Source organism: Bactrocera oleae, chromosome 5 (assembly GCF_042242935.1).
Source record: "Bactrocera oleae isolate idBacOlea1 chromosome 5, idBacOlea1, whole genome shotgun sequence".
In the NCBI taxonomy this organism is placed as follows: Eukaryota; Metazoa; Arthropoda; class Insecta; order Diptera; family Tephritidae; genus Bactrocera; species Bactrocera oleae.
In genome coordinates this window covers 13,950,139-14,052,833 of record NC_091539.1, presented here as the reverse complement: position 1 = coordinate 14,052,833, position 102,695 = coordinate 13,950,139, and the positions used below count along the sequence as shown (strand labels likewise).

General features: G+C 33.9%; 2 protein-coding genes across 2 annotated transcripts; one reads left to right on the top strand and one right to left on the bottom strand.

Moving 5' to 3' along the window:
• Positions 1-728: 728 nt before the first annotated feature.
• Positions 729-97,188, top strand: LOC106614216 (uncharacterized). The gene is given in 16 exon segments (XM_036371381.2): positions 729-1,054; positions 3,724-4,060; positions 50,042-50,102; positions 51,683-51,868; positions 52,174-52,688; positions 52,786-52,971; positions 53,133-53,398; positions 53,465-53,757; positions 53,823-54,012; positions 54,073-55,080; positions 55,883-64,349; positions 64,352-73,624; positions 88,695-89,427; positions 95,636-96,046; positions 96,134-96,429; positions 96,489-97,188. Coding segments are annotated over 15 exon segments (22,104 nt in total). The 5' UTR covers positions 729-1,054; positions 3,724-4,051; the 3' UTR covers positions 96,699-97,188.
• Positions 97,189-98,217: 1,029 nt separating this feature from the next.
• On the bottom strand, positions 98,218-99,784 carry LOC106614250 (vitellogenin-2). The gene is made up of 2 exons (XM_014229878.3): positions 99,504-99,784; positions 98,218-99,437 (listed from the first exon to the last, which is right to left on the bottom strand). The coding sequence occupies exons 1-2, from the start codon at positions 99,712-99,714 to the stop codon at positions 98,368-98,370; spliced, it is 1,281 nt and encodes a 426-aa protein (XP_014085353.2). The 5' UTR covers positions 99,715-99,784; the 3' UTR covers positions 98,218-98,367.
• Between the last annotated feature and the right edge of the window lie 2,911 nt (positions 99,785-102,695).

The following is a 102,695-nucleotide window of genomic DNA, read 5'->3' as shown; positions in this document are numbered from 1 at the left end:
TTTATTATTTTCTATTTATTTTAAATGTTTTTTAGTTTTATATGTTTTTTTTTATGTTTTTTAACTCTTATTTTCTGACTTTAATTTTTACGTTCATATTTTAAATTTTTTTTTATATCTTTGATTTAATTTATACTTTTCAGTTTTTATTTTAATTTTTGTTTTTGTTTTACACCTAATTCTTTTTTCCTATTTATTTATTTTATCTTATTGTTGATTACTGTTTTATTTCTATTTATTTTTATGTATTTTTTATATATTTTGTTTTGTTTATTTTCAGTGTATGCACATAAATTTACTCTCTGCCGTCTGTAAAATTGCACCGTAACATAATTAAATCAACATAGGTATGTAGAACTAATTTATAAGGCACTTCAAGCCTGTGGCATAATGTTAACTACAACAACAACAATAGCAAAGAAAAACAAATGTTTAAAAAATAAATAGCAGAGCCATATATAAACCGCTCAGATCTAACTGGTTCACAGAGTTGGTTAGTGGTGGATTGCCGCTATTTGTTTGTTGTTTGTTGGTATTTTAACTACAACATAGTAACTTAACCGGCTTTTCTGCTGTTATGGCTGTTACTATTGCTGCTGCTGTTGCTCAAAGCGACTCAGCGCTCTGTCATGGCTCTCTGTTGTATGAATTTATTTTGAATATTATTTGTAGTTGTTGCTTTTTGTTGACTTGTGAAAATATGCGAAAATGGCAATAAAAAGATGAACAAGAAAAACTTGAGTGGCACTTGCCGAAGCAGCAAAACAACAAAATAAAATCGTAAAAGTGAACTAACAAAACCACCTGTGGTAGCGGTGAGGATGACGTTGGCGTCAGCGAAGTGGTCTTCTGCTCGCTGTCTTCGTTGTTTTACCAACGCTGCAGAGACTACTTTGCATGTATGGACTGACTTTTGCTGTTACTGGCTGTTGTTTTGCTGTTGGTGGCTAGCTCGTGGCACGTTTTATGGCTTGAAGCTACCGTGTTAGCAACAGTTGGAATCAGTGCAACGGTGACTCTTGAACGGTAATGTTGACTTAGCGGTTGAAACGAAGTAAGTAACGCCACAAGAGTGGAAAATACTAACTAAATATACGAACATACATACAAACACACAATCATATGTGAAACTTATAAAAAAAAGGTTGTTACGAACTCGAGGTAAAGAAACGCGCTTAAAGGCTAAGTTTTGACATTAAATAATAATAATAATAATTAAAAATAAATAGTAATCCAAAAAATATTTAAAATTATTTAAAAAAATATTAATATATAACTACAATTTTTTTTTCAACTAAGCAAAGGAAAGCAAAGGATGATGTGCACATACATATATACTTCATATATTAATGCCCATGTGTATATATGCATGCACATACTTTGGTGTTATTGTTGCGGATACAGAGCGCATGACGCGGCGGTTTCAATGCATACTACAAATTTTGAATCATTATTGCTTGTTTTTTTTGTTGGATCTTTTTGTTGGAATTTTTGTGTGTTTTCCACTGATGTGATCTATAAATAAGCGCCAGCTGAAAAATATATACTCGTACAGAGCTGCTATGCGCACAGCAGCAGCTGAAAGTGAACAGTGGTGATTCGAAGTTTCTTTTAGTGCGAAATGAAAAGCGATTGCGTAAACTCTGCAGACAAGCTGCAAATGGTTGTGGCTGAAGCTGTGGCTACGGCTGCGCAATTGTCATTTTAGCTGCTTTGCTTCTTTGTTAGTGAATTGTTTTGGATAAATTGTGAAACTATGGAATTTTTAAATCAGCTATTAATTAACGATTTGCGTAAATTCGCTGAATGGAGGTGTTCTAAAAAATGTGAATGTGTCGTAGAAAATACCATAACAAGTGCAAACAGATGAAAGTTGAGAATGAGAAATAACTAAGAAAATGGAAATTTATAAAACTAAATTATGAAGAAAAAACTAAAAACTGGAAAATTTACATAACCAAAATACAATTAATTTTATAAAAAATTTAAAAATTGTTAAAAATATTTGTTTTTATTGCGCAAGAAATGTACAAAAAATTACAACATTTAATTAATGATATATAACTCACAAAAGAAAAACTATAATAATAATAATTAATAAAAAAATAAATAAATTGCAAATTAATTTTTACAATGCTTAAAAATATAAAAATGGTCTTCTTAAATATAAAAAAAAAAAAATATTTGAAAAAAATACATTTTAATGCAGTCGCTGTCAGTTTTCTTTCTTTTTTTTTGCAGCAAAATATTATTTAATTTAGATTTTCGAAAAAATTATGATTAAATCAACCGAAAATTAAAAAATCTGTCACTTCTTTTCATATTTAAATATTTTATATGTATAAAATTAAGATTTTATAACACTTTCAAATGATAAAAATAATATTTTGAAACCCCCTAAATGATTGTTAGATTTAAAAAATTAATATATTTTTATTTCCGTAAAATTACTTTAAAATTTTTATTAATTATTTAAAAAAAAAACCTAAAAACAAACACAAAATTTGTATAATACTTACAAATTATAAAAATAGTGTTTTAAAAACTTTAAAATTTTTAAAATTAAAAAATATATATATATATAACTTACATGTATATTTTTAATGTATTTACTCTGTCAGTTTTCTTTTTTTTTCATGTAACACATAACTTAATTTTTTTCTCCACATAATAACAGTGTATTTTTAAATTCCTTTACAAATAAGTATTCTGTTTCGAGTTTCAATTTTCGTGCTAAAAATTTTGTTGTTGAAACTCCACAAACATTTAGCAAATCTCAAATTTGAAAAAGGTCTTTTTAAATATTTATTTTTTTCTAAATTCAAACAAAAAATTTATTGGATTTTGATAATTTACAAATTTTAGGCCGATCTCCAAATATTTTTGAAATACCTTACTTGACATTTAAGCATAGATCTATAATAAGCTCAATACTTCACCATAATATTTCATTATTATTCATAATTGTGCAGACTAATCTACTTTTTGTGCTCGAAAACATATAATTAATTTAATACGACATTGTGGTTAGGTAGAGATTTTTCTAATATAGAAGTCCAAATATCGACAATTGGAACAAAATGTTTCAATTATATATATACGAAAACCATCCATCTTTTTTTAAACATGCGGTATAGTACTCTCCTAATAGAATAATAATAGTGATTACAAATATTACGGACTGAAAGACTTAAGCTATATATTATGAGAGCCGCATCTTGTTAGACGCTCGGAGAAAATTTCTGTAGTGACGTTTTTCTAATAACAAGTTCAAGTATCGACTTCATCTAAAGTGTTTGAAAATTCACATATAAAAGGTAACCTTGTCTGACTTCAGGGAAAGTTGGTGGAGTTTGAGCATATAAAGTCGATGAACCAACTATATGGTATTTGTGAATGTATAAGTAAAGGCATTTTATCAAATTGAAAGTCGGCCGAAGTCTTGAATCACAGTTAATACCTAAGATTGTTTTAAAAAAATCAAATTTACGGATATGATTCTTTACCACACCATTGTTGATCTTTTGAAGATATTGGGATAGCAAGCTGTCTAAAAATGAACCTTGAAAAAAATATGGAAAGAATTGATGTATGCTAGGCTGAAACCTCTTTTCGATTCTCTTTGTTTTGACTTCTTGGCAGACTCAATTGCTGTAACCAAATGTGTCTTAGAGGTTGACCTGCGGATATTTAAAGAAATTTAACTAAATTTTATTTATCTAGAAATATAGCCGCAAAATAAAGTACAATTCGACAAGTAGAAATATCAAATGTCAAGAACTGACAGCTGAAAGCAATAATTAAACTAAACTAAATGTTATGTTTATTGAAGAGCAGTTTGTCTACCATTAAATTAATCAATTAATCTACAAAATTCAGACGTGATATTATGTACTTTTATTAACTAAACGCCAAAAGTAATAAATTTACTGTATTACTTACCATACAAATTGGTGTGCATTAAACTTTGGAAGGGACAAAGCGGACAAAGCATCTATAAAGTGCCAACAAGAAAATAGGCGATTGACTGAAAATAAAAATAAACGACAAAATGCTTCCGGTAAGTAATACACATGTACTTTATCCACATGTTTAATATAACAAAAGAAACTTAAAGGTGGGCAAAAGAAAAATTGGCAAATATATTTAAAGTCAAAAAAATACTTTAGCGGCGAATATCATCAAATTGGCGGTTCCTCAAAAAAAAAAAAGATAATAAAGATAAGTGCAAAAGAGATTTGCATAAATACACAATATACATATATATACTCGTCTGCATATATATATACTTGTATATATACATACATTTCTTAGCGATTTTAAAACAACTTTTTTATTCTACGATTTTATCAATCAGCACCGTCATCACATAAATTAAGCTTCCCCATTCGTATGCGCGTCACTGTATACTTATATAAAGAAATATTTGTTGGTACGTTGACAGTTACGTATTCACTTGTGTACTATTATACATATATTCATGCATTCCAAGCAGTGCTTCGCCTGACCAACTGCGCTGCGATGTGCGCATGCGTGGCTGGGTGAACAAATACGATTTTTGCAGTCATTGTAGTTGCTGCCAATAATGATGGATTAAATGCATTATTTTTCGAAGGCTTAAATTCGTATTAAATGACTGCTATATTATATTTTGCTATGCTAGGGTAGTCCTTTTATGTTTTAGTTTTTATTATTATTATATTTTTTAAAGTAACTCGATGGAAGTTCGTGATTTAAGCCTTTTCTTTATAATAGATTTTAATGATAAGCTATTAAGTTCACATTCTTGTCTACTTAACTTTTCCAATACAGACAAAACTTTTACCAACAAACAAAACTTGTTCTTGTGCTACATAATTACGAATATCCTGGCTTCTTAAAGCAAATATTTCAAAAGTAATCCAGTGTTTCTGGAAGACTTAAAAAAGTAATTTCGAAAGAAATTCAGAACGATTTGAGAAATATGTATATGTTATACTGTGCTGCCAGGCACTAAAAAGCTGGGAGAAAGAGAGTCTAAAGTTTATTCTTAGAATTTCGGCTATAATAATTACTCTCTTTACGCTGAATTATAAATGTATATATATTTTTTTTACAAGAACTAAAATAATGAAATGGTACATTTTATAAATATGGGATGAAACACCCTAAAACGTGCACACACTTCCTTTTTTAAATGGAATTTATTGAGAAAACAGTTATGCACTTTATATTTCCTGTCTTTGTTCGCTACGGTGACAATTGCAATACTGTTCTCGTAATCACTCGTTTAATGAAGCGAAGAAGTAGTTGACAATTATGAAAAGAATTGGAAAAACTAATGACGGCACTAAAACTGCTATTAGTAGTGGAATTTATGACATCTGAAGGTATTTTGCATGTTCTTGGATGATTTTCGCATTCACAAATTGTGGCCATCATTTATGGACTACAATATCTTGTATTATTTAAAACTATGTCGTGACAACCAATAATAGATATTTACTTAAATATATTGTACAATAATTTTCATAATTAACCCATTTTACCTCATAATGAACCATTGAAAATAAAGCGAACTTCGTGAGAATGAGAAAACGTCAAAAATTTGACACACAACGTTCGAAAATGCAACATTTGAAACGCTATCAATATAAAAGTGTTAAAAAATTAATGCAACCAATATATTAAAATTTTTTTTTATACTCAAAAATCCATTAATCATTCTCACATTACCATATTGTATCAAAAATTAATATCAAAAATCTTGAGTGTTAATGTGATTAATGTTAAATGAGTATTTTTATAGTAGACTATGACTTACCTAAACTTGAAAGTTGCTAAAACAAAAACTTGACGCTATATATAGTATATATATTCATCTAAATTGGTATATATATTTATGCTTTTCTTCTTTGGTAGCCTTTGAAATGTGCACTGCTTTCATAAGGTATGTAAATATATATGCATTTATACATATACTTCATAAATTTCCTTTCGCTTAAAACTACTTCTGTACATATGTATATGGGGCTTGTAAATTTTACCGGATGCCATGATATTCTACATCTTTTTAACATTTTCGGCATGAAGTGTGCTTTATAAATTACATTTAGGATTAATTGTGACAGTGTGAAATTAATATGGTTTATACGAATACAGTGTAAACTGTACCTAAAAACCTAAAATGTTTTATTTTATTTGCTCTGCTTGTAAGGGCGCCTGCTTGTTTTGAGGTCAGCTGTTTTGACTTTTCAAGGCAATTTGTGGTTGATAACTAGCATATATTTACATACTTTGCATATAACATTATTGTTGTTGCCTAGATGGGCACCACTTTTGAAACTATAGCTCTCCGTGTATTCATATAACTGGCAGAAAAATTATTTATGCATTATATTGTATATATATTCTTGTATTTATAGTGAAGTTTACAAAAAAATTACTTAACTCATACTGATTAATCGCTTGCTAAACATACAACATCTCAAAAAGTTTAAATTAGTATTTATAAGAAATATTTTTTAGACATAAATCAGAAAACTTAGAATCTTCAGTCCTGCCGTGATTGCTACTGATAGAAATACAATACGAGTATATACATATATACTCGTACCAGTTGAGCTGGTTCAGTGAATTAATCCACTAATAATCATACTAACTCGTTTAAACTGCTAAATATTTCAACTGCCTAGTCTGTATGTAATATAAGTTATGCTATATTTGTATAGTTAGTAATATCTTAGAGGTAAAATAAAAGAGTCAACCATTAATATTTGCATGTATTATAAATAATTTGCATTTATTCGCTGCCAAGAATTGGTTAATACATTATTAATACACCTACATATACACCAGCATAAATACAGACTTTGATCGAAGCTGCGAAACCGCCAATAAAAAGAAAGAGTAACAGAACTCGTTTCCAACGCGAGTACAAGTAGAAGTGAAGGTCGCGCATGCGTGTTGGCGCGCTTCTGCTTTCTGCGCTATTAAGCTGAACTAGCTCATGTAGCTTTTGATTTCACTCGTACAAATAGTGAGAGTCATTAATTACGTTATTCATTTGCGCAAGAAATCGTGTGTTAGAATAATTAAATAAAGAATGCAATTGTCGTTGTATTTTATTTTTGTCTAACAAAAATTAATTTAAGCAGAATTCGCTCTTTTCAAATGTATACATATGTGTGTATAAATAAATTGCTTGCGAAATATTTAACTTAATTACGTCGCGGACTATTTTTAATTAGTTTAGGCAATAAACCACCAAATGATACCTAAACTCTTTGATTCAGTTAATTTGAAAATCTTTCCCACGAGAAAAAATGGTGATAGACACTTTATTTTAGACTAAAAACAGGTTAAAATAAAAGTGAAATGATTTTTTATTTTATGGAAATGGATAAAAGCATTTGTGAATATAATAAAATGGATCTACTATTCCGAAGATTTCTTAACCATTTTTAATATTGTGCTCAGTTCTAATTTTTTCACAAGGTGGTAACACACATAAATTAATATGTAAATGTATACTTTTCTGAAAGTTTTTTTTTATTATATTTAATATATATTTTATACATATATTGTATAAAATGCTAACTTTTTTTCCCGAAAGTTGGCAGCTCATAAAAAGAAACTGTTATAAAGTTTTTTAAACAGTCTTTTCTTGATCGCACATTATTAAATTACACCTTAATTATTTCTTGATTTTCGGTAGGTGGTAACTCTATTCCAATGTATGTATCTCTAATTCCAAATATTTGGTTTGAATTGTGCTTAGCTTAGGCTTTCTGAAAAGTATTTTTTTCAGATTTTTAAATTAAATCTTAATTAGTTATGTCTTAATTTTCGGTAGGTATATGTGTTTCTAATTCCAAATATTAGGTTTAAATTGTGGTCAGTAATACTTATAGCGATTGCGGTTTTAGTAATTTTCTCCTATATTTTTTGTTTGTATTTTACTTGTTTTAGCCAGATGACAACTGTGTTCAAAAATATGCTAAATTGAAAATATTACCAGAAAAGCTGTTTTCGATGTTTTAGTGCACAATTTTTTTAATAGTTGACACATTTTGGGCTTGATACCTTTATTGTTTAATTATATGCCTTGTTTTGCTCAAAAATTACCGACACGACGAAAATACCTATTTTTCGGGAACTCAAAAGTAGTATTGAAAAGTATTTGATGTTAATATAATTATAATCCTATTCATTTAGTGTCGTTTTTACGAAAATTGTGAGTAGCTTTTAGGTCATTTCTTCCTTGATTAAATATAAATATTATTTCAGAAGTTGGCAAGAAAAATAACCTGCGGTACATACAATTTTCATTTGTGGATTTAGTATAACGATACTTTCAAAATATTTGATCGGTTTCAGATTGATCTTTTTTGAAATATAACGGGGGAAATATAGTGGATACTAATAAATACATAGATCTCTGGTTGGATATCCCTTAAATAGGGGAATTCTCGTTGTCTTTAAACGACTGATAACTTTGTTAAAAAAGGTTTGATTAATACAATTCTTCTAAGCCCTAGTACTATAATATTAGTATAAGTTTGAATACCAGCAAATGAGTATAGTTACCAAAGTGCTGTTTCGTACTTTGAAATACTTACTACTCTCACAATACTCTCATATCGCTTTTAAAATGTTTATCCTGACTTCTTTGGTATCGCTTAATTGGCAAGTTGAGTTATAAATTGTAAGACGCGGTTGAATGAAACTACTTTAATACGCACAAAATTCACAAAATTTAGAGCAACATTTATTTATTCCCATTTTATATTCGACCATAGGTCGTAATGCGCAAGGATCATTTGATACTCTTTGGTATAACATAGAGGAGTGCCTTAAAAGAGTATAATTCAAAAATATCTCTATTATGGTTGAAAAATGGCTTTTATGCCTCTATTGAAAGGCTTTTCAGTACGCTAAGGTGACGTCATAAGAAATACAACTTTACTCAAAATATTTTATATTGTTTCTATTTAAATCTCTAAGGTATTTTTATGAGGCCGCCTTCAACAGTGCTTTTCATATGCATATGAGTTCTATCGACAGCGTATTTTTAAAGCAGTATTCATTCCACTCTTAATACAAATTTTTTAAGAAAACTATTAGTAAATAAACAAAAAATACTGTAAAGTGGATATATGTTAGTCTACTACAATAATAATAATAAATAAACTAATTAATAAATTTTCAAATATAACGTATCTGCTTTACTTTTCAAATTATATACAAAATATTTCAATCGAATATATGATGTCAGTTTTACACTTTTGGTTAATGGACGATTTTGTTATACAAATAATAGCTACTTTTATTATCTTAAAACTATTGGCCAAAAAATACAAACCAACAACATACAATCATTCGTATATTACTAATGCATAGTATTGAAAACGAAATTTTATGAAATACATTTATTAGCATTATTATTAGTTTCAAAGCGTAAACATTCAAAAAATGTTTGACAGTGATTTAAACCAACAGCGCAGATCTGCTAAAATAGCACAAATATCTTACAAATTCCCAGGCATATTCGTATTTAAATGAATCTATTTGTCATGCAAATTGCTTAAAGCCACAAAAACTTGTTATATAATTAACTACTTTTTTGGACGCACACAAAATCATCAAATGAAAACGTTGTGGCTGCGTAAGATGATGTCAGGTTTGCGCCAAACGACGATGAATTTAATTTGTAACACTATTTTTGATCTCGATTTTCGTTACTTCCTAATACGTATTTTGCCTGAAACCTTTGCCGTGTGCCCAGCATATTACGCTAAAATTGAAATAAGCTGATTAACACGAATTTCCGCGATGGTAAACAAATGCAATTTGCAATTGGCAAGCAGATGCTACATGGATGTTACGTATACGCCATGTGTGGCGCGTAACATGATTTCATTTTCAGTTAAGTTAATTCATGCAATCAGGAGTATACATCAATATTTGTGTATATATGAATTAAAACTGTGTTCCCTTAGAAATGAAAAAGGTTGTAGTATATATACTGTAACTACTCCCAAACTAGTTCGAAACGAGTTGAGCGAGAGGTAACTGAACTAAATTTAAACGGAATATCATTAATATATAATACAATATAAGAAATTGTTTATGGACATAATAGGTAATTTTTAAATCCAGTGGCAAACAAAAAGGGTTTACAAAAGGTGAAAAAGTAAATGAGAGAGCGCTAAAGGAGCTCTTTTTAGCTAGAATGAAATTTAACTTTATTATAAAAAAGTCTTCAATTGACATTGGCAAGACATACTAGAATACATAAATATTTACCTTAAGCATTATTGGATTAATTTGTTGCTGAACACAGATGTTCTGTGATATCTATAGTTAGACATTCCTAAACTTTTTTAATTTTTCATTTTTGTATCAGAGACTCTGGCAAACCCACAATTCTTTAATGTATTTTTGATTTTAGTGTATTACGATAGCTTTCATTTACGAAGCTATGGAAAGATTTCTAGTGTACGTAAAATTACGTCGATGCCTCGTTTAGACTTCTTGGTAATCGAAACTTTACATCAAAATACATCATATTATCGATACTATATGCTGCAGTCTTAAACACTTCACTCATTTTACTTATTCAATAATTCACGATCGGTACCCTCGATTTTATTGTTATTTTTGGTGTGATTACTACTTTTAGAAGTCCCTATCATAATATCTGGTAATACTAGCTGGCAAACCTTGCCGTATTTCTCACACTAATCCGATTAAAACGTGTTTAATATAACAGTGTGACATTTATGTTTTCTAGTGTTTTAGAATTTTATGTTGGGATTCCCATTTATTTCAAATTGCAGGTTTGCAAACGTTGCACTCCTTTTTTCTCTTTAGTTCAATGTCAATATCGATCGATCGATGGATTAGATGGTAATCAACATTACAATAACTGGTACAACTAGTTGTCGAATCTTGTCTACTGATCTAATCAAAACGTGGCATACAGTTGCAGTGCTATATTTAAGGGTAACGTCGGCGACCCTAAAGAAAGATCAGCATGACGAGCAGGGTCGATTTAGCAATGTCCGTCTATCTGTATATTCTTGAACTGGTCCCTCAGTTTTTAAGATATCGAACTGAAATTTTGTACACGTCTTGTTCTCCCCAAGAAGCTGCCCTTTTTTTGGAACCGCCGATCGGACCACTATAGCTGCCATACAAACTGAATGGTCGGAATAAAGTGCTTGTATGGAAAACCTTTTAATTGGAAGAGATATTTTCACCAATGGCATAGATTATTCTCGAAGACGAAAGAAATTATTCAGATCAAATCAAGTTCTTGTAAGAAATCTTTTGTATTTATAGGGGGTATTATAGCTTCGGTGCAACCGAAGTTAACGTTTTTTTCTTGGTTTTTCTTATAACAACAAACTATTTAAGCTTCTGAAACTAATTCTTTTGGAACCAACATCTTATCTGAAAAAATGTATTATGCGGCGGTGTCCATCGGAGTTTTGGCTATATAAAATAAATTGCATTTTACAAAATTCACCAAAATTTAGTTTTGTAACTGCCTAGATTATATTATAGACAGCGCATTGGAAATAACTTAAACTAAGTTTGTTTTACACTTTTGAGTCAACCTCTTTTACTCCTTTTCCCTCCATTAACCAAAAGCTGTCTTGTTATCGAAATCGTAGCCGGAAATTTGCCGATAAACAGCAAAATTTATTTGCGATTTTAATGATGTTGCACTTGATGGCGAAAATGTACTTCAAAATGTGCATATATATGCGTTTATTTCCCTGGCAACCTACAAATTCAATTCCGTTTAGCCACATGAACATACTACACACACATATTTAGAAGAATGCGTATGTTTGGAATGCGTTCGCGTAAGCTTAGGCTTACATTACAAAATTATCACTCAACAATAAATTCCTTACGGCAGGGCGCGTTCAACAAATATGCATACAACAACAACTACCAAAAATAATAAAGTAAATGCGTATGTTTAACGAGCAGCTACTACCGTAAAAATCTGCACTTGCCCTCATATAAACACAAACAAACACACATGCATACATATTTGTACACCGGAAAACGACATTTGCAACAGGCGCTTGCAAAGGACGGAATCGCAGACAGCACTCACGCAAGTGTCAACAGCAATGCTGACTGCGCTTGTTGCATTACGCTGCTACACATCGCTTTTTAGTGGTTACGTCACATTTTAGGCGCATGCAGCTTAAAACGATGCCGCTGGCGCTGTGCAGCAGTCACATTACTCAGCGCGCGCATAGCAAATGTAAGCAACAACAACAGGTATGTTTTTATCGCCAGCATCCGGCAACCATTCGCGCTGAGTGTGAGAATGTGATTTTTCATATGTTAATTTTATGTTGTTGTTGTTTTTGTGTTTATGTGCTCGCTTACTCGTTTTAATGTTGGCTGCCTTGAATGACAATGAACTCGAACGAATCGCTGAGTTGATGAGCAACAATATAACAGTTACACACACACATACACAAAAGTAATTTGACAGCATAATGTTGGTGACATAAAATGAAATGCCTGCAGCATCGTTAACTGTTTCAAGAATTGCTTGAAGCAGCAAAACACTACATGACTCTATGCATGCTTGTATGTGTTGTGTGTATACCAGGCAAACAAAATTCAGTTATGCCATTTATCTTAACGTGCGCATACGCCCCACAGCAAGTTATCATTTCCGTCGCATTTAATAATTGGAAGGGCAATCTAGTGAAAAAACTGTCAATAAAAAGCGTCAAACACATTTTCTATTTGCTTTTATTGCTTCGCTAATGTGACCTTGCCGATGTTGATTGATGCAATGCAAACCGGATCAGCTAGAGCGAATCGGCGGTCAGTTATTTTGAAAAATATTTCGACTGTGAAAAAGTGATTCATGGGAGTTTTGCAACTTTATATAACAAGTCAATAAATAAATAATTGAATTAAAAATAAAATATAATTATTTTTCCATTATTATTTCTTACCCGTTTGAGGAGTAAAATAACAATAAACGATAAGAGAAATAGCATTCCTAAAACCAAGCTTTATAAAAAATTAAAATTTTTCTAGCTTTGTTCAAACCAATAATCCAATTATCTAGCTTTGCTGATAAAGTTCTGGCTGAAAATATAAACTATGTATGTATATTAATAAATTTGATTAAGATAACTCAGATGTCGATTGGCTAAAACCCTTTGAGAATTCATACATACTTATTATAGCACTAAGAACCATTTCTTATGAGACTGCTTAGTCAGAATTAGAATTTAATCAAAAGTTGTACTAAAGTATCAAAATAATAAATGCAATATATGGCAAAATACGGTCTTAACGATATAAATGTTCAAACATTCAAAATAATGTAAACAAACATATATTTCATACATGACGTCACCAACTCGATTGTTTTTCTGTTAAACCTACATCAAACAAGAAAAAAGCATTAACTTCGGTCACACCGATTCTAGAGTAGCTTTCACAAAGTTTCCATTCAAGAACTTGATTTTGATCAGGTTCGTATGGCAGCCATATGTTACGGTCTGATCTGAACAATTTTCTCTGAGAATGTAGCATTGCCTTGGATAATAATCCATGCGAAATTTCGTGAAGATATCTAATCAAATAAAAAAGTTTGATTCTGATCGTTGGTATGGCAGTTATATGCTATAGGGGTCTGATCTGAAGAATTTATTTAGATATTATCGTGAAGGTATCTTGTCAAATAAAGAAGTATTCTATAAAAGAACTTTATTTTGATTGGTTAGTTTGTATGGCAGCTATATGCTATAGTCGTCCGACAAATAAACAGCGTCTTAAGAAAAAAGGACTTGTACAATATATCAGTAATGTATATACGAACATGGCTAAATCGATTTCGTTCGTCCCGCTGATCATTTATATACAGATATGCTTTATAAGATCGCCAACGTTTACGTATGGGGGTTGCAAATTTCGTAGGCATAATTTTCACAATTTATGATACTTTTTGAGAACTAAGGGAATTATCGATATACTCTTTTTCTCTCAAAAAATATCGTTAAAATTATGATTGTATTTGTCTGAAATCAGTGTTGCCCATAAGATATAATTATGATCATAAGTAATTTCGGAAAAAATTGGAACTTAATTTATAATATATGGAAAATGAGTAATTTCCGTCGAAAGTGATATTCATAAAGTTTTTATACCCTCTATTGAGAAGTCCCAACTCGTTATTGCATTTGAAATTAATATTTACGAGCTTGTGTTGGAATTAATTATTGTTTTAATAATGTATACATATATTATTAAGTCATATTTATCTGCTAAATCTTGACAGATTAGCTAATAACCTAGCTGACTTTGTTAACATTCACGAAAATACCACTTGAACGCAAGAAAATGAGTTATAGACTTTTCATGACATTCTTTGCGGTTTCTTTTCTTCAATTTTTTCTGTTGCATCTAGCTCTTATTGGCTATTTAGCCAAAGAAAATAAAATTGCATAATTTGAATTCTATGAATGTGGCTATTATATAGTAACATGTGTATTTATGTATGCATAATCACTTAACTGGTACTGAAGAACAACAATAACAGCGGTTCAGTATTGGGTACCAAAGTCATCAAGCAGAAATGTAGTTTTATGGGTGTAAACGAGTATATATAACTGCCTACACACATGTATAATTGTAGTTCTTTATATATTTATATACATATGTATATATTTATATGTTTGCTTGTATGTACCATATATTGCTATTTAACTTTGCAGAAAACAAGCAAGAGAATAAGTCTTTAAATAAAACAAAACAAAATTATGCAAATTATTAATAGTAGGTGAAAGAAGTATGCATATACATACATATATCTCCTTATACATTAGTGAATATGTACATAAATTCATATATACTGGCTGGTTTCATAAATGCGCTTATATTCACATACTCGTGCTCTCAAATTCCAATACAACATTGTGGAAACCTAACCCAACTGCTGGAGCAGATTTCGAGCATACTCTTACAATTATCAGTACATATACATACTTATATACAACTGTGCGAATATGCATCGTAAACTCGTAAGCCTGGATTTAATCTATGCGCATAGAGCCATGTTAATATGCCTCTGCCTCAGTGCGAAATATTTAATTGCATAGATATTACGAATACGGAAAGAAATATCAACCCATAGTATGCCGCCGGTTGCTCATACATTTGTATGCTCATATGGGTGCCAGCATACATATACATATATATGTATCACATGTGGACCAACATTAGGGTGGTGGCCACTTCAGCAAACATATTATGTGTGAGTAATTTGTAGTTAGGCCCACATAACATTAAATATATTTATTTTTTATGCTAGCGAAAGGTTCATAAACAAACAGAATTAATCTAATGCCTCTAATAAATCTTTAGTAAGCTTCAGATAATAATTCAGTTTTAAGAACAGCAAGTCTTTTATTACTTATGCTATAAATTATTCCACCGTTAATATAAAAAATCCTGTTGTATGGAGTTACCACCTGTTTTGAATTTGAAGAGAAATATCTAAAAGTTGAAAATACATAGAGGATATAAAATTCACCACCGTTACTAACGCTTTTAAATTTCCAATCATTTAAAATTAATCAAACACAAAATAGAGTGCTCTTTAAGAAAATATATAAGAGATGTGGAGTCATGAAGTTGCCCCTATTTTTTAAATAACAATTTGTTTGAAAATAATTATCTAAAACTAAGTTTAAAAACTAAACTATTTTCCAAATGCATTCAATTCCTTCCGCTCAATCGAAGCTAGGGGAGCAATCAGCATACGGAATTAGCAACTACAAATTTGTTAATTTTCATTGCTTGAAGCCATAGTTTAAATATTGTTTAATATATTTATATCTAGTGTCTCACTTAACTCGACTTAAGCTACTTTCTATGCAGACACAAGATAATATAATAATTTTTTTATACTTCGTAACATTTTGTTTTTGAATATTTGTAATTTTTTAAAATTATTTGGTTGATTTTATTTACATCTATAGTTTTGTTTCATAACAATGTTCAATACTTCCAAAAAACTTTATATATCGAAGTATGTATGTACCATCCTAATACGAATTGCATTTTTGCATTAATGCCTCGACTTCAAAACCAAATCCATCAGCAAAAAGTCATCTGCAATATATGCACTCACATATACAATACATACACATATTCATAGTAATACTTGTATATGCATACATACAAACACTCAACATACATAGGCCCGCTCATAACCTCCTCTTTGTATTGAATTAACGCCGTCTGACAGAAAAGGTGCTGCAACGATTTTACAACTTGCCATGTCTATTGCGGTTTTTGTTGTTTTTGACGTCGCTTTGTTGTTTCCGTAGTCATGAGTGTTACTCATTTCAAAAATGCAATTAGATGTTTTACTAAACTGTCGTTTTAGCGCTCTTAAGCTCGAATATATGAAGGTATGTGTGCTAAAGAATCAGCTCCGGTGGTTTGCATCTATTTGCTTTGCTATTTTTCCAGTGGTTGCTGTTGGAGTTGGGTGTCTAACAGTTTAACTTGGTTAAGCGTGTCTTACGAGAAGGTCAACTAGTTCGAGGTGTTGTAATTTTCACTAGTAATAGTTTAGCACTTAAACTGGTAGTAATGGCAATATTTTTTATTGGTGGAACTTGTTTTGAATTGCTTACCCATTTAAGTTATTAAAATAACTTAATGTATCATAAGATTCCATTAGATGTTGACGTAATCTACATAAGCGATTTGCATGCCTCTGTTAGATTATTTTTTTCAATCCTTTGGTCACCTTTATGTATATAAAAAAGTGATACACTTCTAACTTTTTTAAGTATTAGCCTCTAAGATTTTGTCAACATTAAAATTACCTGAAAAATCTGTTTGTCTCTCATAAAATACCCGCTTTGTTTCGCTAGCGCTTCTTCATCCTGGTTGGCTTCAACTTCCAAAACTCATCGGTTTTTGCAGAAGAAAAATTTCTGATCCATCTCCAATATTTCGAAAACTTAAAAGCTGTTTGGTTGGACATATTTGAAGATTGCCTACCAAAGCACAACTTCCGATTTTAGAACAATCATACAGAGAGTATTAAAGGCTGATTTGATTGATTTACTGAAAGACTGAAATTTATTCTGCTTTGCCTGAATAAAAAACGTTAATAATTAAGGAAAACATATCTGTTATTGGAATTAAGCTTTAAAGCCAAAGTCGTATCCATAAATCTGCAAAATTTTTTAATCTACTTGTATACATATATCATATAACTTTGCTCTTATTTGCCAATGAAAATCTCCGCTACTGCACATTAAGCTAAAAGCTGAAATGCAGATAAAGCACACGACATGCCAAACAAAAGCACGAGTGTTTCTTCCTGAATGGAGATATTGAACTTGAACTGTGAAGTTAAGATGCAATCAGCCACATAGTTCATTCATCCATTCATTCACTCGTGCATTTATTCTGCAATGCGAAATGCATTTAACTGGCGCTACCATTGCTTGTGACCGCGTCGAATTCAGTGGTGAGATAACTCACGGGTTTTTCTTTCAGTTATTTTGCTCAGCGCCGTTGGAAAATCGTGCAACTCGCATAAGTATACTAAAAAACAACCAAAAACAAAAGTGTATTGGCTCTGAAGATGCGCTGCTGCATTGACGTTCCTCTTTGCTTCTTTTTTTGACACTTAGTTGGCAACGCTGTCGCAATGAAGGTGAATGCTGGCTAATACTATGACCAACAATCGTGACTAAACTACAGACTTGGCCAAAAGTCAAGTGGGTTGGTTGGTATATGACAATGAGTGTTAGTCTATAAAGTATATTTTCCGGAATGGATAAAATAAACGCATTATAATTGTATATGTGTAACTGTATTTTCAATAAAGTTTTACGAGTATTTGTCGCTATTCGATTCATACAAAACACTTTAGAAATAATTTATAAATATAACCAAAGTATTTAATTTGAGAAATGAGAAGAAATCCTATTATTTTAAGTATTTTTAAGAAATCCCCCAAATTTGTAGGTTAGTTTAAAGTTACCATGGTTTTTGAAAAATTTTTAAAGAGAGTATTTTTGGTCTTATTAAAAAATGTGGCTAACAGCACTAAGGAAGAAGGGGAGGGTGAAAATTGAGAAATTTTACAAAAAGTACGTTTTCTATATTTGAAATAAAATAATAAATATTTGAAATACAATTTTTTTTCAGCTAGAAACAAAAAACAAAAGTATTTATCTCTTAAATAAAAAAAACAAATAAATTTAAAAAATTGTTTTCTTCTTTGGAGTTTTCTCAACAGATTTCAGTTCCTTTTTTCTACCTTTTCATTATATGTTCCTTAATTGAAGGCCATTATATCTTTTTTCATTCTTAAAATAGGTCATTTCAAATAGTTTAGGATTGGAAGCGAAATGAACTATCAAACTACATCGTTCATGTCATCTCAAACCATTGTATATCTGTCAAACGCAGTCCAAAAAGGTAACCGGATAACCTAAAATTTCTGATCTTTGGTATAATTTCGTCAATTCTCCACTCGCTATGTTCAAATGTGCAATAACATGTGTCATGTTGTTGTTGTAACGGATCTTGAATATCCTATTTGGAGGAAAAATAGGCCAACTGCCGTCAAAGTCAACTAACGGTAGCAGGGTCGCAAATAATGCATTAAAAAAATATTTGAATTACGGGATTTAAAAAAAAAAAAACAAATTAATCCCTTATACCGGATTAAAAAATAAAAAAAATTGTATACCAAAAACCTGGATGAAAAATTTGCTTTTATTTTTAACCCCAACTACCGGATTGAAAAATAAAAAAGAAAAATTTCAATCTTAAGCATATAATTGAGAATTAAAATAGGAATTCGTTTTAGAATTAACCCTTTAATCCCAAACATCTTGCTTATGAAAACTTAATTTTTAATCCCAACATCGGGATTAAAAATAAAATTTTTATTTTTTGAATCAAAATTCGCAACCCTGAACGGTAGTAGTAGTATATGTTAACCGCTTAATTCTATACCTATCGGGTTATGCCAGTTTATTGCATTATATCAGTTGTTTGTTTTATTCCCCGTCTATTGTGTACATACAACTTTTTTTATTTTACTCACAAATCAGTCTGTCTCAAAAATACCTTGTAACTCATGTAAACAATATCTATATTTTTATGCATGTGCGTAGATGTGTTTGCTTTGATCTATGTGTGTCTGTATGTGTCTACATTTGCATTTCTCACCTTTTAAAAATATTAATGTAAACATTATGTCAGCGCAATTAGATAACTCGTGAAAAAAGTTTCACTTTCGATTTCTCCTGCGGTGTGGAGAGCACGCGTTGGGCGCACAATACAATACCGTGCAGTATTTGTAACGGTGGCGGGAGCGACTTCTGTCAATTTACCGATGAAATTAACAGCTACAGTGTCATAAACGATTTGGTATGCGAACGTTATGACATTTAAACACGAAATTAAAACATTTAAGTTAAACATATATGTATACATATTTGTGCTAATAAGTAGGTGCGTGAGTGCATAATTATATAATAATTTTAATATAGGTTTATAAGTTAACTATATGCTTGATTTTGTTATTTGGCTTATTACTTATTAAACTATCATGTATTAGTTACAATTAAAGATCATTAGTTTTGTACCCGGTTTGTTGCGCTAATTGTAATTTGTAGTTTCATAACAGTAATTTTGCTTCTACATAAATGAGTATGCCACAAATGAGTTATTCGTAACAAAATTAGCGATTTCACAAAAAAAATAATAATAAAATAAAATACATCTCATATATGCTTATGTATACACGGCTATACAGTAAAGTATATTAATATATACGTACTCGTATATATATTTACATAGTACATACAAAAAAACATGTATATACTCGTATATATTCATTTGTCTGCCACCTGCTTGCGCCAAATCGAATTTCGTTGAATTTATATGAAAAATAGAAAGTACATGCTGCTGCAAGACTGACTGTTGCGCGCTGAGCTATCAAAAGCAGCTGCAATCTACGAAAAATCAGAGCAACAATTGCAACAACAAAGATGCCGCACATATCAACAACGTCAAATGCATTACTATCAGCACAGTTAAGCGGGTAATCATCATCGCCAACGCAAGTAAATAAGCTTCTCGTTAGTTATATGCGTGCTGTTATTGTTGTTGTTTTACCATAGCGTGCGAAACTATATTTTCATTGAAAAAATTAACAAATTTTGTTGTAAATGCATTGCATGCAAGCACATATACATATGTACCATATATACATATACGTAAATATAAACATGTTACTGTAAAACATACTTGTATGTATTTATTTCTATCCTTTATTTATACGTCTAAAAACTGTAGAAAACGTAATAAAATCATAAGTCTGTGCTTGTGTATATAAGTGCACATATGTACATATATACATATTATATATATTATTTATATATTAATAAAAAGTAGTTTTCGTCAACAGCAGTAATCGAAGAAAGCGACTACTTTATGTGGCAGCTAATGTACTTAGCAAGCGTTATCTGTAGATTTTTTATACTAATCGCAGCTTAAAATTTTTTTGATTAAACTTATGTTGAGCACACATGCATTTCTGCTGTTACTCTCTCTCGCTCACTCTCACTTGTTGAATATAAAACCTACTTTAATATTGCGCCATAAGTTTATTAGTATTTTGGGGTTTAGTATTAAACACTGTTATTATAAGCTCAAGCGCCTTGCAATAAACTCGAGTTTATAGTTGTCTTGGTGTTTAGCACTAAATATTATTATTGGTATTTTTGTTTTTTAAATTAAAACTACCAATATGTGCTTAAGAGCCTCGTTGTTCATTCATATTTCGTTATAATATTATTAGTATTTTTGTGTTTAGCATTAAACACTGCTCACTAACTTGAAATTTTTCATACCATTATTTTTTAATCCTTGTAACCTTTCATATCCTTAATGAATTGCCATAATTTAGATATATCCATGTGCCCATTATGCGTTTTATTTAATTATGTCTAAAAAATCATGGTAGGATAAAACCCATTGGGAAAGACAGATAATATAACAAAAATGAAAGGAACAGTAATTTACGGGCGAACTGAGGTCGAAAAGAGGAAGGGAAGAGCGTGGTTTAGGTTTTGAGGCTTAAAAATGATTTATCCCGATTCCCGGCAAAACTACCTTATTTCTACTATTTTATCTTTCTTATCCAATAGGTTTCAACATACTAGATTTTTTCACTTTTTATCATTTTTAAAAGGTTCTGCACCGGCCTATATTCCGATTCAGGTTTTAAAAATTGTCAGTAAATTAAAAAATTCAAACGAAGTGAAAGGCATGAATTACAAAATTGTTTTTTTTTGTAAAGAACATTTTTTATGAAATAATTCGTTTTTACAATTTGGCCGCCGAAAATATGAACAATTGCGGTCCAATAGTAAATTATTTATTGTATGCTATATAGATCGAGAACATCAAACAAACAACCCAGCATCGATTCTAACAATTCCGACAATAAGTGTTAAGTTACAATGCAGCCTATATAAAGTTTTCCTCAGTAAAAGTGTTTGTTACTTTTTTCACTTTTCAAATCCTTTCACTTCAAAAAATAGCCTAAAATTAAATTGCCTTTAGCGAGATTCAACTGGCGATTTCTCATAATTCAACACACTTGACGACTGTGCACTTGAAATTCACTACACCACGAAAATCTTGCAAATTTCGATTTCGTTTCACTTTCGATCGGCGAATTTCAGGTCACGTTATTTGGCCACACTTACGCGCATAAACTCTAATCTGCCACAAATGGATTTATGTGCTCTGAATAAAAATGACATTTACCCAAACCATTCAGTCTCTTGAGATCTTGTTTACCCACACGCAAACGAGCATCAGTAAACTACAAAAACAACAAAATATGTATACGAGCAAATGGAAATTGTTAATGTTTTAAATGTTTAAATGAGGATTTATGTGTATATGTAGCACATTTGTTTATTTGCGTGTCACATCTGAAAAGTTATTACCACTTGACACCTGCAGAAGTTTGATCACTTAGCTGAATTTATTTTTTTTAATAAAATTTCGCATTTACTATTTGTGAAATCAGTGCAAAATCGTCTAAACTTTCGCCTTTTACTCTTCGTGAATTAGTTCACTGAATTGAATTGGGAAAATGTAGTGATAACAGTGTTGGAAAGTGTTTTTTTTTAATTTTTTTCAGTGATTAGAAACTGAAGATTTTCTTCGAATTTTACTAAAATAAAAAATATAGGAATTGAATTGCAAGGATGTATGATAACAGAGTTTGCTTTTTTAATTTGCTGCAAACAACTCACATTATTTTCGCTCATGCAAATTTATTTCCTTATTTTTTCAACTAAAAATTGTATTTTAATTTTGCTAAAATAGTAGTTATATGCGTGCGGCATTCGAAATTAGTGGAAATTTCTTTAATTTATTCTTTTATGAAACATAATAGCAGCACACGCAATAGGAAATATAAAGATTCAAATCAAATAATAATAAAATTAGAAGTAGAAAATATTTTGCATAAACTGATTCACTGATAAAATATGTAGACGGCGCTGACTAATTGAAGAAGCTGATGTCATTTGTTGGTATAACAAGATTTACTTAATTTCTTACTGCATATTTATACAAGAAGTAATGCTATTTCTGTTGCGTTTAATTAAAAGAATTTCAAATGACTTGGCAATAATTTTCCTAGACTTGAACGTGTCGCTTAATTTTGAAACGGGTTACGACATAAATAAAATTTGGGTAATATTTTTATAAAATTATGGATGGGAATTCGCTTGCTGATGACTGTAAACGATGACACATAAGATTATGGTCACGTGCTTAATGATAATATAAAAAATATCTGAACTTCTTTCTCACTTAGCAAGATGATTGTAGACGCCCTTAAGGTCTGATTGAAATTGGTTATCGAAAGAAAGCGAGTTATAAGTAAGAAATCGAATTAAAAGGTTTGCATAATTTAAAATTGGAAGCATATTTTCCTACATAGCCCTGCAAGACACAAAGCAAACATACTTTAACTCTGAATCATTTGTTTAGGTGTAAGTTTTTTTTTTTACTTAAAAAGCACCTGAAGATAATTCAGTTTTTTATCAAAGTATGCGATAATTCTGTAACTCTTTACCATAGACAGCTTAATTTAGCCACCCGTTACTCCCACTGTGGTATAAAAGCTTAACAACTAGAATGTACATGTACTTAAACATTAATGTTAGTTCAATATTCATATGTATAGATAATCTAAAATGCTCTAGTAATAACTGGAGATGTTTTCGAGTCAGTTCAAAAAGGGTCCTGGTGACCGCAGACTAGACATAAAGGCGATCTGACCTCAAATCCGTTTAAGAGATATCTAATTGAAATTTGTCTGCATTTTAATTTCACCATAATATTGTTTGTAGAAACCCCATTAAAGATGCTATTCTTATACCCTTTTTGCTATTATATCCTTATTAGACTAAGCCAGTTATTTAATTTATACGATTTGTTTGTTGGACTCGCCACTCTATAAGGTTTGAAAAATCAGATAAATGATACTTGCAATTATTATCTTAAAGTGCAAGTTACATCCGCTCCAAAAATATATATGATATTGTGGCTAATGCAACTTGCATGAATATAAAGTAATTCATTTAATCTGAATGAACAATTTCTGTGGATTTGTTTGTTTTCAACGCGCTCAGCCAACATAATTCGTCGAAAGTATCTTTGTAGCGGAATTAATGAGATTAAGGTTCTTTAACATACAATATATTCTACAGACTTACACTCAAAATTCCATTTGCAAATTGCAATAACACAACCATAATTAATTTCTATTTTTCTTTTCTTTTCAGGTAAGTTGTGCGCATCCATATCCAATAAAGGTTTAGTGGTACTCTGCAACGATAAATTTTATGTTAAATGTTAATCTAAATTTTGTTGAAAAATGTTATATTCGACTTTAAAATATAGTTACTTTTTTGTAAGCGAGTCGCAAAAGTATAAGTATGCGCAACTCACGTAAACTTTCCTGAAATATTCAAGTGGTTCAGAATCTGTTCTAGATTTCGAGAAGATAATTCGTTAAACGAAATAGTTTTTCACATAAGAACTTGATTTTCATCGTTCAGTTTTTGTAGCAGCTATATTGTATAAGACTCATCTCGTCCCGCTGATTATTTATATATGTATGTATGTATACACTCTTAAGGTCTCAATCGTTTTCTTCTGGATGTTACAAACTTTGTGCCAAATTTATATTCAGAATATTGCAATATTCAGTTGCACTTGAACTAATTATAAAATAAATCATAACATTAATTAAACTAGAAACCACTTGTATACATGCTATATGTATGCCAATAGAAATATTTATATAATTCCAACAACTTCAAAAATACCAGTTTGTGCCTCAATATAAATCTACTTTTGTATGGGCAAACTAAACATTGTTTTTTTTCAACTCTTATATTTTGCTTAAAACCAGATTGGCAAGAAAGCAATGGCTTGGCCTTAACTTAAATGTCAGCGGCAAATCAATAAAACTGTGTTATGTGAATAATGTGCTTAGTTAAAAAATTGGTACACATGGCAAGACTGTAATACCTTGAAATTTACAATTTTTACAATAGGGCTTGAAATAAAAGTAATACGAGAAGGCTTAAAGCGCTTTTAATCATCGCCTTAATATTGGACAATATGGAAACGATTTATTTTTGGGGACTATCATGCTTACTCAACACCGCTTAATAGCACTGTAGCTTAGATAATCTGTAGAAGCTTGCAGTCTTTCCTTAAAACCGTAAATTTTCCATAACATTTTTCGGAACAACCCGTAAGAACTGCCAACAAAAAATCACTCAGAGCAACATCGGCTTTGAGAAAATGTGACTAAAGTTTGTTTAAAAATACTTTATTGTATCCGTAGTCCGAATCTATTATTATGATACGACTTATAACATAGTATATTAGTGATGTTCCAAGACCTGAAGAGCTCCTCTAGTAGCTATTGTAACATTTAACAGAGCTGAACGGTATTTTACAGTTTACAATGAGAGTGTTCCTAGCGGCACCTGAGCGACCAGACTCTTTAGATTCTTTCTTATTATCTTCTATATCTATATGGCCAGTTCCCAAATAATGTTAACAGAGTTCTGCGCTCAACGCCTATTGATTGTTTTTTTGTGCACTTTAAGTAGTAAGGCTTTGTTCGTCAATAACTCCTACCTGGCTATCCTCTATAGTTATATAGTATATAATAAAAGTATTCGTAAATGAAAACAGAGTGCCATTTGGTCTTTCCGCGTTTACCCATAATTTTGTTCTACAAAACAGCATTATAGACATTAGTTTCAAATAAACTTTCAAAGAAGAAAAACAACTGTTTAATATCAATAGTCATAATTTTGGTTTATTCTTCTCTGCTGTGGTTTTCACAACCTCAGAAGTCACTTTTTCATTTATCATGTTTGCCCGGCTTCTGTTTTAAGAATCAGTATGATACCGTGTTCACAATGACGCTAAGCTTGAGTTCGGTTGCTTTAGTTTAATTAAACGTCTGGCTGTTAGCAATGGCTACTTACTTACTTGACTTGAAAAATTAGGAAAATATATTTTGCCAGCTATGTGACAAAGTATCAACGAATTCTCATACTTATTAATCTTAAAATCTTTCGTATCTTTTGAAAGCCCTAAAGCAGATATTCTACCACTACCTTTTTTATTTTCTCTGAATTATGATTTTGGAGGAAAACTTTATATTATATATACATATGTCAATTACGAGTGGCGACAGCGTCGTATATTAGTAATTTATACCTAAAAGACTAACGCTAGTTTTACGAAAGTTTGGTCCTCGTAACCGGAATCGACCGGAAGGCATAGCATTCCTTACAATAGTTTGGGAAATAATTACTGCTTCTACAACAACACCAATTACAATATAATAGAATAACGGGCTTCGTCAAATTAAATTATTTAATTAAGCTCCCGATTTTCTATGCCTCACAAATGAGTTGTTTCACATTCGTACTCAAAAGTTTTTTTGCACAACTAAAAAAAATGCAATAAACGAAAACATAACTGAACATGGTAGCGAAAAATTAAACCGGTGCCGCTGTGACATTAAACGTAACGAATTTCATTTTATTGGTCACAGCCAAAGTAAACACACCCAATGTACGAGCACAAAGACGAATATGCTGGTCACTATATCAGACAATCAGCAACTGCCACCACTTTTAAAGCAATACGATATCCTTAAAAGGCTTAACGGCATTGTAGCCTCACCAAATGGCATGGCTGCAGAAGATGCCACACCGAGTGACCAGCTAGTCAACGAGCGCCTCACCAGCGGTGTACCATTGTCGCCGTGTCTTGCTGTCAGCGCTACAAATGTTGCCGTGCCGACAATGTAAAGTGGCCATAACGGTATTTTCACCGAGCAGTAACGTACAAATGGGGCAATAACTAGTGACCGGCGAAAGTCACAGCGCTACCAAAAAAATCAAATTAAATCAGACGCAACAACAAAAACATATGCGCGTTAGCTGAGGAGCAATGCAAAACTAAAGTTTCCACGATGAGACTTAGTCTTTCCGAAACGGACATGCGACGTTTAGTGCACTCACTGCGGATGCTGCCATATGTGGCTGCAACAACAGTCAAATGATTTTGCAAATGCGCATAAATGCTTTCCAACTGCATGAGCGCATAAGCAGGTATTGTACATGCGTATTATTTTATTGCTTCACAGCTGCTTTGTTGTGGAAAAGTTGTCGACTGATTGTGCGCTTTTAATTGCTTGGCCAGCGTTTCATTGACCCACAACCCACTGTGGCACCATGCAAAAACCGAAAACGGTAAATACACATGTGTGTGGAGTTATCAACTGCCACGCTGCTTAATTTCGAAGTGCGTGTTTTGGAAAAATTTCATGCGATTTGTCTGCAGTTTGTTTGCTTTGAAACTTCTCCTCTTCTTGAAATATATTTGTTGACGTCAAAAACTATCTTTACTTATTTATTGTACTGTGCGTCGCAAAGGAAAAGTGTGATTTGATTTATGGCCAAAAAAAATATAACAAGAGGTGGTAAATGCGTACTCCTCTGTAAATATGTTGGAGATTTATAGCGCTTAACTCCCCTTGCGGCTTTTCTCCGTAACACTTTAGCCGCTAATTGCAAGCTAATCCTGACTTATTTGAATACAAGTTAGGTTTGGCTGACTGAACATTTATCTGAAGCATTTACATATACTGGCTTAAGATAAGATATTGTTAATTAAAGTTTATAGCTGCCTTAGCTGACATACATCAAGCTTCTCAAACGTCAGTGTCAGGCTACTATGTAAATAGATGTTCATAAAAACTGTTTGAATCTGACATTTATATGATTGCTTAGATAAGTGATTTATATTACAATAGTTTAATTAATTTATGACTAAAGGAAATTACTTTTTATGCTCTGCACAAGTTTGTAGAGTAAACTAATTGTTAAATCAATTTCCAGGTGCAGTGAAAAAAATAGTACCAAAGTTAACACTAGCATTAAAACATTTAAAATGTTATACCTTGATTTTTCCGGCGATTATTCCCCGGTTCTCTTCGAGAAGATAGGATAATATCAAGGAGCAACAGGATATACATATGTAACAACACTGAGCAAACTTATGAAAATTTTGACGATGTTATATGTAATTAAATTTGATAGGTTTTAATGTTGCAAGTGTCTTCTGTACACCCGCAGAATACAATGGATACATATTTATTGTCATGGCGTATACGTAATTTTTTGCATTAATTTTTGAAATAATAATCTGGTTGTTATAAGCAAGAAGTGTAACAAGCGTAAGCTTTTTTGCATTCCTAAAGGTCTTGCTACATGAGATTCTGATCCTTTACTGGAAAGAGATAGTTCCAATATCCCAAACATGCGTTGGGAAAATATGGACTTTGTGCGTCTTATTCAATATATGTAAATCATTTGAGGAGTAAACAACAAACATTTCTTTCACTCAAATATGTAGAACTTGGTGCCTGAATAAAAAATTTTGTTAACAGTTCTTCTTCATTACTTTAATATGAAGAGAAAATCACGCCAAAGTCATCTTATTTTGTTTTAAATTTATAGTGAACATGCTCTAGCTGAGCGGACGTGGTTTACACGATTCAAAAGTGGCGATTTTGGTTTGGAAAACGAAGAACGTCCTGTGCGGCAAAAAAAGATTGGAGATGAGAAATTTGGAGCATTAATTGATAAAGATTATTGCCAAACACAACAAAAAAGCACAAAATCTTTAGGAATAATTGAAGCAGACATTTCGAAACGTTTAAAAGTCAAATGCATTCAAAAGCAGGTCTCTTTCCTCTTCTGACTACCATTTGTTCCGGTCAATGCAGCACGCCCTCACTGGAATGCGGTTCATATCAGAACAGGATATCAAAAATGTACTTGATTCATTATTGGCCGCCAATTCGGCGCCGTTATTTTGGGATGGAATTTACACATAGGAATCCTATAGCCTCAGATGGACAATACTTTGAATAATACTACTGTATATATAAAATTCGGTTGCACCAAAGCTATAATACCCTTCACAGATACAAAGGTTCCTTACAATAACTTGATTCCGATCGAATTTCGTGAAGATGTCTCGTCAAATAAAAAAGCTTTCCATGCAGGCACTTTACTCCGATCGTTCAGTTAATATGGCAGGTATATGTTATATTTATCCGATCTGTACAATTTCTTCGGAGCTTGCACTATTGCCTGAATAATAATCCATGCCAAATTTTGTGAAGATATCTCGTCAACTGAACGAGTTTTCCATACAAGCACTTTATTCCGATCGTTCAGTTTGTATGGCAGCTATAGGTATACTATAGTGATCCGATTTAAACAATTTCTTCGGAAATTACATTGTTGCCTTAGAAAATAACTCATGCCAAATTTCGTGAAGATATTACATCAAATAAAAAAGTTTCCCATATAAAGACTTGCTTCCGATTGTTGAGTTTGTATGGCAGCTATATGCTATAGTGGTCCGATATCGGCCGTTCCGACAAATGAGCAGTTTCTTGGTGAGAAAAGGACAGGTGCAAAATTTCAGATCGCTAGCTTAAATACTGAGGGACTAGTTTGCATAAACAGACGAATGCTGATCATTTATGTATATATTTTATATGGTCTCCGACATTTCCTTCTTGGCGTTACAAACTTCGTGGCAAACTTAATACACCCTGTTCAGGATATAAAAACGCACGAATATATATATTTAGAACAAATCTATGTTAAACGATCTAATGACACTTTTTTTAAAGTGTATGGATAATTGTAATATTTTCTACTTTTTCCCTAGTGCCGGGTTTTTACCAAAAATATTCAAATAATCCTTGTAATATCATTTAGCATACAAGTATATGTTTATTATAAATCAACCTAACAACCAACAAAAGCAATAAAAATATCAATATTAGATGAAAACCAAAAACTTGTCTATTCCAACTTATCAACAATCGAATATATATGCGAATTTTCTCAGTTTTCAGAATTTTGAAATATCTATATAAACCGATCAATCCAGATATTCAAAGATACATAAATTTGTAACAAGCTAAAAGTGTATACTACTATCTCAGTCAATAGTTACTTTAAACTTTCAAAAAAAAATTTCAAATATTTTATTTTAAAATTTTCTAAAACGCATTGTTAACTATTTATTTGATCTAAATCTATCTGCCACTCTCATAGAGTTATTTAAATAGATAAAAATGTGCTTACAAATTGTGAATGCATATACACACTTTAAAAGTGAAAGGCTGCAATTGAAAACAAACAAAATTTGGTTACTGGCTGCGTTATGGTGCTCGTCATATTAATAATAACATAACCAAAATACGGCTTTGCTTGGCGCAGAAGCCTTTCTAGTCAGTTTTTTCCAATTATAAAACAATATTTTTAATTTTATTTGCCTTAAATTCTTTAAAAAAATCTATAATACATATACTGTCACATATTAAAAGAAATACATTAGTTTTGTTCAAAAACCATAATTTTGCTTAAATTACATACTAAATTCTTTTCAACTAATTTTTTTATTTGTCCATATCTATATTCCCATCTTCTAACCGAAAATCGCGCAATTAAACTTCAAAAATTAAATCACTTAAAAATACAAAAGACCCAAGCCACAAACTCGCCGTTTGTATGCGAAAAATTCACACGCTCGGTGGTATCGCTGTTGTTGATCTCAATTTAAATGAAAAATATAACTTTGACTTTTAACACGGGGCCAAACAAAGCCACCGAAATTAACAAACAAAGACCAAAATACGACAACAACAATTTCCAGTCTCAGTTTTCTAAATATTATGCGCTGTAAAACAATTTCTGTTGCCGCACCGCAAAGTGAACTGTCAACGTGAATTCTTAAAATAACCGCAGCGGCAACAAAAGCAAATGCAAAGACAACAATTCGGGCAATAAGTCAGCAAGCAACAATAAGTCTAAAGAATAGCCACTAAAAGCTATAAATAAGAGCGCACACACACAAATGCAAAAGTGGAGGGTGCACCGAAATAGCTGCGTTTATTAACAAGTGGCGGTGAGACAGTTGGCCAGAGAAAAGATTTAATTACAACAACAAAAATTGTTTATTATGATTTTTTTTAGAAAAGTAAACATAATAGTTTGGTAATTAAACTGACCAGAAACTATAACAGTTTATAAAAAATATTATATAAAACTATAATACTAATATGTCATGCATGATAAGGAATATATTTCGTAATGTTTTGCTCAATCTTACTTCATTCGATATATGGCAAACCTATTTCAAAATATATATAAATTGAAGACTTCATGAATACTTTTCTAAAGTATTTCTTTAGCTCTATATATTTGAACAGATTTTGTAATACTTTGTACATTTTTACCTTTTTTTAATAAGTGGTAACGCTATAGCATAGTATATCTATATTAAAGCCAGCGACAAGCTTATTAAAATTTTTTTTTTTTGCACTTTATTTAATTTAGTTTATTGTTATTGCTGGGTGCCAACTCTATTTCAAAATTATTCTTAATAAAGATCTCTCGCATATTTTTTCTTAACTTTCTGTGATTTGGTAGACTTGGAAATTGTTTCAGTTTTACCTGGTTTGATAAGTGGCAACTCTTTATCCAATTATATATGTATAAAACAATAACTCTTTTTTTCCAAATATATCTATAACTCTTTTCCCAAAAATATCTAATTTAAAGATCTTCGACAAATTTTTTTACGAGATGTTCTTAAGCCTTTTATGTTTGGTCATACCACTTGTTTCAGTTATAAGTTTTTCGATCGGTGGCAACTCCATTATGTTAATTGCAGAGTTTTCGCATACTTTGAAATGGCTTTTCTTAACCTATCCTACACATTTTGCATTATTTTCATCTTGACTTTTTTAATAAGTGGCAGCTCAGTTCCCAAATGTGTCTTAATAAAAAATGTTAACATATTTTTATTTTCTTAAAATCATTATGGATGAAAATATTTTATAACATTTACAAATGTATTTTTATTTTATGTGCTTTTTTTTCAAAAGGTGGCAACAGCATTTCTAAATATATGTGTGTTGAAGAGCATTTGTATACTTCTTTCAAGATTTTCCACCTACACCTCCACCAGTTGTATACATTGGCAATATTTCCAGTATATATTTTCCTATAATTGGCAACTCTCTTGTAAACTATGTATAAATAAATTAATTTAAGAACATTTATTATTTTCTTTTGTTTTGTTCAAATATGAATATTTAAGAGGGTCATCCCACGTGACGGCCTGTTTTTTAGGGAATTCTTAGGATTATTTTCTACGACCAGTAGATAGATAGAGCTTTAAACTTAATATCATTTATTAGCATATATTTCAACAGTATAAATATCTAAGCTAAAACTATTGTGTATAACATGAGTTACAACGTTCTGAAAATGCGCTCGCACTTCTTCCACGATTCCGGCTAATTATCTTATCTGAAAGAAAAAAAATTAGCGGCGTTTTAATCTGAAAGCCTAGTTGCACGGAATGGACTATTATGAAATGAATATACCAAAACTTTGACTTTTGGTAGATATTTGAAAAAAAAAGTTGCTTATTTTGCGATTTTTTGTGATTGAGATTTTTTGATAGAAGTAGAACTAGTAATTTTTGGTATAAATTTTTAGTTTTTGCTCTTGAAAAAGTTGTGTAAAAAGTAAGCTGATATTCAGAAAAATTAAGTACAAATAAATTTAATTACTTTTATTTTCCAATTACTATCATCAGTGGTCTTTTAAGAGATTTTCACTTTCATTCATTCATTTGATAGTTCAATCGACGAAAGCAGTAGAAAATTTTGTTTGTAATTTTATTGCTATCAAAAGTTTTACAGCCATTGTTTTGCCATTGTTGCTGCTGCCGACAACAACTGTCAAGACAGCGTCATTAGTTTGTCATTTTCATTGTGCAAATATTGTCTGCTGTATTGCACTACTTTTAGATAAACATACATATTCACAATTTCTTGTTTTCCCAAGAAGCTCAAAAAACACTCAGCGCACAAAGGAAACTAAAGCAATAACAACACAGCACCAGTAAGCTCAGTCAGCTTATATGTATGCCATAAAATGCTAATGACTCATTTATAAGAGCACATAGTACATATGTATGTAAACATGTTGAGGTATTCACGCTTCATGTGTGTTTATTTTGGTATTTAAGTACCCAGAGTACTTCTTGGTCTGGTCATATTGAATGGACCCACCGGCTTGTTACGATTTCTTAAGAGTGGGTGGGTGTGTCTCTCATGTTCTTTTAAATGATTATATTGCAATAAAACGTGGTTCCACACCGATTTCGACGCCGTGAGGGTACTGTGAATCGAGTACCATGAAAATTTGGCGGAAAAAATTTCATAACTTTTTTATATGGTAGCTTTATAGATTTGATCTAAACAATTTGTTCGGAGATTACAGCGTTGCTTTAGAAAATAAACTATGTCAAATTTCGTGGTAATATCTTGAAAAATAAAAGGTTTTTCATACAACGACTTGATTTTGATCAATCAGTTTATATGGCAGCTGTATGCTATAGTGATCCGATTTGTACAATTTGATCGGAGATTGTATCGTTGCTTTAGAAAATAATTCATGCCAAATTTCCTGAAGATATGTTTTCAAATAAAAGAGCTTTTCATACAAGAACTTTATTTTATTGGTTTAGTTTGTATGGCAGCTATACGCTATAGTGATCCGATGTCGGCGATTCCGACAAACGAGCAGCTTCTTGGAAAGAAAAGGACATGTAAAACTTTTCAGATCACAAAAACTGAAGAATTCGTTCGAGTATATACGGTTAGAGGAACATGGCTAAAGCTAATCACGGCCGATGTTACCTTCTAGGTGTTACAAACTTCGTGGCAAGCTTAATATACCCTGTTCAGTGAATAAAAATATATATATTAAATAATGAATGATATTATCATCACCTCATTAAGAAATCTAAGTTATAAGCGGATCTATCAATTGCGAAAAGAAATTTAATGAAAACAAGTTTTAGAAAAATCATAATCGCATTTAATGCTATTTTATTTATGCATATATATAATATTTCCCTAATTTAATTTAATTAGTTTTGTCACTGAATATTATATAATTCCACCACTGTGCGTTGGCTTACAATGTACGTTTTTTTCTTCTTCTCTTAAGGCTTTCAAAGGCATTGATCTTTGAGTTAGGCTGCGCATGACTATGACATTTAATTTATTTTTGGGTATTTTGTACGTGATTTTATTTCGAATTTCAAATATGGGATTTAGGAGTTAAAATTACAAACGTAAACAAATTGATTTTAAAGTTCTTTGAACTTATTTCTTAAAGCGAAGTAAAAATACTCGTAAGTATATAAGAAAAGAAAAAAGATTTTTGCAAAGCAGCTTGATTTGAATATCATCGTTTATAAAATAATTGCTTCATGTGTGTGATTATGAATGAATCGCGCAAATATCTGTGTCTATATATAATATCTGTAATATTTCATAATAAAAAAATATTTATTCAGAATATGATTGACGGTTTAAGTCTTAGCCCTTGTATGGGACTTTAATTTTAACACCTTTCAAATATTCGCGCAATTATACAAATTCTGCTGAATAAAGCAATCAATTTTATTCAGTAATATTTGCGATAGCTAAAAACTTTATCCCAAGGGTTCTTTGAATTAAAATTGCTAAAACTTTGTTAACAGTTAAAAACCCTATTACAAAACCTCTAGAAATACCTCTCGGGATATTTTATGTTTGCACATGGTTTGTAATTTACTATACCAAAATATCTCCAAATCAAATATTTCCATAATACTGCACAGAAAGTGCTTCTTAAATTTCTTAATAGCACATTTTCAATTTTAATGACAAACCACTTTATAAAATTATTGATTGCACACGTACTGCAATATTTTCGGTTTTATTTATTAATTTAAATGGCAATTCTATTTCAAAAATGTGTCCAATTTAAATATTTTAAGAATTTAACAGAAGACATGCTTAAACACTTTACGTTTCAATAATTTTTCTTGCCTTTGCGTAAACATCTTTTTAAAGGAAGTCAGTCTTTCGCCAAAATTGCATTGTTTAAAAAATTGTGTGACTACATTTTATTTACTTTTATATATATTAATTTTATACTATTTTGCAATTAAATTTTTTCTTAAACCTAATGTCTCGAGGAAAAATTGTTCTTATTTTTGCGAGCATCGTAAGAATCACACAAATTATAGGCTTCATTCCATGTACAAGTACACATATACTTATATACAAAATTACTACAATTTTATAAGTCATTTTTTAATATGCTATAATCCATTTTTTTTGCATAACATTCAAAGTCAGGTGTACCTTTATGTGTACGTCTCTCTCTACAAAGCCTTGAAGCTGTAACGCACCCGTTTTCCAATTCGAGCGCGGCGCCAATTCATGTGAATCCAGTTCAAATAAAATCACGAAAAATAAATAAATAAACACAGCCTTTCAAAAATTGAAAGGCAATCGCCTTGTTACGGGTATTCCAGAAAACTTTTCGCTTGCGGCATTATTAATGCGCCAAGAGCCGCAGCTTCAGCTCAAAATTAACATCAATGTTATGACCGGTGTTATGTAAGCTATGTTTTTTTTTTTGCTTTTATTTCTTGATTGCGGAAACAGGAATTTTTTCATAATCGCATTAACGCTGCTGTTTGGATTTTTGATATTTTTTAATTATAAAATCCAAAGCAGCTTAATTTTAAAATTTTTGTTAATTTATTCACTAATGACAAACGTCAAAAGGAGCTGTGTATATAGGTATATACTTGTATAAGTAAAAATTTATGTATAAAATTTTTTATAATAAGTTCTATGGTTTATTGTGGGAATAAGTTTCGATAACACTGGCATCAGAACGCTAATTGTTTCCAGTACCTTTTCGAATCAATTGAAACTCCACAAATTTCGTGGCGAACTTTGCACGCTATACGTGAGTTGCCTTTTATATTTCGGGATTTGGCAACCCCAGTGTTGCAATCAGGCAACTCACAACTTTATCGTAATGTTTGACATTTTTGATGTTATACATACTACGAACGTTTTGACACACGAGCGCTATTTGTGTTGTTTACAGTACCTTAAAATATTCATCTGGACCCAAAAATGGAATTATATCGCGAACATTTTAGTGCGATTACTTTTAACAACTTTCCACATGGATGAACACAGCAGCAGTGCATCGATGAACTTAATTAAATTTTTGACGATGAAGCTCCATCAAAAACTAGTACTTATTATTAAAAATATACGATAGCGATGCTCTGAAACGCGTCTATGACATCGTAACAACTGATGAATCGTGGATTTACGCGTATGAACCCGAAAGTAAACAGCAGTCGACTGTATGGGTGCTTCCATTTGAGCCGAATCCAACAAAAGTTGTTCTCGCACGAAGCAATTCCAAGCAATTGGTTTTAGGAAAAACTGGACATGTTGCAGTAGGAACATTAACCGCCGAATACGAATCAGTCTTCACTACGACAAAGCGAGCTTTCACACATCGATTGAACAACTGCATTTTTGAGCACTCAATATAATAAAGCGATTTTCGATGATTAATATTTTTTTTTTTCTCTAATTCCGTAATATAAAAAGCAGCGCTGGTACCATCAAGGTTTCACTACAATTTCTTTGCTAATTTTCAGACCTAGCAAAATCTGGAAACCATTCTTGAGTTGTTTTTGTTTTGCTATTCTGGATTTTTTAAAAGACCCAGTGCTCTCCATTACTCTCTTATACACTTTTGCTAGAGTGTTTATGCAAAAATTTCTTTGATTGTACTCGTATTAAAAATATAACTAAAATCGAAGCTTAAAACAGGATTTTATAAATATCGACCCCAGCGCTATCTAACGAGTTAATGTGCCAAGGCAGTTGTCTAAGGAATAAACATAAATATTTATTGGAGTTTGTTTGAACAGCAACAGAAAAGGAATTTTGCGACAACGGCGACTCTTTTGCCAATAGCTAAACTTTGTATGGAAAAAGGAGATAAAATATTTTTCAATTTGATTTTTGGATCACTATTCTGTTATTAGCGATACCAAACTCCTGGCAATATGTTTTCCGCTTAATTAAGTCAATTAGAAATTGTTAGTTTTTCATTGTTATTAATTTGCTTTGCTAATTGACTTAATTAGAAGATGATCTGAATTAATTAGAAGTCAACAGATGATTACTTATAATTGACTTAATTAAAGATCAGTCTAGCTTCACTTCTTTGTATTGATTTTCAGTCATAAAACACGCAATTGAATGCAATTTAATGCAGCTTATATGGCAGCATATAATGTTAATGTATTGAAATACCAAATTAAATTAAATATTTTCTTATGACGATTACCAAATTGAAGCCAATTATTGGATATGGCATCAGCCATCATTGCCAATGTACGTAAATAGGCTGCTCTACTTATTGTTAATAAAACTAGTGCAGCCCTCCTATAAAGCGAATTTAATGAAATTTAGCCATAAGCTATTTAAGCGTATTAAAGTGAAGGGAGTAAGTGTTATGTAAAGTACAGTTACGCATTTATAATAATAAAAACAATGTACAATACGTACAGTACGTAAGCGCTATTACGCGGTTTGCTAACGTCAAAACCAGCTGTCATCGGTAATCACTAAAATTACCCAAATTTGTCGGTATTGGGACACTTGTCGATGCCACAATTTGGTTGACAACAAAAACATGTGATTGCAAATTGATAGTTGTACTTAAAGGCAAGCTTGTTTACACGCAGATTTTCACGTACCCTGTAGCGAAAGGCACTGGGGCAAAAATGGTCGGTCTCTAATGCATTAAGTACCGTTAATAATGTGTGTTTACGCGCTCGTCCATATAAGCATTTGACGAGTTTAATTAAGTGTGGGCCCAAGTGGTGTCAAAGCATACACCCCGGCGCGTATTTTCTATAATTCTGAACTGATGAGAAGTGGCAAAAAATTCGCTAGTAGAGCTTATAGCGTTCGCACGGCGCAACAGCCGGTATATACGAATGAAAAACGAACAGTTCCGAATTTTTCCAAATAGTTTTAAGTACAAAAGAAATTGCAATTTACCAGCTTTGGTTCTTTTGGGATTTAATTTCCAACCTCTCTAACGTTTTAGATGAAAATTTCGTAAAAGTCAAAGTATATTCGCGAAAAATATTGAAATATGAATTTGTCAACATAGCTTGATGTAGTCAGAGACATAAAAATATTAAAATTTTGGATAATTCCTTTTTTATAGTAAGTTATTTTATTTTATAAAAGTAAAAACAAAGCTTAAGACGCTAAGATTTCGACCTAACTTGACTAAAAATTAAAAAAGAAAATTATTAATTCCATAATAAGTAAATGCTGTTATGTTGATCGAGTTCCAACCGAGACTCCTTGCGGTGCCTATCAGTAATCCTTGGAGATTCATTTAAAATCAATCAGACAAAAGAATTTGGTTTATTGGTAGATCCAGTGCTTAATCAAAGCTTTTATTTTTAATAAAAAAAATGGCGGCCTTAGGCATTTTTTTCCACATTTTCGGAAGAAACCTCAACATCATGTTTCAAAAAGCTGTATAAATTTCATTAAAATCTATCGAGAGGGTTTCGAGCTACACGGGTCGTCAGTTCAAAAAAATAGTTTTGAGGAAAATGCATTCGAAGTTTTATAAGAACGTTCCAGAGCGTTCGAGAACGCTTTGCTAATTATTGAATATCTCGACAGCTATTTGTTTGTTGAATTTCTTCAAATTTTCAGAGAATATTTCTAAGATATTATACTTTAAGAATAATCTGAGTTTCTGAAAAGAGGTCGAGTCTCTTACGATATCTGATTGAGTTACGCTCTGCACATTTAATAGTAGAAAGACTAATATTAAAAACTTTAACTAGAGAACTATGATTTATATGTACAGAATTCGATATTTTCAAGCTACAATTCAACAGTAAAGTTTGAAATGATGCCCTTTAACAGGGATCCTAAGAAAAAATCTGAACAAAAGTTGCGAAAATACTCTGTCGAGTTTACATTTTTTACAATTACGCCATTATTTTCAAAAACGCAATTTTCGATATAAAAATCCTCATAAATTATCTACTCGTTTGCCTGCAGCATTCCATCGGCAATTGCTGAAATACAATGAAATGCGGCACACTGCCAATTTCGCGCTGCTGTCATGCGTCGTTGCATACTGTTGTTGTTGCGAAATGCGTAATTGGTACAAGCACTTACGCACTTAAAGCTGTATTTTGCCGGCATATTGCGTAATTTGCCACAATAAGGCAGTAACACTCTAGCTATGGGCTGTTGTGTCGCGCTGAGCGCCGCAGGTGCCAGCTGGCGCTTGTCGAAGTATTCGTTAAAATAGGCGTTGATAAAAGAGAGGACAATTAAGGTTATAATCATATTTTTTCAGAATTTTATACTCTACTTTAGCGTGCTGGCCTCGAGCGCTAAATTTTATGTTGCTTATAATTAAAATATTTTTAATGGCATTTTAAAACTGTTTGGGAAATTACCTTAAAATTTGGAAAATTAAAAAAAAATAGCTTTTAATAGCGTTAATAGTTGAAATAATATTTATTAATGGAAGGAAGACGGGCTTGTAAATCTTAAATCTTTCCTTTATTTATTATAATTAAGTGCATGTTTAATTGTGGTCTTTACTAACTTAAGTTCCATTTAGTTTCGACTAAAATTTAAATTATTTCTATTATTTCAAACTATATGAATGACAGAAAAATATTTCAAATACTTAAATATGGGTTCATGGCAACTTTGTACGCGCGTGTTTTTAATTTTTTTTTCGAATACAATTGTCTAATTCTTTAAAGAACGGTGATTTTATGTTAAGTGCCCCCTCGGAAATCATATATTTTGGATAAATATAAACCAACGTTTCGCGTCAGATATGGCCCTTTTCGGTTAAAAATACACCAATTCTATACTACTTAGTTCAAAACATACATGTGGAAACCTAGTTAGATTTCTAATAAATTGTTTTTTATTTGGTACAAGTCAGAACTTCTCTGACTAGTTAAGTTTCATTACTCGTGTGATTTTTTTAATGCAGGTATAATATAACGAGTGTTTTTTTAAATGTGTGGATTTCAATGCGACAATACTTCTTTCGGAATCGGTATTTTGACAGCTGCTACTTGATTTTTACACAGTTTAGTTTAGCATTTCATAATGAACTAATTTTCAAATCGCGTTTTCAGTCGATTTAATCGCCTAGCAGAGTAACCGTGGATCGGTTACGCACCATATTTACTCTAATGAATAATGCGAATCTTCAAAGACGCCGTACCGTGCGCACCGAAGACGCTATTGGTGCTGTGGGGCAAAGTATCGAAAAGACCCAACTCGTGCAAGAATTGAAGCCGAACGAGCATCAAGTGCGTCGCACGTTCGGTCCACCATCGATCCAGATTTTCACAAAAAAATTAATGTTACAGGCAATGGAGAACGCAATAGAGCTATGATTAATGACTGAATTGGAGGATATTGATGTAGAGGACCTTTGGTTCCAATATGACGGCCCTACATGCCATACAGCCAACGAAACAATCAATTTATTGATTTATTTATTGGCCTGGCGTGGCCTCCAAGATCGATTTAATACCGTTGGACTATTTTTTTTGGAGTTATGTGAAGTCGCTTGGTTTACATAGATGAGACGATTGACGCCGAGAATAAAAAATTTTTATAACTGAAAGTTGCTCAGTTTTGTTATTCCACGAAAAGCTTTTAGATACCGTTAAGGGTATTAATAACATACAAATACATGTGTAATTAAATTTAAAAGAAGAAACCACAAAACAAAAGAGAGCAGACAACATTGCAACACCACAGGTTCTTGCGATATTTGTTCTGCTTCAGATTGTGTAAATAATTTTGATTTCATTGCAACCATTACCATTTTTGCCACAAGCAACACTGACCACCTTGTTGGCAACAAAACATTGTTGTTGTGATCTTATCATGGCAAAGCAAATAAAAATGTGTGAGATTTTTGGTTTCTAACCTACACTGTAACTGTTGCTTTTTGTGTACATACGAGTATCTACAACAAACAGCTGTCGGAACTGTAATGCCATTTGAAGAATTTATAGCTCGCCAACAACGTTCGGTTGTGTACGAGTATTTGGTGCGCCAAAAATACCAGGTTACTGCAATTCTCAGCGTGTTGCGGTTGTTAGTGGCTATATATATACATATACATGAGTATATGTAACTGACATTGGCATTTTTTAATAAATTATACTAGAAGATATAAAATCTAAGCCTAGTAGAAGTAATTACAAAACTTCTTTTTGTAAAATCGAATATTGGGTTACCCAGTACAACAATAATACAATATAATCATTAATAAAATATTAAATTAATAAATATTTACTGTTTAATAACCTTAACTGACCTTCAACCTACTAAAAAGCGTTACCCAACTACGTACATTTATTACTTCGTGAATTATAATTATGAATAATTGTCTGGTAAGCACTCCAAAAAAATACTCGAAAATATAACGGAAATCGAAATAAGTTACTGAACCAATTTAATTAATAAACAGCGAGCGTAATAAGGTGAACAAATTATGGTTATGTGGGTCCACACCAATATGGCAATTGGGAATACTTAGCAGCCAACCATTCCATAATTGGCGAAGTGTTTTGTAGCAGTGAAATTGAAAATTATGCATTAAAAAAATACTACAAAAGTATAGTCATTATTTATATTTATACAGACATATTTACTAACGCTATATATATAAATAGAAATCAGAAAAAATGCGTGAAGGGAAAAAAGTTTACAAATATTGCCGATTGACGTACGTACAAACATATATAATTTGAAGTCACTGTGTGGGTTACGTGGAATTTGATGGTATTGAACATGCTGACCAAATGAGTCAAAGACAGGTTTCTTGCGGTCTCGTAACTAGCCGGATTCAAATGAGAAAAACAAAAAGTGTGTAATAAAAAGCGAATATGTATTTGGTATGTAAATCCTTTTTGTGTTTAATTTTTTATTTACTTGTATAACAAATAGTCTGAGTAGGCGGTCAGTGCGTATTTAAGCGGCAATTTGGCAAGATTCGAATTACATCTACGAGAATGTCTTATATAAGTTAGAACACGTACGTCAAAATAGGCAGCCAGTTTTCGACAACTACATACATATAAGTACCTTAAAATAAATCTTAAATAAAATTATAATAATTATTTTATATTAAATAAAATGTAATAAAAATAAAAAATGAAATTAAATTTTTTGCAAAATATATGCTCAACTGAAAAAAAAGAGATAAAATAAAAATATTTTGATAAAACTAAATAAAAATGGAATAAGGTAAAAAAACAAAAAAAATATACAAGAAATATTATTATTTATATATAAAAAAAAATAAGAAAATTTAATTATTTACAATAATTAAATCAAATATAAAAAGAACAAAAATTTTTATGAAAATATGAACGAAACTTAAAAATTAAAATAAATACATTATCATATAAATAAATAACAGAACGTAAATAATAAACTGTAAAATATAAACATTCAAACCAAAAATATAAATAAAACAATAAGACAAAAAAAGTAAAAAACAATGAAACACTCGAAATATAATGGTGAAATATAAAAATTATATTAAAAAAAAAATTACAATTTTTATGAAAAGAATTATACAAAATAGAGGAAAATTAAAATATTTATAATACTAAAAAAGAGCAATCATCTTCTCTAAAAATAGTTAGCAAAGCAGAAATTGTACTTTATCGGATAATAAAAGTATGTGTGCGATACATATAAAAGAAGGAAGTTATATCTTTTTCACGGGTCAAACAGGACACGAAATCACAGAGAATAATTCAAAGTCAAAAGTTTTTTTAAAGAAATAAACAATTAGTATATTGCTATTATATATATATATATATATATATATATCTACATGCTTATAAAACCTAAATCACTCACAATATTTGGCATATAGTTTTTATTTAAAACTTTTAGATCGCGAAAAAAAAACATTTTTTTCACTGTTAGTTAAATTTCATAAACGTTATTTGACGTTAATGTATATTGAAACTCGTTTACATGCATTGCCAAGACGCGTCAGTCTAATAATGGTAGATTTGACACGTTTCTAAAATACCTAATAGGTTTCAAATTAGATTTTCGCTGCACTAGTTGTTGTTTTTTCTACACACTTTTAAACATGCAAAAATGCCGCTACAAATATACAGTATGCACCAATAAATTAACAAGCAACATTTTTCTTCAATGAAACATAACCTGTAAAAGCTATAAATTGGCATACATAAATATATTTTCGTTATTTATTAATCGTAACGGAGCGGTTTACATGCTCGCCGACTTATGTAATATGCTGAGTAATAAAAAAGGAAAAACAAACGAATCAGAAATCAAAAGTAATAACGTCCGACAATAAGTTCATTGATTACCCATCATCGCGGCACCACTGACTGGCTATTGCCATTGTTACTGTGTCTCTTATGCCATACTTTGTTCGAAATTAGCTTTGTGTTTTTGACTGTTTTATTTCTCATTTTATATTTTTTGTTTCGCCTGATATTGGTTACTGTTGGCCATGATGCCTAAACATTGCCACACACGCTCATTTGGCTTCGTTTTTTTCTTCTTTCTTTCGCTATTTAACTTAAATCCGCTTACTACTGTAAAGAAAAATCTATTTAAGTATCATCGTATGGCATTTTTGTAAAGTAAAGTAATTTTTATTTCAACATACACCTTATTAGGATGGTACATTTAATACCGAAATACCGTCCGCCCTCTGGTCCGCCTGCTGCATCACCTATACTCGCGTACTGCCTGAATAATTTATTACATAATTAACTTTTCCAATAAATACATAAGCATATATAGTATACTTTATAATTTTTTATTACTTTTTTTTTCATTGCTATTAATAAGCCATTTTTAAAATAATTTGAGTTAACTAATTACTTGTAGTATAATTTCCAAACCGTTTAGATAACCAATTAATTATGAAAACTTTGTTAGTCCCTATTAAATATATATATGACCAGAGTTCATTTAACCATGTCCGTCTGTCTGCACATAAGCGAACTAGTCCCTAAGTTTTTCAGATATCTATTTAAAAATTTGCTGCTTACTTGTCGATATCGGACCACTATAACATATAGCTGCCATACAAGCTGAACAATCGGAATACATTGCTGGTATGGGAAACTTATTTATTTGACGAAATATCTTCACGAAACTTGGCATGAATCGTTATTTAAGACAGAAGTGGAATTACCAAAGAAATTGTTCCGATCGGGTCACTATCGCATATAGCTGCCATATTAACTGAACGATCGGAATCAAGTGCTTGTATGGAAAACTCTCTCATTTGACGAGGTATCTTCACGAAGTTTGGCATGGATTATTATTTAAAGCAACAATGTAATCTCCGTAGAAATTGTTCAGATCACACCACTATGTCATTTAGCTGCTATACAAACTGAACGATCGGAATCAAGTTCTTGTAAGGAACCTTTTGTATTTGTGAAGGGTAAAGAAGGGCAAGGCTTCGGTACAACTGAAGTTAACGTTTTTCTTGTAGTTTTCTTCATCTAACGGTTGTTTGTATCACCTAAAACTAATCGAGATAAATAGGGGCATATGTATATATTGAAATGACCAAGATGACGATCCGTCTGTCCGTGCAAGCTGTAACTTGAGTAAAAATTAAAATATCTTAATGAAGTTTGGTAAACGTGTTCCTTGGCAAAAAAGAAAGGACGAGTTCGTAGATGGGCGTAATCGGACCACTGTCACTCCCCCAAAATGCCATTACTTTAAAACGTATAGAGTGCCATAACTAATCCGTAAATTAAGATATACTCAAATCTGGTATAACGAATCACATTAAAGTGGAGCACTTGTGGTTTGAAAGTCTTTAAAAAGTGGGCTTGGCCCCGCCCCTAATAAGTTTAATATATATATCTCCAAAACCTATAAAGCTTTACCACCCAAATTGGCACAGGCCAAATATTTTATAGTTTTTATTAAATACTACTGTGAGATAAATCAATAAATAAATGCGTCAGAGACATTAAATTTTACACCCAGGATGGCACAAGAAGGCTTTATAAAAGCCAGTATCAAAAATGGATGGTGGGCGTGGCACCGCCCCCTTTTAGGTGAAATCACATATCACAGAAGTTGCTGGACCGTTTTTAAACAAATTCAGTCTATTCCCATGTAATAGTGCGAAAATGGAGGAAATCGGACTTAAACTCCTCCTGCTTCCCGTATAACACAATCTTAAATTTCATCTGATTCTTTCACATTCCAGTATAAAAATAAAGCATAGATTTTTATATTGGGATAAAACTTTATCTCTCTGAACTTTTTGCCTCTTAAGTGTGCCACCTTATGACCAAAAATTGTCCAAATCGAACCAAAACTGGTCAAGCTCCTAGGTACTGAAAGCTCCTAGGGGACCCCTAGGGGTGCCTTCAGTTGACTTTTTACCGAAAATATCGATCAAAGTGTGAGATATATAATAGAAATTCGGAGGGAATCCTCTCCTGATAATAGCATCTGTGAGCGTCAAAAATTTGTTGAATTGCGTTAATATTTCCCTTATAATATAAATATTTTCGAACTTTCTAGTGACTTTATACCGCATATATCAGCCAATATGTGAGTTATCAAAATTAAAATGAGAGAGCGTATTTTCCTAATAACAGTATATTGTATCTTTGTGCCTAAAATAAGTAAAATCGGGTGAAAACTTGCCCTAGCCCTTATATATTGTTGATAATATGTGAGGTCCTTTACTGAAACTTAGGGAGTATTTTATTCTGTTCATTGTATGTTGTATTGCCAAAAATAGATAAAATCGGGTCAATACTATCCCTATGTGTTATATACCTAATGTTTAATGTGTGAGTTATACATTTATAAACTTGCTTGAAAATATAATCTCAAGTATACCTCAGAAATGTCAAAATAATTTCCGACTTTCCACAGGCAAAAAGTAAAATTAAATGAACAAGTTTTCTTAAAAATGTGTGTGGCAATATGAATGAAATTGGTCTGGATATTGGTCCAAACCTTATATCCCTAAAATGATGAATTGTGATTCTCTGGTTGGCGTTTTCACGACATCTTTTTTCTATTATGAAGACAAAAGCCTTACCTTAAGACCGTTTACAGGCCTAAAAAGTGTTTTCCATCCAATAAAATAAGCATATCGAACGAATATAACGAGATATAATGATCATCATATTAACATGTTTCTTTTTTGGAATCACTATATCTCAGAAAAGGGAGTTCTTAAGAAAAAAGTTTTGGAACATTTTTATTATTAAATTCTATGATTTACAATTTTCGTCTATAGGATACAAATTACCGTTTTGTTGAAAATCGGGGAAAAACCCTGTGATGACCCCCATAATGTTATTAACTTTCCTTTTGCCTAAAAGTCATCAATGCTGCACGTAAATGCCTTTATGGTATATCCTGTGATGCTAGTGTTCCAACATCTGAAGTATTTCCCTAGGGTCCATGGCTTCAAGCAACCCGTGGAGGATAAGGATGGTAGAGGGCAGCTAAGGTGAATTGTGTTCCAGGCTGCCCCCGAGCGGCCCAACTCGACTGCCTTATCGTTTTGTTCTATTCCTATGTGACTAGGTACCCAGATGATATTTACCGAGTTTCCCATTTAGAGACTAGTATTATAGTATTTGTGTGAGACTTAGTATTGGCGCTACGGATAGCCGCTTGGCTGTGTTTTGCTGAATCTTCTTTTTGCAAATAATAATTGTGTTGTAAATATTTAATAATTTATCAGAAGCCTGAATAAAGCTTGGGAATTGAAGTGTAGTTCTATTATAACTCTATCTAGGGAATACAAATAAAATACCGTGCTTATATCTACAAATTTACACATATTTTTGTAACTTTTCCGTTTATAACATTTTTTTATATAAGAGGTGTTGAAATGCTCTCGAAAATATACCAAAATAATTACATAATTAGGCGCAGCAATGTAACTTTCTAAATGTCAACTAAATAAATAACGCAGTATGTGTTAAACAGTAACAACTAATACTAAATTAAAATGAATGAAAATGCTAATAAATGGACAAATCAAACAATAAAACGTGTGATCGTCGAAATCGCTGCATTTTTGTATTTAGAAACGCTTCCATTTACTTTGATTGTTGCATTTTCCCCGAATTCCCGATCACTCGGCATTCACTCGATGAATGGCGCATTTTTTGCTGCGCTTATATGTATATTACCGCACAGATAAACAGTTATATACACGAAAGGGCGTGCATATATTAATTATTTAAGTGGTTTATTAAATTATGTAAGTTTTCTTCATCATTTTTGCTGTTGTATCTTGTTAGTACAAGTTATAAAACAGCTGCCGAAGAGCGGCCGACGTTGGCCAAACCGCACGACCTTGATTAGTCTCGCTGCCGCGTGGAGGCGCCTCTGGTTAATTGCGTTGTTGTGCCTTTTGTGTGGCGTTTTCTTTATGCATATTTATCAAGGTACAACATTTGCTGTCCATTGGGATGAGCAGCATGAATGAATCGCCAGTCTCCAGTGTTTTGCGTTCACGTTTGCGAATCGCGGTCATAGTGTCAATGTTAATCTTCAAGTTATGCAAATGAGTGTAAATTTTAAATATATTTAATTTTGGGAAGATGAATAGGAACAGCAAATTGCTTGTGATTTACAAGTTTTGTGCATTCTTGAAGTAAATTGAGTTGAAAAATGTTTTTGGCACACATTTTTATACGAGGCGTGTAACAGACATTGTTTATTGCTAATTGATTGCATATTTACTTACTTGAGTATTATACCCCACACATTTTATTTAACTTTTTTTTTCTTAATTGACGACCATTTAATTTATATTAATAACATACCTTAAAGATTCATCTAAAATCAATCGGACAAAAAAAATTATAAACTAGTGGCTGATCGAAGCCTTTTTAATAAACAAAATGGTTTATGAAAAATCGAAATTAAAAGAAATCCTTCGAACATGTTTCATATTTTCAAAAGGCTACATAAATTTCATTGAAATCTACCGAGCGAAAAATCTTTCAAGCTACAGTGGTCACCAATTCAAAAAACATTGTTTTGAGAAAACTGCATTTATAGTTTTACACGTACGTTCCAGAGCGCCCGATAACTCTTTGCTAATTATCAAATAACTCGAAAAATATTTTTCGGATTCACTTCAAATTTTCAGAGATTATTTCTAAGGTATTATACTTTAAGAAAATTAAAAATCGAATTTTTGATCATTTTAATCTTATATTTTTTTGTGGCGAAATTTTCAGTTCTTTTAGCTATACTAGAAGAAATATTTCATATTTGCTGCTTGCTTAACAATTTTCACACATAGCAGATTTTACATAGTTAAAAACTCTGGAAAATATTTCGGGTAAACTGCTGGTGAACGAGTTTTCTTTGCTGTTTCCTTTTGATTATTTAATAAGTTTAAATTTTAAACAGGTTCAGGTCATAATTATGAGAATTCTCTGGGCAATGGTAAAGTATGGTTATTTATAAGTATTTTCAAATCATATTCTAATTTAAAAATCAAGCATTTTCAAGGTTACACTAAAAGTGTTTGAACAATTCATAAAGTCCAAAGATCTTCGATTAGAAAATTAGTAAGATTTCGACCAAAAATGAGACCTAAAAAACATAGGAACTTCAAAGCAGTTACGGCTCGGATCAATCCGCTCCAGAAGTAATTAACTACTGCGGTGGCTATCTAATGCACTTTCGCTATATTCTAGTTTTCAAAAGTAAGTGAAATCCCTTTGACTATGGTAAAAGAAAAGAGTTTTTAAACCACACAAGAAACTCTTTTCCTGCAGTCAATACTGCAAACAATGTGATTATTTTACCAAACTAAACACAACATAACGACAGGTACAAAAGAAGAGCAGTTCAAAGAAGTTGATCCAAAGTGGTTGGCATTTTTTTACTTTTTAAACCAAAAGTGTTACTAGTGAAAGGTTAGGTTTGGTTAAGAGGGCGTTCCTAAAAGAGATCTCACTTGGACAGCATAGAACACCAGTCCGTTGTGGTACCTACAACTCCTATATAATAAACCATTATACACTTACAAATCGACACAGCACTTTGAGCCTATCACACATTTGATAAGGCGGCTAATGTCAGTTTTGGCTATGTCTTCTGGTTCGCCGAAGGTAAGACCGTTGAGATAGTTTAACCTACGACCAGGCACTCAAACGAGTTGGATGATGAATTAGCTTGATGCTATTTCTAGTAAGGACCGACACTCCTTGACTCGCTTGCGCTTGAGCGTACAGTTACCTCCTTCCCTGAAGAGGTTGCACCTCCTAGCTTTACCTCAACTGCCACCTTAAACAGTTTAAACACCCATGATTTATAGCTAGTTTTAAACAGTTTGAAAACAAGCTACGAAAGCTTGAAAGCATAGAGTATGAAAACCGATATCCTTACAACAATAGCCACTTCAATAATTCACCAATTCCAGACGGAAGTTTATTATTAAGTCATTATTGGTTTTCGTAGAGAACCCTGTACCATCTATACATTTTATTTTACTTAGAGAAGACGGATCATATCCCAAATTCCCTATTTCATGTCGTACACGAAAATGGACACAAAATCTATGATCTATATTTGCAAATGCTGAAAATATGACACTCAATATTAATTACCTGTTTTGTTCTTATTAAAAACGAAATTATTTTATTTTAGACAAAAACTTTTGCGATAACTACTCTTCCCTCTACAAAATTTAAATTTTAAAAAATCTTTGCAAAAGTAGTTAAAAAGAAAAAAATTCAAATCAATATCATTTCATTGCCCTAGAGGGAAGCCGACACGAGTCTCACTCATGTCAAGTAATACCCTAGTTAAATAATTGTATACTCAAAGGCATTTATTTAGCTACAAAAATACGGGTTGCACGCACAAAAGTGAGCGCATATGTCTTGTCACTCTTATGAAACATTTATTTCGTCAATTGCCATCAGTTGCCACAATTGCATTCCACCTAAAATGCACAGACGCTGACGTTGCAACTGTCGCGTAAGCTAATGCTTTGCGTTAGATAAAAACGTAACCGTATACATGGAGGTATATGCACACAGGTATACGCATAAGTTCATGAAAATAATATTAAAAATGGTGCTTTGGCCCAGTTTCTGCTGCAATACGTGGTGGGCTGACTGTTGGTAACCACCTGTTAACTATTTTTTCAAAAATACGTTCAGAGCTTCTAAATTATAGTGGCATAAACTATTTCTAGTTAATAATTTTGATTTTATCGTATTAATATTTAAATATTTAATTTTCTACAAATAAAATAAACTTATTATTCTTTTTTTTTTCTTTCAGCTTCCGCGAGGAGCGGTTTGGCAAACCCTCTTCCTATTATGTGCGGTGCTTTTCATAAATGGTGAGTAAAAAAAATAATATTGGAATGCATTAGGTATCACAATCACCTACATACCTTTTGTCAAGCTTAACTAAGCAATCAGCGGGCTATCCAAGAGAGCATAATCATTACTGTCGTACTGTTAAAAACAATCATAAAGTTCATATGCGACTTCCAACTTTTAAATATATTCTGTTTATTTTTAACCTCTTTTATCGAATCTTGGACCAAAAATACAAAATAGCAATACAAAAGTTAAAATTGAGAATTATTGATCGAAGATGAATAGTTTAGAAATGTCTTACATAAAAGTAGTCCGGGTCAAGTGTGCTCAATTAAGTATTTTAACCTGTTTTGCCTCTTGAGAAAATCTTTGTGTACTAAAATGCCTAACAAATCTGTTGCAAAAATACCAAATTTTCTTATAATCAAAACATTGGATTATATTTCACTTTTTAAAAAATATGTACATACTCGTCAAATATACCTTAGAGATCATTTAAATTTAGCTACATACACACTCTTCCTTTTCTTCAAGCCAATCGAATATTTTTAAGGTCAGGCAGCATTCATCACAACAAAAAATTGTCCAATTGTGAAAAACTATCTGAGTGGTCGGCAATCATCCATATTGATTTGAGGTCAAAATTTTAAGTTAAGAAGAATTAAACAGGGGGTTCCGCAGGGTGGTGTCCTCTCCCCGCTACTGTTTAACTTCTATATTTCGAGACTCCCTCCACCACCAGAGAGAATTTCCATCATCTCATCTACAGATGATTGTATGATATTGACGTCAGGCAATGGAATCGATGGCATGTGTTCGAAAGTAGCCTGACACTCTCCCCCACTAAATCCATAGCGACCATATAAATGAAATGGACGAAGGAGTACGGACTGGATCTTCATATCACAGTCAATGGCGTTAAAATTCTGACTGTCAAAACCCCTAAGATTTTAGGCGTTACATTTGACAACCTGTGCTCCTTCAATCCATATATAACCGCGTTTAATGCCAAAATACAGAGCTGCAACAAAATCTTCAAGTCGCTAGCCAGCTGCTCCTGGGGAAAGAACAAAGAAACGTTGTCGGCAACATACAAGACAATCGGCCTCAACTACGCTTCAGACGCATCGGGTATTGCACTCCGGTCTATTACAGGATGCCCTTGATGCTGCTGTCGAACGCCGACATAGGGAAGCCTGCATGCTTTTGGTCAAGGAACGCAATGCACTGCTGTCCAAACACTTTCTGCTATGGTGATTTCACAGAAACCGTGGTTGAAGTCAAAGCACCATCCATAACAGAAGAAGAGCTCGAGTTTCCCCTGTAATCTAACTAGAAACTAGAACATTATTGGTTACATAAAGTCGTTAATAAACCGACATGGTCTTCATAAGACGAAGTAAATGCCATACAATTTGTCAAATATTGGCAGTCATGCTTTATTAAAAAACAATTTAAAGCTTTGATAAAACACTCTAGACATACGTACATATGTAGTTAAGCTTGCAAAAATGTTCTAAGCCTAGGTAATAGCAGTTACAAAAATAACTACTTGAATCTCTAGTTTGAATAATCTTAATTTTTTTTTAATTTTCAGAGGTCCGTTCAGAAGGCAGAGTCGTTTGCTACTACACCAACTGGAGTGTCTACAGACCAGGCACAGCGAAATTCAATCCACAGAACATCAATCCATATTTGTGTACACATTTGGTGTACGCTTTTGGTGGATTTACAAAAGACAATCAGATGAAACCCTTCGATAAGTACCAGGATGTAGAACAAGGTGAGTAAAAAGATCTTGGAACCACTTATGGCTTAAGTATGAAGAAAATGGTAAATTTTCTTTTTCACGTATATATATTTTTTTGTTTTTTAGAATAAAATATTTTAGTTTTAACCTCCCTAGTATGTGCATATATAACACTACAAACCATGTAGTTATACAAATCCATATTCTACTTAACTCTTTCCAATTGAAATAGCATAGTAAACTCAATTAACACTCCCATTTTTGTTATCTTTTCATGTTTCTGTTGGTGTGTCATCATTCACCCACCATTTCGCATCATCCGTCACTTCACTGAACAGGCGGCTATGCCAAATTCACTGGCTTGAAAACGTACAATAAGCAATTGAAGACCATGATTGCCATCGGTGGCTGGAATGAGGCCTCATCACGTTTCTCGCCGCTTATGGCCAACCCGGAGCGACGACAGCAATTCATTAAAAATATTTTGAAATTTCTACGTCAAAATCATTTTGATGGCATCGATTTGGATTGGGAGTATCCGGCACAGCGTGAGGGCGGCAAGCCGCGCGACCGCGATAATTATGCGCAGTTTGTGCAAGAGGTGCGCGCCGAATTCGAACGTGAGTCACAGAAGACCGGACGTCCACGTCTGCTGCTGACAATGGCTGTACCAGCAGGCATTGAGAACATCGAGAAGGGTTACGATATACCCAAACTGAACAAGTACCTTGACTGGTTCAATGTGCTCTCGTATGATTTTCATTCATCGCACGAACCATCGGCTAATCACCATGCTCCATTGTACTCACTGGAGGAAGAGTCCGAGTACAATTATGATGCAGAATTGAATATTGTAAGCATATTGAAGTTGTTGGCGGTTGAAGTAATTGAAATTTTGATTGAAATGATTTACTTTTATTTCTTCTCTTTCGGCTCGCTCCTGCTATTAGGATTATTCCATCAAATATTATTTGAAAGCTGGCGCTGACCGCGACAAGTTGGTGCTGGGCATACCAACATACGGACGTTCGTATACACTGATTAATGAGGAGAGCACAGAAATTGGCGCACCGTCAGAGGGACCGGGTGAACAGGGCGATGCTACACGTGAAAAGGGCTATTTAGCCTACTATGAGGTGAGTGGTTTGAAGAAAATTGCACTCAGAAATAAGTAAGCAAATGAATGCTCCAAAAAGAAGAAAATTTTAAAAGGAATTGATTAGTCACTCAGGCAAATAAATTCCTAAATTTTCAGACTTATGAGTTTTAACAAATTCACCTATTTTCCACATTACAGATATGCCAAAATCTGAAAGAGGACCCTGAGTGGACCGTAGTACAACCAAATCCTAATGCAATGGGCCCATACGCCTACAGACGTAATCAATGGGTTGGTTATGATGATGAAGCCATTGTGCGTAAGAAAGCGCAGTATGTGGTCGAACATGGCTTAGGTGGTATTATGTTTTGGGCCATCGATAACGATGACTTCCGCGGCACTTGCAATGGAAAACCCTATCCATTGATAGAAGCAGCTAAGGATGCTATGCTCGAGGGCTTGGGGTATAATTTTGCATATTTTTAAAATGTTCGCCTATTTTTAAATCACTTATAATTATTTTCACACAGGCTTGGCATCAACGAAGTTGCTAAACCGAATGCGCCCAAGAAGCCTTCACGTTCACGCAGTCGTGAGAATTCGTCATCGAAATTAAATCGTATTAGTGGCAGCAGCGAGGGTAAGGGATCTGCGAGTCGTACGACTTCGAGTAGTGGGCGCCGTCGTTTACAATCCACCACAACAACAACAACACAAGTGCCCGAAACTACGATAAAATTGACTAATCCAGAAGGGTCTTCATTGTATATTGGCGGCCGCGTGACAACACCAGCACCACCTACCACGCCTGACCCGGGAACTGGTGAGTGCCTACGTAAAACACACTTTGAAATATATTTTAAACAATTCTTATTTCAACTTTCGTAGACTTCAAATGCGAAGAAGAAGGGTTCTTCCAACATCCACGTGACTGTAAGAAATACTATTGGTGCTTAGATAGCGGTCCGTCTGGTTTGGGCATTGTGGGCCATCAGTTCACTTGCCCATCGGGACTGTATTTCAACCCGGCCGCAGACTCGTGTGACTTTGCGCGTAATGTGCCCTGCAAAACGAAGAAGTAAGTGTCCATATTTTCCGTTTTTTTTTACATACTCTATTATAATTTTCCATTTTTTAGAGCTACAACCGCTGCACCTGTAAGCAGCACAACGACGACAACCACTACACCACGTCCTACAGCTTCCCTCAATCGTATTTCGGCTGCCACTTCGCGCACATCTTTCTTTAGAACCACCACTACAACTACATCAGCTCCAGAGGAGTACGAAGAAGAAGAGGAGGAGGAGGTGGAGGATGTACCAACACATACTAAAGATAGAGATGCTGAAGAAGATCCACAGGTTATAAAAGAACTCATTGAACTCATACGCAAAGTGGGTGGTCTTGAAGAGTTAGAAAAGCACTTGCAACGGAAAGATGATGGCACAATATCGATTAAAGGCGGCTCGAGTGAATCAGGTGTGGCTACAACGCCAACGCCGATTAGTAAAAATCTTTACGACAAAGTGCTTAGCAAACCTAACACCTTCAACTCGTTCCGCAATCGCTTTTCCTCATCATCACTATTTAGAAAATCTGGCCAAGCGAAAACGGAAGAGTCGACTAGTAGTAAATTAGAAAGCGAGGAATCACAGTCTAGTGAAGGTGCCAGCAGCAGCGGCTACTCCAAATACTCGTCTGTCGTGCGCGGTAACAGCAGGCAGGGTCCGCAAAATGAGGGACTTGATAAGTTGTCCGAGTTCGATGGTTTTCTGAAAGAAAAGAAACAATATGTGACAATAAACAGGCATAGAGGTGCATTTAGAGGACAAGATGATGAAGATGAAGTAGAGGAAAAGCAAACTGTTGAAGATGATACCGAAGAAGAGGAATTGAGTAGTAGAAGCAAAACCACAAAGCGGCCAACCAACACAGTCACACCTTCGTATGCCAGCATAAAACGCACCAGACTAACAACTATTCGTACTGAATCAGATGAAGACGCTGAAGGAAGTGACGAAGAGGCTAAAACTGTAAAAGAGAGTGAAGACAAGCGTACCTACACATCACTAAATCGGAATCGCGGTAGGTTTACCACCACTAAAAGCAACCAGCCAGCAGAGGAAGTTGTAACTAATTCAAATAGGTAAGAAATTTTTTAATACAAACAAAGGGTCTTTTAAACTTTTCATTCAATTGTTGGTCAACCCAAAAGTTATGGAACGTACTAATCATTGATTGGTTTTATTCCCGTAGTTTAGAAGACACAAGAATACACTGAAATTATATATATATTGATCTAATACAAGTATAAACTGAGTAGTAAGTAAGTAAGTTTTAGAGGGTTCGAGAGAGTAAAAAGATGATCTTAATCTAATAATTTTTCATCATGGAGCCTCTCAGAGCTTTGAAATATTTCCAATTAATTTATTAACCTTGGTTTTTTAAAACTCTGGTAATTACGGCACAACAGGGCTTTTACCAATATTTCCGATTGTCTTACAGGAGAGTAATTACAAGTAGTACTCGGCGTCTATGAGTCGTTGGGTTAAATAGCGACAGTCGGACGGTCATTAGTCTACTATACTCTAAATATAAATCTACATGAAAAACTTCATTACAAATTTTTCGGACCCGATTTTAATCGGACTTAAAACCACTACAATTGAGGAAGAGATAGTTCACATATCTACCCGATATGAAAAACCTTTTAGACTGCTTTAATACAATAAGATGTCTCTTTCCTTAGATAACATAAGACTTCCATCACAAAACTGTACTGAACTACGCAATTTCGTTACACAATTTTCTAATCCTCACCTCTAATTCTAAATATTTTATTTTTTTAACGTTTACATCGGAGCTGGGTCTCTTTCATCGCAGTATACATATATCTTTTTGTATCGTTATTTAATAAATTAAAATTTTCAAACTCTTTTCACTTTTAGGTATAAATATCTGGAGCGTACGCGTCCCACAAACAGGCTTCAGACATCGGCCAGCAGTCAAGATGACGACGAGGAGGATCAAGAGGATGAACAAAATGTAACGGTACAATTAAATGGGGCTGCAATAGATTCCACACAAAAATCAACACAAACCACAACACGCATCTATGCGAATATAGGTCGTCGTACCACAACAACAGAGACTCCAACCACCACCCAAGAAACACCAACCAGATACAATTTATTAGAGAACATTTTTAGTAACAACGAAACACCTGAACCAATTTTACCAACTACTACTACCTCTATAACAACCGCAAATGACTCACACGCCCTATCCATAACCATTAAAAATACTAATCCCCAATTCATACCCATTACCACGAAACAAACCATTGCCACCACATCCCAACCCATTATTTCCACAACAATTGCAGCCGCTACTACAACAACATCAAATGATATTGAACTAACCGATACCAAATCCACCATTACTACACTCCCACCAAACTTTGAGTCTGACTCAAAGGATGCCTTAGACCTTTCGCTAGATGTGAATTCCCTTATTGAAAAAACTGCCTTAAGTCCCAACGAAAGTCCAAAGGATATAGAATTCGCTGAGACTACAACGGCTAGAACAACGAAAACTCCAACAACGACCGAAACACTGACAAGCACTGCTACTACAGTCACCTCAACTGACACTGACTCAACCTCCAACGGCGATGAGGTAACGAATTTAAGTAATAATCGCACAAAGACACAATATAAATTTATAACAAGAACACGAAATGTTACTAAAGCAACAACAACAAACACTGACATAGACACTGAAAATGAAAGTGAAAACAACAAAATTTTCGAAGAAACCAAAAAACCTAGTCTAAAAACGGGTAGTAGTAGTAGTACTGATGATAAGCTAAGTAGTAATATTAGAGGTAATACCTTTAAATACTCTGGTGGTAGAAGACAACAACAAACAAACGAGTTACTAACTCGTAAAAATCAAATACAAAATCAACAGATAGATTCCACAACGGATTCCACAAACAGCATAACAACCACCGAATCTACACCCACTAATGAATTCCTGGGAACCATATCTAGCCCTAGACCCTTCGGTTATCCCAGGCGTCGTACGCGCCCGAATAATATCAATCCAACCAACAATGCTGATGTACAAACTACTACTACCGAGAGTTCAGAAGATGAACAAAGCATAATTAAGTCGAGGTTAACGGCGACAAGTGCCTCCAAAAATAAGGTGAGTTCCAATTCAGATGTGTTGCAAGTACAAACCGGATTGGAAACAAACGATGATGAGGGCAGCACTACGCACACCCTTACACAAATGAAATTGCACACACACACGCATGTAGTAGATGTAGTAGACGGTATTAGTGGTGTAAATACAAATAATAGTCTAAGGCATGTTGTAGATAGAAACCATAGCTTAAGTATAAACAATACACTTTCAGCACAAGAAAAGAGTGACAGTCGAGCGAATATCGCCTCCGCTGAGACCCTAAAAAGCGAGCTCGAAAGCAAACGCGAACAATTAGCTAATACAGTGTCAGAAAACAAAAGTAGGGATAGTGTAACGCAGCTAAACACTTTGACGACAAATACCAAAGACGAGACGCAGAAGACAAGTAAGTATCGCGGCAAAAGTTTGACAACCGAGACCGGGTCAGCGTCGGCTCTAAATGGTATTTCTGCAACGACAGCTGACACGACGAATTTCCGTAGTCGTGGCTTGAAAATGGTAAGCGAAGAAAAAGAAGAGCTGAAAGGCCTCGAAGCTGGCAACGAGTCGGTTAGTACCGCCGAAAGCAGCGCTACTAATCACACGACCTCGACATACAAAACAGTCGTTAGAGACAACGGTAAACAAAACACAACTTCGACTGTGACCATGCATGCCAACGAAACCACCATAACCGACGAGGGTAACGGTTTGGTAAAAATTCAAACAGTCTATACGACAATCACAAATACTGACGCTGTTGGTACGGAACAACATAAAACAAGCGCTGACGATCAATCAACGCAAAATAGTAATGGAAATGTTGTGAATAACAGCAAAACTGGCAAAACCTACGCCACTATCAACAGAGGAAACGCGCAAACGCACGAAACGAAGCTAGACGTAAGCTATACTGCATCCAACGAGGATTTGGGCACTAAAAATACCACCACTGTCAAAACTCTGGGCGATGGCAGCATCGTGCGTACAACAGTCTATACCACGAGAACGAAAGATAGCAACGGTAAAATCATCACCACAATAGTTGAAGAAACCATAACCACGCGCACGAAAATCGAAAACTATGAAGACAGTAACAATTACGAGGGTGGTGATCGCAAATATCAAACCATAACGCGTCGCACTGATCACACGCATGATCCCACTATCGAGACAATACATTACAACACTATTATGCGCGATAGCGACGGCGTAAAACTAAACGAGGACCAAACATCCTCTTTCTACCGAAATCTCGAAGAAGTTGCAAAGCAAGCGGAACAGAGTCGCAGTCGCATATACCAGGGTATATCACGTGGTGGCAAAATCACGCAAACGGCGAACGAAAGCGATGCAACCAGTGGAGTGGTAGAAAGTGAAGATAGCAGGTCGGTCGAAAAAAGCGAAACGCACTCGACTGAACGTGGCTCAAGTAAGTATCATACAATAAATCGAGGGCATACGGTAAGTGACTTCCATGCAAGTACTGAGATATCGAATCAGCGCGAAAACAGTCGTTTCACGGACAAAAGAAGTAAGAATGCGAGTGGTGGTTACGTTAGCACAAGTCTTTCGCAGGAAAAGATATCGGGATTGAAAATAACTGAAGACAAAAATGAAAGATCAACATCAAATAAAAATAGCATCGATAAGAATGCTAAGTTCTCTGGCGCTTCCGTTGATGGTTCGTTGGAAGTGGAAAATACGGCCGCCGAGATTACTGATGAGGAAAAGCACGCAACTACGCCACGGTTGGCAAAAACTACCACCGAAAGTTACATCACGACAACTGTTGAGGTAAGCACTTCGCTACCAGAAGTTGATGAAACTACTATAACACCCGCCGAGTTATCAGTAACTACAGTTGTCCCCGATATTAAGGAAACTACATTGTCAACTTCCTCCCAAACTGAACTTTCATCTCACAAGGAAACTTTTGCACATCACAGAGGTATAGCCTCATATTCCGCTGTAAAGTCCGAAGATACGTCAAATGAGACCGCAAGAAAAACTAGTGTTCGACCTACTATAACCAAAACTTCTGCTGAAACCGATGCAGCTGTTAAAAAGAAAATCACGACTCGTCACAAAGTTAAAACAGCTTCGGAAAATACAGAGATAAAATCCACTGAAGTAAGGTCCAAAGTCCGTGGCAGACCAACTACAACACCTGTTCCACAAACTACTTCACAATCGGAAATTGAAGAAACTACAGTAGCAACTACTGAAACGAGTTTGAAAGTTCGTGGTACCCTAACTACAACCGCAGTTCCAGAAACTACGACCCACTCAGAAATTGAGGAAACTATAGTAAGATCAACTGAAGCGAGTCCCAAAGTACGTGGTAGACCGACTACAACTGCAGTTTCAGAAACTACCGCCCACTCAGAAATTGAAGAAACCACAGTAGCAACGACTAAAACGATTTTAAAAGTTCCTGGTAACCCAACTACAACTGCAGTTCCAGAAACTACTACTCACCTAGAAATTAAGGAAACCATAGTAGTTTCAACTCAAGCGAGTCCCAAAGTACGTGGAAAATCGAGTACAACTGCAGTTCCAGAAACTACCGTTCACCCAGAAATTGAAGAGACCACAGTAACGTCTTCACTTACAACTGCTGCTCCCGAAACCACTTCCCAATTAATGATTGAAGAGACCACTGTAGCTGTTACAAACACGGTAAAAACTGAGCCCAAAGATAGCACTAAAGTTACTGTTATAGAAAACACATCAGCTCCAGAAACAACAACATCGATCCCTTCTGAAACCGAAACAACTGCTTTTCCAGAAACGACCATTTCCAGTGCTTCCATCAACAAAATATTATCATCCCGTCACAAAGTTCTGGCATCTTCTGAGATCACAGAAAGGCACACAAGTGATACTAATTTCAAAGTAAGAAGCAAACCAACTAAAATATCTTCTGGAGAAACTACCGAAGAAATCACAACATCATCTGAAACCGATGCAACTTCAAAACGGACTATACTGCGTCACGGAGTTAGTGGATCCACAAAATATACGGATAATGATTCTACTGAAACATTACACAAAGTTCGCAGCAGACCAATTACAACTGTTGGTCCAGAAATCACAGTAGCAAAGTCTTCACAAACGGATAATACTGCGTATAGAAGAAACATTACACGACACAGAACCTCCGATAAAATAGAAGAGAGTTCAACAGACAGTAAATCCAAAGGACGTAGTAGACCGACTACAACTATTTCTCCGGAAACCACAATATTATCTTCTTCAGTAACTGATACTAACGCGAATAGAAGAAACGGTATTCGACACAAAACAGCCACATCTTTCCAGAAAACAGAAGAGAATTCAATAGAAACGAAATTCAAAGTACGTAGCAGACCAACTATAACGACCGCTAACTCGGAGACTGAGGAAATTACTTTGTCAGCTTTGTCTGAAAGTAATACCGCTACCAATAAAAAAACATTTACACGTCAAAGAGTTGGAACAACCGCTGAAACTATAGAAGAAAGCTCAACTGCGATAAAATCGAAGGTACGTGGCAGACCAACTACAACAGCGCCACCAGAAACAACTGTCATTCAGGAAGAAACCATTACATCGCCAGCAACTCATTCTACTATAAGAGCATCAAAAACTCCTGCTACTCCAGCAACCACAATTATACCAGAAATAAGTGAAACTACTGTCACAGTTTTTGCAGAGTCTTTGAGATCAGACACAACTGACACAACATCAGAAGAACCGAAAACCGAAGCCAAATTGAGTGCAACAGATTCACCAATAACCACTTTTGCACCGGAAATAAGTGAAACAAGTACATTATCCTCAAATGAAGCAGTTACAGACCCTACAGAGGATATAAGCAAATTAAAATTTATTACTGATACACCAGCTGTCACCGAATCTAGTACGTTTGTCATTTCGGCCGAAACAACTACAACTCCTGTACCAACGAGTACATTTGCGCCAATACAGACTGCAACTCCGACTACTGGGGAAACTGAGCAACCTACACCGCAAAATATAGGAATTAGAACTGCTCCGAAAAATTTCAAAGAAAGTAATTACTCTTCTACGAAAGCAAAAGTCAGTACTAAAGAAAAGGAAGCGACCACAGAAAATGTTGACACACAAGTTTATGGAAGTAAAGGTCGTGCACAGACCACACGTGGATATATATTAAAAAATAGTGATCAGGTCTCAACATCGTCCATTGACGCTACATTGAATCGTAAGACAACAAGTCATACTTATAGCGCAAACGAAAAATCATCAACTACCATACATTCAAGCAGGAGAGAAGAGAATGAAGACGGTGAAACCAAATCCACAACTGAAACACCACAGCGACGCACGACCTATCGAGGTACCTACCGGCCTCACATGGACAAAGACGATTTATCCTCATTATTGGCGCTTGATGTTAAGAAGCAGCGACCTTACAACGAGAGTCAATATAACCTCGGTAAACGTATATACTTGGATGGAATTTACAAAGGGGAAGAAAGTAGTGCATCATCAAGCGAGCGAAATTCCTTTCAAACCGTTGGCTCACAGCTAGAAAACATTAAGACTGACGTACGTGAGGGATCTATTAAAATTGGCGCTGGTGGTGCTGTAACTCAAGATTTATCGACAAGAACTACGACCGTAAATAATGGAAATGAAACAAGCTCCAATCATCGAAGAGCAACGGTTATTAGAAGAAGAATCAGTGGCTTTCGAAATGCTACCAGAAATAGTAATGAGGCCGTGGCAGCTAAGTTGGCTGCAGGCTCCGCTGGAATAAAAACAGTTGAAGGTGTTGGAGAAAATGGAAGAATTAGTACCACGTTGACATCCACGCAGCAGAAAACTAAGACACTGTTACATAATAATGCAGAGAATGTAAATGAAAGCGATTCCGATAATAAACACGCTGCTGTAAAGATAACGAACTTAAAAAGTCTAGGGTCAGCAACAGTAGGCGCTCTCGAAGACAGTTCTACATACGAAGATGAGTCTACCTCAAGTAACAGTAAGAAACTAGAAGCAGATGTTGCTGTTCTCGATAGTGAAAATATAGCAAGTGATGCCTTCAAGAGTGAAACGACCAATACCGGCCTCTCAACAACATACACCTTGAGTAGAATTAAGGGTAGCTCAGCTGCAGGCGGTGAAGCAGATGACAACGTCAGTTTTTCAAGTAACACTGCAAATTTAAGTGAACGCAGTACGATTGCCGATAATACAAAATCCAATAGAATATCGGACAGTACTGCCATATCATCTAACGGTATTGTAACAAGCCATGTTAATGAAAGTTCGGCAACGAATTCTAGACGACTTAGCTTATTAGCCGAAAACAGGAAGTTTTTGAAGACGGAATCTAATGGAGCATCTACTGATCACAGCGTAAACGAAGAGGAGAATTCTGCGCAAGTTTCTGAGACAACAACAACCAAGATGAGTGATCTCGACAAGGTTGTCACTCAAGGCATGGTTGGCGATGAGGGTGCAGTTAAAACAGATGAATCAAATGCTAAAGAGTTGTCGAGGAGCCGTAGTACATCCTTTAGATCAGGAAGTGGTCGCGCCGGATATAGGGGCCGCGCACAGTATTATAATCAAGGTAGTAGCAGAAATGTGAATCGGTTAAGCGGTGCCGATACACATTCATCAAAAATCGAGTATGATGAAAGTGGCAATACCAAAACTCAAACCACTTATACACAAACTTATAATAACGGTCCCAATACGCAGAAACCCGTTAAACGTGTGCACACAAAGACCGTACAAAAAGTGGAACCAGAGTATGAGTACATATACGAGGTTATAACTGAGAAAATCCCACCAAGTACACCACGCCCAGTAACACGTAATCGTGGTGGCGTACGCTTCCGTGACACTGATTTGTCGTCCTTACTCTCACTAGATTTTGCAGCCAAGTCGAAACGAAGACAAGAAGGTGAAAAGACAATCGTTAAAACCAGAAGAAAATTAATAAAAAAGCCAGCGACTATAACTGAAAGTGAACATGTTGAAGAATATGAATACGAAGAACAGCTAGCAGAACGACAAGCCGCAACTAGACCAACGCGTCCAACCGCAACTGAAGCCAGTACAATTATACGACGTACAAGACCCACAAGACCATTGCGCTCAACCACGTCAACAACGCAACGAATTACAGATGCTGAAGAGAAGGAAGTAGCGCAACTGAAGACAACAACTGCGTCACCAAAACCGACAACCAAAAAAGGATTTGCTTTTAAAAAGCCAATCTCCAAACTGACTTCAAAAACTGCAACAACTGAGGAACCGCCTGCCGAGGAACCCCTAACTACTACTACTGAAGCAACTATACAAACAACTAGAAAGGGTTTAGCATTTAAACGACCAGTTTCAACAATAAAAACCACCGAAGCTCCAGCTACAACTACAACAGATGCGAGTACTGAAGCTACCGTAGCTACACCGCGACCAGGTTCACGTCGGAAAATCATAAAAGTACAACGTCCTCTGAGTAAAACAAAATTTGAAGAAGTCGTTAATGTGCAGGAAGCAGTTGTGAAGCAAGCTAAGGTCGTGACTAGTTCACAGGAGAGCTCAGCAACGATAATTACGACAAAAGCGCCCACAACGACAACTACTACTGAAGAACCCGTAACTACCACTACCTCTACAACTAAAGATCCGCCTAAAACTTCCACAACTGAGGAAGCTCCCATAATAACAACCACAACACAGACTGTTGAGGTTGCCGACGATTCATTGGATGTACTCAAAAAGGAGTTCTCTAACGCAGTTACCAAGCTCCGACACAATGTCGATGAAACTGTAAACGGACATACCACCGTTCCAACCAAAACCACGACAACCACAAACACAGCTAATGGTGAAACTAAAACCTTTACAAAAACTGAAAATAAGGTTACTGAACACAACTCCGTGTCTGATTTAAATGACGAACTGAACGTTGCTGGTGAAGATGTTTCGCTCTCATTACCTATATATCATCGCAGAAAGTACTATCAATATTATAAAGACTCGCCAATAATTTATATAGGGAAGCCACAACCACCAACATCAGCAGAAACCAGCAGCGTCGATATTAAGAAACAAATACACGAAGTCTTCAACATAAGTAACGAAGGCAACACAACGTTCGGTTCTGGAGAACTGGACAACAATAGCACAGATGTGGCATTTGTCACGGTAGACAATAATAACACAGATAATTTTTTATTGAAAACCCCCGGGTCAAAGTAGATGGGCACCTGGGGGCAAAATCAATCGGTACAAAATTTACAACATCTGGAGAAGAAATAATCGATGACCAAAACGCAAAAGCCGAATTAGAACAGTTATTTGCAGTGAAAAATACGCAAACGACAACAAACATAGCGGCTAAGAAATACACTACCGACACGAAGGATGAAAGCAGCAACAATAATCGTGTTGGCAAAACTTTTAGAGAACCAATCTCCACAATCACAAAACTTTCGGCCCTTAAACCCGACTTAGATTCTGCCTTAAATTATCTCACTACAGAAACAACAATCGACAAGGAAACAACCACCGTAAAAATAACTCTACTGCCACAAGACATAAAGCAACGGTACGAAAACGCACGCGTTTTACGCAAATATGTAACATTAAATCGCCTGCGTACCACAACAGAAGCATCTCCGGCTAATGAAATCACAGCAAGCAAAGATACCAAAACGAAGCGTGTCTACGATACGCTCAATCGAAACAAAACTGAGCAATTGACAAACAACTTAATAAATGAAGAAATCAAAGAACAATCAGCAATTAGCAAAGAAGACTTAGGCAGCTCTTCCGGTCTACGCACTTTCAATAAATTTAGTAAACCCTCAACACGTCTTACAGCGAAGAGACCATTATCCGATAATTTGAATGATGAAATCGTTACTAACCATAGTGCTTCGGGGATTGAGGTAACAAGTGATCCCATTGAGGGTACAACACGACGCTCTTTAATTGCATTTAACCGACCGAAGTTTGGAACTACAACTGTTAAGACTATAGAAGAACCAGACGAAAGTGATTATAGCGATGATGTGAGTTCCATACCTACAGCGGCCGAAACTACAACTAGTGCTTCTCTGATAAAAACGACGCGACGACCTCTAAATGCCTTTTCCAATTCGAGATTTAGAACGACTACGTCTAAAAATACAGACGTAGTTGCTGAAGATGAGGACAGCGAGCAGACAACTGCCTCGATTGGTAGCACAACAAGCGATCCTCTGGATAAAACTACGCGACAACGACTAAATAGTATCAACAGTTCCAAATTTAGAACTACGACAGTTAAAGCCACCGAAGGAGAAGCCGGGGATGAGGAAGCTCAATCTTCAATTGAAAATTCAACCACGGAACCACAAGAAAAAACTGCTAGACGACCTCTAAATAATATCGACAGTTCCAAATTTAGAGCTACAACTGTTAAAACTACAAAGGATGATAACCATAATGAAGAATTGGATGAGACGACAGTTTTAGTTCCCAGCACAGCGAGTGAATCGCTGGAAAAATCTACTCAACGACCTCTAAATAGTATCAGTAGTTCCACGTTTAGAACCACAACTGCTGCAACTCCAGTTAAGGATAATGATAGTGAAGAAAGTAATAGTCAGGAGGTGGTATATGCTTCAATTGAAAGTACAACAAATGAACTTCAGGAACAAACCACTCTACGTCCTCTAAATAGTATTAACAGTTCCAGTTTTAGAACTAAAACAAGTAAAATCCCAATGGAAGAAGTCGAAGACGAAGAAATGGATGAGATGACCGCTTCAGTTGATAGCAAAACAAGCGAAAACAGACCTCGAAGACCTTTAAGTAGTATTAACAGTTCCGATTTTAGAACTACAACTGTTAAAACTGCCGTAGAAAAGAATGAGGTAGAGGAAAATGTCAGTGTGGATGAGACAGCTAAATCAACTGAAAACACTACAAGTGAATCTCGACAAAAAACAAGTCGACGACCTCTAAATGGTGGCTCAAGGTTTACAGCGACTACATCTAAAACTGCTGATGAGAATGAAGGAAGTAATAGCGCGAAAGAAACAGATACTTCAATTGAAATCACAACAAGCGAACCTCTGGCAAAAACTACACGCCGTACTTTTATCAATAGCTCAAGATTTAGAACAACAGCTGTTTATTCCACCGATAAAGAAGCAGAAAGTGAGGAAAGTAGCTCCCGATTTAGAACCTCAACTGTAAAATCAAAAGGTAGTAATGAAGGGGAAGATACTGGTCCAAGCACGCTTGAGAGTTTGATAGATACCACGACAAGAAAACCGCTGGATGCAACAAATCGACTGTCATACAAGGGCATTAATAGGCTGAAATTCAGAACCACTACCGCTCAGACTGTGGATGAACTGGACGAAAACAGTGAAGACGAAATCGTTAAAGATGAAACAGTCACCACCACACGTCGTCCTTTGATTGCCTTAAACAGATTTGAAACCTCAACAGAAGCCTCTATAAAAGATCAAAATATCGACATTGTGCAGGAAGTAACTACAATAAAAGATATAACGCAGCGACCCTATGCGACTTTGAATAGGTTAACCGTAAAAACTGCCACACGGGACGAAGAAAGCTCAAGCGAACAAACGGTCGAGGATGTAACCAGCACAACAAAAGTTGATACACTTAATACAACCACTGGCAAAAAACGTATATATGCGGCATTGAACCGTAAGACTTTCGTAACTAAACCACCAGTGGTTATCTCGGACGCTGTAGATACGATGAGCTTCGAAAGTTCAACCTTAAATCGCATTAGTACAACAAGTTCAGAAGAGGTAACGCCGAAGGAAACTGAGGCGACTATAAGTACGGAAAAGAGCTCCAACATAGTACTTGAAAGAGATGAGTCGGAGCAGTCTGAGGAGAGCACAACTGAAACTGTAACCGATAGTGACAACAACAGCACCGCCGGCAGCGTTGAAATCACCAACGGAAGTACAACAGTGAATGAGGATGATAATGCAGCAACGCGTCGTCCAGTTCTGGTAAGAAAGCGTATTTACGTAACAACTACTACAAAGGCGCCAAGTGAAGAAACCACTACTGAAGAAAGCATATACCCAACTACGGAAAGTACTGATCGGCGTACTGTAATTCTGAGAAAACGTGTACAGAGCACCACAAAGCAAGCATCAACCACTGAGATTGCTACTGAAGAAGCGAACAATACGACGACTGAAAAAGACGCAGCGCATAAAGCTACACGCATTCCTTTGCTGATACGTAGACGATTGAATGCGACGGGCACGACCACAACAGAAACGTCGAACCCAATCGATGAAGCGTCTACGAATGCCGAAACTACAACGCGTCGTTCATTTGCTGGTTTTAACCGACAGCGCTTAAGTACACAGTTGCCAGCGGAATCACTTACAAATGTAGATGACTCTGAGTCGACAAGAACTGAACCTTCAACCTCTTCGAAGAAGATCGCATTTGGACAGACAAATCGACATCGTGCATTCTTGCTGTCGACAACCGAGACGTTAACGGCTACCACAAAGGAGATTAATAGTGAAAATGCACTTGTAACGGAGTCAAAAGAGCGAATCTTTGATACTACAAGCATTGAAAACCTGCAGTCAACACCGGCTACAGTTACGGATGTTACAGCAAAACGCAGTTTCAATAATTTGAATCGCTTCCGTACTACTACAGAAGCAATAAACAAATTGTCGTCGACGGAAGAGACCAACGAAGCTTCAATTGATTCAACCACGCGTCGTACGTTCGGCTTTAATCGTGAGAAAACGACCACAGTGACACCTGCCAAAAGCACAGCAGATTTGACCACTCCGCGCACTTTCAATGTTTTTGCGCAAAATACACGGCCAACTACAACAAAACGACCACTACTACCAACCATCAATCGAAGCCTCTATCAAAGGGCTGAAGAAGTAGATGATAACGAGTACAGCGACGACTATGTAGAGCCGCTAAGACCAAGCAAACCGGCATACCAGCGGCCACAGTTCATCACAAGCGAACGCCCACGACTGCAAGCTGTCACGCGCCGTCCATATAAGCTACCAGGCGTCGCAGATAAAGAATATTATGATGAATATGAGGACCGTGATGATGAGTATGATGAAAACTCAGCAGAAAATAGTACACCAAGTCGCGTACCATTTGGCCGCTCGCAAGCCAAACAACCTACGACCGAACTACAGTATAGCCTGCAAAACTTGAGAGACCGCATTAAGTTAAGTCAAACACGTGACGAAAATAACGAAGGCGTCATAAACTCAAGACTGCAGCTGCTTGCAGCCAATAGGGCCAAGACCACTGCAAGACCAACAGGAACCGACGCCGACGAACAAGACGAACATATTGGTGACATAGACTCAAACGCTGAGCGCAACAGCAACGCGCTTAATGTAAAAAATATCATAGTCAGTTTGTTCGCAAATCGTTTTAATACTAACCGTACCAGCACTGTAGCTAACACTTTAAGTGAAACTAAAATTAATTTAAGTCTTAAGTCTAACAGCACACGAATAACCGATGATGTGAGTAGTCATGTAGATAATGAAGCAAGACGTGAGGCTGATAAGCAGTTTGATAATGTTGATAATGATGATCATGATAATGATGATGATATTGTAGTACCAAGCACTAATGATAAGGGTAATGAAGTTAATTCTAAACGACGTTTTCAGAAATATCAATTCAACCGCGCAAGATTCACAACAACAACGACTACTGCTACTGTAGCGCCAATCACAACAACGTCGACGACGCGTGCCGCTATTAACCAATTTACGCCCAAACAATTATACCAGTCGAACAGAAATAGAACAGCAACAAGAACAAATCAGGTAAATGCGTTAGTAGATGATAAAGGTGATGATGATGATGTTGATGATGATGATGAAGATGGGGATTATAACGAAGGTGATGTTGAAGGTGAAGCTAATGAAGACAGCACAATCACAGCCACCGTAAGCACGTTGACCACTAGTCCACCTCCCACACTGAGACGTATACGGGTGTTAAAGTACCGTCGCCCAGTTGGCGGCATTAGCAATGCTACCTTAATTAGTTCTAGCGTTAATGATAGTAGTAATTCTGCAATTTCTAGTGTTACTAATACTACCAACACCGTTAGTGAAAGTTTAGATACACCCAAGTCGTCCGAACAGCAAGTAGAACGTACTAAATTAGCACCCTTGAATTCCATAGACTCTAATACACAAGAAACCCAAAGTGAAAGTCCTGTAAGTACAGAAAAAGTGCCAACAAAACGCTTCCGCAAGGTTATACGCAAGTTAATACGACCGTTGAATCGTACAACCGAAGCAACACTGTCGAGTGAAACTAAAGTAGATACTGAGGTTACAACCAAAACAACTCTTACAGGTGCGTCACATATTAATAGTACGCGCACGAACTTATTTGGCAAAACCAATCGTACGCGCTTCGGTAAGGGCGCGATTTCTGGAAGTACAGAAAAACAATCTGAAACCGATGGGGATGACAGGGCAACCGACACCGAAATCGAAGCGCAGACAGATTCTGAAGCCGTTACCAGGACTGTAACAACACAAAAGCCACGCGCTGGCTTGGTACGACCGAAAGCTAAGGACACCACGACTGTTACAAGTGGCATTCCGCTGCCGACGCGACGTCCGTTTGTGTATTCGCGCGCGAGTAGCACAACAAAGGCGGCTGCTGAAAACGGAGAAAGTGATCAGGAAGATGAAAATGAAAATGAGGACGGAGATGAAGAAGATGCTGGCGAAGAAGAAGATTATGATGAAGATGTAGATGGTACGTCAACACCATTAGTGGAGCAAGAGAAAGAAAGAGGGAGCGAACAACGTAATGTAATAAAAGCGTCTGAATCGACCGATAATAACGGTGTTGAGCAAACACTGCCACCACGACCAATTTCAGCAACCACACGTTTGAAAAAACTGCTGCCAGATGTCAGTGCAACAACTGCAATAATCACAAATGAACTTGAAGAGAGCACGAATGCCGACAGCAACACCAACGTGACGCCAACAAAAAATACACTACCCATAACCAGACGTCCTTTCGGTTTACTTGCACGTACCAAAACCACACAAAGTGAAATTGAAACGGAGAGTAACACTGAGGAACAGGATACGGTCGATATAGCAACCACTACTATACCGAGACGTCCCTACAGTATAGGGTCACGCTTGAAAGCCACACAAAATGAAAGTGAAAGCCATGGTGAAGACCAAAACAATGTTGAAGTGACAACGACCTCCATACCGAAACGTACATTTGGACTTGGCGCACAGACAAAGTTAAAACTAAATGAAACTGAAAATGGTACCCAAGAAGACGAACATGAAGAAGTCACAACGAAGAGCACGCCGCTGGTTCGGCCAACATACCGTAGAAAACTCGTCGCCAGACGTCCATATGTGCCACCAAAGGTGTCCGGAATTACGATCACCACTGCAGTGCCAACGACACTAAAACCAAAACGCAAATTTGTGCGCCGTAAATTCGGGCGTTTCCATCCTTTCAATGCCGTTAACCGCAACACTGGTGAAGGCTTTGTGCGTACAGATCCACGCGGTCAATTGCTGCCGGAAACTAAACGTTTCCGCATACAGAACGGTAAGCGAGTGCCAATACCGGATAGCGAAACTTTAGCTGAAGATGAGGAATACGAAGAATATGCAGATGAAAATGATGAAGCTGAGGAGGAGGATGAGGAAGAAACGACCACGAATGACGAACAAAACAAACCACAAACCCCGGTACCTATTGTAGCAATACGTCCAGTTACGCGCCCAACTGGCTTGTTAAATAAACCACCAACTACATTGTTAAATGTGTTGAGAGAAAAGGCTGCAGAAACTGAAGCGGACACCGAAGAAAACGTGGTTAGTGAAAATGAGGAGGAAGGGGAAGACGAGGAGGAGGACGAAGACGAAGAGGAAGAGGAAGAAAATGTCGATGCGTCAGACGATGATACAAAACAAGCATCCCCCAAATTCAATACACCTACATATCGTCCTAAAGACAACCGCGTACCACCAGGTGCACGCCCCGCACTACCCTCTACCTCTACACCTTCATCAGGTAATGTTCCTTTTAACAACAGAGCCCGTCAGCCATCATCCTCAGCTGTTGAACGCACCAACGGTAATCGTTTCGGCACCTCTGCACTCGGCAACACGCGTGTCACAAATAGACCGCGTGTTGTTAATCGGCCACAAGGAGTCGTGCCACCAAGCCTACCACTCAAACCAATTGCCACCACTTTCGAGCGTACCACCCCGGTGGTACCGACAAAACCGGCACCATTTATATCAACCAACACACGTTCCTATGAACGGAAATACACAGCCACTTCCACAGAGACACCGGAAATCATTAGCGATAACTCACTTATTGAAGATTTAAACATCGAAGCACTAAATGCACGCAACAAAAAGATATTTGATATCAATAGCAAAAAACACACTACCCTAAAACCGAAAATAGTCATACCTGGCGCCAAACAAACACCAACAGATCAACAACAAGATACACAAGATCCCTTTAAACAAAACACAGAAACAGAAAACGATGATAAATACACAGCAGATGTGGGCGGTGGTGAACAGGGTTACATAACCACAACACCACGCACATCCGCCGCTAGCGACACAAACACTGATTATTATGTCAATGCTAATGAAATCTCTTCACAGGACAATGGGTCAGTCGGTGAACGTACTATATTTACGACACCGCAAACACCGACCACGACTCTATTGCACGTTTTCACGCTGACCGCTGACGAGCAGACAAATCGGCCACCAACCGCCAGCGCAAATACAATTGGACGATTGGTACCCGAGAGGGCGCGTCCCAAGCACAAAGTGGTAGAGATCAATCGTATTGTTGAGATCACCTCGAAAGCTGACAAACTGCGACGCAAATCGAAATCAAATCAAGAATTCCTCAAACCGATCGGTGAGTCGCAACTACAGGTAGAGTCTTTGCCACATTTAGAGCAGCTGGGCGAAATCAGCGTAGTGAAATTTGTGCATTTGGTCGATGGTAGCGATATCTCCGTTGATGGACACAGCACTGTCACCGATTATACGCCTACAGAGTCGACTGCATCAGCACCTGTAAGGAACTCGTTGCCCGAGGGTGTGCCTTACTTTGTACCACAGTATGCCTATTCTACGGAGAGTGTGCAAGTACGCACCACTTTGGAACAACGTAACGGTAAAGCATTGATACCTGAAGTTATACGCAGTGCGGTGGAGTCCTCGACCATCTCTTTGGAAGGCCTTTTCGAAGGGGGACGGCAAGGTAAAGAACTCAATTCTCTAAATAATGTGTACTACATATTCGGTACAGACGAAACAACAACAACCAGTACTGTTAACATAAACGCGAACGTAAACGTAAACGAGAACGAAACACAAAACATAGAAATCACAACACCAAGTACAAGCACGACCACAAGTTCGGCTTTACCGACCACCACGACCTTGTCAACGACAGAAACCATCACCACAACTGCAAGCGCTTTGCCCCTTATCCCGCATAGCAATAGCGTAAATAACATTCCTAACGAAGTCTCCACAAATTTAGAATCCACAACGATTGTAGGTAATACCGTAGATGAAGATGAGAATACAACATTCATGCCGTCGATAACAAACTCAACCACAATTGAAGCAACTTTCAGCCAAAACAATGCTACTTTAGCTGAAGTTAACAGTAATCTCGTGGAAACGACTACATCCACAGCCACCGATGATAAGGCTAGCACCGATACGCCCGTGAAATCAAGCACATACGTAAGACCTGTTGTACCACTACCACTCTTACGTCCCGAATCCAATGAGTCCTCTCCACTAGTCATAACCATAGCCAACCTCGACAAAGTCATACTTAGTAAAGTAGATCGCACAGTCTCAGCCGAAAATAGGTTGGCGTCCGCCATCACTGACCAAAACCAACAAAAACAATTAACCGAACCCAAACCCGCTGACTCGAATGCGGATTACTCCAGTCGTTTTGCCTCTGTCGTTGTGGCACCCACCAATCTCGTACACGACACAAACGCCAAAGCTCAACTCGCAGACGCGAATGTGTCTAAAACTGTAGCTTCCAGTGTTGGTAATAGTAGTGACATTGATAGCGCTGCAGGTTCTAGTGTTAGTACGAATACTACGAGTAGCTTAAGTAGTGGCAGCATAGTGAAAGAAGTGATAAGCTTTAGCACCGAGACGCATGTGGTGCGTAAGAAGAAATCGCGTAAACATAGGGCGCGAAAATTGCAAAAATCCGGTAAACACAGGTCCACCACAGTTGCAGCGCCTGCTGCAACAGTAATCCCAAATGTAGTCAGCAATGATGAGGGCTACAAAAGTAGCAGCACAAGCGCAAGCGTTACAGAATTGCCAGCAACAACGCCAGGGCTGATAACGACGCCGCGCGTGCGCGTCATACAATTCGATTGAGAATGTTTAGCGCTTTAGTTTAGCTAAATTTAAGTGATAGTTTTTGAAGTGAAAGTGCAAGGAACTTAATATTGAGCTACGTGAGTTGCTGTACACAGTCATATATCTGTTTACTGTTGTACATAAGAAAAGGGATGCAGCGCGTAGATTTGTTTAGTTATATTATTATTATTGTAATCAATTTTTTTCACATAAAATACTCGTAGTAGCTTATAAATTTCTAGTCTTACCATTATTTGTGCGTCTTTTAAGCTGCGGATTTTTATATATTTTGTTATTCTACATAAATGAAAATAAATATATAAAAAAGTGAAATAATTACAAAATAATTATTTGCGTTCGCTTCTTAACAAATATAATTAAGTATATTTCTAAGCCGCCCACTAAATTTATACTCTTTTTTGATGCTTTTTCCTTCTCATGCTCACTGTCACTCTCTTCAAAGTCTTTATTTTTCATGTACCCAACGCGTGTGCAAATGTACGTAAACAATTCTGTGAATATTTGTAGTGCCAGCTCTTTAAGTCAATCTCTGAGCGCTTTTTAAGAGTGCATTTTAAGATAATTGGTTTGTAAATAAGCAGCTGTGAAAGCATAAACTTTTCACATTGCTTTGAGTTGTTATTCATATAAATGAAGTATTGTTAAAATAATTGAAACTTTTAGGCAATAATTTAATTTCAATTTTTTCAACTCATTTTTTCCATTGGAGATTTCGACAACAATATAATAATGAGTTAACTCAATAATGTTTAATTTCAAGCTCTTCGTAAATATTCTGTTTTACGAAACTATCGAACCTTATTAGACGTTTCGTTTCAATTAATCTATATTGTCAATCTATTGAATTATATATCTAACCAATATAGCGCTCTTTTTAAAAGCATTTAAGCAAATGTTCTCTGATTTACGTAACAAATAAAAAAGCTGCCTTCAAAGCTATTCATGCATATTCTTTCTACTTTAAAGATTCGGTTCTATTTCTCAAATAAATCGCTTTTCAAATAAATCGCTTTTTAAAGAAATGTTATCTAAAATTAAATTCAACATGTAATCTTCGAAATATTTAATTGATAATATTAAAACCACTTTCTATTCTAAAAAAAAATTCGCCTTGGGGATAATGTGCTAAAAGCTGTAAAAGTCATTTTTGAAATATTTTAATTACACAAGTGATTAACTCTTTTTCTCTGCATTGGGTATAAAAAAAGTTCGGATTCATTCGAGCTTCGTTTTCTATATCTATCAATCTATTAAAATCAACGCATTGCCCTCAACTAGTATATTCTTGAAAAATTATGTAGGTTTTTGTCTAGACTAGTTTAGAGCTTTTTCTTAACGTTTACTCTTTACTTAACTACGTAGCTACGGTGATATTTTTTGTTCACTGTGGAATCGTTAGCTTTTTATGTTCTTTTTCATATAAATACATAAATACATTTAAGAACAAGCATATGTCCGCTGTCATTTAAAAAGTTCAGCTTGTATGAAGGTGACTTGCTTGCTATGCTGCTGCTTTTCGCTACATATTCATAAGCTTTTTTGCATAAAAAACAAAAACAAAAAAATCACATATAAAAATTGAGTCATAAAAGTCAGTAAAAATTTGCTTTTAAACATATAAATATAATTACATATTCAAAAAATATTTTTGTAAACGAAAATATATGCAATAAATATGTAAATGTGGCACGAAGCTGGCGGTCATAACCGCTAAAAGCACTGAATCAGCGTTAATGCCTTAAGAAAATAAAATTTTTATTGGTTCAGTTAAGTTTCGTTTATTTCTCCAACATATATTTATTCCTATTTTAAACTTTTATACCCTCTACCCCTTTTTAGCTACACTCTTGTACACTTACTCTTTTGTATTTATATATTTTAATATTTTAAAAATATTTTCAAAGTACTTATCGAAAATCTAATATGTATTTAAACAAAAAACAGTACTTAAGTCACAAAAATATTTAGTTGTAAAATATTTATATATAATTTTATGGATTTGACATTGTAAGTACTCAATAAAAAACAAAAGAAAAATGCACAAATACTTTGTAAAAATACAAATTTGAATTCTTGTATATAAATAATTACATAACATATGTATATGGTACTTATATAGTAGAACACGATGACTACACAATGTGAGAATCTCCTTAAATATATTTTATTTCTTATTTTTTAAATTTAAGGCTATATAATTTACATTATTAATGCCCTTACTCACCAAATAATCACATACCTACGCACGTACACAACCGTAGACTAACAGTATTTACTTGAAGCACACAAATGAGGCTCCCGAAAACAGAGGGCCCTCATGTACATACTTATACATATATAATTTAATAATTTTACAAACCCGTAAACAGCATTTTAAATTTGGCAATATATTTATTATCTTTACATTAAAGTGGGTCAAAAAACCGATATTTTCTCTTGCGCTTGAAACTCAAATAAATAGGTTCTTAGACACCTCTAAGAAAGGCGCTCCATGTATGAGCTCCTAATTGTAACGGGAAGGTCCTCCGCCTTACAGCTTTCTATTTTTTTCTTATTATCAGTTATAAAAATTCAAATTTCGCTTCCAACTGCTTGAAATTTTCTATTTGCTGTTTCGTTTAATAGAAATTGAATGCTCTACAAAACGGTCTCTTACGATTTTTAAATAAATCTAACCGTTTAAAAGATATTAACAGTTCAAGTTTGATTATTTTAGGTGAAATTTCTTTTTTTCTTTTGTATTATATAACTTAATGATACAAAATCGATCGAAATTCGAAAACCTTTTGTAGGAAATGTAGTCCTATATCAAAAATACCAACTCTTATCGCTTATCAGTTGAACGAATTTAGTACCTATCTATAGAGTAAAACTAAAACCGTTTGCTATTATATCTTTAGGACCGCTGAGAGAAAAACTGTGTGCAATGGTAGGTATAGGGTTAAAAGGTGGGGGTCCACGTAGGGTAGAGGCCGACGTAGAGTTTTATGCTCTAATCACATCTGTATTAAATTATTTTTCGAGCTTTGGCGGCAGCCAATGTGTCAATAATAGTCTGGAAATCTATGTTGTTGGCTAATTCTACTTCTAGGCACTGTGTATGATCGATGGAAATTCTTGATCCTTGCTAAAACACTAAACAAATATTTATTACTTGTAACAGAAACGGGTAAATTGCAAAATATTCTCAAAGCGATGGAAATATTTGGGAAGCATTCAATAAATTTTATGGAGTAAGACGGGTTTTATAATTTGCATCTTAAACGTGACTGAAGTGAATAGTTTCATTGAACAACTCAGATACATCAACGGAATACTTCTTTCCAATATTTTTTGCAACTGCGTTAATTTAATCTTCTTTCATATCATGGAACTACCATAGAAATGAGAACGATTCATTTATGTCACTCACTGCGACGAATCTTCTCTTCATTCCACAGATAACGCTATCAAGAATGATGTAGAAAGTGTCTCTTTTGAATTCAATTTCTTCTTTACTGCAAATCCCCAATGAGGCTCCGGGCCCGGAGACTCGATCTCAAATTTTGCACATATCCTTTTTTCTCCAAGAAGCTGTTTATTTTTAGAAACCGGCAATATCGGACAACTACAGCATCTAGCTGCCATAAAAACTGAACGATCAAAACGTAGTTTATGTGTGAAAAACTTTCTTTATTTCACAACATATCTTTACGGAATTTGGCATGGCTTAACGTACAGATTGTTCTGATCGAATTTCTATAACATATAGCTGCCAAACAAATTTATCGATCAAAATCAAATTGTTCTACGAAAACTTTTCTATTTGTCAAGGGTATTATTACTTCTGTGCAATAGAAGCTGTTAGGGTTTAATTTAAGCTGTTAGGTATTAGCCTGGAATTTTTATACACCTTCGCTAACCCCGCGCAACGTAAGTCACACTCAAATTAGAAGCGCTAACGAACAAAAACGAAGGATTTCGAAACGAGAGCCATCAAAATCCAATATCACAAGAAAAAAATATGAAGCGTCACTTTAGGTACAAATGTCTAAAAGTACTCTTTGGCAAATCTTGTTGTATAGAAGCAACAAACTAAACTTTCACGATGACATTTACATTGAACAACAACAGTTCTATTAACTGCTGCCTTACAAAAAGTCAAGTCTCTAATCGAACATCTAGCATACCGCTTGACAGGTGCTCGTAACGTATAACAACGAGTGTCTCGCGGACGAACTCTTCGTCTAATTGTTGTCAGACATCAGTGAGCAATTAAAAAAAGCACCGCAAGCTTGTTTTTGTTACTGCTTTATGTTGATCTCATCCGAATGGATGACTTAAAAACTGTGGTGTTCAAAAATATTTTTGAGTTACTCTTTTTGGATTTTTTTAGGTTATTTTTTTTTTTTTTTTTTTTTAACTATCGTACCTACTTGCGCCCATTTGTGTATGTAGCTAGACCGAAAAATTTGGGTAATCAGATATTCTGGAATCGCTTCAAAGTGATTATATCACACAAACGAAAATAAAAAGAAACAAAAAAACAATAAAATCAGCTACAATCCGGCTCTTGAAACTTGCACCGACGTGTGCTGCATGTAAAGTGAGCTCACTTGCATAACTGCATATTTGTGCATGCATGTATTAACATGCGCTTTGCATGAACAGAATTGCTTGTTGAAGTGCAGAAGTTTGGATGACACTGCACTTACTTACCTTTGAAGTGAATAAATAACGAAATTACAAATTGTTTACTTTAAATTACCTGATATTCACTTAGATATTCTATTCTCAGTAATTATGCCACAATTATTAGCCAAGTTCATAACCAACGCTTGAGCGATCGCCAACACTCGATTGCTTGATGTAACGCTTCACGAATTCAAAAGATTCCAGCCAGCAAAATAAAAAGTAACAGCACGGCATATTAATTCCACATGTTTTACCGAAATTTTATGCTTGATTGCAATGGCTAGATTTCATGCGTGCCTCGGCAGTGTCGGTTATTCGAAACCATGGAGTATTTCAGGCGAGTATCGGCAATAAATTTTTTCGTTTTTACGATTTGCACATACAAATTTTGTTTACACGAAATTGTTAAATTCACAAAACTTTTTGATTTTTTTGAAGACTCATGTGGCATACAAATATGCAAGCAAATATGTTCAAAATGCACACAGTATTCAAAAGTTACAAAAATAGATTTAGTAACAACTGATAAATTTGATGTACTTTTATTTTGTTGGCACTCGCTGAAGGTTTTGTGATACATTTTAATAGTAAAACTATTGATCTAGACTTTATAATTCACTGACGAACTGCTAAAGCAGCTTAAGTCGACTTAAGTTAATAACTATATCAAGTTTTCTTCATAATATCCAATTAAAGATTTGCAGCCTTCAAGTCTATCTATCGACTATAGACTACAAGACTAACTTTCTAATACTGTTTGCAAAATAACACGTCTATAACTAATCTGATAATTACATGGGTTTATGTATTGAAAAATACTTAAAAATGTAATTTATATTATAAAAATTTGATCATCAAAGTTTTTTAAAAACCTTCATACTTTACCTTAACTATTTATGTCAACCTTCAAATAATATGAAACTTAAGAAAAGACTCTCACTGAAAAAAATTAAACTATAAACAGTTTTCAATTTGAAAATCTTATAAAATTTACATTTTAAATACAATAATCTTTAACTATATTGTTAAAAGTTAAATTATATAAAAATAGATTTAATGATTTGAGAAACTTAATATTTTAAAAGATTAAAATGGAAAACATTGACATTGAAAATAGTCAAAAAATTTGTAATGACTTGTTCTTAAAAAATTTTAGTCAAATTTTTTGAAATAAAGTATTTTGACAATTTTGTACTTTAAAAATAATTTATTTAAATTTTTTTTGTTTAAAATTTTACAATTCAAGCACTTGTGTGAATGAAATAAAACCGTTAAAATTATATATACAAATAAATAAATTGAAATAATTTTTTTTTACAATATGTAATAAATAAATAGTTGAAAAAAAATAAGTAAATAAAATTAAATTTAAAAGATAAATATTTAAAACATTAAAATTATTAACTTTCATATACAAAGTATTATTCAAATATTGTACTTTGAAATAAAATATTTTCAAAATATTAAACTTGAAAGCGTTTAGCTTAAATTTTTATATTTAAAAATTCAAATTAAACCACTTCTGTTAATGAAATAAAATCGTTAAATAATATAAAAAAATTTAAAATTAAAAGAAATAATAGTAATATAAAAAAAAATATTTAAGAAATGTTAAATCTAAATAATTAAAAAAGTTACAATATTAAAATTAAAAAATCTTCAATTTAGATTTTACATATTTTTAAATCAAAAAATAAATCAAATATAACATAACAAATAGAAACAGTTTATCTCAAGTAAAACTACGATTCTTATAGAAAAACGTTATATAACAATGTAGGTAATGAAAAGATAACTTTTGCATATAAACCTCAAAATTTATGTGAAATATTCACATTGCTTAGAATACGCACAAAATTTTTGAATTTTCAAACAATTATTTGTAAAACTGGTAAAATACTGCAATTTATTAAACCTCCGAAAACGTGAACAAAGATTTTCTATTTTTTATTTGAGGTAAAATTTGACGATTTCCACTCATAATTAATAATGGTAATGAAAGAGTACTCTAAATATTAGCTCTTAAAGCTAATTAACCAATTTATTTAGTCTTTTTAATGCAAAGTTCGCTTGAAAAACTAGTTTTAATTGAAGTTATGAAATTAGCAGTCGAATTTTATTCTCTTAGAATTATACTTCTGGCACAGCTCGATATTTGCAAAAGTCTAAAACGCTAAAATTTGTATTATTAATTGAACTTACTTGTCGCAAACTGGTACGCTAATTAACAGCGAATGCTTGATTTAAGCAAAAGTAAACGAAGGCACTAACACATTTATATAATAATACAACAATATACAAAATATAAGCGCAACGCCACTTCAAGCTTCAAATATTGGCATTTGCGCATCCTCAATCGCTTGGCTGGTATTATGCAAGCAACAATATGTACATATGTATTTAACATTGTTTGCTCATCGTCAATAAGATAAAATAAAGAAGCAACCAGATACAAAACTGGTAAATTAATAAGGCGGCACAATTACCGTGCGCGAGTCGTTGGAATGTGGTTATTGTGTAAATGAGACGGTTAATGCGACGCAGCAGTAACTATGGCTTACAAACTTACATGTATGCATATACATATATACATGTATATATAAAATATAAAAAGCGTTGGGTTTGTTGCATAATTATTGTCGTAATTTATAGTCATTCCATTGGCATCAATTTTTACTTGTAGCAATTTGTGCATAAACAGCTATTGATTACTTAGGTCAACGTCAAAATTGGCATGTCCGTATTGAATTTGCTATGCTCAGCACTTGTGTCCATTTGTAGATATTTACATATCTTCTTGTGAGCAGTTCGAAGCAATTACGATGCAGCTGTTGCTAATATTCAAGCGATTTTGTTTTCCTTTCAATAAGAAACTGACATTACAAACACTTATTGACATGCTCAAATGTCTCAATATGTTATAACTCTTACATAGAAGTAAACGTTTTTATTGAACAATGTTTTTTTACTTAGAAATAATTTTAAAATATTTCCATCTATAATGTCTAAATTGAATAACGTCTACTTATTTATTTATTTTAAATTTATTTTTTTGAAAAGGTAAAGTTTGTAGTTATAAACCAGCAGCGCAGCCTTCTTTTGCTCTCTTATTACAAGTATTCTTTCTATCATTCAATCAATCATTTCTAAGCTGATTAATGTCCACTTTTTCTAGAAAAAGTCAATTTTTCTATTATAAGCCTGACCAATAGCCTTCTTTTTTTACTACATGTACTTTTGGAATCAGTAAGAGTGCCGCCATTTCTGAACTGAATATTGTTTACTTATTTGTTTTTATTTGATAAATAAAAAATTTTGTGAAAAAAACGGCAGAACAACGTTCTTATTCTGGTTTCTCTAAATGCAAGTATTATTTTAATCTCTAATTTAATAATTTCTATATTTAATACTACTTGCTTACAAATCTTTTTTGCAAACTCCACAAAAAATATTGTGGTGAAATATTCAACCATACCTCCAATGTTTAACCAGGCCTACAGGTAAAATTTATAACATCAATAAAATATGCAAAATACAAAAAATTCTGTCTGTGAGAGAACAATGTGAAAAACGAAGTCAAATTTCGTAAAAAATTTATTTACTTTTTCTAAAAAAAATATTAAATACTTTTATCGCAATAATTAATAACGAATGCTTCATTCTTGTGCTTGGGGTTGATTTTCAAATATTTAGATTTCCGCATCATAAATTTTATTGTTTTTTAAATTGTAGCAAATAAATTCAAGCCATCAAGTTCGTTTCATTCATAAAATTCTAGCTTTAAATCAGTTTGAGCCTTCATTTTTCTTTGATGCATATACAAATGTAGAGTAAAGTCTTAAGACACAAACGCAATTATTTTAATGATATACATATATTGAGAGAAAAAAAATGTTTCTTAAAAGTTTTAGCCACAATTATACGCCGTTAGACTGAAATAATATTAGATAACTGCGTTGGAATTTATGTATCCTAACTTGTGGTTGTTTCCATTTGAAATTACTTAATTGTGCTTTGATATTGAAATTTACTTTGTGCTCCCTCGATATTTCATAGTCATTGTCAAGGTTAAATGTGTTATAAAGCGGAAACTAAATGTTATTACCTTTTTACTGATCTACCAGCATTTACTGTCTTTATATTTGCAAAAAAATTTTTTTCAGAGTAAGGTTTCAACGCATTAAAATATTTTTTTTAATATTTTTTTTTGTTAATTTTATTTTACATTTTTCTTTTATATTTTATATTTATATTTTCATTTATTTCATTATTCTTTCCTTTTGAATTTTTTTTATTCTCATTTTGATTTTTTACTTTTTTACCAAATAGAGCTCTTCAAATCATTTAAGCGGCTTACTGTACTTATGACTGAAAGTTATTATTGTTGTAGTGTTTACTTTACTTGGCTTACATTATTAATATTGCGATCGCGGGCGGTACACGGCTTTAAAACGAGTCTCCACTCACTGTCAACTCTTTTGAGATATTATTATTAAAGCCGGATCAATGTCTGCGTTGCTTTAAACTATTTAGCTCTAGGCCGAGTTCTACATCTGTGTTCACAAACATTTATATTGCGGTAACTCAAAAATTGTTTTTGGGACGTCAACAAGTAGATGCTAAAATATTTGACAAAAAAAAATACATTAAAATCAATGGAATTTCTTTATTTTTAATTAATTATTTATTATTTTATTTACAAAATAACTTAAATAAAAATTGAATTTTTATTACCTGCTATTGTCTTTAAAAATCAAATTAATTTATTAAGAACGTCTAGTAATAAACACAATATATTTGCAAATAATAATACAGCTAAGATAACTGAATATTTTCACTGACAAACTTTAAATGACCTACTTACATATATGTACCTATTTAATTATTATGGAACAATTTTTTAGCTCAAAAATACGTTTAAATCCGGACAAAGATGTAATTATTATGGAAAGATTTTATTACTCAAAATCCAGTCAAAGCTGTGACTAAAATGTTATACACCAAATTACGTTGAGCCCAGATATATATGAATATCAGTGAACAGCGACCTATATGTGCTTTATGTGGTCTTACTTACTCTACAATAAGCTTCCACAACAAAACTTGTATGTGAACTTTCATCATAATTTCATGAACTTTCATTAACTTTTAACGTGGAAATATTTCAAATACCTGTACTTATATGTATAGATGACTAAGTTGCAAGTTATTATCTATCTAATGTAGTAAGCCGTAAAAAAATTCGCTTATGTGAGCTTTCACTGTAATTTTATGAGCTTTAATCAGCTTTTGTCTTATTGAGCTTGACTGCGTAATAAGCTCGTGTTATGACATATTTTTACATTTATTAATACTCAAATAGGCGCATTAATATTTCTAGGGAATAATATTTGATTAGGGAATTGCAGATGTTAGCTATACATTTCTTTTAGTTTCATTAAATGCGTGAAATTTTGTTCTGTTTAATTCAGTAAAAAAAAAACAAAAGGAAAAATTTTAATAAAATAACATACCAACATTTTTTTATTAAATTTTGCTAAAATATAAGGGAAAGATTGTAAAAATAATATGCATTGGGATTGTTTATTTTTGTACGAGACATATGCTTTCATTTATTTTTTTGTGGTTTATGGTGGACGTAAACTTTCATCTACTTCTGGGAGCTGTTAGCTTTTTTTGTCTTTGGGGAATGTTAGACGAGATGTAAGCTTTTATTTACTTTGGGGAGCTTTTATTTACTTTTTTATATCTTATGGCGGATGTAAGCTTTCACTAACTTTGGGTAATTTTAGAAGAGAAGTAATTTTTTATTTTTTTACGATTTTTGTGCAAGATGTAAGCTTTAATTTACTTTAGAGAATTTCAGACAAGATGTAAGCTTTCATTTACTTTTGGTATTTTAATGCAAGATGTAAGCTTTAATTTAGTTTTTAATTTTCTTTAGTAAATTTTATGGAAGATTTCAGCTTTTCTTTACTTTTGTGATTTTTATGGAAGTTTGTGCTTGCATTTACTTTTAGAATCTTTGGGAGAGAAGTAAGCTTTCATTACATTTGGAATTCTTATATAAGTTGAAAACTTTCTTTTACTCTTGAACACTTGATTTATTATTTAAATAAAATGTATTTTCGTTAATTTGTTAAGAGAGCTTAACTAAGCCAACTTAGCTTTTTCAATATTTAAAAATTTTAGGCCGGGAAACAAAAATTTAAATCATCATATCATATCATCATATCATATCATCTCATATGTAAAAAAAAATTAAATTTGTACACAGTTTTCTAGCATTTTATTTTGTTGTTCAGCCACAGAAGTACCCAAGGCTACTAAAAAGTACTTAATGCATTAAAAATTACTTAGGCTAAAATTACTTTAAGTGCACATAAGTATAATCGTACATACCCATATTTGCCTGCAACATACTCACCCAGCCAGACCCCTCTACAGCTATCAAAAGTGGCATTTTCACAACAGTTCCAAGTGTTTAACTAGTAAGATGAGCTTTTTATGAATTTTTACGCATTATTTCACTTAATGCAAATCATCATATATGCTACAGTATGTATATGTATGTATGATGCATTACTAACTTATGCAATTGTTAATAACTGGCGGTGCGTAGTTGACGGACGCCACACCCTGCCAAATACCACGCAGCATCAAAAGAAATCAAAACATATACATATAGGTATATATAATATATGCATGTATGTATATACTGTAATCTCAATGTCAGCTATAAAAATGCTTACACACAAGCGCAATGTTGTGGTAAAGTGACTCATAAACTAGCTAACTGGGTAAATACTTGTACATAGTATGAACCCACTCGTGGCGCGCGGTTGGCGCTGTTTGTTTACATATGTACATATATACAATATGTATATAGTATAAACATACAAGTCGGCAGCTGCATAGGTAATGATATTCACCTGTCATTTTTGTCTCTTACTATTATTTTTGGTTAATAATAAAAGGTTGTAATATTTTTTTGGGGTTTGTGAAAGGACGCAACTCTCTAATGAACTCATATAGTATATTTATTAAAAGCGCCAGTGGTGAGCCAATAAAACTTAATTGAAAGTATTACTTCAACTTAAAGTTTTACCGTTAGTGGCCAGCTATTTAAGACATCCATACATACATACATACACTAATGCTTAGATGACTTAAGTAAGAGTTGAGCGAAAAATAAAACAAACACGGCTAATTATGGGACTTAAAGCCGCCGCTGCTTTCAGTAAACGCTAAATAAACATAATTTATAATAAGCGAAATATTTGAAAAATTTATAAATGCGCATAAGTTGTTGCAAAAAAGTAACTGCATACCTTTCTCATGACGAGCGCAGCATTTGTGGTATGTTAATGGCATTGAAAATGAACTCAATCGCATTATATTTGTAATAATATAATATTCATCTAATGCATATACATACTCGTATATGCATATATGTACGTTATGATTCATCAAGCATTACTTGCAACTTGTTTGCGGCATTGTCTAAGATAATTGATCGGCAATTAATTGAAAATTGCAAGCAGAAATTGACTTGCTACCAAAATGGTTTTTTATTGTATAAAAATGCAAATATGCGTTAAGCTACAGATTTAATAAGTTATAAAAAATGTTCTGAAAAATATGCAACAAAAAAGACCTTGATAATCTCTTTTCTTAATGCAACAGTTTCGACTGAAGACACAAACTTTTAAATGATGTAAGCAGTTATTGCAGTAAAAATGAGCTCATTACTTGCTTAAATTTTGCTCATTTTGCTAATAAAAAATATTATTGTAGATATGAGATAACAATAAACTATTCGAAAAACATTTTGCAACTAATACGAAAATCATTTTGTTTTTTACTTTTTGTTCGAACATTTTGTTGTTATATACTTTTTTACTACACAATTTATTTCTGTGAATTTTGTTCAAATTATTTGATATTTTTATATCATCAGCCAAGTGAAAATGTTAACACACCACATATACTTTGAAATTTCACCTGACGTTGGATTTTTTTGTTATATTCCTTCTCAATAAAAAAAGTATGTGCTTGAAAGAGATAAAATAGAAAAATCATTATTTTGTAATAAATAAAATCGTAAACTTCAAAAACTATTTTGGTTTTGGGTTTTCAAAACTTTGTTTGATACAATATTTTAGGCAATATTTTTAATATAGATATCAAATGTATAGAAAATGTAAGAAAATAAAATTTCTATACATTTATATTTTTGAATTATTTTTAGTTATATTCTTTTTAATAAATCAACATTGAAGTTTGTAAATTCTGCTTAAAAATATTTAATATTTTTATATTTCTATTTACAGAAAATATCATGATATATTTTCCAATTGACTGAAAAATATTTCGAATATAAATTTCATTTATATTTTTCGAAAAATGTATAAATATATTTTTTTTAAGTAAATCAATATTGAATTTCTGTTAATTCTGCACAAAAAATATTTAACATTTTTTATATTTTTATTTAAAAGAAAATATCATTATAGATATTTTATTTGGGTAAAAACTATTTCAAAATAAATTTCGCTTCTTTTTTCGAAAATTTGTGTTATTAAATTCATTTTAAGTAAATCAATATTGAATTTCTGTATATATTTTTTCATCTAAAGGAAAATATTAAATATATATTATTATATGGCTATATGACACTAGTTCGCTTACTTCATTTTCGAAAATACTCATATTTTTTATCACCATTAAAGTTATAATCCCATTTTTATATTACGAATACATAATATTTTAATAATTGCTTCGTTTTTAACCAGTGTTAGTTATGGTAAAAGATATAAATTTTCTATGACACTATTTAATAAAAAAATATTTTTATTAGATGCCTTCTCTATCTTCTTAAATTACACTGCAATATTTATTTTCGAAATTTGAATTTTTTTTTTTTTTCAACTGTTCCATAAACCTGATTTGCTCCCTAAAATTTAATATTTTTCTGTCAACTTCTACTTTTATTAATTCTTGGTAATTTTTATATCACTGTTTCATTAATAAAAACGAAACGAATTTTAAACGAAAACAAAAATAAAAATATATCAACTGTGTTACAACAAAAAAAAATACTTTAAAGCTGATACCATAAATTGTTACTTTTCTTTATTTGTATGTCCAAACTTTCAAGGCATATTTGCTTTTATAAATAATTTTCAAAAATATTTGATTTTACTTAAAGAAATGTGTTACTTAGATTATTTTATTTCAAATTTTAATTTAATCAAAACATAAATAATAATTTCACTTTTCTGAACAACTTATTTTAACAGAAATTAATTTCAAAAATTATTTGAGAAATTATATTTTAAAATATTAATATTTCTGTGACTATTTTTTAACCTTTTAATTGAATTTCAAAGCCTAATTTAATTTTGCGCAAATTATTTAAAAAGCCATATATTTAAATTTTAGTAGCGAAACTCAACTTTTGTTTTGTTTTTAGTTTAGCACAACACAACACATCGCTTGTTTAAATAATGATACTATTTATTCATAAAAGTTAGATATAGCAATAATTTTAGTGCCAAAATATTTGATAATAATTTATTCACTTCACTTTAATAAACAATTATACTATTTTTATTAACAAAAAAATATTTAAAAATCCTATTTAGCAATAAATTTAGCTCTAAAATATTTTTAAACTGATAATTTTAAATTCTAAAACTAAATAATATTTTATAATAATCTATACCTACTTCTAAAAATATTTTCAAACAAATTTGTCCTATTTCAAAACCTTTTAAATGCTTATAAAACACCGTTATATATATTTTTTAAAATTATTTGCTTAAAAATATTTTACTTTGTTTAATATTGGTATTATTGCTTAAACACAAAGCTCACACCTTACCTTTGCTGCAACACACGTATATGGAAATAAAACACAGTTAGCACAAAGCAAAAAATATTTTTATTCAAATAACAATCGACTGTTTAATACTTTTATGTTTACTAACGTCTTCCCTGTTGTTGTTTTTAATTAACACACTCGCAGCATCAATTACAAAAAATATGGACTTATTGATATTGTTGTTTTTAGACTTGCAGGGCTATTGCCGCCACTGGAGCAGTAACAGCCAATACACACACACACAGTCACATGAAAATTTAACACAAATACTCAAATTTCACAATAAAATAAAGTTTAAACCAAAATAAATATTTTTAGCACACCCACAACACAAAAACGAAACAAATAAAACTATGTGACTCCCTTCCACAACTTCCAGTCTCAAGCACGCATATTCGCCACTTTCCTTTCCTTATGCAAACTCTGCCGTGCGCACACATAAAAAACAATCTCGTGTCCACTCCTCCAAATTTCCTACCAACCAACAACATACGTAGATAAAAATCGAATCTTTTGCACGAAATATCTGTATGTAAGCCCTTGTGTATTACCGTACTAATGCGCTTGTGTTCCAACGTCTTTCAGGTTCGCACACCGACTGCAACGACGATTGTAACCACCACGGCGCAGACGCGACGACCGGTGCTGAGCGTGCGCCGACGCAAGATCAATTCGCCGAACGCTTCATCAGGTATAGCTTACCAGACGGCTACGACGTCGTTACAGACGAGCCAAACGGCGGCAGCAACTACAACTACAGCTAATGCGGACGCTTCGACCAAAAGTGATGAGCTGCTAATAATCACAACAGAATTACCGACGACGACCTTTAATAAGTACCAACTACAACGTAATCGTAATAAACTGGTAACACCGGCCGCTACATCAGCAACAGCAACAACAACAGACGATCTAAATGCACCAACAACAACGCTATTTACAGCAGCAGCAATTACACTGAACAACGCCAACAACAATCAGAAGAGTTATTTAAATACAAAGTATAGAGCTAAGCTGGCAGCAGCTAGTTTGTCAACGATCGGCGCATCATTAGCAACGGAGACAACAAATGTCGATGGGCCAGCAACGGCAGCAACCACAACAGCCAGCAATGACATCATACAGCAAGCAAATGTCAACGCCAACACCAAACAACCGTCGACTGTGTTGCGCAGAAAATTCCAAGCACGGCGTCTCATTTCAACAACAACGGCAAGCGCCACAGACGATAGTGGTAAGTTACAATTAATAAACACAATCGACTATATACCTATGTATGTACATATACCTATAGGTATATATGTATATTACACTAGGAAACAGTAGTATTGTTTTATGAAGTTTCTTACAGATTTTGTATGATTTTCCCACGTTAATTCCAAATCTGTAGTCAGCTTTTCTCTCGCAGATCTAGTTTTCGAAATATAAACATATTACATTTTTAGTCAAAAATACTACAATTTTCAAATTTAAAAATATATTGCTCTTACTTAACATGAAAAAAGCTTTCTTTTATGTGCTTTTCTTGTATGAGTAGAAACATCAGTCTTGTTTTGAATGCTTCAGCAGTAATCAGCATTTGCATTCCAATGAATCTGATATCGCTCTTCCATAGCGCGAATATCCTGATGAAAACGTTCCACTTGTTTTTCGCTTCAGATGTCTAAACTTTCTGGGAGGCGGTCTAAATGTGTAAAGAGGAAGTGCATCTTGATGCTCATGTTACATCCTAGTCTCTTGAAGTGCAACATGAGCTACTCAATGTGTTGAATATAATCTGGAAACTTTTTATTTCTTAAGAAATTTTGCTCAAATAAATTCAATCCTTGCAGATTTCTCCTTATCTGTAATACAATCAGTAAAATGTTTAGTCCAGTGTTGTGTCTTGGCTCGGCTATCCCGTATGCACATAAAGCAGGGTTATTTGGTATATTCTTCTTGTTGACCCAAAATAAATGTACCGTTTTAAGATCGACGGTCAGTCAGTTATGTTCTATGTATTTCATTTTCTCCATAACCAAATAGGCAATTTTTATAAAATCAAACGTATTTAAACGACATTTTCTAATCATATATATAGTCACCACAAACAGCACAAAAGCTATTCGGATAATTTAAACAAGTTCTTCTTAATGTAGACATAGCGGTTTATTTATGAAATTCAGTAACTTTTTTCCCTAAAAATTAATTCAAGTAAGCCGATTAGCGATATTTCAAGAAGTACCTGTATCACTAAAACTGGAGCTGCTAGAAAGAAACTGAGGATAGACTTGAAATCAGCGACATCAAATTAGTAAGAAACAGTTTATAAACATCATAAAACAAAAAAATGTAAATTTTGCTTAATAGTGTTATTAATTGTAAAGCGCCGACAAATGTTTGTAAAGATGTATATGCCTTAGCAACATGTGTCGGCAACATTTTAAAATATCAAGTGATTTAAATACATTCTTATAATTATAAACTCGAAAGCGCTGTCCTCCGCAGCATATGTCGGCAACATTTTAAAATATCAAGTGATTCAAATACGTAAATATAAATATGAACTAAAATTCGCTGATAAATGTGTATAAACTCATATGTGTCCGCAACATTTTATAGTATTAAGTGACTTGATTACAACAAGCGTATATGAATGTATGCGTTAAGTGCATACATTATACTGTTAATGCGTATTCAGATGCAAGACCATATACATATATTCAATATTTAGTTTGGATTACTTGTGTTTTATTAATTTTTGTATTCTAGCAACATGTGTCTGACCTTTAAAGGTTTAATTCAGAATGGAAAGTTTATTTATTTTAGTCTTTGATTTTGTTATGGTTGTTGCAAATATTTATTTTATTTTTGACAAATGCTGCCGAGTTGACAGTCATTGGCCTGATAGAAATCCGGTTCCTGTTAAGTAGATTTAGTAGTTTACTTGTAATTTAAAGTTTTAACACTCAAAACAGCTAGTAAATTTAAACAATTTTTTGGGGCAATAATGGGTGTTTTTTTATGCGTGTGGTTTGAATGAGGCAATACATCTTTCAGAGTTGGTCTTTTTGACAGCTTTAGTTGACTTATACTCAGTTGATCATGAACAGACTCACTCCGGAACAACGTTTGCGAATCGTGCAAATTTATTACCAAAATAATGCGTCCAATATTTGGTCTACCCAGCAGAGTCAATAACTCGAGTACGAGATAGCCACCGATCCCGGTTTTTACAATACATTCGACAGCTTTTCACAAATTGTGCTCTTTTAGAAAAAAGAACTTTTCCATACTTTTGAATTTTGATTTGACCAGGATATATATGTAAATTATTGCATTATTATAAGCTGTCATAGATTAGTCAGAACTTAGAAAGTGGCGAACAAACAACTGGTATAAATCACATAGATCCCTTTTTACCAACTGGCAAATTAAAAATTCCGATAGCGTAGGAAGTATCAGTTTTCTCTCTCTCTCTCTCTCTCTATATATATATATATATTTTTTTTTTTTCTACAGTCTGAGAAGAGTCAACCGACGCAGAGAAAGCAAATCATCGTAGGTCAAAAAGTTTAACTTTGTAGAATTGTGGTGTTGAGAACTTAGTAATAATTTACTTTCAGAAACTATTACGAACTCAACAAAATTGTTCCAGTCCCTTGCTACAAGTTATTTCCTGCAGGGCATATAATGCAGCATACTTGTACTTATACAAATATAACCACAACTTTAGGCGAAAATGAGAACTGGATTCCTCTCCGCTTTGCGCTTTCTGGTGGGTGGATAAATCCAACAGGGCTTTTCATGACTTTTCTGTGTGCCATTCATTTGTATACAGAACAACATTCCATTGTGAACTGCCGCTAGGCATAAAAATCACGTGCATGAGTGTATTTTCCTGCATTTGAGCAAGTGTATGTGAACTAACAAAATACGTTTGTGCATTATGATATTTGGAAAAAATACTTACAAGCCCATGAGCTGGCTTGATTTATGTTGATAGGGAGAATATGTTACCTGAATAATTTATTCTTTAAATAAACAGGGGCAATTTCTAGTAATAGAAAAAAATATTCAATGATTCCTTGTCAAAAACCATGGACTAGTTCACGACAGACGGACATGGACTGACTCAGCTTGTCACGCTGATCATTTAGATATATACTTTATAGGGTCTCTAACGTTTCCTTTTGGGTGTTACAAACTTTGTGGCAAACTAATTAGACCCTGTTCAGTGTATGAAAAATACAATAATCTGATATGTGTACATATTTACAAATTCATAAAAAAACAGATGGTGTGCTCAAGGTGTTTTGAAAACTCCTATAATCAGCCCAAAATCCGTGCCATTTCGATATATATATGTATATACTTGTATATCCCTTGAATGTGTACCATATATATGTTGTGTAATAAAGGCATAACTTCGGTTGACGTATTTCACATAACTCTCGACGCATCTGGCATCTATTTAAAGAAAAGTATAACTAAATTTTTCAGTGTGTTTCTAATCCATTTCAATTGTTAATTATGAAACTGAATAAATTATTATAGGTACAATATAATTAATTCATTAAATTTGTTTACTTTAAAAATATGATTTGAAAATATCGTTAATATGAATATTTCAACCTAAATATTTAAGTGATATAATTGACGTAGTCCATCAATAACAGTATATTTACATGGATTGCTTAATATACACACCGTTAGCCTTTTAATATAATGAAATACAATGTATCGCTTAAATAAATGCTAACTGATTAAACTTAGAAAAGTTTTGTTAAATACATAGTGCAAATGAAAAATAAACAAATTAAATGCTTATCAATCAGTTTTATTTATTTGATGTCAAAGAGCCATTCACTGGTTGCAATCGAATGTGAGAAAAGCGAGATTTGTATTTTTTTTCTATTAAAAACAGCCTACATTGTGGCGATTTTTTCCAATCATATTTCTCACTCGCAAAATGCTTTTATTTGGGGTTGCCAAGGTGAACCAGCAGTAAAGATTTTCTCTTATTTTTAATAGACACCGTCCAATGCATTATGCATGCATGTACTCGTTTGTTTAGAATATATATATTTATATTTAATATATGCATTTGCCAACAACAAACAAGCTGTTATTTGCAATATTTTATTGCCAACGGAAAATTACATTAAAATATGAATATAAATTGTTCGGTGCATCAGTGCAACATAACAACTTATACATACTACTTGTAAGTGTTAGCATAGTGTCTGCAGTTAAACTTTGGCCTCACAGTTGCACATCATTTGCGGTAGATTATGGCTATAACTATTTGTATACCAAGTAAAACCCCGGCAGACAAATCAAATTTCCGACTAGAACCACAAGCATAAGCAAGTCAGTTGACTGTCTTATTTCATACAAGTTACTAATATTTTACATCTTAATGTCCATGAGATGACAATTGTTGTTTTTTCGAGCTGAATTTCAAAGCAAAACTTGGGATCTAATAAAATAATTTTTTAGAAAAGTGCACTATAATTGGTAAAAGTCTGACATTTTTCTGCTTGGTTGCGTTTAAGACAAGAATTTCTAGTTATAAACTGGTATCCTTCCTGATGAGTTTGATGCCTCTCTGCACATAAATTCAATTTTGTATAATTTTTAAGATATAAAAGAAAATAAGAGGCGCCTGTATTAGTGCATCCTCTATTTGGATATTCAGTGCCCCCATACATAACATGAAGCTTTGATAACAAATAACGCTAAGGATAAATTAGTTAGATTGAAATTAGAGGAAGGCAATGCGACCAGTGATCTATTGGGCCCTCTCTTGTTATCACAACACTTCGTTTGAGCCAGTCAAATCAAAGAGTACCAAAGAGCTAAGTAAAGCCACTGGGTTAATGGTTGCAATGTGTTCTCTCACCGGATTTATTTGGCCGATAGCCTGACTCTTTGTTCTTGCGATGACCAAAAATACGTGCTTTGATGTCTCTGCATATAGATCAGTACCTAGCGTGACCTGCATAAAATCCTACAAGCTGCCTTAACTTATTTCTGGGAAGAGCGATTAGTTTCTTGAACCGTTTTGTATCTTTTGTATCGAACTCTCAGAAACAGCCTCGCTTGTCGAAGCCCACTTGTTGCCAGTGGCGTTTTCTGCTGGCACTTTGCTCTTTCCGTAGCTCCTCTCGTACATTGTAAATGAAGTTTTACATTGAAAATAGTTGTTAAATTATATTAACTCAATGTGTATATTAGAGCGGGTCGATTTATTTTCTATAAAATCGCCCATGCGGGATATGTTCTACGTATCATTCTGAACAATTTAGCCTAAGATTTTACGGGACCAAAACGGGTTTCGAATTTTAAGGCGAAGTTTAATTTTTAGGGATTATACAAATTTCTTTGTCAGTTTTTGAGGTATCCAAATGAAATGTAATACATAGGTGCATAGGTTTTCTGAATTAGCGATATATGTTATATATAAATCTCAGATTCTCTTTATTTTCACTGTCATTGTAAAGTATATATTGGAGGACTATTCTGAGAGAACAGTTCTGCAAAACTACGTGCTCTTAGCCTTTTAATTAAAGGCAGGCACCCGGAAAATAAAATAACTGAATAATCGGTTGTATGGGAGATATGTGATATAGTTATCCGATCTGGCCGATTCCAACAAATGATCAATAGAATGTCAAAATGCAGCTGTATATCTCATTTCATAAAAAGATAACAATAGCTGGTGTCCTGTTTTTTATTTTAGAGATGTCAGAAAAAATTTTGGAATTCATATACGTAACGATAATAGTTCATTTTTCAATAGCGCCGACTTAAATAATATTTTATTTGTTGGGTCTGTTAAATATTTTTTTCAAAATTATTCAATGTTCACATATTAACATAATATTATATATTGCGCACTCTGCATATGTATGTAGGGTATATGCTTCTTGGAACTTCGGCGAAGTTATGAACCGACATTAATAGGAAATTGATAGGTATAAAGAACAACTTACTCATCGAATTAAAATATGACGCTTGCTGGCCCAGGTATCCATTAAATCCGTATATTAATTACATGGAGAATACAATAAAATATGACACGCTAACTCAAATAGCTCAGTGGGAATGACAACTTCGAAATTCATAAATTGATAATTATTAAAAAATAATATATTTCTACGAAATAAGATATATCTTCAGACAATAGTTTATTTTCTTTTAAAAATTATTAAAGTTGGTCCCTTCTTATTGTTCGAGCAGTATACGGTGATTCGATATTATATATTTTTTATATTTTAATAACTTAATTACGCCTCTGAACTCGCCTCTTCTCTGAGTTTAAAAATGTTCAGTATAAGATAAGAAATCTTTTGAAACTTCACTCTTTACGATTATTTTACTTATGATCACTTTTAATGTTATTGTCGTGATGTATGTTATACTCTACAGCTATATTAATATTTTATTTTTCTTTTTAGCCACCGAACAGCCACGCACACCCAATCCACTCTTCAAACGGCGATTTTCGCTCGCCGCCAACCCTCCTGCCACAACAATACTTTCGCCTAGTGCAAACACTCCAGCTGAGACGCTCACCACAACGCTCTTCGTAGACGGTTTCGATGCCGAGGATGCCAGTGATCAAGTGGCCAAATCGAGTGTGCATACAAATCATTTCAATCAATTTGTGCAAAATGCCGAAGATAATGAAGCACAAATACCACCACGAACTCTAACCACCGGCATCAAGGCCTCACCACTGAAATCAAAGCCGCACACAGCAGCCACAACAACACATGCGCCCCTTGAGTCGCAACAGCAATATGTAGAATCCATCACACGACGTATGGGCACCGTAGCGGCTACCACGGAATTCACTGCAGCAAAACGTAAATAAAATTTTCATTACGTTGTTTCCCATCAACTAACCGGACATGAAATGAAATGGAAAACTGTAATATACATTTTAATTTCAGGAAAATCTGTCGCCAGCAAACGAAGGCCACAGAAGTACACGCCCCCTACGCCACAAACGTCGACTGAAAGCTTAGCGTCGCGTCGCAGGCAGTCTGCGAAAGAGACGGTGAACCGGCGACGACCTAACAAGTATGCCTCCGGCGACAGTTTTGAGCGACTAAATGGCAATCAGGCGGCACCGGCAAAGCCAATCACTCACGTCAGCACGGTGAAGAGTAGCCATCGACAAGTCGTCGACTATGACTACTATGACGATGAAAATGAACGCGTTGTTGGCAATACCGAAGGGCAGCAGGTGCGTATACAGCCAGAAGTATTTTAGTATTGTTTATAAATACATCTGTTTGTATTTAGTTGAAAGTGATTCTACACGGGCGTGGCATAATCGAATGCCTGGATCAAGGCAATTTCCCGCATCCGCTATCGTGCCGGAAATTCATATCCTGTGCCAAATTCGAGACCGGTGGCGTGGTTGGCTGGGAATATACTTGTCCGAAGGGTCTCAGTTATGACCCGGTTGGTGGCATGTGCAATTGGGCAGCCGGTCTCGGCTGTAAGGAGTAATTGGCGGCGGCATTAGCAATCAAAATCTTACAAATGTATACCCTTTGAATACTGCTAGAAGCATACTTTCGCACAAATCGATTTGCAAACACAGTATAAATGCAATAAAGAATACTCATTAAAGTAGCTCATTGAGAGTTTGACGTCTGCGCCGGAACTCATACTCATTCCATTTTTTAAAACAAATTTCCTCTAATCCATGCAGTAAATTTGTAGTTTTAATAAAATTATGTGATTATCGTTTATTGTTTCTTTTTCCTTAGTCATTTAAGCATAACTTTAAGTTTAAGGTTAAAAAATGTTATATTAAATTTAGTTAAATTTTGAAAATGAAAAATATTGTAAATGCTTATATTGGAAAAGTATTCGTTTATTGTAATTTCTTTCGTCTTATAACGAATTACCATACATATTTCTACTTTTCTATGCCAATACTCTATAAATTTCATTATTTATAATCAATAAAAAGTAAAATCTTTACTATATGGTATTTTGATTTTATTACTATTTTAAATATTAATATGCAGGCAACCACAGTTTTTCATTGGAATTGAGGTATATGCTATAGTGATCCGATATCGGCGATTCCGACAAATGTGCAGCTTCTTGGTGAGAGAAGTACATGTTTAGGACGATATCTCAAAAACTGAGGGATTAGTTCACTTATTTAGAGACAGACAGTTGAACATGGCTAAATCGACTCATCTCGTCATGATCATTTATATTTCTACTTTAAATGGTCTTCTACGTTTCCTTTGGGTGTTATAAATATCGTGGCAAACTTAATATACCCTGTTCAGGATTTGACTTAAGTAACATGGCAACTGTAGACCAATTTTTCCAATGAATCTTAAAATCGTAGGAAAAATATATAACAAAGAAATGTCGATAACATAATAGCTTCAAAACAGAATTAATCTGAGAAGTTATTAAGATACATTATACAGGGATTAAAAGATTAGAAGATTTGCCAAATATAAAAAACATTAGCTTCGGTTGCACTGAAGTTATTATATAATACCCTTCACAAACAAAAAATTTTCCCATACCAGAGCTTCACAGTTTGTATGCCAACTATATGCTATAGTGGACCGATCTGAACAATTTCTTCGAAGGTTTGCGGTTGCTTTGGACAATAATCCAAATAAAATATATGTCCTGTTTATTGGTCCTTATTTTATCCTACCTGGGTCAAATCTGCTCGATCCTCTGAACTCATTTTGCTTTGAAGTAGATGACGAAACTGCAGGTGAAGTTCTCTCCTCATTAACTGCCTTGTTTCTTACGGACACTGTATTGTTGGCCTTTCCGATTTACCAAAAGTTTTCCAATTTTTGATCATTTGTCATTTGATCCTTGTGTGGCAGCCAACCTGAACAATTAGAATTTCAAGGTGTTCAACCACAGATCTTAACATCATCTTTCAGTCAATAACGATCCAGAGCAAATCCTCTTAGAGGACGATTGCCAAGTTTGCCTTTAGTGCCTACTGCACTAACCAAATTAAGAAGTGACGATATTTAATACCAATTGCGTTTATTTACAAATCAGTTTTACAGCTTTATGTCGGAATTTAGAGTATAATTATAAAAAATGTCTAATGCAAGGGAAATTAAATACAAAATCTATTTAAAGCTCTGCCATTTACTTTTCCGCCTTCAACTACAGTTTAGTTGTTCGTAGAGGTGCGGCCGGAAGTCTGATGTAGGCCATGGTAGGAGTTCTGTTTTTTGGCAGGTGCACTCTTTCCAAATGGACTTTTACCGTTCACTTGCAGAATGTAGTCACCTTCGAGATCGTAGTCAGCGGCAATACCCATATAAGCGCGTCTACCATTGCCATTGTTGTTTTTGTACTGTTGTAGGGATTCGGCTGCGACCGCCGGGAAGTTGCGATCATTACCTGGACGCATTGTCTCGGCGAAGTAACGTGTTGCACGTAAGGAAGCTTCGATTATGTCATCAGTGCCAGGCATAGCAACAGATGGACCATTAGGATAGAAGTCAACATCACCTACACGAGCAGCGGTACCAAAGCCATAAGCAGAAGTGTGGATGGCATCAACAAAATCTGCATTGCCGCGACTTAAGCCGACCAAAGTGTTGGGCTTGCGTGCAAAGACTTTTGTGGGATCCATAGCAGTAATACGACGCAACGTGTTGCCTGTTTGACGTGTGTATTGACGAGCAGCTGCACCGGCAACATGAGCACCAATACCTTGTGCAACAATATAGATCACTTCCTGGGGTACATTAGTTTGCGACGTTAGTTGTACCAAACTGTTACCGATAGCAGCACCGACGCGGTTGATATCGAGTAGAGCAAGTTCTTCGAAGTTGCGTATGACGGCGCCCAAATCAATTACCACCAAATTACCAGTAGGTGTGTTCTGTTGGTTGTTAGAACGGCTAGAAGATTCCTCGCTCGATGAAGTATCCTGCACATAGTCATAGTCCTGACCACCTTGTACCTGCACTTGTCCGTTGTAAGCCTGCAAATAAGCCTGTACGAGTTTCTGGTTGGCGTTTGCGGCGTCACGCAGTTTCTGTTGTGGCAGACCAGTGATGAAAATTGTGACTTCTTGTTGGCCAAAATGGGGTTGTTGTTGGGCGGTAGAAACTAGCTGATTCAATTTGAAGTTGACACGCTGACCAGTGGGTGTGTAGGTGTAGGCAGGAATATCGCTGGGACTGGGAGCATAACTGGGTTCAATTTTCCGGCTCAACTGCGACAAGTGATCTGCAAGTAAAATTTTGCTAAATTAACTTGAATTCTACATTCCCAGTCAAACGCTTCAATACTTACAAATCTTGTTTACCAATTCGGCGGCCTCCTCAGCAGGCATTTCCTGCAACCTTTCGAAAGTGATCTCATCCACTGAAGGTGTATTCTCCAATTCACGCTGAGAAATCCACTCAGTGGGTTTCAGGTTATCACGTATTGAGTTGCTTCTACCGCACACTGTTGTTGCTGTAGCCAAAATGGCCACCAAACAAAAAATACTTAAAGGATTCATGGTTCTTTGTTGCCGTTTATGTCGTATGCCCGGAGCAGTCGAATTGAACTGTAGTGTTGACAAAACGGAAAATGTAGCTTTTATACCATAAAGGTATTTGCGTAGCACCACTCAGATTGCTGAGAAAACGTTAATTCAGTCGGGTGCATTGAACTCGCTTTGAAAACTGCTGTTGCAGCTAAATAGAAATGCATTTATTGATCTGTATGTCGTCAATCATTTAAGGAATCGCTACCTACAACGAATGTTGCGCGTGTAATCGTTGCTAAGACGTAAGTTTCGCTTATCTGTGTATTTTTTTTTGCGTTAAAAGCTAAGAAGGAAAGTGATAAGCTCGCTTGGCAGACACTGTTGCTTGCTAACCGTGGGCTGTAAGTGATTGCAACACGCTAATTTCAATTTATTTTTGTTGTTGTTTAGTAATTATTTTTTTTTATTTTACTTTTTTTTTAATTTTTAATTTTTCGCCAAATGTTGACAGTTTCATATTGCCAAATTATGTGAATTGCTCTTTTAGTAGACAACATATGTGAAATTATTATTATTATTCTTTCAAAACAACCATTGCATAACGTGCTATATGAAACCATCTTTCCGTTATATTTTATAAAAAACTTAAATATAACACTTTTGTTTACGAAAAGTATGCAGACTAAGAATTTGGTTGTTGCGAATTTATTTAACAGTAATAATATAACGAAAATAGATAATAAAGAAAACAAGAAGTTGGAAATATGAGCAACCCCAATTGGTCAAGTTGAAATTGGGCTCATTGCAGAGCATAATGTTGACGCATATTATAGCTAATAATGTAAATAAAAATCAGAAAAAGAAATATTAATTACAACAAAACTAGAATACTATTCACAAATAAAAAAGTTTTCACACAAAAACTCTATTTTGATCGATCAGTTTTTATGATACCATTAACTTGAACAATAATACATGTTAAAAAAGTTTTCCATACTAGATCTTGATTTTGATCGTCCAATTTGTATGACAGCTATATGCTATAGTGGTCCGATCTAGAAAGTTTCTTCGGAGATTATAGCGTTGCCTTTGGTTATATTCTGTGCCAAATTTCTTGAAGTAATCTTGTCAAATAAAAAATATTTCCATAAGAGGACTTGATTGGATCGGCCAGTTTATGAGGCAGCTATTCGGTATTGTGGTCCGAAATGAAAAATTTATTTGGAGATTGTACGTTGTCTTGGGCAATATTATGTATCAAATTCCGTTAAATACAAAATACTTAATTTTAATCGTTCAGTTTGTATGGCAGCTATATGTTATAACGGTGCGATCTGAAAAATTTATTTGGAGGTTGTACGGCTGCCTTGAACAATATGCTGTGGCAATATTATTTGTGGCAAATTTATTATACTATGTTCAGAGTTTAAAACATGTGCTTAATGAATTTTTTTGATACGATAAAAAAACAGTTAAAAATTTCATAACATATCCGGTTTTCTTTATTTGCACCTCTTATTTGTTGCTACTATTATGTTCTAAGTTTTCTTAAAAAAATCTGTATTCAATGTCTCCAAGCTTGGTGAACCGAACAAACAACTAGTATAAATTAAAAATGCTGGCGTGATCAAATACAATTAGAATATTAAACGATAATATAATATCACTTTAATAAAATATCCATATGAAATCGAATACCAGAAACTGAGATCTTTACCAAAAATTATTGTCCCGAAAAATATACAATTGTGGAAGACTGGTTGATGCCACTAAGGGTCTTACATCATAAATAAATCCTGTAACGATTAGAGTTTTAAAAACTGTTATAAGAAATCAAAGGATCTAATCCTAAAAATTATATATAACAAATCTGGAAGTACTAAATATTACTTATCTCGTAGTTAGGAAATATGCTTAAAATAACAAATGCTCAAAAAACCTCATTTCTTATCACTTTTTAAGTCTTATTAACTGTTACTTATTCTTATATAAAATATATTGTATTAAATTCGGCGATTTAATTAAAAGATGTAGTAATTTTGACTTTTAAGAATTGTTTAACCATTAACCTTTGTTTATTTTCAAAAATCTATTTAGAATCGGAATAATAACAAAATATCACCAGTGATAATTATTTATAATAAATAAATAATAAATAATATTTATAATAAATAAATAATTTTGTTAATTTTTTCCTCAGGATTCTGAGTCGCAGCTCACTCTTTTGCCAGTCGTCTGTTCAGCACGAAAGTCATTGAGACAATATTACCACACAAAGTAAACTGTCATGCAAATATAAACCAAGCTAGAAACGTATCTCCAGCTTTGAGCTGTAATTGTCTTCAATTTATTTCAATATGTGTCCTAAAAGATAACTAACGCAGGCGATACTAATTTACCAAACATGCTATGTAGTCGAAGTGCTTTTTTTCTTGTTGAGAGATTCCAAAATTGAAAATTATGTTACAACATTGTCGCTCGTTGTAAGGCTTGGAGTGCCTTTGATAGCAAAACATGTTATTGTGACGTCATGAAAGAAAATAGGGGAGAGGCAGGAGCATAACAAAATTAAATTAAATTATTGAATTTTCTTAAAGACTCTATTTTAATAATTTTATACAAATGGTTATTGTCAAACTTTGTTAACTTTGAAGCATAGGCATATTAAAGGTTTTTCAAAAGGCATTAGTACAAAAAAACAATCGATACGTATGTAAAGCTGTCATTGTAGCATTGTGAATACTTAGTCATTGTTGGGTTGTAAATACAGTAGAACATATCTTTACAACTTTTTAGAAGTTTCTTTCATCTAAACAACATAATGTTGCTACTCAACAAACACAAGCAATTTATTCGCATGATCACTTAGTTAGCTACGCTAACTACAAGTAGGTTCTAAGCATTATGGGTTTGGGAATTACTCTTTAAAGATCCGTAATGAACAGTTTATTTAGTATGGATAACTAAAAATTTTTGTTGGTTTGTGTACCAAACATATGGACATTGAGAAG

Bases quoted from the DNA above. Each gene is read 5' to 3' on its own strand.
- LOC106614250 (XM_014229878.3), bottom strand. From the start codon at position 99,714: ATGAATCCTTTAAGTATTTTTTGTTTGGTGGCCATTTTGGCTACAGCA. The intron at 99,438-99,503 runs GTAAGTATTGAA...TTTTACTTGCAG, and splicing joins CGAATTGGTAAACAAGATTT to ATCACTTGTCGCAGTTGAGC.